Source organism: Schistocerca americana, chromosome 11 (assembly GCF_021461395.2).
Source record: "Schistocerca americana isolate TAMUIC-IGC-003095 chromosome 11, iqSchAmer2.1, whole genome shotgun sequence".
In the NCBI taxonomy this organism is placed as follows: domain Eukaryota; kingdom Metazoa; phylum Arthropoda; class Insecta; order Orthoptera; family Acrididae; genus Schistocerca; species Schistocerca americana.
The window spans coordinates 134,667,507-134,787,387 of NC_060129.1; the positions used below are offsets into that span (position 1 = coordinate 134,667,507).

At 42.3% G+C, this 119,881-nt stretch overlaps 1 protein-coding gene across 1 annotated transcript; it reads right to left on the reverse strand.

Moving 5' to 3' along the window:
- Positions 1-11,374: 11,374 nt before the first annotated feature.
- On the reverse strand, positions 11,375-72,653 carry LOC124553378. The gene is made up of 3 exons (XM_047127249.1): positions 72,544-72,653; positions 34,853-34,996; positions 11,375-11,789 (listed from the first exon to the last, which is right to left on the reverse strand). The coding sequence occupies exons 2-3, from the start codon at positions 34,975-34,977 to the stop codon at positions 11,375-11,377; spliced, it is 540 nt and encodes a 179-aa protein (XP_046983205.1). The 5' UTR covers positions 34,978-34,996; positions 72,544-72,653.
- Positions 72,654-119,881: the final 47,228 nt, after the last annotated feature.

The following is a 119,881-nucleotide window of genomic DNA, read 5'->3' on the forward strand; positions in this document are numbered from 1 at the left end:
TTCACTTCCAATTGCTTTTAGGTATTAAGGACGCCCAACACATCTGTGTTATCTAAATCTTCTCTCCTGTTGTGACTTTGCATTCCACTACTCTTACATGAACTGCTCCCCTTTTCCCTTTCCACTTGTTGGTATTCAAAAGAGTCATTACCACACGCCCCTTATATGCTGACTCGTGACGATGTCACTGACGGCGATGTACCACAAATCTAAGTTGTTCAGCATTCACTTGGACTCCATACATAATACTCCCGTATCTTTATGATTGCTTCAGTGTGTCGCTGTTCCTCATCTTCGCTATCAGATTGCCCACCACGGGCTTGACTGTGTGTATCATCCTCATTCCCTTGGATCGGTATTCTCCTGACCAGTGCCTTTTGCTGCTAACATAGCTGACTCTTTCTCATCCCATAGGCTTTCTTGACTACCCCGTGTATCTGCCATTTCTAGTACTCTGCTGTGCTACTTGGAGCGCTTTCACCCTAGTTAACATGGACTGACCCCTGATAACAGTTCTCTGATAAAGGTACACAATCTACACAACCCACATTTATTATGTAACGGGCATGTAACATAAAATATGTACAACAAGGAAGTTAAACTAATGGCTACGTCATGAACGACCGCCGGCCGGTGTGGCCAAGTGGTTCTAGGCGCTTCAGTCTGGAACCGCGCGACCGCTACGGTCGCGCGTTCGAATTTTGCCTAGGGCATGGATGTGTGTGATGTCCTTAGGTTAGTTAGGTTTAAGTAGTTCCAAGTTCTAGGGGACTGATGACCACAGATGTTAGGTCCCATAGTGCTCAGAGCCATTTGAACCAGCCATGAACGAGCAGTGTCTTTACAATACAAGCAAAAAACAACGATAAATACACTACGTGAATATCAGTGAATTGCAGCCAGTGGGATGAAGCGCAACGCCTCTGAAGAGAAATACATTAAAATTCACAAACATTATCTTTAATGTTATTGCGTGAATTTGCCACTGCAAACTATACACGCAAGCTGGTGATCACTATCAACAACACCTAAACATTAAATGGAAATAAAGACTTTTAGAAAATTTCCCAGGTTTCAAACCACTTTATGACTACTATCGAAAGGGCATAAGTAGGATCCTGGCAGGGTAAGCCATATCCAAGATAATACTAGAGGGAGGTTTAAATGAACGTGCACAACGGAAAATAATAAACGCTAAAATGAAGATTTCGCCCTGTCTGACTACCCCTTGAAGCAGACCTTAGGATTTCTTAATGGAATTTAACATGTAAATTACAACGTAAACATAAATGAATGAATAAGACAACTAATACTACTAAATGATAAACGTTGTTCCTGCTTATATATTTATTGTATATAAAAAACTTTATATTACAAAGTTTACATTTCCTAACTAAAATTACTAATGCGACCTAATACCAATAACGTGAAATGACTGACATCATGTATGTACCAAACTTTAGAAGACACTGCTTTCAAAGATGATCTACGGTGGTGTGGAACCTCAGTGCATATAAGCTAAAGTGATCACAGCTGTTTAGCTTTTATTGCCCTAATAAGCTGAAGCAATTTTCGATATCACCGTGTGTACTGCATTCAGTGCGTCGAAGTGATGGTTCTCGTACTCGTCTGTGACGATGGAAGAACTCCAGCCACAAATAAACTCATTCAAACACTAGGACGGCACAAGGCGATCCTCTGCCAAATATAATACTGTTTTCCCCTCTCTGTGTTCTACAGACGAGAAATGTGAACTCCCAGCCACAATGACAGAGTTCAGATAACTTCGCAACGTAAGTATAGGCAGAGGAAGTGCTCTCAATCACTGAACGCTGCGTACTCAATGACGACTTCCAACCTAGAGGTGAAGTCCAGAATCGTATAGATTCGCAACAGTACAGTGCCTAACTGTTCTAAGTATAAACTCTCCTGAGAGGAAAGACAGCAAGTCCGTCTGTCCCAACAAAGCTGATTTCGACCGAACGTCACACTTGGGCGCTCACAACGGAAGACCTCGTCTCTCCAGTGCTGGTCTCCCAGCAAGGCTCAGTTCCCCACCATCGTAGTTCCACAAACGAATCATATTCCCGAAACTACGGAATACTTTACCTCTCTACAAATTCTTCCGAGCGCCGACCAATCATATTTTACTATTTTGTCGTCCAGCGCGGAAAGTTTACGAGGAAATGCTTATACTCATACAATGGTAGGCTTCTGAGTAAAAATCCTTGGAAATAACCCAGACTGCGTGGTTTCCGGGATGCCGCTTCTTCGTTCCCCTCACCTGCGTCCAAGATTTGTAGAGTTCGGAAGTATTATCCAGTTACCCTTCTGGCCCTACTCAATAGCGGCCGGTCGCCCCTGTATTGTGCCTTCACGCTCAGGTGTCCAGACTGTCCGTCTCGGCACTTCCTGTGCGGAGCCGAACCACCACGCCTGTGGGGGCCCTCCACCCAGGGCTTCAGTTCCTGCTGCCATTTCATTTCCACTGTCGTTCCAACCTCTACTAGTATAGGCAATCATTCATTACGCCGTTCTGATAATAAAGACACTGCATCACTTTTCATTCAATAAGCGTTAACAGTTATTTCCAAGGCGTATGTGGCAATGTCGGTCTCCTTGATATATTCATATATAAGAGGTGCAACATGATACTTAATTGTGTTTGTAGATCAGTGACAAAGAATGTGGATGGGTGCTTGTAAGATGCGAAATTATAGCGACCTTACAGATGAAAGAGGAAGAAAAGCGTGACGTGTTAGAATTGGTCTCTGAGCACTATGCGACTTAACTTCTGAGGTGATCAGTCACCTAGAACTTAGAACTAATTAAACCTAACCAACCTGATGCATCACACACATCCATGCCCGAGGCAGGATTCGAACCTGCGACCGTAGCGGTCGCTCGGCTCCAGACTGTAGCGCCTAGAACCGTGTTAGAATTGCAACAACATTCCTATTGCCATTTCTCCAGATATCGATGATTCTATCTGTTGGCTCCAATGTATTTATTTGTTTATTTTTCGTGTTCAGCTCATCTTCAGTTGCGGACGTATGCTCTTTGACGCATTCCTCACAGCAGCAAAAGGTCATCCTTGCATCTAATACGGCCCCATTTCTGAGGAATATAGAGACTGTGTGTGGCTGGAGAGGAGATGGAGTCTACTTGTGGGGTGTGACAGGTGGTAGGTATACCCCACAGCGCCAACGGGCTTGGCGCTGCGCCACTTACTCACTCATGTAAAATGCTCCATGTTCAGATAACAGCTGCCCCAGAAAAATAATAGCATTAAACTGGTGGAGGATATTTGCTGCTGTCAGGGCTATAACTCCCAAACGCCCAAATCGCAAGCTGAACCTCATCCGAAAGCTGAGCTCATAGACATCCTTTTGCTAGGAAAGTTACGATACGTGAACGTCGTTGATTAACCATGCTGTTTACTTGTGTCTGTGGCGGGGAGAAATTCGGTGCTCTAACGAAATAATGTGCAACCAGTTGCGTTTTGCTGTATGCACCTCACTGATGACACCTGCAAACAATGTGACAAGTATACCATCCTGAAGATGGGCCAGAAATCAAATTTCTTTTCTGCAGCTGGTTGCTTATTGCTCCTGGTTAAAACATTAAATTCGGTGCTGTTCGCCACGTTGTTTCATTGGATTCACACAACACCCCGTTCTGCAAGAGCTCCTCCAGTGTTTCGGCGCATCTTTCTTACATTGTCATAAAATGCACAAAACTGACCACCATTTCTGTGCCAAAATGCTACCAACTAGGCACGAATTCTAAGTAAAAGATTACTGGCTGACAATACTGACACTAGTAATGACATTATTCGTTAAACTGACACTTCACCTTAAATAAACATACAGATATAAAAAGAAAATCGAAAGACCGAAACGGAATTGTCTGACATGAACGACAGTTAGCAAGCATGTTCCTACATCTGAAAGATGAAGTCATCTCACATGTCGCATCAGTAGAATAAGAGTGGAGCCAGTAGCCCCTCTATGAGGATGCAAATGAGGTGTGCTTCAAACGTGCGACGTAACAGTAGCGGTCGTGGGCGTTAGTTGCCTTTAGCAGTGGGAGTTGCTTTTAAGGCGACAAAGACGCCATTACCAACACCCCTCCGAGTTTGAAGGAGGTCATGTAATATGGCTACGAGACGCCGAATGTTCCTTCTGCAGAAGGACTTGGCAGGAATGTAGACACTGTGCGTGGTTCCTGGCAGCTGTGGTCACAGGAATGCACAGTCGCCAGAAGACAGGGTTCCGAACAGCCACGTGGCTCTGCCGAGAGGGAAGACTGTCGTGATTGGCGTATGGCTCTGGCAGATCGTAATGCATCTGCAGCAGCAATCTGAGCAGCAGTTGCCACCACAGTGGAAATTGGTATTATGGGACCAAACTGCTGAGGTCATCGGTCCCTAAGCTTACCCACTATTTAACTTACACTAAGGACGACACACACAGCCATGCCTGAAGGAGGACTCGAACATCTGAGGGGAGGAGCTGCGCGGGCCGTGACAAGACGCCTCAGAGCGCGCGGCTACCCCGCGCTGGAGGCACCACAGTGACACAACAAAGTGTTGTATATCCGTTACTTCGAGGACAGCTCCGAGCCAGAGGACCTGTAGCGTGCATTCCACTGACCCTAAACCGCCGCCATTTGCGACCTCAGTGGCGTCAAGTGAGAGCTCATTGGAGGGCAGGGTGGGGGTCTGTTGTGTTTTTTGATGAAAGCTGGTTCTGCCTCGGTGCCAGTCATGGCCGTGTGTTGGTCAGTAGGGGCCAGTTGAGGGCCTGCAACCAAACAATCTGCATGCTAGAGTCGCTGGACCTACACCCTAAGTTTTGGTCCGGGGTGTGATTTCGTATGAAGCACTCTCGTGGTTATCCCACACACCCTCATTGCAAATTTGTATGTCGGTCTCGTGATTCGACCTGTTGCGCTGCCAATCATGATCAACATTGCAGGGGGTGTTTTCCAAGAGGATAACGCTCGCCCACACACTGCTGTTGTAAGCTAACATGCTCTACAGATTGTCGACATGCTGCTGTGGCTTGCAGTCGAGCACACGTGGGACACAATCGGACGACAACTCCAGCGTCATCCACAAACAGCATTAACAGTCCCTGAATCCACCATCACACAAACTGACCTTCAGCACCTCTAAAACACAATTCGTGCACGTTTGCGTCCTTGTATTCGCCGTTCTGGCGGTTACGCCAGTTATTAATGTACCAGCAACTCACTTTTGCAATGGCTTATCTCACATTTACATCACTCTGTATCTTGCAATGTTAATCGCTTAAACATATTACCTCGAGCAAATCTATTCTTGAAATTTCGTTACTGTACACTACTTAATTTTGGATGTAGCAATGGTCTTCCCTTCAGTGTTCATATAAATCTAGCGTACAATCTCTTGCCATGAAACAAAGAAAATTACGTAAGAATAAGTGAAATACTCAACATAGATAACAACTTCATGCAGTTTTATTTTCCTGAGTGAATATGAAATAGTCTAATGGTTCGACATAGATTGACAATAAAATACGTAAAAACCTACCATCCACGAAAGCAGGATGTACTGTGATTTTGGTTGTTTCGTTGATAGCTGTTATCCATGCAGATGGTTCAAGGCACCTGACTAACTCATTTAAACCGGCCAGAGTGGCCGTGCTGTTCTAGGCGCTACAGTCTGGAGCCGAGCGACCGCTACGGTCGCAGGTTCGAATCCTGCCTCGGGCATGGATGTGTGTGATGTCCTTAGGTTAGTTAGGTTTAATTAGTTCTAAGTTCTAGGCGACTGATTACCTCAGAAGTTAAGTGGCATAGTGCTCAGAGCCATTTTTAACTCAATTAATATTTGAAATGTTATCAGTTTTGCTGTAATCTCTAGCTTCGCTGTTTTTATTGATACAACTATGAATGACATTTTATTAGACACATCACACTGTGATTATTTGAAATGCTTGGTTTTGATCCACCATCTTCTCCTGAATAATAACAGATCATATACTTATTTGAGAATGTCCACCTTTTGTAAGCCTCAAATTCTCTCCAGTGTCCAAAGTCACCCACTCCAGGGAAGGCGAGCTGCCGGCAGAACTACGACGGCAACTGGGCAAAATCTGCTGGTATGGTACCTGCCTTGACACCCCCTTGCTTGCTGAGCACTCAGCCCTCCCAGAGAAAATCCCATACTGTGCTCAACAGCTACTCCATCCAGAACAGCACTCACATTTAACTTTGAAAACATTTTCGTCAGTCTCTCATTTATCCAGCATACGCTTTAACTTATGGCTTCCAGAACAGTTCGTGCATAAGCTTCAGGAGTTTGATACTAACTACAAGTTTCGATGTTTATATCAAAGCACTGGCCTGAACGAAGCAGTCGGCCACTAGCTACGTGTCATTCATAGATGTGGTCAGAGTACGAGATGTGTTTCCTTAAAAAAATTTACTTCATTACTGAAAGAGTAAGTATTAATTCTATCACATCATATGTGTTAGCCCTGGGTGGGGGGTGTGGTTTTGTAGCATTAGGTACACATTATTCGCGCCAAATTGTAGTAAATGTTTCTAGTATGGACAACTTCAAAACGAAGGGGAGGGGACACGATGTTTGGGAGGAGCAGATACTAAAGATAAATTTATTTTCTGTAGTCAAAGCAACCATTGTACTATTTAGATACATGGCCGGAATGTGTACCAGTAACATATCACAGCAATACTTCTTGGAGGAAGATGCAACTATAGCGCAAAAAATTGATCAATATGGGTTTCACAATTCGATTACCAAGGCCGAAACTACAGCAATAAAATAACGTACATTTGATTATTAATGACCGGATTTCACGTTATTCTGCATCTTCCTTTTTCCGCCGACATATTTCGCGATAAGTAAGGATATCATGAAATTGCTTTCCATCAGGGCTACTAAATAATATGTAAGCACTTCTTACCACACACTTACTAGCACGTTCTTTCATTCAATGCACCAAAGCTTGTCCTACTTCCGGCATGGAAATTTTAGCTCTTAAATTTATTTCGGAGACATCTGTTGGTCATCTACGTCACTATCGTTGGCCATTTCTTTACGAGAGTAACTGCCTACGATTTCTTCGTGTCAGAGAACCTGCAGTCGGTTTATTGGAGTATTTCAGTCCTAACGAACCACATACTGCACTGTTTAAACGTTCATCTGAGAGGTTAAGAACAATTTTATTCTTCAGTCCTTACTGGTGTTTGCCTTTGATGCGTGTTTAATTTTGATGTATCAGTTCGCATCTATCCTAAATCTCCATAGCAAGCCCCGAACATTCACAGTGCTATCCATGACTTGTGTGGCGAGATTGAATGCAAAGAATTTTTCGAACAGAAATCACGATCATCAGATGATGGTACAGATTTATCCCCAACTGGGGTTGTGTAGCTGTGGCTAGGGATAAATTACGAAACGTGTAAGCAGTGAGTGTGCCGTGAATTACGTAGGACATGAGATCTACTTAATGGCACTACTTTCAGTTCCTAGTATCCGTTGGTTTTCTCCTACCGCACGTAATATTCTGGAGAACACAATTTGTTTTCCCATATCCTCTCATACCTTGCAACACCCAGTACCAAGGCGACGGTCTGGAAGATTGCGTGTGACGTGATACGAAATGTTTACTGGAGTTCCTATTGGGACATTGGGAATGAATAGCAGAGGACGCGAAAAAACTGAACTACAGCCAAGAAGTGCTCCCCATCCAGAGTAGCTTAACTTGGGAAGGTGGACGAGAATCAGTGCATTCAAAGAGGTACGGTTGTATGGGTGTCCCTCCAGAGACACAGAATTCACAATTGTCGTCCGAAACCGGGCAATATTTCATGCAAGGATGGCCTTCCTGCACTGTGTACAATGCGGCAATGAAATTACGTGTGTAAGTGGTGGTGAAATGTTGGTCTATTTCTACTGTAGACTGTCCGTTCCACCCTCGACTGGATTCAGCAGTTGATATTTCCGCTAAACTGGAGCCACACGCTTTTTGGAAAATGCCCATAATGCAGAAATAACTCGTGTCGGCATTTTAGTGAGAAATTGAAATGGGCTGTCCTATTTGCTATGTGAATTTTCAAGTTCTTTGGACCATGAATGTGAGTGTAGTTGTGAACGGGACAAATGCACTCAACTCTTGTAGTATCGGCATAACCATATTCGTTGTAGGTCTGTTCCCGAGACCACAGGTGTCACTTATTTTCCAGTCAGTAGCAGGGTGTGTAGGGCAGTCTGGCTGTGTACTCAGCTGAAAACTGGACTGCCGTGTGGTGGAGACAGCATTAGCTAAGAAGGATATTATACTAACATATTTCGAGTAATGATAACAAGTTCCTATTTCGTATATTTGTAACTGTGTAGTTTGTTATTGTTATGACATTGCGTATGGCTGAAGCTTATAGGGGAAATTGCATAATGCAACATAAGGTTTTGTCCTAAAATTGAAACACATGTTAAGGAAAGTAACTGTACATGGGAAATTTATTAAGAAATATTTTGCTAACCTGTGTAGTTGCGAGAATTTTGTGAAAGAGTGTTTTGCTATTGTGGCTTAATAACGCACACTTATACTTGGAATCTTTGTTCTCATTTATCAGTGGTGGACTTTAGTTCAGCATTTTTCATTCTTTACCTTTATGAATGTGTCTGCATACTGGAACTACACATCGCGAGTTGCGTACTGGAGAAACATTTTTATGGAAACTGATAAGATACCGCTTGCGCTGAATATAGTTATCAAGAGCGGTAAAGGAAATTTGGTTTTTGACAGTTCCATCATTATCATAGTAGTAAGAGGTTGCAGAACAGACGAGCCTTCTGTTTGCACAGGTAGTCCAACAAGTGTAATTACCAGCAAAGTTAATGCCCTCTGTAAGGTACAGTGACTGTCAGAATGTATCCGTTATAATCCGTTTCAAATCGCTAAAAGATTTCAGAAAGTTGATATTTTGTCTATTTTCAAGCACTTTTAACACAAGATGAGATGTGTAAAATTTTATGTTCTCTTGCTCTATGATTACAATAACAGTTCTGATAGAGTGATTGTTTGCAACTCTAAAGATAAAAATTAACAATATTCAGGGCCAACATTTTAAGGTGAGTCGTTTTGCAGTGAAATAGCATTTGTAAAAACGGACTGCTCTCTCGCAGGCGAAGTGACTTACTGGCTAGCCTGGATTCTGCTTCGTGTAGCGTGTGCTTCACGTACTTCCGCTCAAAATGTAATCTTAATCTGTTGCCCTGCACGTAGATTTACGTATCTCTATAGCAAAATAAATTTTAATAATTTCTCAGATACCAACCATACATTCACAAACATAAGTTTAAATAAATAGTATCACATTTCAGAATATAGGATGTCCCATTATTGAGCAGTTACCAGTAGTGAATACTGGCGTTTTTGACGATTCGAGGAAAGGAAGTGGAGTTATGGGCTGTTTCCACTCTGCTGAAGCGTGCTGTACCGTTCCAATGTGAGGAAATAGCAGACAACACCAGACAAAGGGCGTCAGGTGCATTCCGTATTTTCGGCAAGGGGCATAAGATTGCGCTGTTTTAGTTCCATAAAGAGCGTTTAATATCATGGCGGAGGTGTGTAAGATTGTGTCTGAGATGGAAGTCATAGTTGCACACAAAGAAATCAGACGTCAGTTTATATCTGCCACATATGGGGAATATCTGGGAAAAAGAAGCACTCAAGATAACTGTGATACTTCCCGAAGACGTTTCTCCTCTGTTTTCAGGACAGCTGCTGTTTCTAAGAAACTCGATTAAAATGGATGTGGCAGCTATGGAAAGTTTTAAAAGAAAATATCGGCAACGAGATGGTCTATGCGGGTTGGCACCATGCATCCATTTGCTGAGAATTTACCAGGATTACAAAGGCTGGTTGAACTTGCTAATAACTTGGACTGCGGGAGCAACATATTGAACTAAGGAGCATTCAGAAGTATTTGAAATTATTATCTGGAATAAACATACATATAGTTGTACTTCAAACCAGAGAAACTACAACACATGCAAATAGTATTAATACGTGTCTCGGAGAAGAATTAAATCAACTGAGAAATGTTGGGATACTATCTACGCAGGAAGTTGTGAAGTAGCAGAAAATATTGGAATATCACCTGAACTGAATGTAATGATTGATGACAGAGACAAACGGCAAGGCAGAAGAAAACGATTTGTTGATGAAGCACCAGATGACGATTTAAACCAGAGCTGGAAGAACAGTTTTAACTAAATGTTTCCCATTTTAATACACAGCTGTAAGAAACTAGAGTGTACTGTGAGCAGCCACACACAGCACAAACATGTTGTTTCCTGTGCAACGACGTAAGGAAAACGACGAATCTTCCTAGAGTGTAGCCGTTAGTAGGGAGGGTCTCAGATAAGAAATTTTGGTGTTGAAAAGATTCATGAAGGGAATGTTGGGTCTGAGCGACTTCTTCTGCGTCTTTTAAATGCTCTTCGTAAGTGCAATTTTAACGATCTACTGCAAAAACACGATGACGGCCTTAAGGACTGTTCTGCAACAGGGTCACAGTTTGTCTGGTGATTGCATTATATTAGGATTATAAAAGAGGTGACTCCTAAACAAACTAGAGAGAAAGTACAGTTTGGTGAAGTATCGAATTTGTACAAACAGCTGTGGGGGTACTGTGAGGGGTGAGGTTGTGCTCTAAATGTGTTTAGTTAAATGTGGACAGACTGTATATTTCCTGATGACAGGCGCGTTATGGGGGATGGATGTTGCTACTAATATCTCATTGTAATTAGACACGGGGAGTATGGTAGTATACAATGTATGCTGAATATGCTGAAGTAAAGTAAGTGTGATATCAGAAGCGAATATTCGGTTGACATAACTCATATAACAGTGTACGTTGCAAATTAAAGTAGTCTGATACAGCACCTTATAGACTACTGTGAAATACTTTTCAGCAATTAGATATTATAGAACAGTTGTGTTTGTTCACAATAACCTGTTGACTTTTGCCAAGTTTAATCTGGAAGAGTACTCACGACATTTTTCTTGAGAGATAGATTGTCAGTTGTTATCTGGCGTTGTCTCAGTTTTGCTACAGCGTTGCTTAGAGTATTTTTGTGCTGAATGGTACTTGAGGAGGGCTGAAATTAGTGAGTCACAATACGATTGAGTTGTTTGCTTCTTTATTTAAAAAGTTGTGAATACTGCTCTTCTACAAATTGTTTCAGTTCTCTTTTCTCGCACAGAGTTCGTTGTACTGGCTGCCTCATGACAGCATCTCCACCACCCGCCTGTAGCCCGACTCCCTGGCGATGTCCAGTGCTGTCTCCCCATCATCACCAGTTGTGGCCCCCTTGTCGGCCCCCGCGTCGAGCAACGCAGCTGCCACTTCTGCCCTGCCATAGGCTGCTGCAAGATGCAGAGGCCTCCACCCTCTGCAATCTCTGGCGTTGGGGTCGGCGGTCGCCCGCAGCAGCAGCCGCGCGACAGCGGCTCCTCCCTCCTCTGCAGCCAGGTGCAGAGGCGTCCTCTGCTTGCCCTTGATCTCCCTGGCGTCCACCGCCGCCCCTGCCTCCAGCAGCAGCCTCGCCGTCTCCCCTGCGCGCTGCCCAGTGCAGGGCGGTCCGCCCCTCAAGCCCGGCCCTCGCCCCAACGTCTGCCCCCGCGGCGAGCAGCGCCCTCAGCTGCCCCACTGCCCTCTTCCCAGCCGCATGGACCAGCCTCATGTTTCTCGTCTTTGCAGAGAGCCTCCTGCACAAAACACACAAACTGCCACTCTCTGCTACAAACACACAACACACCCACATAACGAGGAAAACTGCAGCACGAGGAAAAAAAATGGTTCAAATGGCTCTGAGCAGTATGGGACTTAACATCTATGGTCATCAGTCCCCTAGAACTTAGAACTACGTAAACCTAACTACCCTAAGGACATCACACAACACCCAGTCATCTCGAGGCAGAGAAAATCCCTGACCCCGCCGGGAATCGAACCGCAAGAGGAAACAACTGTTGTGAATACGAAAGTGTCATGAAACAAGCCTACAATATAAGCTACAGCTTATCAGTTCTATACGCCCTCATAAAAAATTCTTCACTCATCGTCCTTTACAAATAGCATTACACAACCTCTGAAAGAATTATGTTGTCACATTTTGTCACACTCATCTCTCGAATTCAGCTCCATTTCTATCATGACGCTACAGCTAACAAGTCGCTCACCTCCACTACAGAACAGGCTTGTTGCAGCTAATACTACTACTCTGTCTGCAGCTTCACTGCCAGAGGTCACACACAAGAAGAATCCCATACCTTGGTTTTCAAAGACACACTTTCCTGATATGCAGCCACAAAAATTTCACTCCAGTTACTGGCAGTTTTCTTGACACAGCCTCACCAAATACTGAAACTCTCTGACAGACAACCATGTCTTCGAAACATTTCAGACGTAACATACAGCATATTGGCCACTCCACCACCTTAAAAAAACTGTGTTTGAGTGTGTGTGCGCACATCACATTTTGTGTGGCTGATAGCATATGCACATGTATTTAACGTGTACTACCATGCTCAAAAGCATCTGTACAATCTGATTTGTTGTCCATGTTCGTGTTTTCGTGGTGTAAAGACTTTGCCATGAAGTTTCTGGCATCCAGCCGCATATATTCAGCCTCTTCTTCTAATATTTCGGCTGAACACCGTCCAGCCATCTCCAGAGCGAGCCGAGGTGACTGGCGCTCCCGCACTTGCTCCGTCCTTTTACGCAGTGGTTCGGTCCTCGGGTTTAAAAGGATGGACCAAGCGCTGCAGCGTCAGTCACCTCCGCTCACTCTGAAGATGGCTGGACGGTAATCAGCCGAAATATTAGAAGAGGCTGAATTTATGTGGCTTCGTACCCTAAACTTTGTGGAACGATCTGAATTGTGATTCGCCTGATTTGTGATCAGTCCACATGACATTGTTCATCTGCTCTGTTTTCGGTACAGTCTTTGCCTGTACAGAATGTTCACTGCATGGGGCCGCAAGAGACAACTGCTCTGTGCGATACATATGTAAGTAGGCTGTTTAGGTTTTGATATTGGTAACGCCACGTAGCACTCTGAAAATCACTGGCTGTTCTGTGTGCAGTCTGTGGCTGGTTTGCATTGTTGTTGGCCATTGTAGTGTTGGGCAGCTGGATGTTAACAGCACGTAGCGTTGCGCAGTTGGAGGTGAGCCGCCAGCAGTGGTGGATGTGGGGAGAGAAATGGTGGAGTTTTGAAAATTGTAATACTGGATATCTTGAACTGAAATATATATTATGACTTTTGAACACTATTAAGGTAAACACATTGTCTGTTCTCTGTCAAAATCTTTCATTTGCTAAGTATGTCTATCAGTAGTTAGTCTCTTCAGTTTATTTAGCTGGCAGTATTGCCGCTCGCTGTATTGCAGTAGTTCGAGTAACGAAGATTTTTGTGAGGTAAGTGATTTGTGAAACGTATAGGTTAATGTTAGTCAGGGCCATGTTTTTGTTGGGATTTTTGAAAGTCAGATTGCATTGCACTAAAAATATTGTGTGTCAGTTTAAGCACAGTAATTCATTAATTGTTCAAAGGGGACGTTTCATATGGCGACCCTGCCAGGATACCTCACTGGAATCTTCTGGTTTTATCTTGTAGTTTGTGTAATTAGTGTAGCTATTGTTTACTGCTAGCATGTAATTGTAGAGAGATTCTTCTTTGTAGTTGTAGTTTTTCATTGTTGTACAGTAAAACAGATGTGACATGCATGTAGATTTGCACCAAGTATTTCGCAACTGTGCTTGCAATTAATTAGATACTATTATCAGTGCTACGTTGTGTTTTCTTATTTTTGCTCTTCACATTGTGCTTTTCTTGTTAGCGTGTGAAATATTTGATAATTATGGTGTGTTAAAAACCTAACACTAGGCTCCAAAGTAAATTGAGAAATGATAGTGACGATGAGCGTAGCTTATCAGCACCACCATGTAATGAATTAACAGACATTCAGAGTAGTAAGTTGGTAATTGTGCATGGGGATATGGAGCGGGTGGCATATAATGGTGTAGACAGTGAAACAATTAGTGAATAGGGAAGCATTATCGATCGATCTGTCGGCAACAGCTCGCGTCAGGAATCCGAAGTGACAGGACACAATCATCAAAATACTGTAGATTCAGGTTTTGCGTCCTTGCCATTTTCTCAAATAAGTCAAGACACATTTTCTGCTTTTCAGAATACGAATACTGTGGTTCAAACGCACTGCCGAATAGCACTGAGGTACATGTTTCAGACACCAGTGCATTGTTATTACAATTACTGCAACAAATGGGACAAAAGCTTCAAAAGTTAAGACACAAAGGACCAACACCAGAGACAATTACAGCAACAGCTTCAAAAGTTGGACACCACGTTTGAACAAACACATTAGGGTTTAACTGCTGAGTTACTTAAAATTGAATAGAAATGTCAAAAAGTCTGTAATGATGTAAAAACACAGATTAGTGAGCATTTCCAACCTATTTTTTAGCGTCATGAAAATGCATTACTGAATCACGAAACAGCCATAAAAGAACTGCAGACTACTGTTCATGGAAATCACGACACCTTGCAAGCTATAGTTGACGCAGTTGCATCTACCGATTCGGTTACGCAACTTGCAAAAACTCGGGAAAACTTAAAGGACACCTTATATACGTTTTCAACACAAATGGACACTCTGAAACTTGGTTCAGAAAAACACACTGAGGAAATCAGTTCATTATCGGAGAAAGTAGCCGAACTTTCGGCTCAGTTTACTAACTTATCTACAAAGGTAGATGATGAGCTGAATGACACAACACCCATAGCCTTCACTGACACAAAAGAGTATGAACAAATCAAGAAATTTAAACAAAATCAAAAGCAAATTAATACGCAACACAAAAGAGAAATCCGGAAAGTACGTGGTCAGTTGGCACAAGTAATGCAAGAATTACATATTTCAGAGGACACTCGCACTCCAGTACGGGAAGAGGGACTTAGAAATACGGAAAAGCCACAAAACAATAACACAGGGGACACGATGTAACAATGACCGATATGTGACTCGGCGACTCGATGACTTTGACAATAAGCTGTTCATTACTACACGTAAATTCAAAACATTTAAGAATTCTGGCAACGACATTCATCCACAAGCATGGCTCCATCAATTCTCTCATTGTTTTCCTCCCAACTGGTCATTAGAGCACAGATTAGAATTTATGTGTGGCTATTTAGAGAATGAACCAGCTGTAAGAATGCGATCGGTCATTCACGATTGTCACAGTGAAGGAGAATTTTACCATGCCTTCCTCTCAGCATATTGGTCTCAAACTACACAAGACCGAGTAAAACATAGCATCATAATGATGAAACATTTCGAACAATCTGAATTTTCCAGTCTTGTGAAATATTTTGAAGACATGTTGCACAAGAATCAGTACCTGTCAAACCCATACAGCCCCTCAGAACTCATCCGCATTTGCTTAATCAAACTGCCTGAACATTTACGACATATCATTTTGGCAGGACGTTAGAATGACGATATTGGAGCTTTTCAGGGACTGTTACAGGAATTGTAAATTGACACTGACAATCATGGGATGCGAAAACAGGAACACAGCAGTTACAGGTCACATCCGTCACAATTCCACAATGACTGAAATAATAACTGGACACGACAAGGCTATTCTTATAACGCAAATCGTGACCGAAACAGACTCCACCCGTATGACAACCACTGGCAGAGTAATAGTTACAGAGAAAGATCGCATTTCCGTAGTAATGAATATGACAGATTATCTTACAACAAGACGCACAGTTTAGCGCTAGAGTACACGTATTTGAGTGATTAATTTTGTTCTTAAAACATTTATTTTTCTTACTTTGTGTGCTAAGCGTGTGGCGAGCGCCAGGAGCACTAGGTAATATGGTATTTGCTTATACAACTTTACACATCGGTATCATATTTCTCTAACACAGAATTACACAGCTATCTGATTATTTAACAGAGAAACAAAAATTTTTTTATTGTGTCAGTGACAGATGTTTACGCAATTACACAGCTGGATAACTTCACGCTTATGAAATTGTATTTTGTCTGTCTGTGTGAACTCTTCAAATTTTTTCGGAACCATTTGATACTATGAGAGCTTTGACTGATGTATTTGGTATGGGATCATGATTTACGTTTGAGGCAGATGACACTATTCAAATGAGCGAAGAATTTTTTTTAGGTTTTGAAATTATTGCAGAAAGCTACGACGTTTTTGAGATTTGACTGAGGTGTTATGTTGTTATTATTATGACAACGGTGTGTATTATGCTATTGTGGTATGTTTATGATCAATAAGCTGATGCTATATGAGGAATTTGATTATGCTACATATTTATTATGATGAAATATTGAAGAAGTGTCTACGAATATGTATATGTGTAATAAAGCAAGGAATAATGAGTAGTGGTTAGAGACTCTGGTTTGTGAAAAAGGATGTTGCAAACCAAGAATCGTACTTTAAGAATTATGAAATATGTGTACATGCGTGAATGTATTACAATGCTGTCGAAAATTTTTTGGACACTGTTATATTCATAGGATTTTATTTTCTACACATTTGTAATGCAAATTCTCAACCTGTGAAAATATTTTTATATGAGACTGTCACTGTAGCGGAAACTGCTGTCGTAAATATTTCAGTAAGAAAGGTAAGTGACCTTGACATAATGCGTTTTGGGCGCCCAGCTGAGAGATAGTCGTCTGACAAAAGAAAGCCATTAGGTGGAAAAAAAAGAGGCCATTATCCTCGCTATTGACATTTCGTTGTCGAAAGCATCGCAAATACGACACGCTCAGACTTGAAAACATATGATTACACTGTGGAGCTCTTAATTTATGATATTTACTAAAAAGCCTAATGAAATGATGAGAAACATTTTACATCTATTGTCTTTCTAGTTGAGAGATTGCTCAATTTGTTTAATATTTAGTTTCTAGCTGCCCTGCAGCATTGGTTAAAATGAAATTTTATAGATATACTAATATAAATATTTTATACCTACATACCCAGTAAAGAATAACTTTATGATGTACTTCACGAAAAAAAAAACGAAGGAGCTCAAAAACACATTTCCCTTCACAGGAATTGCATACAGAATTTTCTTTTCAAGTACTTGGTAATTTCTTTTGTAGAATAAATTGTGATGCATCATTCTAGTGTTAAGATGTGACATAGGTATTAGACATGGCCATCTTTAGTGTAATACTTTTTCTGCTTGAGCTTTGTCATGTTTAGGTATAAGTTATTGCATTTGCTGCTGCTGTTTGCCAGGCATAGTGCTACTAAATTTCACTTTGTATTACTCTGTGAAGCCAGTTTTACTACTGATTTATTTTTCTTTTTGCTGCACATTGGCTCATATTAGTGATAATGTTGCATTTGCTCTCCAAATTTAGATTTACTGCTGCTTGCTTTGCCAATTTGCATTTTTATTGCTGTTGGTGTTAATTGTTTTGTGCTGCTGCATTGCCTCATCCCTTGGTATATATATACATACATATATATATATATATATATATATATATATATATATATATATATATATATATATATGACGTGACACAGATTTGTGTTTACCGGATATTCCAACACTTAATCGGATGGTTAACTAAGCACAGTCAAACGTCAGAAATCATTTTTCAGCAGCAGCGAGATGACAAACTGAAATGAGGAGACTAAAGTCTTGTCTTATGGGAATTCCAACCCAGCACCTATCGACGTTGACATCTATAACCCGTTCATTATAAGAATAAACCTGGTGTAAACAAACGCAAACGCGATGACTGGTCAGAAGCCGTAGCACACGTACCCTGGTGTTGTCAACACTCTTGGAAGTAGGACCTACTTATGTATTAGATATCTTATTACTAAGTTACGTTAAATGAAACTTTAAGATATTCAAATGCATTAAGAGCCATCAAAGTTTTAGTTAGTCACGCTTTAGCCACATAGTTTTTACTTCAAAAATCGTGTACAGTCACAGCCTCTGCAGCGTTGTGCTCCGATTGTCGTGCTGTTAATGCGCAGTATGAAACTGGCTGAGGCTGCTCTCTGTTCCGTGGCGAAAAATGCGCATGAATCATGGTTAAAAAGTGCCGAGAAATAGGCTGTTCCTAATGTTTTTTCATAGATTTACAGAGATAATCGGCTTTGAGGTTTTTCCAGAGTTGTACATAATGCAGTTGCTTACAAATCCAAATTGATCGTGACAGAATCGCCTTGCGCGTCGAGCGAGCAGGTCGTCGTTAACTGCCGCCTGTGCCGCAGCGCCGCTAGTGTCGGAGCCGCTCAGCTCAGTCTTGTTGGTGTATCGGCCGGAGTCACATCGTAGTTGGCGTAGCGGAGTTTCTCGTTTTGCTCTTGGTGGCGGTGTTTTCTGTCCGCGCCATGGTGTCCGTCGAGTCTCCAAAATCAGTTCCTCGTCGAGGTACTGTCCGTTTCAGTTTTGACAAGAGTACGCATCGTGTTCAACCTGGCTCCTTAGAAATTCACGATTGGTTGGCTGATGTTATCCGTGGTACACCTGATCAGGTAGATACTGCTTACTTTGATTCTGATTTGTATGCATTCTTTGTGAAGTGTTATGATCCCGTTCAAGCAGAAAGACTACTCTCTCGGGTTGGTTCTAAAGTGTTGTTTACACATCGCGATGGTTCCATTAGTCAAGTCTTCCTTGAAAATGTGGCACTCGAGTACACTCCGGTTAGAATTTATTTCCTGAAGTGGACGATTCATTTCTTAAAACAGCGTTGCTTCCGTTTGGAGTCATACGGCTTGCAGTGTTATAATGGTATCCCGACTGTCAAAGTGAAGTGAATTCTTTTATTTTAATTGATTGCCTTCAGTAAGTACTTCGAAAAAAAAAGAGTGACTATTTTCGTTTTTTGAAGGAATACACTTCCATTTGAGTGTATAATTTCGGTGTTTTTCCTGTGTCTGGGAAAAAAAGAAAAATTAAAATTGGTTGCGGTATTGTACTGTGGGGTGAGCGAACAATATATATAGAAAAAAAAAGTGTCTGCCATGTAAGTATGACATCCCGCGCCTGGGTTCCCGGGTTCGATTCACGGCGGGGTCATGGATTTTCTCTGCCTCGTGATGACTGGGTGTTGTGTGATATCCTTAGGTTAGCTAGGTTTAAGTAGTTCTAAGTTCTAGGGGACTGATGACCATAGATGTTAAGCCCATAGTGCTCAGAGCCATTTTTAGCCAGATGACATCCCGCGTTCGAGCCCCGGTCGGAAAGAAAAAAAGAAAAAAGTGGTAATTGTAAAAAAAAGAGGTAATCGTCATACATTGTAAACTTACAGTCGCGTGTTCGCGTCCGAGTGTATCGCCTTTTTTTTTTTTTTTTTGTAACTACATTTCGGCCCTCGTCTAAAGTTACGAGTCAGATAGAAAATCTAACATAATTCGCTTCACATTCTACCCAACAGTAACACAAAAAAAAAGTGCCAGTTAGTCGGTAGCGTAACGAAATGCAAACCACACGCGGTTATTCGTGCGTTTGTTTAAATCTCCCCAGTATCATTTTTTTTTCTCGTTCAATTTGAAATACCTACATCTCGCAATTATAGAACTACTCATCATTTTTTAAGAATAATGCATGTCTTCTTGTTTCTAATTACATATTGGACGAGAAATTCCTGTTTCCATTTCAAATACAAATTCTTAATTATCTATGTTTTATGAAATACTGTTCATAAAAGTTGTTTAAATTAAAAAATATAACAGTTTAATTTTTAATGCAAAAATGAGAAACCAAATCCTCTTTATTTGGACTATGTCCATCGTTTTATGCCACAGAGGTAGATAAGTATCGTACAAAGACGTAATATGAACCCAACAGAACTGAGCTGGAGCCAAGCAGCGGGATTTGGCCCGAGAAGTAACAAGACTGTTAAGCTGTCAGACGTACCGGAACTAACGCATGCAGCTTTTTCACGTCACTGTCATACGCTGGCGCCTTGTAGAAAGGGTTCATCATAAAAGAAGAAGAGAAAATGCTGTGCCTGGTTGGCTTCGTGGATTCTAGCAGCAGGTGAACTGAATGTTTTTCTCGGATTTGGGTAAGGAAGGAGCTAAGAGATTACCAGACGACTGACTATAAGAAATACTTCAGTGGCTTCAATATTTACCTGTACAGTGAAATGCTTCACTCTTCTCTCACGTTACACACAGATTATACAGAAAAAATACCATGTGGTTCAGCCAGGAATTTTCATCATTCTTGCTGTCCGCCGCTCGTGGTCTTGAGGCAGCGTTCTCGCTCCCCGCGCACGGGGTCCCGGGTTCGATTCCCGGCCGGATCAGGGATTTTCTCTGCCTCGAGATAACTGCGTGCTGTGTGTCCATCATCACTGACGAAAGCAAGTCGCCGAAGTGGCGTCAACTAAAAAGAACTTGTGATACGGCGGCGGAACTGCTGTGCATGGGGCCTCCCGGCCAACAATGCCATATGATCATTTCATTTTTTGCATCATTCTTGTTTATAATTACTATAAAACATTAGTTAAAAACGATAACGTGTTGCGTTTTGCGTATAGTCGTCTAAGGAGCGTATTGAGGAAGATTGCAGTGTATTATTTCATTCTGCTTAAATATTAAATGACATTCGAAGCTGTATTGCTCCTCTGCTCGTCTCTTGTTACGTGTGAACTGCACCTGGGCACGCCACACCAGGCTAGCTGCACCAGCTGACCGGCCAGTGCTGTCCAAGATAAAGGCACCGGTACAGCTATTGTCCCGTATTATCGCTCAGTCCATGTGCGCGTAACGCACCACACAGAACATAGCCTTATTATCGTACCTGACAGTACTTCAGACAGCTTGGCTGCAGTTCCACGTGAAAGAAATCCAATGAGGTTCCAGAAAATGCCGAAGAATACATAGTGCAATGTTTACATCAGGTTTATTCTTATGAATAACGGTTTATAGTCACTCGTAGACTTTATATATTGGTTTACTTCATGAGCAGCGAAATGTGCACATGTATGAATTGTAAAAACCATGATGAATGTTTTCTGCTGACTAGGAACCGAACCCTAGACACATCGTTGTTGACTACATACAAAGACACATTGACTGTACTATTCTCTTTCACCAGTTGCTAGGAGTGGCATGTTTGAAACTGACGTAAGAAAACGAAAAGCTGCCTATCAGACTTGGGAGTCAAAACTAGAACCCACCATTATTGTTGACAAAGCGCAGACAGGCGTTAAAAATCATAATAACTTGTCACATGTAGTTTGCTGTGCGCATGGTACAACACAAAATGACTTACCAGCATTCCAACCCAGACATGTGTCTTTTGTGAAGGTCTTTATGACTTTTCAGACAAGTGGAAACAATGACGCGGTGGAAATGTATTATCTGAAAGGCATCGAACGTCGCGAAAAGGGAGAGCTGAGTTCGAATCCCAGTCCAGCGCCAAGTTTTCCACATCTCAGGCTCGAATACAGTAAGAGTCAAGTGCCCTGTGGTCCTGCACGGCGATTGGCTGACTGATTTAAAAAAATATCGCTTAAGAAAGGTAACTGGGGACAGAGTTTCGACCTGGCATGACTTCCTCCTCTGTCAGGGCCCAGCCTGTACCGACTCTCCTCCAGGCTACCAGTGGTGGGAGAGCTGCCACTTATGCTTGTTAAAAATTATTGCCGGATGTGAGAAACGAACCCAGACCTTCAGCATACGTAGCAAGAATCATTTCAACTTTTTTTAACTAACAACTGTTATCACGAACTAAAATTCATGCAAGTTGCGGTATTCGAACCCACTACATGCAGACTAGAAATTCACGCCCTTAACCCCTTTTCGTTCATTTAATTTTTTGACGATTCCGAGGTCTGGCAACGCCTCACCCATACCTGTCGCCGAGTCGCTGCGTTATTTTCGCAAAAAAATAAAATAAAATAAAATAAAAAAATAGACATCAGTTGAAAGCCTTTCCAGGTTTGTGTGGATTTTACAAAAAATTTGTTAAGAGGCAAGGCTTCAATAACCCATACTTGAACAACCTCTTAAAAAGGAATAGTGCGTTTGTTTGGACAGATGAATGTCAGCTGGATTTCGAATCTCTGAAGAATGAACTTTTACATAATAAATGTTTTACATCAGCCAATACTGTCAGAGACTTTCCATATGAATACCGACAGTAGCACCTATGGGATTGGTATTGAAATTTTCCAAGAGGTAAATGGTTCAGGAAATTCAGAACAGAGCTATAGCTTTTGCCAGTGGGATGTTGACGGAATACGAAAGGAACTATACCATACACAGAAGGAGGGGTTGGTCATAGTACGGGCCTAAAGAAATTTAGAAATTATTTGTGGGGTTATAAGATCATCATCCACACTGACCACTAGGGTCCAACATTTTGAAGAATCTTGCCTTCTAAATGGCATGCTAACTCTATGGGCTTTATACCTGTAACAATTTAATTGCGATATCTGCTGTGTAAAGAGAACAGAAACTTATGTGGCAATGCATTGTCCCAATGGTATTTATGAGGTACTCAAGGAATCCACATCAATCACATGAAGGAAGTTTCAGGCAAAAAGAAAACTGAACGATTTACAAAAAAATGATATACCAAGAAAATGAGGATCCAACTTGAAATCTGTGAAAGTAAATTTTGATAATATATAATATCCCCAGACTGAGAAGTTTTTAAAAGTATCTTGCGTAGGAGGAAAGACTTCGTTACTGAAGAATGGAAGGTGTGTTGTCCTATCAAATTTGATACCAATATCAGATTATTTTCACCTATCATTGAGACAAAGGGGTGTCTAGATAAACTGGCTATTGTTATAGTGATTGCTAATAGTGCGCATAGAAAGGCCACTGAACGTATTAAATCTTCTGACACCTGCAAGAGAGCTAAGGTAACCAACAGAATTAACCAAGGCCCAATGCAGAACACGTTACCTGAAGATACCATGGATTTACCATCCATGGATCTGTATGGCGCCCCTTCCCCAAAACTTCTCGTAATTGCAAATATAATTTAGTGATTAAGTATTTTCTACATTTACAAAACTGTAGGTGACAGCAAAGTCAGTGTTCAATATGATGGTTGAGTATTTGGAAAACCCAAAGCAGTACTGTCCGATAATGGCTCCCAATTCAATTATTAAATCTTGAAAGATGGCATGGAGCAAAATGGTGTAGAAACTAAATATATTTCAGCCTAACATCCAGCACGCAACACTGTTGAACGGTATGTGAGGGAAATAGGAAGGTTACGTAGGACCTATTCCATCGACAACTGGGCAGATTTCTATCTGAATTTGAGTGTGTAATGAATATCTTGCCTCCTGAATCTACTGGGTTCACACCTGAGGAAATCATGCACAATAATAAGAACAAATGTTTATTTGAGAAAAAAACTAGTTCCCACCATGTACAGATTTGGGATTAGCGCAGAAGAAATAATTGATGAAAGAAGAAACAAAGCAGAAACGAGATCTAATAGGCACAGTAGGAACCTGAAGTTTGCCACGTTCAAAATTGGAGTCTATGTTCTTCTGAAGACTCATGAAAAATCAAGTGAACTTCAGCATGAAATTAAAAATATATATAACACACCATTCATAATACAACATATACCTTACAACAATGCCTTCTATTTAATCTATCCAAAGTCCAAGAAGCCGCTTGGTGTCCATAATATAGTGGATCTCAAACCGTATGTCCCTAGGAATTAGTAAATGAAGTATATTCAGAAGTGATACAGAAATTAAAATGTGTATTATGCTGTAAAGGAAATAAGAGGTATGTCCACAAAGTAAGTTCTGTTTGGTTATATAAAACAGATGTGTACAAATACAGAAAAAATATTTACTGTACAAAAATCTACAACTGTTGAACCACTTTCCTACATAGCTTCTGAAATTTTGTAGGCACTTGTCATAGCATGGCACAAGTTTTTGTTTGCCTTCTTCAAAGAAGGTTGCCGTCTGTGTATTTAACCATATGGTAACATGTTCTTTCAGCTCGTCGTCATCGTTGAAGTGTTGACCACCAAGGACAGATTTTGGGTGTAAGAAGAGATGAAAGTCGCTAAAAGCGAGGTCTGCACTGTACGGCGGATGATCAAACGCATCCCGGTGAAATTCCCGTAAGAGTTGTTTGGTCACATTCGCCGTGTCAGGCGAGGCATTATCATGGAAAAAAACACCTTTTCACAGTAATCCTCGGTGCTTGTTCTGTATTGTGCAGCGCAATTTCTTAATGGTCTCGCAGTAACCATGTGCATTGATTGTTTAGCCTTGTGGTAAGAAATTGATAACAAAAATGGCTTTTCTGTCCCATTAAACTGTGCACATGACTTTTCAACGTGTCAAGATTTGCTTAGGCTTAGCCTTCATTGGGGATGAAGTGTGCCTCCATTCCATTGATTGCCGTTTTGTCGTAGGGGCGTCATACGATACCCAAGTTTCATCCCCGGTGACTATCCGAGAAAGAAAACCGTCGAAAACCCATCGCCTTCTTCATTGTAGCGTGTCAAAGCCTGAAGTGCACTGCTCATCCATTGTCTACTTTCTTTTTTTTTTTTTTTTTTGTTCAGTAAGAATTTTTGGTACCCAACGTGAAGAAAGTTTTCGAAATTTCTGCTTTTCAGTAACTATATCATGAACTAGTGATTGCGAGATTTGCGGAACTTCCATAGCAACGGTACTAAGTGGAAATTTACGGTTGTGTTTAATCTTCTCTTCAATCGTGTGAACCAGTTCATCAATAACCACAGGTGGGCGTCCACTTCGTTCTTCATCGTGCACTTGATCACATCCTTACTGAACAGTGTCACCCATCTTCTAACCACTGAGTCACTCCTAGCATTTTGTCCGTAAACCTTGCAAATTTACCGATGAATTTCCTTTAGTTTAACTTTCTTTACATTAAGAAAACGAATCATAGATCCGTTTTCACATACGGCCCCGTTTTCAATTACGGCTGACAATATAAGGAAGCACTACAAAGCACACGTCGGCAGCAGCGATCTGAAAATGGCGTACGTGTCTTCTCCTTGAGTCAGAGTAACTGCCGCGCGTGCTCGGAACTGCGATCGTAGCGCTGCCGTGGATAGAAATAGAAACGGAACTTACTTTGTGGCTGACCCTCGTACATCTTTCTAATGAAGATATTGTACTGTACTTAAATGCAATTTATGTCTGTACATAAATCATGATACCTATCTAAAATTGCTGATACCTTCTTGTAAGTTACACATTCTAAAAGCTGTTGTAAAATGTGAAACCCTATGTTGAAATGGCTAAAGGCAAATGTTGCCGAATTGAAAAGAAATGTGGATTGCCTAAAATACAGAGTGGGCGGCATAAAACACTTGCCAAAGTGGGGCAAGAAAACGTGTCTGGAAGACTTCCAAAACCAAAAATGGGCAGTCAATCGATTGATGAGATACGTGATGTGTCGAATGTTGTCAGACTGTGAGATGCTATGGCAGGTAGGAAAATTATTCGATTATCACCTCTGTTAGTATTTTATGTGTTTGCTATGGTTTTCAAAGAGGGACTGTGTTTCAAATAAGGGCAGTGAGAAAGAATACTAGGTTCAGTTTAAATATCTTTGTTTGTTTATGTAAATATCAAAGAATGGACTGCTATTATTAGAAGCAGCATTTGTAGATTCCTGTTTCGTAACTTCAAACTTATGCAATAGGATGTGTTACACGTACAATGTCAAATTTCTTGTGATATTTGTAGGGGTATACTTGTATAAGTGTACCTACATTTTTTGAATGCTTACAACATGCTACTCTCAATAATCTTGGCAATACAGAAAAATTTTACTTACTACTCAACCTAACTGTTTCTCAAAATGAGATCCAGTTATGATAGGTGTACATAACTGAATAATGATGCTTATGTCTTGTTTTGGTAATTATATGTATCGAGTGTATAGTGTTTTCAAACCCAGCTCTGGTAGAATTGATTATTTCTCTGACTGTTCGACACCATTAAGGTGTTATTGATGTTAACCTGACAGCAGACTTCAGTGAACCATGGGGCATATGTAACATCCAATTTTGACCTACTTTGTATCAATATTTCTATGTCAATTTGTAATGCTGCTTATGTAGACTGTAGTATCTATCATGGAAATTCTTTGACTATGTATTTCAGTTATGTGAACCTTCTGAACAATATTGTTTAAATCGTGCTTGTGGATTTAAATAACTACTGGAATGATTGTTATATAATGTACTGTAAATGACTTGGTCCACAGTTAGGGAATGTAGGATTGAATGTCCAAGATACAGTTATTGAAGTAGCCTGGCGGACTGAAAAAGGTGTGGTTGGTACGCAAGTGACAACTCGTCCTTTGTGACGGGTAAGGAGTCTGGGCTGAGCAGTAGTGAGGTTAACACCTCGCTAGCAATAGCAGAACATCCTGGCTCATGTTCTTGCAGTTTTGAGGCAGAGGAGCCTAAGAGCAGTATTTATGGGCCTCGGGTGATGCATTTGGTGACACTGTTATCATGGCATTGTTTTTGGCCCTTTAAAAATATAATTCCGATTCCAAGAAGGTCTGCAGCAGGGCGAGACCAACACTACTGCCATGACTGCATCGCCGCCATGTTAACAGCCACTGCAAATTACGCCACCAGTGCCACCAGCCTTCCACTTTGTAAATGATCCAGGCATTTGTGAACTTTTATTGATTTTAATAATAATCATGGTGTTGCTTAAATCTGTCTTACACCCGTGATTATCCCAAATCTCAAATCTGCACAGGAATCCCATCCTAATGAATTTAATTCCGAGTAGCCTAACGTATTAAGGAAAGACTTATTCAGCAGTTGTAAAAATAATTGTGATTGCTTCCTAACATGTGGAGTTATAGTGTTTAAAGTTCAGTTTTATAGTTTCAGAAATATTCCACTTCCAGTGCATTTTTAAATTGATCTGCAGTTATTTTCTTAAATAATTTGCTTTACTTGAAAAGCTGCCCACAGTAGTACAGTTACTATTTAAAAGAAAAATATTGATTTGAGGTGAAAAAGATTAATTGTTGCACTTATGCTGTTTGATCAGAATTACAAAGTTTTACCACTCTTCATTTCATGAGAAACTGTTTGAACTTGAATTTAACGTTGTGTTGGCATCTGCACAGCCAAATATACTTTGAGTAGATTAAAAGACTGCTTATCAAAGCACATTTGTTATTTAAAGAGTTACAGTTTGTTGTGCTTCAGTTAATAATTGTTGATGACAATATCTACCATTTCCCACACACACTTGGGTAGTTCTGTTAATGAGCATGGTTCTTCAAACCATGAAAGTGTAACGACCATCGTGTGCTAGGGTAGTTAATGAAGAAAAGCAAAGACTCCTTCAGAGCCAGTGTAGTTAGATTTGCATTCTGATTAATTGCTTCATACTGAGCTTAAGAAAGATTTCCTGTTTTACCTATTCCAAAGCAATTTGGTTAATGCACAGGCATAGAGACCCTATACTAAGTAATTATTTTATAGAGTACAGTCATTAATAGACCCACTGATTTAAATCAGAGTCATTTCATGCTCTGACCTGTTTAGTATTGCTATTAGCATCATGTGTGTTGAAGACTGTTGCTATCTCATTGGCCATTTGTTTGTCTGTCTTCCTAGTCAGTACTACTTTTATCTGCAAAGTTAGGTTACTGTGTTGTAGTGTGTTCATATAAGAGAATTTAGTGTGTGTGTGTGTCAAGGAAGTTTAGGTTAGCCGTAACACTGTGTTCTGATTTATTATATTGTTTGACACAAGAATGCATAATTCGGCTGATGACCGATATCAATACCTAATATTACAACTTGCTTTTGTGCTGGTAGAATGTCTTTTCCAGACCCACCAGTTTACTGTTGTTTATACTCTGTTGAAGTGTTTAGGGAAACAAATCCCCATCTGATTGTTCTGTTCCCTTTCTCTTATCTCAAGGCCGTAACTTTAAAAAAAATTCCTCACACAGGATTAAAGTTAGCATCAACTGCTGTTTAAGGTGGCCAGTGTTACCGTTATAAGTGCTCCCTGTGGAGGACGCCTCCTGCAGCATTCCAGAACAGTTTCTGGATGGCGGACTCACTGAAGGACTACGCCCTGTAGTATTCAGTGACATTTGTATGGCTGCATCTGTGTCTCAGCATTTTCGGCTCTTTGGGATGGAGGCGGAGGTATAGTTGGTAAAGAGGTTTCCAGCTGGAGTACATCACAACCAGACACACATTCCAAAGTCAGGTATTGAATTGTGAGGTGTACCTAGGAACAAACGTATAGTAAAATCACAATTTAGTTATGATGATCAATGAAGTTCATTTTAAGAGAATTGTCACGAGGAAATCAATGTGTAAATAAATGGAATACGAAAGTACTGAGGAATGGAATGGGAATTTTAACTTCTATGAGGCTCTAGATAATGTGATAATGAATGCCTAGCTGGAAGTTCAGGTTAACAGTGGTTGGCGACTCTAGAAAGGCTAATAATCAAAGTTTGACCGAGAAATCTAGGTACAAGGAGAGGAAATCTGAAGAATAATTGGCAAACACAAGAGATATTTAAACTGTTTGACGAAAAGAAAAAGGGCAAGACAGGAATACATCATTATAGGTTACTAAGGAATGAAATCAATACAAAATTTGAGGAAAGTACAAGCAGAATGACTACAGGAAGAATTAGAAGAAATGAACGTAGCAAGGACATACTCAACACATAGAAAATTCGGAACAATCTTCAGTGAAATTAAATGCACAGCACTCAACAAGAGTTCGAAAGGAATTTCACTGTTAAACGTGCAGGAAAGAGCAGATGGCAGAAAACAGTTCATGGGAGGAACTACCACATGACTTGACGGAAGAAGAGATGAAAGCCGAATTGGAAAATGTGGGGGACTGACAATTAGAATTTAAAGCTCAGGAAAAGTTACACACAAACAACGCGGAATGGTTAGTTACCATTCCTTCAGAACTTACATGATCGTTGGGGAAGATGGCAATCAAATGAGTATTCACGTATCTGTGTGATTCATGAGACGGAAGTCTTAACAGCAGACTGCCAGAAAAAGACCATCTAGACACTACAGAAGCGACCAAGGGTCAGTAACTGCGATAGCTTTCAGACAATGACCTAAACAGCTCATAAATTCTAACTACTGACAAGAATAATAACAACATGCAAAAGAATGCAATACAAAGCTGACGATCTGTTTGAGGATACTAAAGTTGGAGTAAAAGATCCACAGAGGCCGATCTGACCTTTGACTTGATAGTAGAAGGGGTGTGTAAGAAAAATCAAGAGATCTTTATTGGATTTGTAGATCTTTAAATGATATTTCCCCCCCCCCCCCCCCCCCATGAACCATGGACCTTGCCGTTGGTGGGGAGGCTTGCGTGCCTCAGCGATACAGATAGCCGTACCATAGGTGCAACCACAACGGAGGGGTATCTGTTGAGAGGCCAGACAAACGTGTGGTTCCTGAAGAGGGGCAGCAGCCTTTTCAGTAGTTGCAAGGGCAACAGTCTGGATGATTGACTGATCTGGCCTTGTAACACTAACCAAAACGGCCTTGCTGTGCTGGTACTGCGAACGGCTGAAAGCAAGGGGAAACTACAGCCGTAATTTTTCCCGAGGGCATGCAGCTTTACTGTATGATTACATGATGATGGCGTCCTCTTGGATAAAATATTCCGGAGGTAACATAGTCCCCCATTCGGATCTCCAGGCGGAGACTACTCAAGAGGATGTCGTTATCAGGAGAAAGAAAACTGGCGTTCTACGGATCGGAGCGTGGAATGTCAGATCCCTTAATCGGGCAGGTAGGTTAGAAAATTTAAAAACTAAAATGGATAGGTTGAAGTTAGATATAGTGGGAATTAGTGAAGTTCGGTGGCAGGAGGAACAAGACTTCTGGTCAGGTGACTACAGGGTTATAAACACAAAATCAAATAGGGGTAATGCAGGAGTAGGTTTAATAATGAATAGGAAAATAGGAATGCGGGTAAGCTACTACAAACAGCATAGTGAACGCATTATTGTGGCCAAGATAGACACGAAGCCCACACCTACTACAGTAGTACAAGTTTATATGCCAACTAGCTCTGCAGATGACGAAGAAATTGAAGAAATGTATGATGAAATAAAAGAAATTATTCAGATTGTGAAGGGAGACGAAAATTTAATAGTCATGGGTGACTGGAATTCGAGTGTAGGAAAAGGGAGAGAAGGAAACGTAGTAGGTGAATATGGATTGGGGCTAAGAAATGAAAGAGGAAGCCGCCTGGTCGAATTTTGCACAGAGCACAACATAATCATAACTAACACTTGGTTTAAGAATCATGAAAGAAGGTTGTATACATGGAAGAATCCTGGAGATACTAAAAGGTTTCAGATAGATTATATAATGGTAAGACAGAGATTTAGGAACCAGATTTTAAATTGTAAGACATTTCCAGGGGCAGATGTGGACTCTGACCACAATCTATTGGTTATGACCTGTAGATTAAAACTGAAGAAACTGCAAAAAGGTGGGAATTTAAGGAGATGGGACCTGGATAAACTAAAAGAACCAGAGGTTGTACAGAGATTCAGGGAGAGCATAAGGGAGCAATTGACAGGAATGGGGGAAATAAATACAGTAGAAGGAGAATGGGTAGCTTTGAGGGATGAAGTAGTGAAGGCAGCAGAGGATCAAGTAGGTAAAAAGACGAGGGCTAGTAGAAATCCTTGGGTAACAGAAGAAATATTGAATTTAATTGATGAAACGAGAAAATATAAAAATGCAGTAAGTGAAACAGGCAAAAAGGAACACAAACGTCTCAAAAATGAGATCGACAGGAAGTGCAAACTGGCTAAGCAGGGATGGCTACAGGACAAATGTAAGGATGTAGAGGCCTATCTCACTAGGGGTAAGATAGATACCGCCTACAGGAAAACTAAAGAGACCTTTGGAGATAAGAGAACAACTTGTATGAATATCAAGAGCTCAGATGGAAACCCAGTTCTAAGCAAAGAAGGGAAAGCAGAAAGGTGGAAGGAGTATATAGAGGGTCTATACAAGGGCGATGTACTTGAGGACAATATTATGGAAATGGAAGAGGATGTAGATGAAGATGAAATGGGAGATACGATACTGCGTGAAGAGTTTGACAGAGCACTGAAAGACCTGAGTCGAAACAAGGCCCCCGGAGTAGACAACATTCCATTGGAACTACTGACGGCCGTGGGAGAGCCAGTCCTGACAAAACTCTACCATCTGGTGAGCAAGATGTATGAAACAGGCGAAATACCCTCAGACTTCAAGAAGAATATAATAATTCCAATCCCAAAGAAAGCAGGTGTTGACAGATGTGAAAATTACCGAACTATCAGCTTAATAAGTCACAGCTGCAAAATACTAACACGAATTCTTTACAGACGAATGGAAAAACTAGTAGAAGCCAACCTCGGGGAAGATCAGTTTGGATTCCGTAGAAACACTGAAACACGTGAGGCAATATTGACTTACGACTTATCTTAGAAGAAAGATTAAGGAAAGGCAAACCTACGTTTCTAGCATTTGTAGACTTAGAGAAAGCTTTTGACAATGTTGACTGGAATACTCTCCTTCAAATTCTAAAGGTGGCAGGGGTAAAATACAGGGAGCGAAAGGCTATTTACAATTTGTACAGAAACCAGATGGCAGTTATAAGAGTCGAGGGACATGAAAGGGAAGCAGTGGTTGGGAAGGGAGTAAGACAGGGTTGTAGCCTCTCCCCGATGTTGTTCAATCTGTATATTGAGCAAGCAGTAAAGGAAACAAAAGAAAAATTCGGAGTAGGTATTAAAATTCATGGAGAAGAAATAAAAACTTTGAGGTTCGCCGATGACATTGTAATTCTGTCAGAGACAGCAAAGGACTTGTAAGAGCAGTTGAATGGAATGGACAGTGTCTTGAAAGGAGGATATAAGATGAACATCAACAAAAGCAAAACAAGGAGAATGGAATGTAGTCTAATTAAGTCGGGTGATGCTGAGGAAATTAGATTAGGAAATGAGGCACTTAAAGTAGTAAAGGAGTTTTGGTATTTGGGGAGCAAAATAACTGATGATGGTCGAAGTAGAGAGGATATAAAATGTAGGCTGGCAATGGCAAGGAAAGTGTTTCTGAAGAAGAGAAATTTGTTAACATCCAGTATTGATTTAAGTGTCAGGAAGTCATTTCTGAAAGTATTCGTATGGAGTGTAGCCATGTATGGAAGTGAAACATGGACGATAAATAGTTTGGGCAAGAAGAGAATAGAAGCTTTCGAAATGTGGTGCTACAGAAGAATGCTGAAGATTAGATGGGTAGATCACATAGCTAATGAGGAAGTATTGAATAGGATTGGGGAGAAGAAAAGTTTGTGGCAAAACTTGACCAGAAGAAGGGATCGGTTGGTAGGACATGTTCTGAGGCATCAAGGGATCACCAATTTAGTATTGGAGGGCAGCGTGGAGGGTAAAAATCGTAGAGGGAGACCAAGGGATGAATACAATAAGCAGATTCAGAAGGATGTAGGTTGCAATAGGTACTGGGAGACGAAAAAGCTTGCACAGGATAGAGTAGCACGGAGAGCTGCATCAAACCAGTCTCAGGACTGAAGACAACAACAACAACAACAACAACAAATGATATTTGATAAGGAGAAATTGTGAAAATGTAAGACCTTTTTCTTAAAAAAAAATAGGTGTAAGAGATAGGGATTAGCACGTAACATACAATGTGTACAATGATCAACAAGGATTGGTACTCTGATTAAAGATAGTGAAAGACAGGGTTGCAGGTAGCCTCCAAAAATGTTCAGACTGAACACTGAAGAATCGTTGGTGGAATCAAAGAAACTTGTAGAAATGTAATTAAAACTGAGGTTGAAGAGGATTTCAATGATAAAATTCACTAGTGATATTGCTATGCCGACAAAGTGAGAAAGGAATATAGTAAACAGTCGAATGACCAAATTAGGATTAATGAACAGAAGAAAGACGACAGTGCTAGGGGGTGGCAAAAATAACATTGGTGGCAAAGTTTACATCAGAATTAAGGACAAACTGCTACCCTGAAGCCAATTTATGCTGAGGGACAATGTGTGGTTTTTATAAGGAGTAATGTAGCACGGAAAAACAGGAGATTCCTCATAAAACAAAGTTACTAATACCAAAGATATGCCTTAATTTGTGTTAGACATATCTGAATGTATGTTTGGAGCTCAGTACTGCAGGAAAATGATTTGTGGATTATGGGAAAAACAAGAAGGGAATTGGAGCATTCTAAATGTGGTGCTATAGAAGGATGTTGAAGTTAGGTGAATACATAACATAGGAACTCTAGAATATCTTTGCAGAGTAGGTGAGGATAGTGATACATGGAAAACCATGACACTACAAGGGTCAGCGTAATAGGTTAAATGTGAAAGCAACAGGGATTAACTGCAGTGGTAATGGAAATAGCTGTAGAAGGTAAAAACTGTAGGGCAAGACAGATCGAAATGCGTACCAGAAATGATAGTGAACTTTGGGTGCTCATGGCACTCTAAATCTGGTGCTCAAACAGGCAGAAACATCATGTACAGCAGGCAGAGTCTCTACTATGCATGTTTTGTTACTGAGAGTGGCTGTTACACCAAACCACGGTGGGGTGACAAGGTGATCCACAACTTGACAAGCTGAGGCTCTGAAGAAAAATGGATCAAATGGCTCTGAGCACTATGTGGCTTAACTTGTGAGGTCATCAGTCGCCTAGAACTTAGAACTAATTAAACCTAACTAAGGACATCACACACATCCATGCCCGAGGCACGATTCGAACCTGCGACCGTAGCGGTCGCTCGGTTCCAGACTGTAGCGTCTAGAACCGCACGGCCACTCCGGCCGGCTGGCCTCCGAAGACATTTGCTTCTGTTTGGTGCTTTATTAGCATATTTCTTGTTACCAGCAGAAGTTTTACGGCAAATAATTGGGTTTTTTTTCCTCTCTCATTGATGCCAACCACCGCTAATGGTCTTTTAAACATGTGTTTATCTGACCTCTGCTAGACCATTCCAGTACATCGGCAGTATTAGATGTTTATCAATCTTTACCTAAAGTGTTACATGCTCAGTGCATACCACCCTACCTCTTATAGTAGATTTTCTTTGTATGATGCTAGTGTACATGCCTGAATTATTGCAGACATTGGTTTGCTGATTCTGATGAGAATGAATCACTGAAGTGTTGACAGTAACACACTATTTTCTCTACCAACCTATTCTTAATTAACCACTCTCCCATGATACTACAGTCCGCCTTCTTAGCTGGGTGGTAATGTACTTGCCTCCCATGCAAGTGGGTCCAGGTTCGTTTCCCAGCTGGACTGGAGATTTTCTCCACTCGTGGACTGGGTGTTGTGTTGTCCTCACCATCGTTTCATCCTCACCACTGGCACACAAGTCGCCCAATGTGGCATCGACTGGAGTAAGACTTGCACTCGGTGGTAGAACTTCCCCACAATGGGGCGTCCCGCCCAACAATGCCATACACTCATTTCAATTTTCTTCATGCTACTACAACCTAATCCTGTGTATACCAGCCTGTTATTCATCTATGTTCTGATTATGTTCCCAGTTGACTTTCCTGACCCTAATTAAATCTAGACTGAGCATTTACAGTTGGCTTTTTGGTATTTATATCTTATCTACCACATAATGGTGTGTGTGTGTGTGTGTGTGTGGTGAGAACTCACCGCATGCGAGAGACAGTGGCCTCATCAGGTTGAGGAGTCATGGGCCATGCAGCAGCAGGTGTCTGGCGAGGTGCGCTGGCAGAGATGTCGGCGGCGGGGGCGGCGGTGGTGGTGGCAGGCCTCATCTGTGTGGCGGCTGGTGGGCTGCACACACACAGAGAGAAAGAGAGGCACAGTGTGAGCTGGCTGATGGGTCCTCGTGGGGTCCTGGGCGCGGCTCACTGCAGCCAGCACTGCTGAGGGCCTGTCCACATACACACGCACACACACAAACGCAGGACACACGCCGACAATGGGAGTAGCGGTGCAGATAGTGCAAACGACTTGCCAGTGACAAAATCACATCAGTTGTGTCGAAGTGGGAGCAATGAAAGTGAAAGTTTGGCTCTATGCTCTCATGTGTCATGTAAGTGCATGAGGAAAACTGTCCCTGCATCTTGACAGAAACATTTTAATTTCTATATATAGAAAGAAGACTGACTTAAAAAAGGAAAAAAGGAAATGATCATATGGCACTGTTGGCCGGGAGGCCCCATGCGTCGGAGTTCGGCCGCCGCATCCTTTTTAGTTGACGCGCTTTGGCGACTTGCGGGTCAATGATGATGCACATATAACACCCAGGCCTCTGCCGGGAATTGAACCCGGGCCCCATGCGTGGTAGGCGTAAACGCTACCGCTGAACTACGGAGGCAGACTTTTTTTTTAAAAAAGAAAGGGAAAAATTACTGAACATTTAAGCGGAAATAGCAACTTTATTTCCATGAAATGGTGAAGCCACATTTTCAGAAATTCACTTCGGCTAAAAAAATGGAAAAAACAAAAATGTGCAGTATTGGCAGTGGTTACACTGACCACACACACACACACACACACACACACAGTAAGCGTTAAATGGATGTTGCTTTCGTCCTGTACAATTTTACTCCTTGTTTTCCACAAGTGTAATACATAACAGCAAAAAATGATACACAGCGATGGGTTATGCCTGCTCAGGGAAACTACTGCTGCAAAGCAGGACCCAGTTCATCGACTGGACGTCAGAACGCTTTGATTAGTATACTGAAGGTAATAACAGCTCTCTATTAGCACGGGACGTAGCCGTTTAATGCCGTGTTGGACATATTTCTAGTTCCAGATGATTGTGTCACATAGACATCACTCACAAACAAAAGTACTTCTGACAGATGGCTGCTAGCAGGTATTATTATACCAGTTTATAAGTTTGTACTCCAGCTCGTGTGACTTCCTTCACAGAGGCAAAGTCATGCTGTCTGGGGAGTTTATGTTCGACGTTATCTTTCCTTCCATACTCGCGCAATTAAAGCTTCGATCTACGATTGTGGTCATACCAAGACAAGCCGCATATGTACCTGAAACACTGGAAGGCTTGCAAGGGAGTTATCGTTTTGGTCTAATGTTTCAACTGTTCTGTAGTGTGAGTCATTCTACAGTCCAGACCCACTTTGGGTTTCCGACCAACGGTCCTGCGCTTACCTTTCCGAACGACAACAGTGTAAATCGATCCCCTTCTCAAGTAAACCGAAAACTTTATAACGATAGGTTAAACAAATTAGATCCCAAATAAAGTTGTACATCTCCCTATGTGTACTGCAAATAAACCAAAATAATGCTCGATACATCGTATATGTCAACATTTACATAAAACGGAGGGACAAGCATATCCACAGATATACGACGAGATTTTTCAGGCTAAACAATCGCCATAGTGCAGTGTTTACAGTGATTCTTCCCGAGATATAGTCCGTCGTCATCAGGCACAGAGTTTGGTCAAAAATCTTCACAACCATACTTATCGTGAGAGAAAAGGAAATCACATCCAAACAAGACTGCATCGAAATATATTCCATTCTACATCACCAGCTATCCTTGCCAATATTTGACAAATTGGTGCGTGGCATGTGGTTTGCTGCCAAGCTATGCACTGAGGGAGAAGCTTTTATGTATCTAAAGCAAGTTTTTTTTTCTCGGGAATTCTTAAAACAGGCATGCAATTGTAAAAATTCAGAGTGGATTAATATCGACCAAGCACGTGTAAATCATCAACTGTAAAATGTTAGAAGTATCGCATTTTACGTACGAAGTTCTCGTGCACGCTCTACAACCCAGTTCAGTTGCCGACCGCAGGAGAGTCCGTCCGCACACGGAGCGCCTTCCCCTCTGGCGCGGCACATTTCCGACCGTCCGACGCCCGCCCTGGCTTCACTGCCGTCTGCCACCCCTCGTACACTGCCGACTTGGCCCCATCCCATTTTCATCTGCTGCCGAAACTTAAAGAAACCCAATCGAGGACTTTGCTCTGGTAGTGGTGCAGCGGTGCGTCGAGAGGTGAGGTTGTGGGTTCGTCAACAAAGTCAAACATTCTTCAGTGACGGCATCGCGAGTCTGGTCTCTTGTTGGCACAGATGTGTTCGTCGCAAGGGCGGCTATGTTGATTTACAGATACGTAAACATGAAGAGAAAATGCAGAATGTTAATAAAGTCTGCCTTATTTAAAGCGCTTTAAGAGTTTTCAAATAAAAAATTCGACGGCTAGCACTGATATTTGCAAACTCAAATTTTACTTTCCCATTCGTTTTCATGGCTTTTAATAAATATTAATAAATACATTGTCTGGAGTATTACTCTGGTTTATCTGCTCTGTGACGTACAAAATGAGAAATAAACTAAAAAGACTGCACCAAGAGACTCGACCCCAGGACCCTCGGATTACCGCTCGGAACTCTCTCTGGACCTGTGCCGACATAAACGACCCGTTCCCCGCCCGACCCGCGCCAAAAGACCCAACGTTTGGTGAACACTTGGCGTTCTGGAGCCCTCATTTATGTCACAGTGATTTCTGGCCGAGCCCTGCAGAGACCATAAATCTGGAGGAAGTCGGTGTTGACCAGCAGGTGAGCTGCCCTTGTCAGTGAAAAGGAATAGAGAGACCCCTGTTCGACAGAGAACGCAGAATAATTTCTGGCGGCGAACATGCAATCGATTTGGAATTGTTCAGCGTTACACTTTCCCAAATTTCCTCATTTTAGAATGGATCTATCAATTCTTGCAATGTAAGGGAGATCATTTTCTGCATTGAAGAACACCCCAACAGACAGATGCGTGAGCCCAGATGAGGAGCATTTGGATTGCCATTTATTTGCCATAATGCTTTTAGTGCTGGGAGTCTGAAGAGATGCTCGACACGTCTTTGATGCTGCTCTTTCCATTTAAACAGAGGGGTGCGTCTTTAAGGGATATGGATCTTGTCAGGACAGAAAGGCGTTCGGAAGCAATTCGCTGTGGCCTCCAACATTTGCCTTAAGTGAAAATGACAATCCACTGACAATCATTTTCAACAAAGACGCCACATGGATTTGAACCAACTCACCTTCCGAATCCACGGACTACTAGTTCAGCGGCTCGTCTCGCAGAGCTACCCGGAGTCGGTGGAGAATCGAGGAAAACCGGTTGCTGTACACTTTTTTACAATAAAATAAAAAGCATCGCAACAAAAGATTGAATTCTTACATAGCCTGTTTTTCCTTTACATGTGCATGTTTGGTCATTCCACACTGCATGAGTGAGTGCATATTTTTAAGATTTAACTGTGCATGGAATTGCTGGCTTCAGTTACTGTGCTATTACAAGAGCAGAAATAGATTTCGTACGAAGGGGTGAGCCAGGTATGAAGGGTGCTGCCAGCTCAGACGAATTCAAGCAGCCCGCTTTTAGAAACGAACGAACTATAGAATGCGCTGTCATCCTGTACCCCTTCCGCTCTCCACAAACCCCCCCCCCCCCACCCAAAAATAAAAGTTCATATAGGAACTGATTTTCATAACTGATATCATGCAAGTCATCAGATTGGGTGATATTTTGCCATTTCGTCTACTAATGACAGAATACTGAGCAAATTTTTTTAGAGCAATACAGCCATCGCCATTTAGGCGATATATTTTTGGGCGACACAGCTGAATACGAGTGTATTTTTATCCACTGATTTTAATTTAATATTATTTTCTATGATATTTACCATTTCGCTGCCTTGTGAAATACTGTAATATTGCAGCTACAGTCGCAGGTTCGAATCCTGCCTCGGGCATGGATGTGTGTGACGTCCTTAGGTTAGTTAGGTTTAAGTAGTTCTAAGTTCTAGGGGACTGATGACCTCAGCAGTTAAGTCCCATAGTGCTCAGAGCCATTTGAACCACAACAGCACGAACACAATAAACGGTAGGTAGCACTTACATTACATTCGACTGCAATTAACAACTGAACTTGTTAAAAAAACTGAAATCAAGCAAGGCCAACATTGGGTTTTGGCTAAGAGAGCTATAGAGAGCTGACAGTGCTACGAATGTCTGGACGGCTCAAATCTATCTTTGGCCTTACTGACTGCTGATAGTGCGTATTCCTTTTGCGTCGTGTGATTGAAAAGCAAAATATTTTTCAATTTCACTACATGGCAACTACGACGTACGTACTTTCATATACGTGACGGGGGGGAGGTGTTCTTTGGGGGGGAGGAAACCAAACAGCGAGGTCATCGGTGTCATCGGGTTAGGGGAGGGCGGGGAAGGAACTCGGCCATGCCCTTTAAAAGGGCCATCCCGGCATTTGCCTGGGACATCACGGAAAACCTAAATCAGAATGGCCGGAAGCGGGATTGTTGAACTGTCGTCCCCCAAAATGCGGGTCCAGCCACTGCGCCACTTCGCTCGGCTTGACAAGGGGAGGGTGAGGGGGGGGGGGTCATTTTGGGTTGTTTATTTTGTTACTGCAGCATGCGTTCCTTTGTTTATTTAGTTTTGGTGCCATTGGAGCAGCTGCCGTTGCTCTCTCTCTCTCTCTCTGTGTGTGTGTGTGTGTGTGCGTGTGTGTGTGTGTGTGTGTGTAAGTAACCCGTGATCTAGGGGTAGCGTATTTGACTAATAACCACGACTTCCTTGGTCTTTGGTTCCAGCCTCGCCACTAATTGAATATTGAATAGAAACCATCATCAATGGCGGCTGAAAACTTCCAGCATGAAAAGTCTCACTCGATCGTCCAGCGGCCTTGTCCACAGGGGTGGAGGAGGGGGAAGAGGTCCAGGGCACCTTCTTGCCACTGGGTTGCCAAACTGCTCCAAAAACGTCGAAGAATCAGCAATGATCAATGGCACGAGGATGCAGAAGGCAATGGAAACCACTTGCGATGGTAATTAGCTGATAAACGTTATGTCACTGTAAAAATTTTTAAGAGATAGTACGTATTTGTTGGAAAAACATAATTGCGGTTTTATAAAACGATAATTGTAATCATTAAAAATGATAAACATGAAAATTAAAGAAAAAGGGCATATTTAGGATCCATTTTTGTTACTCTTTTTTGCGAGATGGCCTTCTCGCTTGTTCCGGCGAATGTTTGAACTCAGCTAAACTCTTGATTTGTGTGTTAATATATTGTACACTGCATCAGACATCATGCAGTCCAAACAGGTTATAACGATGTACAAGGGACCGTGAGTTTCCGTTAGTTATACCCGGGAGTCGCGCAAACCGCTTTTTGCTTTGGTTTTTGATAAAAATTTCACGTCTGTAGATTTCAGGCTGTCATGGAGTCGGCTTCTGAAAAGGTAGCAGAGATACAGTGCACCTGCAGTATTTACAACACACTGTTTATGGAGAGGGACTGAAGAGGAATTTTTCTTGTGTTTTTACAGTATGAGCAGCAATAAAATGCCGTCAAAATGCAGGAAACGTCAATAAGTGAAGGAAGTAGTAGAAACAATGTAAATCATATTGTAGGTGGTCTTGGACAGTGAACGAGGTAACGTGTTGCGCACGCCTAGAACTTGCAGTGAGTGCTGTGAGGTAGGGCAGCCAGCAAGCACACACCTCCGCTTCAGTCGCTGTGTCATAACATTTAACCAACAGTACCAAAATGGAAAGACAGTATTCTTTACATAAATTTGTAATTAGGCTGTTTAGGTTCTTTATATACGTAACGCCACCGCCACGTAGAGCTCTGTATGAAAATCACTGGCTGTGGTGTGTGCAGTCTGTGGCTGGGTGGCATTGTTGTAATAGTCGCTGTTGTAGTGTTGGGCAGTTGGCTGTTAACAGCGCGTAGCGTTGCGCAGTTGGAGGTGAGCCGCCAGCAGCGGTGGATGTGGGGAGAGAGATGGCGGAGTTTTGAGAGCGGATGATCTGGACGTGTGTCTACCAGAAAGAGTAAATTTGTAAGACTGGATGTCATGAACTGCTATATATATTATGACCTTTGAACACTATTAAAGTAAATACATTGTTTGTTCTCTATCAAAATCTTTCATTTGTTAACTATGCCTAACAGTAGTTAGTGCCTTCAGTAGGTAGAATCTTTTATTTAGCTGGCAGTAGTGGCGCTTGCTGTACTGCAGTAGTTCGAGTAACGAAGATTTTTGTGAGGTAAGTGATTTGTGAAAGGTATAGGTTAAAGTTAGTCAGGGCCATTCTCTTTTAGGGATTATTGAAAGTCAGATTGCGTTGCGCTAAAAATATTGTGTGTCAGTTTAGCGTTGATCAGAATAAGTAAAGAGCGAAATGTCTGAGTACGTTCAAATAACGTAAGAGGTTAACCAGCATAGTAATTCAATAATTTTTCTAAGGGGACGTTTCAAATTGCAGGAAGGCCTACACTTCCTCCTACGTTTCTCGTTAAAATGTTCCACAGATGTGATGAACTCTATCTAAAACATTAGATATACTGAACACACGTAACCACTAAACATCAATAACGAGAACACTATTACTCCATTTCTGTTCTTTGAAAAAACAACTATGACCACAGCCAAGTCAGTTCTGTAACTTTTTTAACCAGTTGCTTTAGCTTTAATTGCAGTACAGTAACGCATACTACAATATACTGTCCTAGTTAAGGTTATCTGTTCCACTTGTTTGTTTTCGCATCCAAGATGTGCTTACGCATTTTGCATTTGACGATGTATTCGTTGTGACGCCTCATTTGCTAACAACAGTCTGTAGAAATCGATTGTTTGAAAATTAGCGTTACATCCCCGAATACGCAAGAAACAAAACCGAATGTTGGACCTTACAGCCGATGCCTTTCTCCGAAAATGGAATAAAAACCGCAGCTTTATACGGTAAGTCGCAAAAAGGGATGTCGTACTAAGCGACTTTTTAAACACAGTAGAACCCCTCTAACCCGACCTTGGATGGTCCGTCACTCTGGCTAGTGCGGCCGTGCTCAGGCTCGCGAGCCCGTGCCTACTTGTCACTGACTGGACGCCTGTCGCGCTATTGTTGCGGTGTCTATCGTTGTGCGTATTGCTACACTCTACGCTATTGTGCAGTTTTATCCTTTGTTTGGATTAAAAAACGTCGTTGTTTGCTTTATTCAGTGTTCTCTACAATACTTATTACTGTAGATACATTGTGTGTACAGTTGCCTGTTTTTCAACATGCCTGGATTCAAATGTAAACACGTAACTCTTTCACTAGACGAAGGAGAATCGCTCCAAAAATTTGCAATGGAACTGAATGTAGGTGTTACGACAATTAAGGATTGGAGGAAGAATCGGAAAGACATTGAATCCTATACAGTTACGATTGATGGTGAAAATACTCTGAAGAATCGCAAAACATTAAAGAAGCCTAAACTCGAAATGCTTGATAACGCATTGTGTATGTAGTTTTGTCAAGAAAGAAGGAAAGGAACGCCAATATCCGGGCCAATTCTCCAAGAAAAAGCGATAGTCTTGCACAAAAAACTGGAAGCTGAAAGTAAATTTGCTGCCAGTGAAGGCTGGATTGATCGTTGGGAAACCCGTCATGGCGTCCGGTGAAAAACTATCTGCCGATGCCGCAGCTGCTAAGGAGTTTTCTTTTAAGTTTCAAGAAATTATAGAAGAAAATGAACTGTTACCCTGCCAAGTGTATAACATCGACGGGAACTTAAAAATGTTGCCAACAAAAACGCTCGCAGCTTCAAATGATTCTGTGGTAGGCACGAAACTTAGAATAACAGTCATTCCTTGTAGCAACTCAGATGGGACCCACAATCTCCACTTGCTCGTCACTGGCAAATCTAAGAAGCCAAGGGCATTTAAAAATATAAACTTCCTTGCCGGTTTATTACCACAATCAAAAATGTTTCGAGGGACTGCAACCTAAAGCAAAATAATCTGCCTGTTCATGCTCTACTGCTGTTGGATAACGCACCATCACATCCATCTTAGGAAGATTTGGTGAAGGGGGACATAAAAGCTCTCTTTCTGCTTCCTAATGTGACCTCACTCATCAAACCAATGGATCAGGGCGTTATCAATGGTTAAAAAGGCGATATCGCAGAAAGTATATCAGCTCAACCTGGGAAAAATCTGAAGGAGGTCATAACTTATTTGAGGCAATGAAATACCTGAACATCAAAGATGCTATCTACACAGTAGCTGCAGCATAGGATGAACTGAAACCTGACACTGCGGAAATGGTGGCGTACGCGTTGGCCACAAGTTATGACTGAAAATGAGCATACCAAAGATGAGCAAAGCAACGACGCCCTGGAAATCGTTAAAGATCTACAAACTCTGCAGCCGAACGTCCCTGCCAATGAAGTTGAGGAGTGGACCAACGAATGTGACAAAGACTGACACTTTTGAAGAGCTCAATGACGACCAGATTGTTGCCGCTGTCAGCCAGGAAACTGTGAATGAAGACTCGGACGGCGAAGACGAACCCCCCACCCGGATTTCACACAACGATGCAAAAAACGCTTTTGACCTCGCCCTTCAGTACGTCGAGCAGAATCCAACTCCAATGGACGTTTTGTGGATAAAAAAATGGAGGGACACTGCAGCTAAATCTAGAATAACATCTGCTAAACAAAAATGTATCATGGACTTTTTTTCCAAGTAATTTGTTTTCATTTTTACTGTAAAAACAATGCATACAGTATAATCAATTCTTAGTTTACACATACAGTAGTTTATTTCATTGCAAAAAAATTCTTTTTTATATATAGTGCAATAAACATTTCTTAGTTTACAGTACATATCGTTAATACGTTATTAAGTACAGTACAGTACTGTAATTTGTTTGTCGTTTTTCCTTTTAAAACCAATACATATTATAATGTGTGTAGACGGTTTTTGATTAATGTATTGTTTAACACTGGGTAAAAAAGTCTTTTTATATTACTGTAGACGTCTTTTAGTTCTTAAATCGTTTAATTTTTTGTACTAAATCTCTTTTTATATTTTTTGCAATAAATATTAGATTTTTCGGATAGTCCGACCTTTTTCTCGTTCCGATCATGGTCCCGGTCCCGAAGGTGACGGATTAGAGGGGTTCTACTGTATAGCGTTCACATAGGGTTAGGTGGAACCATTGGATTTCGGTCCTACAGCCAACAAGTCGTTAAAAGTGATGTCGCTATAAACTGTCTCGACTGAATGTATCCGCAGGACGTGTGGCCTGTAATTGAAAGAGTGGCCTGATAATTTCTCCACTGGCAAAAGCTTCCGGACTCGTCCGCCATTTGGATCCCTGGGAGGTGACAGCCCAGGGGCAGGTGACTGTAAGAAAAGGTTGAATAACCAACGAAAGGCTTGCGTTGAATGGCGTGGGGCCCGAAATATGAGAAGTGTAAACATGGTAGGGAAGGTCGAAAACCTGAAATGAGATATGGTAAGACTCAATCTAGATACAGTGGGGGTCAGCGATGTTAGTGGGAACAAGACCAGGATTTTGGCCAGTCGAGTATATGGCAATATCAACAACAGTAGCAAGTGGTACAACGGCAGTAGGAGTCGTTACCAACAGGAAGGTGGAACAGGGGGAGTATTACTGCGAACAGTTCGGTGACAGAGTTGTTTCCATCAGAGTAGACAGCATGCCAACACTGGCAACAGTTAGTTCAGGTACACGCGCCGACGTCACATGCAGAAGATGAAGACGTAGAGAAAGTGTATGAGGATACTCAATCGCTGATTCAGTACGTAAAAGGAGATGAAAATGCAGTAATAACGGGGGACTGGAATGCGGTGGTAGGTGGAGGGTAGCAGGGGAATATGAGCACGAGAAAGAATTCTGCAACACAGTTCGGACAGCGGACAGTAATAGCGAATACTCAGTTCAGGAGGGAGAGATATACTTGGGAAACGCCGTGAGACACAAGGGTATTCCAGTGAGATTACATTGTGGCCAGGCAGAGATTCCGACATCCGGTATTGGATTGTAAGACGTATCCAGGAGTAGATATAGACTCAGATCACAATTTAGTAGTGGTGAAGAGGAGGCTGAAGTTTAGAAGACTAGTCGGGAAGAAGCAGTGTGCACACAAGTGGGAAGCACTAAGGAATGAAGAGCTACGCTTAAAGGTCTCTGAGGCTACAGATACTGCAATAATGTGTAGCTCATTAGCCACTTAGAATGGACATCTCTAAAAAGGGCAGTTACAGGAAAAAGGTCAAGTAAACCAAAGTCCTAAAATACATACGTTATGAGGTATGAGCACTTTTTCATGGTCGACACTGTGTAACCAGCAGTGAATAGTCTTTGTCTCACTCTTTCTAATGAGTCAGTCGTTTTGTATTCCGTTCTTTGTACCCAACGGATATGTTTGTACTAGTGGAGGAAACAGTTGTGTCCTGGTGGCAAAGTTTAATCATCCCCCACTCGAACGTCATTTAGGCATGGTGAGAATTCTGAGGGGCAATGATCATCGTTCATAAAGTTACAACAATATCACATCACACAGTCATGAACAGTTAACATTTCTTAAAACAAACATGAGATCGGACAGTTAGTGATGACGGTAGCCCAACAAACTAATGTTCAACCACGTGGTTGGCTCCCCACGGACGAAAGATACACAAAGCAAGGAAAATTTAAGAGAAGGCAAAGCTATTGATATTTAGGAAATTGAAAGCTTATACAGGCACAGCTGAAGGCAAACCGACATTCATACAGAAGCGAGTGCTCACTTCTTATCGCTACAGAAATTTTCTAAAAGAAAAATCTGCCAAAGTTTTGCATTCCTTGCTGCGGCAAGGCAAAGCAATCTTTCAGAGTTGAAAAGCGAGACCAAAAGCTAACAGGTCTCCTCTCGCCAAGTAACGACGCGCCACGCGCCACGCGCCACGCGCCACCCTTCTTCGACTGGAGCACAGCTGTGGACGCTTCCCGTACCGGCGGCAGACTGCCCCCTTTTTCCTCTCCAGCCTCCTCCACACTCCGCGTGGCCCGGAAAACCCAAAGATGCCATTTCCGCCACCAACCTAACGCAGGTCGATTTCTCACAAGTAGTGCAAACTTCTTTGCCTACTTGACGACTACGAGAGTTGGCTATTCTGTGCAACTCCTGCTGAACCTGTGCAACTATCGCAGACTTTGTGCAGCAGACTACGCCACCGTCTAGCAACGTGACACTCAACCACATTCATTCAATCACGCCACTATGAGAGTAAAGAGAAAAGAGAAACAACGAAAAGAAAGAGAAATGCTAGTGAAAATGGGCCACCGGACTAATGAAAGGTAGTTACACAGACCCTTTCAAGACTTTTATGGGAGTGTCGTGACCTCAGTTTCTCTCAAACGCACTACGGAAGCGTGGAACAGGAAAGGGGAGGCTAACTGCCAATCGAGAAACCACTTTTACTATGTCTATACCAGAACGAAAAATAGTACAATTTATGTTTTCAAACTATGCCAACATATGCCAACATATAAAAGCTGAAGGAAACGTTCTTTCACCCGAAAATTTTGTGGCACCAGTGTTTTCCATGTCAGTCTGAAGCTAAGTTTTCGAACGATATGAAGTATACGAAATGCCCCGTTCTGATTGTAACTATATGCTCTCAACTGCACGAGGCCGCGCGGGGTAGCCGTGCGGTCTTAAGGTGCCTTGCCATGGTTCGCACGGCTGCCCTCGTTGGAGGTTCGAGTCCTCCTTTAGGCTTGGGTGTGTGTGTTGTCCTTTTTTAGTTTTTACTTCAAGTTCGATTAACTTAAGCCTAGGGACCGATGGATGACCTCAGCAATTTGGTCCCATAGAACTTACCACAAATTTCCAGTTTCTCATCTGCGTGACTCCAATTCGTTATACTGCTCTTTTCCAACGAATGTCTTGTGTAACAATCAAATCTGAAGATGAATTACTACAAAATTAACATTTTGATGCAGCACGTAGGAAAATAGGGTTACCACCTACATCTGCGCCGTCACGTCAGCCTCGCTGCTGCGTACCGACGCCCCCCCCCCCCCTCCTTCCCCCTGCCACCCTCCACCCCACCACTACCGCAGCCAACACGACTTCCATCAGCCTGGCGCGTTGTCTGCTCTGCGCGGACGCCCGCTTCCTGCCCACAGACTGCTCTTTCACAGCGCCAACGCGTCTCCTCGAAGCTTTCGAGATTGCAGCGAAATGACGACGAGGAGAAAATTCGAGAAATTGCAGCCAATACAAAGGTATACCGACCATTACCCTACCAACGCGCCATTCGCGAAATGGCATAAACAGATAATATTATGAAAAGGAATCTTCTTGAGAATATCAATTTAATTGGTACTAATGCCCTCTGTGATACTATCCGCAACGGACAGGATTCCTACTCCGTCGGTAATTACTACAGTATAGTACTACGTCGGTTGCATTCCAAGCCACGGATGCACCAAAAATGCGGGGAAATTTTATCCAGCCAAGATGTACTCCGCAGTATCCCACCTATTTCGTCGGGAACACTTCCAGTCAGTTTCACTTACCGTAAGATGATCTGTTTTGTAAGAAAGCATTTCTGAGGGAACCTGTAATTTCTTTTCATTTCTGTTCTGCCACTTAATAGCAAGCTCAAGCGATTCTACCTACAAGACCTGAATAAAAGCGTAAGCTGCATGTTGCTGCCTTCTGAGATCACTAGAACAATGAGAAAACTCAAAACAAGCAAGATTAAATGGCTGGTTCAAATGGCTCTGAGCACTATGGGTCTCAACTTCTGAGGTCATCAGTCCCCTAGAACTTACAACTACTTAAACCTAACTAACCTAAGGAAGACACACACATCCATGCCCGAGGCAGGATTCGCACCTGCGACCGTAGCGGTCTCGCGGTTCCAGACTGTAGCGCCTAGAACCTCACGGCCACTCCGGCCGGCAACGAAATTAAACTCAGCACATGATGACAGCTGAATAGTCGCCCATAGCAAGCTTGTAACCCACATTTTTACAAAAGCTGCCTTTTACACAGAGAAAGGTTAACAGTACCGGGCAAAAAGTAGCGATACTCGAACTGCTCTACACAATCTTTTGTAGGTGACAGATCAACAAGTTTGCGTTGCGCACAACAAGGTTGAATAGGTAAGTAAGATGGCGGACACATCAAGTCAATGTCAGTGCTAAAAAACCAGTGATCTCTGTACAACCTGGATGAAGAAGTCTGGTCTCTGACAACAGAACTGTAGCGTGTCTGCTACTTCATCTTGTGTACATCGTCCGCCATGTTTTAGCTTGGCAAATAAATTTCCATCGCTCTGTACGTGACAGACTGATCTCTTGTTTTGAACTTTACGTGAATGTATGGTGTAATAGCCTGATGTGGGGGCACAATCGGATTGTGTTTTCTTTCCGTGTTCTTGTGACATTTCCTAGCAGCATGTTGTAGCTTGACAGGGAACGAAATATGAGCTTCTATGGCTGGCACCATCAGACAGCTCAAGTTCAACAGCCAGGACTGTCAGAAACACACGAATAGAGGCAAAAAGCGTAAACAACGAGTGAGTGAGTGGCGTGATGTGAAACGTAAAAGACTCGTGGATGCTGAAAAACAATATATACGTATTAAAGCGGGGAAAGTAATGGTGGCAAAATCTGCACCAGATGAGGTACGTAGTACCAGGTTGCAACCCATTTTTCATGGTAGTATTATGATTCGATAACCTTAAATAACTAGCCTAGTTTGTGACTAGCGAAGCAAATTTCCGTCTAGCCTTTATTGTGAATTATCACCAAGTAACGCAAACCATATCGCAATGTAACGAATCATTGCACAATGGAAAGGTTAGGTAATACAGTGCGTAATAATAAAACACAACAGAGCACGTGACTTACACCTTCAGGCAATATTCTTCAATCATTGTCTTCGACTGGATAAATAACGAGTTATTTATCCAAACACTGTTTCAAAAGGTGGTTATTGTTTACTGTGATCCCAGGCATTCGGCTGCAGGTGCACCTAGCAATCTAAACGAATTGCACTGGATACGAAGCACACAGTTTAAAGACTTCTATACTTTGAATTACAACCAACAGTCAGTATTGTTGAAACAAAACTGTGTCAAACTTGAGCACACCAAAATAAGATATGTCAAAGATCTTTCTCGTAGACACTGCAGTTTTTCTTATTTGGTAACAATACCATCAGGTGACAGCAGGTTTGTCAAAAGACGCTATTTCATGTTTATAACAACTCTTCATGGAATACATGAATTGGAAGAGAAAATAAAAACTTCCGAGGTGTTCTGTGACAAGACGGGCAAACGTACAAATCAACTTACGCAATACCTGGTCATCGGAAGCTATGTGAAATCGAACGTACACTGCCAGAACAGTCGCCACAAATCCGTTAAGAGTTGCTTGTCCGCTGATCTAAATTTAAAAAAGATATTGATACGTTTAGAAAACAACATCCCGTATATAAATGCAATGAATGAACATAGAGAGCGATTTTCCACTCGTGTTTCAATCTGCGATTTGATGTTCCTGGAGCAGAGTCTTGATCCTACTGTGACAGGTTTTATTTGGGTATTATGTCAGCAGAGAACGATGAAAGACAAGCTATTGAAATTAAAGGAAGATTACATCATTCCAACGCTGAAGGGTGTTATAAAGCAGTGAAGGGAGGCGAAAACAAAGCCCTAGTTCTATCTCCTTTTTTACTTTACGTTGATTTACAGCAAGTGTTTTTCCGTCCTGTACTGTCCCTCTCTTCCGTGTTTTATCAACGGCAATATTCCTGTTATAGCGAAGCCACACATAATGCGGGAACTAACGATGGAACAATGTGCTTTTGGCGTGAAAGTATTGACAGGCGAGGATCAACCGACATTTCTTCGTGTATATTGAAGTACATCACCACAAACTATCAGCTCCTTCCTCAGGGGGAAGGTAAGACTTTCGCCATTTGGTCTGACAGATACACAGGGCGGAAAAATAACTAGCATATGTTGTCACTTTGGCAATATTTAATAACTCTGGAATATTTTACGACAGTCAATCATAAGTTCCTGGTATCAGGTCACAATTTTCTGCAGTGTGACCGAGACCTTGTCCTGATACAGCATCAGAAGGATCATCATACTGTGCATGTTCCTGAACACTGGGTAGAGGTTTTCGCTTCATCGTGGCTATGAAACCTTTTCTCGTATGTGATATGTAGCCTGAGGAGTTAAATTGGAATGATTTGGAACATTCGTTGAGAAGGTATTCGAAATTCCAAATAACTTCTTCACACTGGATGCAGATAACTGCAGATGATCCAGGAAGAGTTCACATCAGAGTCCGCCACAATGTATTAGACGGTTGCACGCATATTCCACCATAAAGAAATCAGGACGGGTTCGCAATACATACTGTCTAAGCCCTATAGTGTGCCACTAACTGAAACTCCTCTTCTCTGTTCAGAGCTGTTGCCAATATAGGGAGGAAAATTGAATGACTTAATGGATATGCACAACTGTATTCCAGTGGAACTGAAACAATTTTATGAAGTGAAAGTTGAGTAACATTTTAGTGTACTGATTTCTTTGTAAATGAAGTCACCATAACACATAATACAAGAATTTACTTCAGTGACAATTTCCTCTGCGCTGCACGTAGGTGCAACACAACAGAGGGGTATCTGTTGAGAGGCCAGACAAACGTGTGGTTCCTGAAGAGGGCCAGCAGCCCTTTCAGTAGTTGCAGGGGCAACAGTCTCGATGATTGACTCATCTGGCTTTGCAACACTAACCAAAGCGGCCTTGCTGTGCTGGTACTGCGAACGGCTGAAAGCTGGCGGAAACTACAGCCGTAATTTTTCCCAAGGGCATGCAGCTTTACTATATGGTTAAATGACGATGGCGTCCCCTTCGGTAAAACATTCCCGGGGTAAAATAGTCCCCCATTCGGATCTCCCGGCGGGGACTAATCAGGAGGACATCGTAATCAGGAGAAAGAAAACTGGCGTCTACAGATTGAAGCGTGGTATGTCAGATCCCTTAATTGGGCAGGTGGGCTTTAAAAGGGAAATGGATAGGTTAAAGTTAGATATATTGGGAATTAGTGAAGTTCAGTGGTAGAAGGAACAAGAAAATTGTTCAAATAGCTCTGAGCACTATGGGACTCAACTTCTGAGGTCATCAGTCCCCTAGAACTACTTAAACCTAACTAACCTAAGGACATCACACACATCCATGCCCGAGGCAGGATTCGAACTTGCGACCGTAGTGGTCGCGCGGTTCCAGACTGTAGCGCCTAGAACCGCTCGGCCACTACGGCCGGCGAGGAACAAGACTTCTGGTCAGCTGAATAAGGGTTATAAATACAAAATCAAATAGGGGTAATGCAGGAGTAGGTATAATAATGAATAAAACACAGGAATGCGGGTAAGCTACTACAAACAGCATAGTGAACGCATTATTGTGGCCAAGATAGACATGAATCCCACGATTACCAGAGTAGTACAAGTTTATATGCCAACTAGCTCTGCAGATGACGAAGAGATTGATGAAATGTATGACGAGATAAAATAAATTATTCAGATAGTGAAAGGAGACGAAAATTTAATAGTCATGGGTGAGTGGAATTCGATAGTAGGAAAAGGAAGAGAGGGGTAAGTAGTAGGTGAATATGGAATGTGGTAAGAAATGAAAGAGGAAGCCGCCTGGTAGAATTTTGCACAGAGAATGACTTAATCATAGCTAACATTTGGTTGAAGAATCATGAAAGAAGGTTGTATACAGGGAAGAGACCTGGAGATACTGGAAGGTTTCAGACAGATTATATAATGGTAAGACAGAGATTTTGGAACCAGGTTTTAAATTGTAAGACATTTCCAGGGGCAGATGTGGACTCTGACGACAATCTATTGGTTATGAACTGTAGATTAAAACTGAAGAAACTGCAAAAAGGTGGGAATTTAAGGAGATGGGACCTGGATAAACTGACAGAACCAGAGGTTGTAGTGAGTTTCAGGGAGAGCATAAGGGAACGATTGTCAGGAATGGGGGAAAGAAATGCAGAAGAAGAAGAATGGGTAGTTTTGAGGGATGAAATAGTGAAGGCAGCAGAGGATCAAATAGGTAAAAAGACGAGGACTAGTAGAAATCCTTGGCAGGGCGTATACGCGGAAAATGAAAAAAAAATTCCCGGTTTTTTCCCGGATTTCCCGGTTAAAAATACTCTTTCTCCCGGGTGAAAACACACTTTCTCCGTGTTAAGTGACACTATATTTTCTCTCGGAACTGTAAAACTTATCAATCCTTTGGATGGTTATGGCTTTATGCACGGGCGTGGAATTTCCCGGCACTTTACAAAACGAAACTCACGGGGGAAAAAACACGTTTGGAAAGATGTCTAACGTGTAGCAACATGTGCGCTGCGTATTACGAAAGTACACATTGGAATTCCACCAAACACCGCATGTTACTTTCGGAATCACTGAAATCGAGATTGCGATGCGCTTTTGTAAGCCAGTCGCAGCTCATGTCACGTGATCTCGCCAGCTCATGACAGCGAGTATTCAGGGCATAGGGCGCGTGATGTAGTCAGCCAACAGCAACATCACTGTTAAGTAGCGTGAACACACAAACAGGGAAAGTTAATAGCTTAAATTAATATACATTGTGTTGTTACAAGAAAAGCAAAGCTTTCACATATAAAAGTCGTCTCTAAGGTTAATAAGCTGCAAGAGAAGCTAAGTTTTCGCATATAATGTTGATCTTTTCTGCGCGTGTTACACTTTAAGATATATCACACAAATGTGCAAGTAAAATTTTTGATAATGACGTAAATGTCTGATCTTCAGGGTTCGAAAATCTTCTAAATGGCTCGTCATCGAAGAGTTGATTTTTAAATGAGACTCAAACGCTCTTTGATTTAAGAAATTCATGGTACATTCTCGCACATAGTTCAACTTACGTAAAAGGATATTTGCTTTGAAAGTAACGCTTTTCAAACCACCATTCGCAATATTTTCCCGCGACCTGTTAGAAACAGGTTCGTTTCCGCAGTTGCCAGAGAGCGCCAGGTAACAGGCGACACCGCGCTTGCGAAGCTACCATGACGTAGGAAGCCCGTATGTGCGTACGTGTAAAACATTAAAAAATCACACATTATGTCATAAAAGAAACAACATGTCAGAGATTACTGCAAGAGCATCGGAATTTCGTGAACCATACTAAAATGTGCACATTTAAAGTCCATACTTAAAGTGCACATTCCAATGTCCAGATTCCCCATGAAGTGGGCCTCGACCTGATACTAAGCTTTTCAGTGTGGTTTTCGGGATGTAAATTTTATTGGAGCACCAGTACTGTATTATATCATGTCTGGCTCTTAATTGTGGCAAAATGTCATACGTGCTGGAAGATGAAAACGTGCACTTGAAATTCAGAAACCAGTTGAAACTAGCCAGTACTGTGGAATTTCGTTTCAAATACATTGACTGCCTCTGCGGAAAAGGTTAATAAAATCAAATTTCTTTAGCAAACAGACAAAAATGACTACATTGTTCTGCAACGTGATTAATGCTTGACTGTCAGAAAGGTGGAAATAAAATAAAATCTGAAACTAATAAGATATTTTAGCCTTCCGTAATTATGTGAATGTATTTTAATTCACTTGATAGCTCCCGGCCACAGACATCCGTTTTGTTTTCATTTGACGTGAGAGTAAACGATGGGGAAACAGCAAAATCACTAAATGTAAAGACGGGTCACGTGGAGACTACACACTACAGCTCAGACTGCTCTGCGCATCAGCCCTCGATCTACGACATTCGCGAACCGGGTCAATACGAAAAAATCGAATTTTCAAAAATATCTTCATCTTGTAGCGTACATGTTTCTGAAAAGTCTGAAACATAAAACATATGTGTTCGAGGAAATGTAAGACATGTTATATGGTCTGAAGTGCGCCATTCTACTATAGCATGTCACTGTATTTCGCTCTCTGGAATTTAAACGTGTGTATTTTGTAATGGATGCCATCAAACTATATTCAGGACAGTGGAAACTGAAATGTACCGTTGTGCCTCTCCTGCCCCCAGTCGGCCCGTTTGACAGCCTGCTCCTCTTTTTTTTTTTTAAAAAAAAAAAAAAAAAAAAAAAAAGACCCGGCTAGCAGTCGCTTAAGTTCTATTCTGATAGTAACGCGGAAAACGTGTTGTATCAACAGGCAACAACGCCTAACCGGAGAATAATCGCGGGATAACTAAACCCGTGATTCTGGCAGGGTTTGTGAAGTTAATCGGCGAACAAATTTTCACAATGGCAGGAATAGCTACAGAATTCTTGATGACGAGATTGTTTGTTAGAGCGGGGAAGGAGAAGAAACGGGGACATCACACAAATTATGGAAGAATAAGACGATTCCAAATTTATATAAAAATTTCGTAATACTGCTTTTCGATCTCGTGCTTGAAAAACTGGTGCGTATGAATGAAATGTGAAACTATTGGCTTCAAATGGCTCTGAGCACTATGGGACTTAACAGCTATGGTCATCAGTCCCCTAGAACTTAGAACTACTTAAACCTAACTAACCTATGGACATCACACAACACCCAGTCATCACGAGGCAGAGAAAATCCCTGACCCCGCCGGGAATCGAACCCGGGAACCCGGGCGTGGGAAGCGAGAACGCTACCGCACGACCACGAGCTGCGGACTGTGAAACTATTTCCTAACATAAAGCTTTTTGCTTGTAGTAGGTCTTATAGGCATTTGATATTGGTACTTCGTGAATTATATTCTGTCGTGTTTTAAACAACTGGTCCTTACAAGTGTAGCGATCTGGCCAAAAATTTACAGTCAACAATTCATTTTCTTATATACACTGAGAAGATAATACGCAATCTTTCTTACCCGTTATTCCCGATAGTCGTTTATTTCCACTCTGGTAGTCTGAATCTATGGATTTCGCTAATAACGCTGAACATTTGCAAACCCAGTCAACCACATAATCAGACAGCGATTGGCGTTCATCCATTCGGCTTTACTCCGCTCAGCTCGTATAGTCACGTTCCGTTTGCTCTGCGGAAGTTTATTTCTAAATGCGACGAGTATTCTCCTGACAGAGACATCACGTACACTATGCACGCATTCAAAAATCAACTTACGATTCATTCAGAAACCAACTTAAAATGTGTTCAAAAATGTTCAAAATTCAACAGAGATGCGTTTCAAAATCTTATGAATAATCGATAGACCAACGTGAGCTGGATGCTAGGCATTTTGTGAAACAAGTTTTTTTCCTTGAGAATATGAATTTGGCGCCCCCTTTTCCCGGTAGCATCTAGCTGCTTGCTGCGACTGCTCGCACAGCCAACAGCCACATTCCTGTAGCCAGAAGCGGGAGAATCTACTGCTCAAACACGACTCAACTGCGCATGCGCATGAGCCCGCTCGTAACTGCTAAAAAGAAAATAATGTGAACAGTTGCGGCTTCACACTCATCGGAGGCAATTTGTTGTTATGAAGCAATGCATAGTGTTCCTAAAGCCTTTGACACATTTGCTGTTGGCAGACGCTTGCATGATCACTGGGTGTCGTTGTGTATGGCGCATTTCCTTTGCAATTTAAATTATTTTCGTTTTTTTCTCTCGTTTATGTTTTATTGTTGAAGTATTATTCTGCAGTACGGGGAAACAGTAATATCCTTACGTAGACTATCAGTTCTTACCGATCAAAATTACAAAACTTTAACTGAAAACTATAACAATGAAAAATTCCCGGAATTCAAAAAAATTCCCGTGTTTTTCCCGGATCTCCCGGTTCGTATACACCCAGCTTGGATAAAAGAAGAAATATTGAATTTAATTGATGGAAGTAGAAAATAAAAAATGCAGTAACTGAAGCAGGCAAAAGGGAATACAGACGTTTCAAAAATGAGATCGACAGGAAGTGCAAAATGGCTAAGCAGGGACACCTAGAGGACAAATGTAAGGATGTAGAGGCATATCTCACTAGGGGTAAGATAGATCCTGCCTACAGGAAAATTAAAGAGAACTTTGCACAAAAGAGAACCACTTGTATGAATACCAAGAGCTGAGATGGAAACCCCGTTATAAGCAAATAAGGGAAAGCAGAAATGTGGAAGGAGAGGATCTATAAAAGGGTAATGTACTTGAGAACAATTTTATGGAAATGGAAGAGGATGCAGATGAAGATGAGATGGGAGATATGATACTGCGTGAAGAGTTTGACAGAGCACTGAAAGACCTTAGTCGAAACAAGGCCCTAGGAGTAGACAATATTCCATTAGAACTACTGACAGCCTTGGGAGAGCCTGACAAAACTCTACTGTCTGGTGAACAAATGTATCAGACAGGCGAAATACCACCAAACTTCAAGAACAATATAATAGTTCAAACCCCAAAGAAATCAGGGGTTGACATATATGAAAATTACCGAACTATCAGTTTAATAAGTCACGACTGCAAAATACCAACGCGAATTCTTTACAGGCGAATGGAAAAACTGGTACATGCAAACCTTGGGGAAGGTCAGTCTGGATTCCGTAGAAATACAGGAACACGTGAGGCAACACTGACCCTACGATTTATCTTAGAAGATAGATTAAGGAAAGGCAAACCTACGTTTCTAGCATTTGTAGTCTTAGAGGATTTAGACCGGTCAGCCACATATTACCCAGCATTTTACGGCCTGAGGTCGTAAACCAGGCAGTGCCTACATTCTCAGAATCAAGATCTAGGAATTAAATTGCACACATTACGTAAATTCCGAGGATAACAACTACTATAAATAATTAGAAGGTAACTGTCAAATAGGTAAGCGAGACTGACATATGGCATAATATTTTTTACCACCTGAGAGATTATGCACACACACACACACACACACACACGCACACACACACATGCCGTGATGTACAAAAGTAACTGAGCGCCGCATCGCGAACCACTGTTCCCTGAAGTGGCGGGGCAGCGGCTCTGACGTCACATGGCCCCCTCCCCCCCTCCCCCCACCAACAGCCACCGGCAACGGACGCTGCAAGCCGTGACCTTGGCGCTCCCGCCTGCCTTTTTTCTGTCTCCAAGATGCGAACACATGCAGCGCTTCCCGTGACAGAACGCTGCATTCCTAATAAACAGTTTCGCCCTCTACTTGCCTCTAAGTCTTCCTCAGCCATTTTCAGCAACGACAGAACAGACACTAGTCCCGTGTTCTCAAGAAAATCTTACGTTCCGAACGTATCCTTAAAGGCTATTTTCACTTCTAGTACTACAAGTACTTTTAACTCGAAGTGGTGACCGCTTGTATTTTCCACAGTTATTTTGATTTCAGTCTTACAGAGAAGCTGACAGGTTGCGAGTACATAACGTAATCAATTCACTACATTTCACCGACTCAGTTTACTGTTGGCTGCCCTGGTATCCATCCAGGAACTCAAATTCTTCCGTCTGTTCCCTTGTGCTGTGCCCAGTACGAGGGCCTAAATTGTTATTTTGTGTCAGCTGTTTTTGTAGTAACCGTCACTTTTGCGCTAGTATTTTTTAACAGTTCTTAGTAACTGGCTGTTATTGTGCTGTGATTGGTTGATGCAGTACAGACTGAACAGTCCCGTATTCGGTTTTATACTACCGGAGTACTGGTGCCACATTTAGTGGCTTTGTGTTCAACATAAGTGCAAGGAAAGAAAGAACCCTCGGAAACGCGTACTTATAGGTGAGAATTCTTACAACAGAACAGCGCAAAATGACGCGCTGTATGACGACGTCACCATCACAAGCTGCACTTACTTTGGGGTCAAACACCGAGTTTAATTTCTGCCCCTTCAAACTAACTACAGTAAGTAACTAACTATAGTAAGGTCAGCACTGTGGATCACCACACAAAACTGTCAAGACCTGATGCCGTAGTAGTTTTCTTTAGTCGTGTCGGAAATATTTCGTTAGAGAAAACTCACCTTAGTAAAGTCTTGCATGCACTTATAAAAACTGCGCCATTCATCGTGTAACGACTGGGTATTACGTTTCGCACTGTGAGAATAGAGACTGCTACACCTGTCATTACACTGTTTTAAAGACCTCCTGGGTGGTGTCTGCACATTTTGGACAATATTTGACCGCCGTGTCGGCTCCTCTGTCCTGACTGCTGAATCGACGACAGGGGTCGTGGGTTCTCTCCCAGCAGTTGCTTTTCTACTCAGAAAGCCGTGACTCGCCGCGGTGTGTAAGAATGTGGCGTGGAGGAGACCCTGGATTTTTCTTTCCATTGTTTATTTTTATTCACTATCGTTGTTTTAGCTTTGCCGCCACCGGCTCTCAGCCGACGATAAACTGTTGTAAAGATAATGAACATCAAATAAAGGTTTTGTTAACAAGAAAATTAAAAATCGGCTCCCTCATTATCATTTCAAGTTAGAATTTCTCCTAATTAATTTTAGGTCTCAAAGACAAATGCTTTGGAAGACCCCAACACAAAAGAGATTACGAAGAAGAAACTAATTCTCTTCTAGCCGCAACAGAGAGTAACCGACCACAGAATCAATTGTTTTACATCTGTCTAGGTGCTAATGATCATTTGCATATTTTTTGTGAAGTAAAAACATGAAATGATTTGCACACGCGATACGAACAAAGAAATATTCGAAACTAATTTTCTCACTAGGAAAAGATAAAGAGAAATGGCTGTTTGAAACTGATAAATAACGGGACTAAAACTGTATCTCTGACTTGGCAGTTAAATGTATGCTTGGAGTTGGAAAAATTTACCCACGAAAGAAAGAAGGCGGGAAGGTCGAGGCCGTATTTTGAATAACTGTAAGTAGAACAATATTTGCTATCACTAGATTTGCCAACTACTCAACATTTTAAACGTGAATGAACGAGAGATGGAATAATTCGTGAGTGGTATCGAAATTTAATTGTATTATCTGTACAAGTCAGAGATATAGTAGAGATCCAACTGTGCTTTGCAGAACGTTACATCACTTACTGTGGCCTTTCGTAGCTTGTAATCGGAATTTTACACAAGGAAACCAATGATACTATAAGTAAACTGTCACTAAGACGTGAATTACAAGTTAGTGAATAACAACACTGATAGCTCACCTCCGGCCGGAGTGGCCGTGCGGTTCTAGGCGCTACAGTCTGGAACCGCGTGACCGCTACGGTCGCAAGTCCGAATCCTGCCTCGGGCATGGATGTGTGTGATGTCTTTAGGTTAGTTAGGTTTAAGTACTTCTAAGTTCTAGGGGACTGATGACCTTAGAAGTTAAGTCCCATAGTGCTCAGAGCCATTTGAACCATTTTTTTTTATAGCTCACCATACGTGTTAGGAAACACTATGACAAATTTCTCAGTATTATTTTGCAAGAAGAATGAAGCCATTGGTGCAGTGGTTTTTCGTACTTGACTCTGCACATAATGAACTTCTAGATCCAATTCTAGAATTCAAACACTTGACGCAACCTATTAACGACACCTGGGTCTTTTGTCTATGCATACGTCAGTCACACGCGAAACTGCGTTGGTCCCGTCTATGTGCGTAATTACAGTGTGTACCACAAAGGAGTAATATGGGTTCGATATCAATAGGCATATACTCACCATTTATCTACGTTACCGTTGACTGCTTACGGACAGATTCCCGACAGTAAAGTACACAGTATATGTACTGGCATTATAGGCAGCACTGTGTGGTCAGTAAATACCAAAATGCTACTATACTCTGTGAATTAATACTCGACGCTGCAGTGATTAATAGTAAGGGCACAGGAGTACTCTGATTGTAAACATTGTCGGGAGTGTTCTTTGAGGCAGATTATGTGTACAAATATTTTCTAGGTCATTCAAAGAATTCGCGAATACAAATTTCTCAACAGATCTGACGAAAAATTAAAAAAATTTTTGGCATTACATGAAGGCAGCAAGCGGATCGAAATTATAAGTTCAGTGGCTCAGTGACCATACTGGCGTAGAAATGGAAGACGACAGACAGAAGGCGAAATACAGGGCTACCGGGAATCATTTGTTTCCTGAATTCTGAATTTTCCAAAATATTACGTGCACAAATATTATTGGACCATCAATACAAACGCAGCTAGTTTAAACTGTGCCGACCACCTGACATCACGAATTCACCGCCTTGCCAAAATGCCGACGAGGCAAGGGAAGTGATTTCGTGCGTTGGAATACTCGAGATATTTGACCTAATGTGGGCAGCTGCAACCGTGGAGGGGGGGGGGGGGGGGGGGGGGGAGGCTGAACGAGATTTTCGTGCAAAGAAGTCAACAGCAGGCACAAGCCGCGAACTCTAAATAGCGCAGCAAGGTGTGTGGAAGACCGTGCGCCTCGGCGCTTACACTTCAAAAGGTGCCGTTTGCAGCTCGTGGGAAAGCTGTGGCGAGTAACAGCATGAGATGGGGCTCAGGTAGTGTGCACACTCGCGTCCATCTAGAAAAGTTTTTACTGAGCTTAACGAAGGCGATGTTAGCCTGATGTATTGACGATGCCCTGTGGCTACACTGTCCAAAGGATCGTTCTAAGAAGTATCAATATAAGATCAACCTGAAGACGCCTAAGTAAGGCGAAACGCGTGGTTGAAAAATAAAAAAATTAAAATGCAACCAAGACTGTTTTGGCAGAAATAGTCATTTTTATAGCACGACAGAATGTAATTCACGAAGTATCAACAATATATATATATATATATATATATATATATATATATATATATATATATATATACACATATATATATTAGATGCCTATTACACCTACTAATAGCAAAAATCTTTATGTTAGGAAATAGTTTCACGTTTCATTCATACGCTCCAGCTTCTCAAGCATGAGATCGAAAAGTAGTAGTATGAAATTTTTGTGTAAATTTGGAATCATCATATTCTTCCATAATTTGTGTGATGTCCCCGTTTCTTCTCCTTCCTCATTCCAACGAACAACCTTGTCATCACTAATTCTGTAACTTTTCCTGCCAATGTTAAGTAAGACTCATTCTCTGGTTAGCTTCACCAACCCTGCCACAATCACCAGTTTAGTCATCCCGCGTTTATTCTCTGGTTATGCGTTATTACGTATCCGTACAACGTGTTTTCCGCGCTACTCCCACAATTTAACTTAAGCGGCTGCTAGCTGGGGACTGCACACTAGTAAGTGTAACGATCTGACCATGCTTTTCTGTCAAAATTTCATTTTCTTAGATACACCGAGAAGATTATATATGATCTTTCTTTAAACTGTTATTCGTGTTTGTCGTTTATTTGTACTCTGGTAGTCTAAACCTACGGATTTAGCTAGTAATTATAACAAAGCTGATCATTCGCAAACCCCATCAACCACATAGCAAACAGCTATTGGCATTCACCCGTTTGGCTTTATTCCGCTCAGCTCGTATAGCCCTGCCCGCTTTTGTGTGCAGGAAAGTTTATTCCTAGATGCGACCGAGATTCCTGTGGCAGAGACATCACATACTCTATGCATGCATTCAAAAATCAACATATGATTCATTCAGAAATCAACTTGGAATACGTTCAAAAATATTAAGAAATCAACAGCAATGCGTTTCTAAATCATATGAATAATCCACAGACCAACATGCGCTGGATGCTTTGTGAAACAAGGTTTTTTCCCTCAAGAATATGAATTTGGCGTCCCCCCCTCCCCCCCCCCCCCCCCCCCCCCCCCCCCGAAACTGTCGATTTTTACGGGTAGCGTCTGGCTGCTTGCTGCTACTGATTGTACAACTAATAATGTAAACAGTTGTGACGTCACATTGATCGGAGGCAATCTGTTGTTTGAAGCATTGCATAGTCTTCCTAAAGCCTTTGACACATTTTGTTGATGGCAGACGCTTGTATGAGCACTGTGTATTTTTGTTGTATGTGGCGCATTTCCTTTGCAACTGAAGTTTTATTTTCGTGATTTCTCTCGTTAATCTTTTATTGCTGCAAAAAAATGGTACAAATGGCTCTGAGCACTATGGGACTTAACATCTATGGTCATCAGTCCCCTAGAACTTGGAACTACTTAAACCTAACTAACCTAAGAACATCACACAACACTCAGTCATCACGAGGCAGAGAAAATCCCTGACCCCGCCGGGAATCGAACCCGGGGACCCGGGAGCGGGAAGCGTTTATTGCTGCAGTATTATTCTGTAGTAAGGGGGATACAGTTATATCCTTTGTTAGAATATCGCTTCTTAGAAGCCGAAAACACAAAAAGTTCACTGAAAACTAAAACAATGAAAAATTCCCGGAATTCTAAAATATTCCCGGGTTTTTCCCGAATCTCTCGGTTGTCACGGGTCGTATACACCCTGTCATTACATCATTCAGAAGCCATACTGGAAGTTACCGATAACTCGCGTCACAAATATGCACAGTAATGTTCAGATGCGTTTTGTTTCTTTTTAGACCAACTTAAAAGTAAGACGCAGCAAAACGGAGCAAACGAAACAAAACCGTGGACGGAACAGCCCGGTCTGTACTCGTCCGGGACGTGGGGTTCCCGCGGGGGCGCCGTGCTCACGTGTCAGGGGCGTGCTAGGCTGGCTGGCTGCACCGACGCCTGTTCGTGCAGAGGCTGCGCGCGTCTTGAAACGTACCTCTACACTAGGGACAAACGCTGCCCAATACCGAAAAATACTGACCCTGCCGATTCCAGCCACATTTCCATCCACGACGACATCAAAACAGACATAAAATACTCTTCAAAATCAAACATGTGTAAAATACGTGCCACAGCAAGAATTATTGTTGCTATAACATTCCATTTCTGTGGCTCCGCTGACAACCATACTGTCAACCTGTCAACTAGCCTAGACCTCGGGCTATGCAACAGATCAGTTTTCCACCACAGCCTACATTACAAAAAATAATGTGCCAGCCATGTAAACATCACTACGTTCTGTTGCGTCCGTAAGTCTGTGAGACGTCACAGAGGACATCATTACGCCACGGGGCAGTGGCTACGTCCGGTATCGGTAGCTGCGACCTACTCCAGTTTGGACAGCCGCCTGTACTGGAAATGCTGGTATTTGCAGAACCTAATGGGTGTTGATGCTTTAAGAAAAGTGAAACACACGACGAAAGTCTGAGACAAATGCAGATTTGTTTTAACTGTCTAAATCGTTTATCACCAAATGGGCCACAATGGCGACAGGGAAAATTTCGCGAATAGTTTTTTTCTTCGACAGAGGCATGGAAGTACCAGTGGTCGCAAGTAAAATGCAGCTACTCACCTAGGTCCACTGTGGTCTGTAATTATCGTGAGGTAACGAAACTTGGTAGATAACATGCTAAGGCGTTAATGCGAAACCATTTTGCACAGGAGGAAATTAGTTCCTATTTTGGATACCAGGTGCGAATCTATCGCTGTGCAACATCTCGCCGAAGTCTATGGTGCTCATACTGAACAAATTGTGCAAGTGGCGGTTAGTAACAAGATAAAAAAAAAAAAAATTGGTTCAAATGGCTCTGAGCACTACGGGACTTAACATCTGTGGTCATCAGTCCCCTAGAACTTAGAACTACTTAAACCTAACTAACCTAAGTACATCACAAACATCCATGCCCGAGGGAGGATTCAAACCTGTAACAAACTTTGCTTGTATAATAAGCAGCGTTGTCTGTCAAGACCATTATAGGTTTGCCAAGCTCAGTTATATAGTTGTTCATAAATTTGCGTAACATGGGTCGAACGTGGAGGTTTTTCAAAGGATATAATTTCACATATTTTGAAAAGAGATCATAGAAAGCCAATACATATTTGAACCGTCCACGTGTCATGGGACATGGTCCACACACATCACATGACACCAACATTAAAGGTTGTTGTGGGATGATAGGATGTAATTCTATCTTCCGACAATAGTTTATGGGTTTCGCCTTCTGACATATTTTGCACTTCTTAAGAATATTTGTAGCTATACGTCCCAAATTTGGATGATAGCAGTATTGTGCTATTTTGGCTGTACATTTAGCGGCACCAAAATGACCCCAATTCAAGTGAGTGTACCATACTAGTGATTCTAAATATTTATTTGGAACACAAACTTTCCAAACATCTTCTTCATCCTTCTTTCGATACAATATTCCGGATTTTAATTGATACTGTTCTTGAGAGTGACTTAGCGTTTTTCTTTCAACAGCATGCCTAATGGCTTTCCACAACTTATCATCTTCTTGCAGTTGTGGAAGACTTCGACATAGCTGTGAAATCTGCCTCTCACAATATTGCCTTGATAAATTCATGACTTTAAAGTCAATAGTCCGTTCTTCACACTCGTCGTCAATCTTTCTTTTCGGTAGTCTTGAAAGAGCATCGGCTATGATGTTGTCTTTCCCTCTGATGTATTTGAGCGTAATATCATATTCTTGCAGTAGCAAGGCCCACCGGGTTAAACGTGAATGGAACAACCTTCCTGTTAAAATAAAAGATAAAGCTTTGTGGTCACAGAATACAATGATCTTCTTTCCATATACAAAATAGCGAAACTTTCTAAGGGACCAGACCACGGCCAGTACTTCCAATTCAGTAGTACAATATGCACGTTCACAGCTGGAGAGTGTTCTGCTGGCAAACCCAATTATTTTGATGGTACTGATATCTTCTGGATTGTCCATCTGGAAAAGAGTGGCACCCAATCCTGTTTCAGAAGCATCCGCAGCAATATAAAAATCTTGATCAAGTCTCGGATGATGTAACAGTGGAGCATTAGTCAAAGCATTGCGGATGTTATCAAAAGCTTGCGTGCATTCGGAATTCCACTCCCACATGACATTTTTTCTTAACAGCCGTAACAAACAGTCTTGGCTTCCTAACTGATTGGGTAAAAATCGTCGAAAAAATGAAACTAAGCCGATAAATGACTTTAATTCCGTCGTATTTTTTGGATAAGCACATCTGTTAATCGCATCCATCTTTTTAGGATTTGGTTTTATCCCTTCAGGAGTGATTATATGTCCAAGAAATTTCAATTGGTTATGAGCAAACTTGGATTTGCTCAAATTCACAGTAAATCCGTATTCCAAAAATTTCGCAAAAACTCTTCTTAATAAGTCCAACTGTTCCTCCCAAGTTTCAGAAGCAATTAGCAAATCATCCACATATAACATAACTTCATTCAAAAGGTCTCTGCCCAGTACAGTATCTAATGCCGATATGAAAACACCACCGCTTATTTTCAACCCAAATGGCATGACGGTAAACTGGTAACTTCGGCCCAGAAAAATGAATGCAGTATATTTTCTAGATTCTTTCGATATTCTAGTTTGCCAATATGAACTACGCATATCCAAAGAAGTTAAGAAGCGGGCACCATAAAACTTTTGTACTAACTCTTCTAGGTTCTGCGGTCGCGTTTGTACAGGTATAATGATCTTATTGATCTCTCTGACATCCAACACCAATCTGATGTCACCATTTGGTTTAATTACCGCCACAAGAGGGTTACAATATTCGGAATCTGAGGGCTCAATAATACCCCATTCTAACATTTTATTGATTTCCTTTCTGACTACTTCTTTCTTTGTCCATGGGATAGAATAGGAAGTATGACAAAAGGGTTTATGTGCATACGTCTTTATATGGAATTCAAAGTCTTTTACTATACCCGGACGTTTACTAAAAATCGACTGATATGCTTCCAACAAGTAGTACAGTTCGTCCCTTTGGATAACAGATAAATATTCTGATTCTAACACCTTTTCCTGCAATGACATTTTATCAATCATTTCTTCAGAACATTCAATAAGGCATATATCATACACATTTTCATCATCAATACTGACATATTTTACCATTAGATTCATACACAACTGATTTGGAATTACTCGGCTCTTTCTCAGGGTGGCTGTCAAAACATTACCATTGGAATTAAATATACATTCACCTTTCTCTAAATTAATGATTGCACCGGTCTCACATAAAAAATCCAAACCCCAGATACATGGTACTGTCATTTTAGGAACAACCAGGAATGTACTTTCTATTTGAGCCCCCCATATTGTAACGTCGACACGTACCTGTTTCACAACTTTTTGCATTTTTGCGCTGAACGCGCCAGACACGGTACATCCTGTGATAGGAAAAGTGGGCATTTTTACCCCTCGGCTTATCTGTTTTAAACAGTCCAGCGTCATGACACTGATAGTTGCTCCAGTATCAATTAATATTTCAACATCAACATTATTTATACTTGTTGGAATTATTGCCTGTAAAATTTGTCCACATTTATTAGAAACTTCAGGTTTTTCTTCAATTAATTCATTCCTTATATCCTGATCATTATTGTACCTTAATACTCTCAGTTCAAATTGATGCCTGCCTTCCTTCTCCTTTCCAGTCATCCTAGGAAGGCATTTGGTGACTGGTATTAGTTTAATCCATCTCGTTGAGTCATCGGTGGGGGTTCATGAACTTCCACAATCCGTACAGTATGATCCGAGTTATGGTATTCACCCCGTCGCACACTGGAGGCTCCTTCGCCCATTGGTATAACTCCTTGTGCTGGATGAGGACTCGAGGCATTTGTTCCATCCTGCCGATGAACATTATGCTTCGAATTATCTTCCCAAGGTCGAATACAATTGGGATCATCACTTGGGTACCTGTTACTCTTATTACTATCACTACTATGCACATTGCGTCACCATATCGAGGTTTACCTCTAGCACAGTAAGTATCTCTTCTATATTTATTATAATCATTGTTTTTATTGCAACCATAGGATGAAGATTGTCCACGCTCCTGTGATGCGGGTTTGACCTGGTTTTCGGTATTATTATTATCATACATTAAATTATTATTATTATTATAATTATTCGTATTACTATGAGTGTGAGTCGACATTTGATTACCACTCATTTGTCTTGCGTCTTCCATAATCATATCTATAGAGTCAATCACCGACAAGAACTGTTCTACATCGTGGTCAGGAACATTTATTAACTTTTCACGTATATTTATGGGCAACCTTCCCTTCAAAATTCTGATCACTTCCTTGTGAGAAATTGGATCACTCCAATAACGTGTCTTATTTATGTACTTTTCAAAATATTGCCTTAAAGTACTCCTTTTACTGTTAAAATACTCAGATTGGTAAACCTCTTTTCTTAATTTCTCTTGTTTACTCGACGACCAGTATTTAGCCAAAAAAAGTTGTTCAAACTCAGCGCAAGTATGGCAACTTTCACTTACTTCAGCGGCCCATAATGCAGCTTCTCCGGTAATTTTGGATACTATAAATTGAAGTCGGTCATGTTCTGACCAGCTACGTGGAAATATTCTTTTGAAATTATTGATAAAGATTTTCGGATGCAGGTTGTTCTTTTCAGTGGAGAATGTTGGGAATTGTCTACTTTTAAAAATGCTGTTCTCCACCTTTAAAGAAGACAAATATTCTCGCTGCATCTTTACCAACCGAATCATCAACTTCCCAATGAAAATTTTCACCACAATTGTACTTCGTATTTTCACATGTTCGGTTGTTTTTCGACCTATTCCCCGAACGTTCGTCCTCTGTCAACAAATTTTGTGATGACTTTCGTTCTAACTCCGCCAATTTATGATTGGTTTCCTTTTGCCATTTAGGTGACTTATCAACTATTTTCTCTTTTATTTTCTGAATTTCACTAGTGAAGAGCTTAATTAATTCATCATTTCTACTTAGGTGCTCATTGATATTTTCATTTGGCTGGGATCCAATAGTAATCTTAACCTTGTCTACAATTTCATTTTCTTTTATTTCTATCCATTCAGATAGATCTTCGTCAAGTCTTTTAGTTTGATGTACTAAATACTTGTCAATCCCCTTACGAGCATCGGACTCAAACTCGACTATTTGTTTCGAAAGCTCTTCCATCTGTGCGCTAGCATTGAAACAGCTGCTTTCACACTTAACCATCCTATTGGACAGGCCATCATAACTCTTCGAAACTACCTCATATTTCTTTTCTACGTCATGAAGTTTTCCCATTAAATTATTATATTGCCTTTCTAAGGTGTTAGAAAACTCTACATCTAGTTCTCCAAATTTCGTATTTAATTGAGTCTCCCAGTCCGCCTTTAATTCTTTCTTAGTATTTTCCAGTTTATAATCAAAGGTGTTCAGTTTGCTTTCCAAAGAATCCATTTTAACTTCTAATGAACCAAATTTGGCCTCAAATTTTTCGTTTAACTTTTGATTGTCCTCTTTTAATTGCTTATTATCTTTTTCTAGTGAACCAAGTCTTCCATTCATTACACCCATTTGAGTATTTATTGGTACCAGCATATCAAACATTTTTTGATTAATATTTCCATTTTGAGGATCAACTTGCTGATCTACTTCCGAAACCTCAAGATCTTTATGTTCTCCCACGCTGCTTACCTTACTTATCATTGTATTTGAATCTCCTAATGGCTCTAAATCAATAACTGTAGTATTATCTGTACATGTCTCCTGTCCCAGATTGAGCTCATGGGATGCATCATCCATATCCTCTTCACTTTCCTCTCTCTCTCTACTCATTACTCTACTCAACTGCACATTATCATGTATTCTTTTCGTTCGTTTTGACATGATTATTCACTACCAAGACATACACTTATTTTCACTATGTATTTATATATATTTATCTATCGAAATCACAAGTCTCAACTTCTTTTTTTTTATAATTTTACAGTTATTTTAATCATACCTGGTAGTATCGCTCACTTTTAGCGATTATTGAAGAATACCTCTTTCATTGGACAGACTCACTGGCTGCTACAATATTTTCAAACTCTAGGGTTCGTGAATCCGGATGACACTCGACTCGATGCAGCAATCCTCCTCGATCGAGCCGCACGTTGTGGCGCCACTTCTACCGTATCTTCCTTCGTCGTCGGCGTTGTCGTTGTTACCGTGAGACACCGTTATACCAAGAGGAAAGGCGTGTCGATCTCAGAGCATGAGATATGATGACCTTAAGCCATTGACAACACACAACGGTCACGGTAGCACCTGATTCCAGAATAGCTGCAGTAGTTAAGATCTACCAACTATCCCTTGTTGACCAGGTCCCCAAAACTTAACTCGTAACGAGATCCCTTCAAAGCAAATTGTCATAACGATCGTCTATAAAGGCTTCGTACAACGAGAAGAAATGTTACGGTTGATGGAATAATAACAGATATGACCAAACTGTCTTGTCTCTTCTGCTTTATTTAATGTAACTTCGTTCACAGTTTCATTTCGCATTCACCACTCATTCACCGAAACACTTTGATGAACAGTTTTGGTTGCTTAACACCAACAGTCAATGATAATGATACAGCTTTTCTCCTTTTTATAAAGTGAAGCACGCTCTCCGTGATATAATAAGAAAAAAACCGGTCTCAATACCGCGTCCCTCGTGAGATGCGAATAGACTTATCCCGGAATTGACCGCCCTGTAGGTGTACTCAATTTAATGACCACACTTCGCTGTCCGCTATTTCGCCTAACAGAATGTCCATTTGTTAGTCTGATAATACGCTGTAGCTATTTAAAATTCGCCCCTATATTTTTCACAACATACAATTAGCACTTCGTTACTTATTTGTTTTTTTTTCTAAGAGTAAACGAAAAAAAAGACGCCGTATAATTGGCTTAGTCGACATAAAGCAAAACACCTTAGTATGCCCAATTTCACCTCTTCTTATAGGATCGGCTACCTTACTCATTAATTTACTACATATTGTTTCCAATAACACTAAACAGGTATCGCCATTATATTTTAATTGTATTCAAAAGCATGTTACTACTATTATGACCAACCAAATCGTCACAAATCGCGCGGCGCGCGTTTTTAATGATAACTTTACGCTATTCAATTAAATCGCGTGGCGTGCGTTTTTAATGATAACTTTACGCTATTCAATTTCCGTTACAGCTATCTTGACTCGTAATGTTACAACCACACTATCAAATATTTTGCTGCTGGACGAGACACCGAAAGAATTAAAAGCACCTAGAAACGTGGTACCCATTCCTAAGTCACAAGTGATCTTACTCCCGTATTATGGTTCAATCGATGTGTCTCAAAGCGCGGATTCCACACATTCGCGATTAAATGACGACCTTTTTATGACACTGTTGTGGCCGTCGCTACTGTTCATCTGTCAACGTCACACTTCCCGACAATTCAGCACAAATAATCTCGCTACAAACGAGACGTTTTGGACACGTCTGTAATATGGTGCATCAATTGCGTTGCGTATTTTACGATGGAACAGTATAAATACGGAAACCACCGGACAGTTCAATGTCACCAAAGTGAAGGCCATTTCAAGCACCGATATCGGGTTACTTATTATTCATAAAATTTGCGCAACTTGTATCAAATCACCATGTCCCTCACGTCTGACCACAGTCACTTTTCCGTGACATCACGCGTCCTGTGCTGCGATTCGATGAGGGGACCAAACTGGACAGTCGCTGTGTTGATCTACCGGTATGTGAAGTTAAAATTAACTATTTATAGTTATGGTATTCAAATTTGCGCTTTATGACGATGTGCGGTCTAACTGATACACATTTTACGATGTGCCGTCTAACTGACACACATTTTCAGGACTCTTTGTCATGCCAAAGTGTCGGTAAATTCGACGTCAGGGGCTGCCCGTTACTCCAGAGCAGTGACTTACCGTCAATTACATGTGAGGCTTCTGTAACAGTACATGGCTAAACGAAGTGTTAACTACAGGTTTCAATCAAATATAATCAGCAAATGTCTCCACAAATGTTATAATTGTGGCGTGATTCACTCTTCTGATGGAAACTAGAAACAGAAATCTACCTCGATGCTCGCAATTATAGCACTCAAAATGAGAAATTGAGTCCAGATTCTGCTGTCGTGCGGTTCTAGGCGCTACAGTCTAGAATCGCGAGACAGCTACGGTCGCAGGTTCGAATCCTGCCTCGAGCATGGATGTGTGTGATGTAGTTCTAATTCCTAGGGGACTGATGACCTCAGTAGTTGAGTCCCATAGTGCTCAGAGTCATTTGAACCATTTGATACGACTAATGCGCAAGGACGGTTGCGACAATTTTTCTACACTAGCTGCACAGAACACGACGCGTCCCAAAGATCGCTGATGCGTTGCTTTGTCAAGACACCACGCTCTCTTATCAGACAAATATTAACACGAGAACTGCCAAACAAAGCGTTGTATAGTGCAAAAAGAATTGTGGTGTGTGATCGCTTCCGTTTCATCGGCAAATCTCAACCGAGGCGAGACGTCACAGAACAATAAAAAATAATACGAAGGGTTTATTTCACGAAGCACAAACATTACGATGAATTCTCCAGGATTCGCCAACTACTAACCAAATCTTCGCCTCAGTTTAACCAGGATGTTGCGGAAAGCAACAGATCGCTCGTGCATCACAACCTCAACTCCAGAGAATTGTGAAAATAGTTAAATGAACGCGAGTGCTGCGTTTGATCGCCGGAAGCATGTCGGCACGACGCCAAGTGTTGTGAATCGCGAGTGGATCAACAGGATTCGGAATGCCCATCCACAAAATAAAGTCCGATGTTTGATTACTTAGCAGACGACTTAACGTGTGTAATATCTGACGTTGAGCGCGTAAGCGAGAAAAGGTTTAGGAACGGTTCGAAAATATTCTTAATGTGTGTTCCAACTCGCGAAGTGCTCATTCTCAAGTACTTGTTGAAGAACGTCCGCGTATTTCAGCCCTGTGCGTTACCTTACCTTACGTCCAGACACGCCTATTTTCCAACTGTGATACTTTCCTCACTGTATGCAAACCGTAATAGCAGATTACACCTCTGAATATTACGACAATATTTTAGATGTTTAAATTCGGCCAAATTAAGCGAAATGTTGAAAAGGAAGTTGTCAACCCTGCATGCCGCCGCATAGGCGACCTGCAATCGCTCTCGGCTTGCGGGCTGGCGGTCCAGCATTACAGGCAGCCACGGCTGCTGGAATCTGGAATCGGTGGCGGAAGACGCCGTGTCGCAGTAAAATTCCCTCAGTCCGAAGTGCTGATTTTGATGGTTTTCTCATACTTGTGTCCTACGACCATTGGTTATTGCTTTGCAGTGACGTAATTAGGAACGCGTGGTTTTCGTTTTCAACAGCTGTGGTACGAGAATTCTCCAGGATTCGACACTGGAAGATCGAAACAGTACCCGGCCGAATGTAGCGGTATTTTCCGTTCGTTCCACGTTATTCTCGCTCAAGTTATCAGCGATTAAACGACTGAAAGAAGGCGATAAATAACGAGCAATAAATTACTAAACACTAGACACGCTGTTTCAACACACTATTCGCCATCCCTCTGTTCGTACTGATCCTAATTTTTTAACGTAAGAATGTATTACACGGGAGCAGCTGTTGCTTGACGTTGCCCTGTCGTGAGTTACGGGACAAACCACACAGAAGCGTGCAGAACAACATCCGCCGCTTCCACATAATCCAGTAGAGTCCTGCTGCCCGCCTCACCTGTCTCTGGTGTTATCACCGAGGCTGGACTGAGCCGCACCCGCTGCTGCACGCCTGGCACACAACTGGGCCGCACAGACAGCCGGGGCGCGCGGCTGCCCCCACCCGGCGATGACGTCACGGTGCGGGGTTGCCAGGCAGGCGAGGGAACGGCTGCGGCAGGGCGGGCGAGGCGCCCACGTCGCTGTCGCCACCGCACTCCGCTGCTCGACTCGCTGCGGCTCATATCGTTACCGTCGCTGGCGCACGCCGACGCCACTAGCCCGACGCCACGGCTGGACGGAAAGGGAAGCAGGTTGCAGCCGCACTGGGAATTCTCATCCGTGCAATGGGGAACAACAGCGGCCGCCAACGGCAGCCAAAGCGCAAGCGCACTCAGCAGAGGAGCAAGATTCAGCAGTGCTACAAGTGCCAGCAGCTGGGCCATACTGCGCGTGACTGCAAGAACGCCGTCGCGTGCTGGAAGTGCGCGGCGGCTCGCGACACGCGCAGTTGCACGAAGCCTCGTGGGGCGGCCAGCAGCTGCGCGAACTGCGGCGGCCCACACGCCGCCAACTCGCGTAGCTGCGGCTGCCTCAGGGAGTCACGCCGTCAGCCCGCCGTACCACGCGCTGCGGCGGCTTCCAGCGCCACGGCGGCCCCCCTGCCCCCCCCCGCTGCGGCGAGGGGTGCGAAGCAGAAGCCGCCACTGACGACGCCACGGCCGGCCTCCGAGTCCCCTTTGCGGCAGAACGGGCCGCGCTCAAAGGAGTTCATCGGCAGCTCCAGCAGATGCGCGAGGAGCTGCGTGTTCTGAACAAGAATATGGTTCCCGCGCCCGCCCCCCCACCCCCCTGCGGTGCACCCGGTGGGGGTGGACGCCGTCACGCAGACGGACCTGCTGTCGCAGAAGGACGTGGCCACTCAAACGGACGTCGCCCCGGAACCTGTAGCAATACAGGAGACCGGGGAGACGCCCACGGACGTGGCACCGTCCTCTCCTTCCCCAACTCCAGGCGGGAAGGCAACACAGAGCGGGAAGCAAGAAGAGGATGGCAATCTTCGCACGGACATCATACCCTTCCCGGACAGCACGAACGTGCTGAAGAAGATTGCCACCGTGGTATGGGGTGGGCGCTTCAAAGCCCAAAAGAGCCCGTACCTCTTCGCCCAGGCGGAAGGGCTACGGAAGCCGTCGCTCCCGCACAGGCCGTTTGAGATACGTGGCGGGCATCGGGCAATTCTGCTCGAGTTCGTCACCAAGAAAGATCTCAACACCACAACGCGAACCCAGTCTTCACGCCGCGCGACTGGGGATACATCCTAGAGGACGCAGTCGTCGGCTGAGGAACGAGGTTCGCGACGGCACGAGGAAGCTGTCTGCAGACCTGCAGACAGCGCTGCAGAACGTCTCTCGCAAGACAAAGAAGACCTAGAAGATCAAAGTCCACTAGTATGCCTGCCTGCTAGTAGCCAGGACAGGACAGACACCGGACAACCAGAGGACAAACCATACAGTGAGGCCACATCACCATCGCATCACCAGGAACAGGAGGAACGACTGTAATAAGTCTAAACTCCTACACCTCGGGCCAAGGCCAAGGCCCGTTTCTAAAGCGTAAAGCGTAAGCCGTCGCCACTGCCGGGCCGCCTGCCTCCTTCCCCGCCACAGTCCGCTTATCTCGTACCGCGCTATACGGCTGCTGACACAAACCCCGATCACCTGGGGCTCCCAAAACCGGATTTCGTAAACCGATTTCCCAACACCACTACTGGGTGGTCATGTAAAGACATTAAAATAAGTTCTACAAAACCACTTCTACTTGCCAGTTTTCCAACTCCGTAATCGATTTTCGCTCCAATGTAAAAGCAACCGGTCCTGAAATGTGCTTGTGCTCTCAGCATTCGCGCTGTTTTTAAAAATTTTCGGGTAATATGGACAGAGTGGCTTTTTGTACAGTGAAGGATGAGTGTAAATGTTAAACTATTTACAACTCGTCTGATTGAACAGAAATAGCGATTGTGCTGACTAAATGAGAAAGTGTAACAGCTCTTTTCCACGCGCCAGCAAACGCGCTTCAGACCTTAATATGTGAACAAGACAGCAAAAAACAGTTTTCTTCTTTCAGAAGATGTGTCTCCCGTAAACGTAGTGACGGGTGCCGTTTTAAGTCGCGTACGCACTAGGACGTTGTTGTTTGCTGCATGTGTAACTAACTCGTGCCCGTTAATACGAGGGAAAGAAAGTGTTCTTCCTCTAAAACCGTGAAGGGAGAGTCCCTTTCTTTAAGGAAAGCACGACTATACGATGGTAGAATGTACGCCACGTCGGTTGGTATTTTCCACTGAACATTGGGGACGTGTCGACAAAACGCAGCACACAAAGTTTCTGCAAGAATTTCTAGCAGCATAACTTTCTTTGTAACTACGCATAAACTACAAACAGAGGACTAGAAAAGTGCCGCTACGGAAGAAGTGCTGTTTGGGTTCCACAGCGCAAAACACGGTCGTTCTTTCCGTTCTACGACCTTCATGGCTCTTCTTATCAGAGACGAATTTGAGAACCACTACAAAAAATGCGAGTCGATCTTCATGAACGTTTTACAGCCATACAAATTGCGAGAAGTTCACGCAGAATCTGAGTTCAAATGTGTGTGAAATCTTATGGGACTTAACTGCTAAGGTCATCAGTCCCTAAGCTTACACACTACTTAACCTAAATTATCCTAAGGACAAACACACACACCAATGCCCGAGGGAGGACTCGAACCTCCTGCGGGACCAGCCGCACAGTCCATGACTGCAGCGCCTGAGACCACTCGACTAATCCCGCGCCAGAATTTGAGGATGCTTATAGTACGTCTGTGTGAGTGATAGCTGAGGCATCAAATCAAAAAATCTTGAAGCTGGTGACAATCCTAACTAGATAATTCATTCATACAAAAGTTGTTCAATCCAACATAATACATCTTCAGAACGTTAGTCGAGAAATGGCGGAATTATTAGCTAGCTTGAGTCTGGATATTGTAAAAAAGAAAAATATGGTTGACAAGATTGTCACATTTTGTACAAATGACTGTAATACCAAATTTGGTGAATACAAGAGTGCAGGAATAAACAATGGTTATTCCAAACTTAACAGTGTTCTCGAGATTAACTTTCAAGGCATTGGTTGCGCAGTCCATGTGGTACAAGTGGAGATCAAGTGCAGAAATTCTTCCCATTAACATAGAAAAAGTAGTGAATTAAATTTTTCAGTATTTTCACATTTACTTTCGGTGTGTGTATGGGGACTCAAATCATTCCGTGATTTCTTTGATACAGAATACAAAGAAGTTCTAGGCAGTATTAACACTAGATGGTTGTCATTCTTGCTGGGTGTTACAAGAGTTATTGATATGCATGAATCTTTGAAATCTTCTTTTCTGTCTCAAGATAGGTGTCCCAAATTGCTGAAACAATTTGAGAACCCATAGACACGTCTTTGGCTTTATTTCACACAAAGCTAATGAAAATGTTTTCAAAAATTGGAAAGAACCACAGTTCCGCAATCAGCTGAAGAGTTGGAGCTATCAATTGTAATTAACTTGAAAAAGAAAGGCATTTTCAGTCTGGTATGGGACAGTTGTCAGTTCATTTTATGACACTTTCGTGACTTGTTTAGAAAAGTCAGCTTCTCCGTTTCAACCTCTGAAATCATTTCGTTGGGTAACACTGAAAATTTCCGTTTCTTGGGCTTAACTTAAAAATTGTATGATACATCTTGAGACAGTAGACTGATGTGCAACATTTCAGATGAGATTGGATGCGTGAACAACATTGTATCCCAGAAACATGAGGAATGGGAAAAAAACTAATTTGGAAACAAGTAAGTCGCGGTGTGATGGATTCCATACACTTCAAATCACAGGTACTTCATGTAGAAATATAGAGACGCATGGGAGTTTTGCTCTTGCTGCACCAGGCACAAATGTTGTTGTGGAAAGTGTGTTTTCAACTGTGAATTCTATTTGGATAGATAAGAAAAACCGTTTTACCACTAAACTCTTGCAGCAATTGGAATAGTTAAGACTCATTATGAAGATTTTATCTCAACGAGTTCTGCAATCTGATATTAACCAAGTCAAAGCTTTTGAAAGTTATTAGGACTTCTGATAAGCACAAAATTAGTTCAGATGGTTCAAATGGCTCTAAGCACTATGGAACGTAACCTCTGAGGTCATCAGTCGCCTAGACTTAGAACTACTTAAACCTAACTAACCTAAGGACAACACACACATCCATGCCCAAGGCAGGATTCGAAACTGCGACCGTAGCAGCAGCGCGGTTCCAGGCTGAAGCGCCTAGAACCGCTCGGCCACAGCGGCTGGCACAATGTTAGTAGCAGTGTTCGTGATACAGTAGGTAAACGGTTTACATATTTTTGATGTCTACATTTGAGTCCATTTGTTAGAAAACGTTTAATCAGTTTCTGAGTATTTAGCATTGTAATCAGGTTTTGGAAAAACAATGATGTGTCATAGGATGCTCTGCCGTTATAAGCCTGTTACGAAGTGTCTTGTTAAATTATAAGCCTTTTCGTGTGTATAAACTTTTAGTTTTTATTTATTTTAGTAAAGCGATTCAGCCATACATGCAGAATATTTTCTTTTTGCCTAGTGTCCCGATTTGTTCCGTTTTTTTTATCCCAGTTTTTCGCAAATGTCCCGTTTTCTCAGGTGGAAATTCTGGTCACTCTAGCCTTGGCCAACGAATGGCAGTAACCGCTCCGTTGGCCGACGAAGCGGCTGGCCTCGGTTGCGGTTCGGTCTACGTTTGGTTGGCGTTGGAATCCCACAGCTAGTGGTCACGCCTGTTCGTGTTCGTGGGTTCAGTAGCGATTAGTTGTGTCTCTGGAACGGGTGTGTATTTAAGTTTTTGAGGGTAGCCACAGGTCGCACTGAGTATGTTTTATTGCCTGGTCTCGTTCTTTAATTCAACAAGAGCGCCATCAGTGACTCTGGATTTTATAGTTCAAGTACAGTATTTAGCCGTTATACTACGTTCATCGTAAGAATAAACCTGATATAATCGTTACACCATGTATTATTCCGCTTTTCCTGGAATCTCATCGAGTTGCGTTTCACATGGAGCGAAAGCCGAGCTGACTGGAGTACAAAAAAAAAAATGGTTCAGATGGCTCTGAGCACTATGGGACTTAACTTCTGAGGTCATCAGTCCCCTAGAACTTAGAACTACTTAAACCTAACTAACCTAAGGACATGATACACATCCATGACCGAGGCAGGATTCGAACCTGCGACCGTAGCGGTCGCGCGGTACCAGACTGTAGCGCCTAGAACCGCTCGGTCGCTCCGGCCGGCGATTGGAGTACAGTCAAGTACGATGATAAGGATACGTTTTGCGCTGTGCGTTACGCGTACATCGACTGAGCGACAGAACGGGACAACAGCTTTACCACCGCGTTTAACTTTGACAGCACTAACCTGCAGTGATTTGAACGTTGCAGTTAAATCGTAAGAACGGACGAGCGCACAAATAATGTAGCTTCGAATGTCATTTAATTTTTAAAGAGAATGAAATACTGTTTAGCTATAGTCCAGCAATACCGCATGTTTCTTAGGGGACCAGACGGAAAGCATAACACGCGCTCGCTCTTAGCTAACGTAGTGTTGTAATTAAAAACAGGAGTGATGGAAATTCCTAACTTGAACGCAGGGTAATCGATCTGCGTGAGATATGTGTGACGCAAAAGTGTATTCTAAGGATTTCACCATACAGTTTAATACTGAAACCACGGAACGGATTACTTACGGTCAGTCGCCTGGTGTTCTCTCAATTCCTCCCGTATGCAAATCCGAGAAAGGCATTTCAGTACTGGGCCTGTCATCAACCACGTTGGTAACGACTCGATCAACAACAGAACTCACATCCTGTCACAAGCGCGACAGCGAGCGCAAGTGGAGATTGCAAAATTCGTAATTTACCTGCAACTGTACCTGCAACACAAGCGCCATTGTCACACACTGCTCCGCACACTTGTAACAGCACATCGATGTCTCGTAATGCCGCATGTTTAACGTCCATCTCCGCCGGTGAAGGGTTACTTTGAAACAGGCAGTTTGCCACGTATTCGTCAGACGGAAAGCGGATAAAACAGGTGGTTTTTATCAGTGCGTTCCACAACGGGATGGAGGCTCAAAAGATAAGATTTGTTGTTGGTTACACCCAAGGTGGCGTTCTTCTGTGTGCCACTGAAATGGCGGAACGTTGTCACAGTTACGAGCAGTCTGAACGCGCTTGTGTAAGTACTGGTTGGAAGAAAGATTAAGACGAAGTCTTTAAACCGACTGCATTTAGTGGCAAGCTTGAAAGCTTGCAGGATTATTTCGAAGAGTATTTAAGTAAGACCACATGTCGGACAATTCCCATATCACAGGTGAATGTACTGAAGATATTGAAGAGCCGACTTCCGCCACACGTAAGGGAAAAACCACATCAGAACACAACACGATACTGGGTACTTTTTGTCAGTTTTGGATTCCATCGACCTGATTTATGAAGAGGCGACACGGCAACATAAAGCAGTAGATAAAGAAACACCTCAACCCGTGTTTGGAAACTAACCTATAAATAATAATGTTACTACGCAACAAGTACGGCAACCATAACCGACACAGTACATACAAAAAGGGAATGGATTTGGTAATGAAAATGGGAAAAACGTAAGATTTAGGCGAGGTTGTCAGAACAATAGGAACAATTACAACGAGCAAGCGAACTACGGTCCGCCAGTACAAGGCTATGTTCTGTCAGTGAACTGAAGAGCGAGCGAGCGAGTCCCCACTGTGCCCACCCAGCCAGCTACGTCACGAGGCGCTCCTACAGGCTGTAGTGCCGGCCCTGCCGCGGCGTGCGCTTTATACACTCCTGGAAATTGAAATAAGAACACCGTGAATTCATTGTCCCAGGAAGGGGAAACTTTATTGACACATTCCTGGGGTCAGATACATCACATGATCACACTGACAGAACCACAGGCACATAGACACAGGCAACAGAGCATACACAATGTCGGCACTAGTACAGTGTATTTCCAAATTTCGCAGCAATGCAGGCTGCTATTCTCCCATGGAGACGATCGTAGAGATGCTGGATGTAGTCCTGTGGAACGGCTTGCCATGCCATTTCCACCTGGCGCCTCAGTTGGACCAGCGTTCGTGCTGGACGTGCAGACCGCATGAGACGACGCTTCATCCAGTCCCAAACATGCTCAATGGGGGACAGATCCGGAGATCTTGCTGGCCAGGGTAGTTGACTTACACCTTCTAGAGCACGTTGGGTGGCACGGGATACATGCGGACGTGCATTGTCCTGTTGGAACAGCAAGTTCCCTTGCCGGTCTAGGAATGGTAGAACGATGGGTTCGATGACGGTTTGGATGTACCGTGCACTATTCAGTGTCCCCTCGACGATCACCAGTGGTGTACGGCCAGTGTAGGAGATCGCTCCCCACACCATGATGCCGGGTGTTGGCCCTGTGTGCCTCGGTCGTATGCAGTCCTGATTGTGGCGCTCACCTGCACGGCGCCAAACACGCATACGACCATCATTGGCACCAAGGCAGAAGCGACTCTCATCGCTGAAGACGACACGTCTCCATTCGTCCCTCCATTCACGCCTGTCGCGACACCATCGGAGGCGGGCTGCACGATGTTGGGGCGTGAGCGGAAGACGGCCTAACGGTGTGCGGGACCGTAGCCCAGCTTCGTGGACACGGTTGCGAGTGGTCCTCGCCGATACCCCAGGAGCAACAGTGTCCCTAATTTGCTGGGAAGTGGCGGTGCGGTCCCCTACGGCACTGCGTAGGATCCTACGGTCTTGGCGTGCATCCGTGCGTCACTGCGGTCCGGTCCCAGGTCGACGGGCACGTGCACCTTCCGCCGACCACTGGCGACAACATCGATGTACTGTGGAGACCTCACGCCCCACGTGTTGAGCAATTAGGCGGTACGTCCACCCGGCCTCCCGCATGCCCACTATACGCCCTCGTTCAAAGTCCATCAACTGCGCATACGGTTCACGTCCACGCTGTCGCGGCATGCTACCAGTGTTAAAGACTGCGATGGAGCTCCGTATGCCACGGCATACTGGCTGACACTGACGGCGGCGGTGCACAAATGCTGCGCAGCTGGCGCCATTCGACGGCCAACACCGCGGTTCCTGGTGTGTCCGCTGTGCCGTGCGTGTGATCATTGCTTGTACAGCCCTCTCGCAGTGTCCGGAGCAAGTATGGTGGGTCTGACACACCGGTGTCAATGTGTTCTTTTTTCCATTTCCAGGAGTGTATGTGTGGCGACGCCGTCTACAGATACGTCCCGGCAGCGTTTATTTTTAGATAAATAATGAATACAAAAGACGATAGCTTCTTCCGAAACACAACATTATAGAGTAAGTAATATTAACATAAGAACGGAAGTCAGGATTCTGATACAAACACAGAAGCGAATGCCTGTTCATGTGAATGTATCTTCCCTCTACTGCTATTCGTAAAACGAACCCAGTATAGTGCAATCAATCTGTAGAATTTAAGGCTTGTTCTTATTTCGTGTTTCTACTAAATGCTAGAAATTTTCTTTGAAGGGTTCCGTCGAATCTCGACAATTCTTGAAACACGAAGAGTTGTAAGGAGAAATTTATAATTCCACTTGTTGTATTAGTCCTATTTGCGCTACATCTTTTGTCACTGTCTTCGTAAACATGTCTGAAAAGTATGTGTATAATGTCATGCATATTGGGTATTTATTCTATTGTCAGCTGTCAAAAACGTTACACGTATTTTGGTAGTATCAAGGATTATTTGTTTTGTATATAAATAGATTAAAGAATCTATATTAAATTTTGTTATAAGAATGGAATAAAGTGTATCAAATTTTTAGTATATTACCAACAGGCCTTAAAAGACAGCGGATTTACTAGCATGGATGAGATTAAAAATACACAGTTAGGAGACCTATAAACTATCCCGAAGAAACCGTTCCAAATGTGTTTCGGTAATTGGAAAAATCACTGGCATAAGTGTAGAGTATCTATTGGGGAATATTTTGAATAGGTTAACATTGCTGTAGATTAACAAATAAAGTTCTTACCAAAAAATAAAAATTAATGTGTGAACGGAACTCTTATGTCAAGCTTTTGACATAGAAGTCCAGAATCTGTGTACAAGTGTCGAAGGAAATTTAAGCAGTGTTTAGCGTGGTTATTGCGCTTTTAAGCAATATGTCTTAGGATTAGTTGACTAGTAACCGAGATAGAGATTTAGCGACAGAATATATTCAAATGCTGGCGTTCCCTAAGCATCAAAGGTTTTACGTGATTAAATCACATTCTAAATTAATTAATTTTATCATAAAGTTCTTAAATTAATACTGATTTCGTACAACTAGTGATAAAGGTATTTATTGTTTTGAATCGCATTTGACTGTATTTATATTGGAAAACTGTTTAACACTTCTATTACCATGTAGTACATTTCTACCAAAAGAAACTTTATAGTGTATGAGCAGAGTGATGCTTGAAAGAATACACAACGTATTTCTTAAGAAATTACTTATCGCCCTATTTACATACACCTTACTTTAGAGGTCACCATCAACAGTGTCACTGTCACTATCATTGCCGTCGTCGTCGTCATTTTCTAAATTAATGCCCGCATCTCGTGGTCGTGCGGTAGCGTTCTCGCTTCCCACGCCCGGGTTCCCGGGTTCGATTCCCGGCGGGGTCAGGGATTTTCTCTGCCTCGTGATGGCTGGGTGTTGTGTGATGTCCTTAGGTTAGTTAGGTTTAAGTAGTTCTAAGTTCTAGGGGACTGATAACCATAGATGTTAAGTCCCATAGTGCTCAGAGCCATTTGAACCATTTTTTCTAAATTAATAACTATGGCGTCTAGTAGGCCTTCAATAATCCCATCCTTAACCCAGTAGTCTCAAGTGTCTCCACGTCGAGGCATTATGCACTCCTGTCAACTTGAGTTATCGTTTCAAAACCTGTTACAGTTGGGACAAGTGTTTGTATATGCTTTTTTCGGTTACTGCAAAATTTAGTTTGTAATAAAAAACGGAATCTCGGAAAACTGCTTCATACCTTGTTTCACCAACTGCAGCAACTTCGTCTTGTAAATATCTCCAAGAATATTTGTTCCTCTGAGGAAATTTTTGAGTTTTATCCACGCCATTTCAATTGGATTTGAATCACAGTTTTATGGTGAAAGTCGCAGCACAGTCTGCCCATAAGCTTCAAGTATTTTATTAATTTCAAATAATATGTCTTCCAGCTTATGTTGTCTAATTAAATCAAATAATTTTGTTTTTATCATTGACAAATCATCTTCCACCTCATTTTTTTAATAATCATTCAATCATTTCCCTTTTATTCGAGGACGTAGTCGGAGCTTTGTTATTCTCCTTGTTGTGACTTGAAGTGTTGTCCATTACAAAAACGAAGTTCGGTGGCAGATTCGGAATTACTCTAGTCGATATCCAATTTGAAACATTTTCGTAGTTCATTTGCCCACGGTAGTCCCCTGTTGCATATCCTGCTTCATAAATTAACTGTGCGTTGGATTAAAACCCATCTTTTTACTCAATATTGACCACCATAATCCTGTTGCTTCAGCTAACATTGTCGATAGTGCTATCAACGCAAGGGCCCTGCCAACATTTTCTGTAAGTAATGTTGTTGTCCACCCAAGTTTCATCAATATAAAACAAATTTTCTGCCTAGCTCCCTTAATTTCCTCACTTGGTTTGGGTACTAACATCGCCAGTCAATTATATCCGTTCTCTCTATCGGAATCTTTCGTTTATTTATGGATCTTTTCCAAGTAAATACCATTTAACGCAGTGTCTTATGTAAGACATCTTTCTGCAAAAGATCCGCCAACCGATGCTGTGGCAGGCGGTCGGCTACAATCGAATGCCACGCGCTGTGCCTCAGCCCACTTTCGGACAACATAATAGCGCGAACTGTAATTTCACAACTACGAATTCAGGCGAAAATGGGTCACCCGCAGCCAGTGACACCAATTGGCGTAACACGACACACACCGTACGTCTCGCTGAAATTCCTCCAGTCCGGTGACTGGAGGTCAACGCTCCTACACCGGGGTTCCAAACTCCAACCGGTCGCAGTGAGGCCCCACGCTGCTGACCAGGTAGCGCGTGCGGCCAGTACACCTGTAAACACATGTTTTGTGAGATGCGACGAACAAGGTGACATGAAAGATGATTTATACGGACATGAGGAGGAAGTTCAGGAACAGTTGTACGAAGAGCAGGTACACGCAGTTACAAAGACAACGATATCTGACATAGAGGTACACTTAGTTCTAGACACAGGTGCAACGACTAACTTAATGTCGACTGAACTTTTCCAAGAGTTAAAGAAAAAGGGGTAAATTCCCATGTTCCCAGTGCAGAACGGTAGAATACAGACGGCCAGTGGAAACAAATCCAAAGTAGTGAAGTTGCAAGCACTTATGCCATTTATAATAGGACACTTTAGTCAAATGTCATTTCCTCATCATTGACAAATTAATAGGGGATGGACAAGTTTACGACATGAGACGCAAATTGACATAGAAAATGGTAAATGATATTTCAGTGTAAGTGAAGAGGTATTTTCTGTCGATTTAATAAAAATGTCAGACAAGAAGGTCAGTCAGAAGGAGGAGTCTGATGTGGCAGTTCAATTTGTATTTCCTACTGTATTAATTTGTAAACAGACACTATAATGAACAAGTGCAAACAAGTTCAAATCAGCATTGGAGACGAATTTGCTTATCTAGAAAGCTACTTATGATAGTTTACATGTATTCTAGAATCGACAGACCTTCGACTGTTATTGGCACACTAAGAAAATGCATTTCGCACCCTAAACATTCCGTCGTTTTAGGAAGTTAAGGAATTTAAGGGGCATGCTTTTTGTTTGGCTCTAGCTTTAATGAGCTCTAAAAGCAGCGATGTGTATGTAACCGTTTGCAACTCTGTCGCTTATGTATAATTATTATGCCCTAAACATGTGTTTTACGAGCTGACTGCTTGACATGTTTTCCTTAATATGGCATCTTCTATTGCGACGTGGCGCTGTGGCCCTTTACATATTCCGGCGACATATTAAAAGAGTGTTACAATTGTGATGATAACGGAAAGAGAAATATTTGTTGTTATTATTTTATCTAGTGTTATTAAGAGCTTAAAGAGTAACTCTGCAGCTTCTTTGTGACAGTACTTCATTAACTAAAGACCACGGCAGTCGTCTCTTGCCGATACACTGTGGTGACGTTATAACACACAGACTCGCTTCTCATTCATTACGAACGGTTCTGCACTGCCACATAGGCTAGCCCTGAAATCGAGTAAGCCTGGCCTTTTCGTTCTCACTAGAATAGTACATTAATTACTCTAAAAAATCCATGCTTTTCTGAAGAGATGATTTTTTCCGTTTAATACGACACTTTTTTTTCTAGCATAGCTATTAACTCACTTTGAAAGTGTCTAAATGGTCGACATCTCTCCGATCGTGTGTAACTCACCAGAGTACAACTTGTGTTCGCCTATACAAACGGATCACGTGCTCTCTGTTGGCAACATGCTAATAATATTCCTGCGGCGCCTTACATCTCGAAATTCTACCGTAGTCGGTTTTACGTTTTTGGTATATATTAACAAAATCCCACAATTTTTTTGAATGACTACGAAACAAAGTTGTCATTTTTATTTCCGCTTAATAAACGTGCCATCCGTCGTGTTTCAACAGTCGACATCGCAAAGCTGTACCACAAATCGGCGCGATTTGTATATCTGCGAGACTATCTCGAAGTCATTGCCCAATATGAGAGAAACCTATCTGCGGGACATTAGCGATGACAGAATTGTTATCTAGTCTTCCAATCTCCGGTTTCCCAGTAATATACTTCCGTAGGGAAGCGTATCTGGTACTCAGTCCGTTTTTCTGAACATCAAACAAAAAATGGTGCCAATGGCTCTGAGCACTATGGGACTTAACATCTATGGTCATCAGTCCCCTAGAACTTAGAACTACTTAAACCTAACTAACCTAAGGACATCACACAACACCCAGCCATCACGAGGCAGAGAAAATCCCTGACCGCGCCGGGAATCGAACCCGGGAACCCGGACGTGGGAAACGAGAACGCTACCGCACGACCACGAGATGCGGGCGAACATCAAACAGAAGGGACTGCTACTACGTAGCACATAGGGCAGTCTTTCCAAGCCGATCTGCCAATAGAAGTTCTTATTACGCAAACTCTGTGATACCTATCCTGGAAATGTGGTTATAGCCACAGCCAGCCTCTCACTTAGTAGCGAGGGCTACGGCAAACAGTGGTCGGAGTCAAGACACCCCCTGACTGTGCACAGCGGTGTGAGTGTGTTTTTACTCTTTGAGAAGTTTTGTCGCCGTGCCTAAACGCCTGATGCTCTTTGGTGAAATGTGTTTGCAGCAGTGCCCATCTTCTTTCCACAACAATCGTAATCCTGATCGCGTAACAAATCAGCTATGAACGCTTCAATCGCCGTGCACGAGGCTTTTGAACATCCATCTAGCCGCAGTTCCTTCCTCGCCTTCCACTGCATCATGATTTCACTGGCGTCTGTCAGGAATCTGTGCTCTCCACTATCTGTTAATGTCTCCCGTTCATATTACACAAAGACTGATAGGTCAAGGACAGCTGTATTGCAGAGACCATGCGTGAAAAAAAAAAATATTATTCACGGGACATCGACGTTGGTTGACCCTAGCAAAGCCGATTAATACTTAACATATAACCACATGGTTAGAGAAAAACGGATTCCGAAATTTTCCTCACCTGAATGTTGTGTTCCGTGTTGTCCTCGTCTGTGTCGTACCGTTCATCTTGACTGCTGAGTAAAAAAAATGGAAACTTGCAGCAGGTATTAGATACCTACATGGAGGACTTCAGGCAAAATTCACCACATTTCAGTCAAAACTGTAAATAAATACAACAAATGAGGGCAACTGGGCTCAGTTGTGTTTCATTGTCGGTGCATTGGGAACTGACCAATGGTGCATTGTCTCTCGTTTCATTAATACCGATGCTGTAGCGGCTCATATGTTGCCCCATAATAATGTGACAGACGCTTTTGTCACGACATTTATACATTTACAACTTCGGTCGAGGACTTTTTGTAATCAAGAAAGATATTTTACATCTTACAAAGTAACACCATGGTTACACGTATCGCATTTTCTTTCACGTACTTACCGTCTACATAATTTTAAAGTTGTACGTTGCGACCAACGCATTCCGTCATTTTGCCATTTCCAGCAGTTTCTATGGACTCTTGAGAATTCGACTATCATTATGTCATTTGCTACGACATACTTACGTTAATTAAGTTGTGACTAATTTTTTTACTCATTTTTCATTTACTTTGATCTTTTAAGACATCTTCAAACATTAAACATGGACTTGTGATTTTCTTCATTTCTAGAGAAGTACTATCTGGTACGTCGGATAAGTATGATAAAAGTGTATGTAATGTTTTAATTTTTTCTTGTTCTCATCCTGAAGACTGGCTAGTCCAGAGACTGTGTTCATGCGTACATTTTCTGTGAATTTCCTTTCATTTTGAGTACAGGCGTCCCTATGTCTTAAATTACGTTCCCGCATCGCGAAAGCGGCATCAGATCCGCATACCTAACGTGTACCGATTATGAGCACATTTAGATGTAAATCGCAAATGCAGATAGTAGTAATGTAAAAGTTGAATTTATTTTTTCGTTAACTTTCCGTGTCCTGCAACCAACACAGCTTTGTCGCTGCCTCAGCGACTGATTGTTGCTGTTTGCTCCGCGGAATGTTGACGGTTTTAACTCTCCCGCGAGCATGGGCGGTTATATGAAGTAAATGAGAACGGTAAAGAAATTTACCTGCACAAGTTCATTGCCGAAATGAGAGTGAATCCGTATTTGACGCGGCGACTACATTTATAAAATCAACCCACAGCACAGCGTCGCGTACCGCTCCAGTAGCCAGACGCGTGTCCACTCCCACGTGTGGCCCACACTGACAGTCGCTGGCCAGCCTCTCCGTTGTAACGCACCCGCACACTTCCTGTTTCGCACTCCCCGCACATTCGTGGATGGCCTTCTGTCTCAGCTGCCTCCAGCTCTACGCTTCTGAGACGGAGGCGATTCTGTGAGAAAATCTCCCGATAAACATGGGTAGAAATCGTCACAATGCTTTTATCCTAGCCAATTAACACATGTGATACTCTTATTATACTCACTTGGATGACACGCGTTGTACGGAATAGGAACAGCTATAATATGTGGAACGTATTTACACTCCATGGTTTTGAAGACATATATAATGGATAGAAAAATTGCTCTGGAGTCAAGGCGAAGTCTTAATCATCAAAGTAGGATTAGCGGATATGTTGTCTCTAGCCACTGCTTGTGAACATATAATAATCAAGTTGACAGCATCATCGGTTTGTTGTTGTTGTTGTTGTCGTCTTCAGTCCTGAGACTGGTTTGATGCAGCTCTCCACGCTACTCTATCCTGTGCAAGCTTCTTCATCTCCCAGTACCTACTGCAACCTACATCCTTCTGAATCTGCTTAGTGTATTCATTTCTTGGTCTCCCTCTACGATTTTTACCCTCCACGCTGCCCTCCAATACTAAATGGGTGATCCCTTGATGCCTCAGAACAAGTCCTATCAACCGATCCCTTCTTCTAGTCAAGTTGTGCCACAAACTTCTCTTGTCCCCAATCCTATTCAGTACCTCCTCATTAGTTATGTGATCTACCCATCTAACCTTCAGCATTCTTCTGTAGCACCATATTTCGAAAGCTTCTATTCTCTTCTTGTCCAAACTATTTATCGTCCATGTTTCACTTCCATACATGGCTACACTCCATACAAATACTTTCAGAAACGACTTCCTGACACTTAAACCTATACTCGATGTTAACAAATTTCCGTTTTTCGAAAATGCTTTCCTTGCCATTGCAGGCTACATTTTATATCCTCTCCACTTCGTCCATCATCAGTTATTTTGCTCCCCAAATAGCAAAATTCCTTTACTACTTTAAGTGTTTCATTTCCTAATCTAATTCCCTCAACATCACCCGACTTAATTCGACTACATTCCATTATCCTTGTTTTGCTTTTGTTGATGTTCATCTTATATCCAACTTTTAAGACACTGTCCATTCCGTTCAACTGCTCTTCCAAGTCCTTTGCTGTCTCTGACAGAATTACAATGTCATCGGCAACCCTTAAAGTTTTTATTTCTTCTCCATGGATTTTAATACCTACCTCAAATTTTTCTTTTCTTTCCTTCACTGCTTGTTCAATATACAGATTGTACAACATCGGGGAGAGGCTACAACCCTGTCTCACTCCCTTCCCAACCACTGCTTCCCTTTCATGTCCCTCGACTCTTATAACTGCCATCTGGTTTCTGTACAAATTGTAAATAGCTTTTCGCTCCCTGTATTTTACCCCTGCCACCTTCAGAATTTGAAAGAGAGTATTCCAGTCAACATTGTCAAAAGCTTTCTCTAAGCCTACAAATGCTAGAAAAGTAGGTTTGCCTTTCCTCAATCTAACTTCTAAGGTAAGTCGTAGGGTCAGTATTACCACACGTGTTCCGATATTTCTACGGAATCCATACTGATCTTCCCCGAGGTCGGCTTCTACCAGTTTTTCCATTCGTCTGTAAAGAATTCGCGTTAGTATTTTGCAGCCGTGACTTATTAAACTGATAGTTCGGTAATTTTCACATCTGTCAACACCTGCTTTCTTTGAGATTGGAATTATTATATTCTTCTTGACGTGTGAGGGTATTTCACCTGTCTCATACATCCTGCTCACCAGATGGTAGAGTTTTGTCAGGACTGGCTCTCCCAAGGCTGTCAGTAGTTCTAATGGAATGTTGTCTACTCCCGGAGCATTGTTTCGACTCAGGTCTTTCGGTACTCTGTCAAACTCTTCACGCAGTATCATATCTCCCATTTCATCTTCACCTACATCCTCTTCCATTTCCATAATATTGTCATCAAGTACATCGCCCTTGTATAGATCCTCTATATACTCCTTCCACCTTCCTGCTTTCCCTTCTTTGCTTAGAACTGGGTTTCCATCTGAGCTCTTGATATTCATACAAGTGGTTCTCTTTTCTCCAAACGTCTCTCTAATTTTCCTGTAGGCAGTATCTATCTTACCCCTAGTGAGACAAGCCTCTACATTCTTACATTTGTCCTCTAGCCATCCTTGCTTAGCCATTTTGCACTTCCTATCGATCTCATTTTTGAGACGTTTGTATTCATTTTTGCCTGCTTCATTTATTGCATTTTTATATTTTCTCCTTTCATCAATTAAATTCAATATTTCCTCTGTTACCCAAGGATTTCTACTAGCCCTCGTCTTTTTACCTACTTGATCCTCTGCTGCCTTCACTACTTCATCCCTCAAAGCTACCCATTCTTCTTCTACTGTATTTCTTTCCCCCAGTCCTACCATTTGTTCCCTTACGCTCTCCCTGAAACCCTGTACAACCTCTGGTTTAGTCAGTTTATCCAGGTCCCATCTCCTTAAATTCCCACCTGTTTGCAGTTTCTTCAGTTTTAATCTACAGTTCATAACCAATAGATTGTGGTCAGAGTCCACATCTGCCCCTGGAAATGTCTTACAATTTAAAACCTGGTTCCTAAATCTCTGTCTTACCATTATATAACCTATCTGAACCCTGTCAGTATCTCCAGGCTTCTTTCATGTATACAATCTTCTTTTATGATTCTTGAACCAAGTGTTAGCTATGATTAAGTTGTGCTCTGTGCAAAATTCTACTAGGCGGCTTCCTCTTTCGTTTCTTACCCCCAATCCATATTCACCTACTACGTTTCCTTCTCTCCCTTTTTCTACTGACGAATTCCAGTCACCCATGACTACTAAATTTTCGTCTCTCTTCACTACCTGAATAATTTATTTTATTTCATCATACATTTCTTCAATTTCTTCGTCATCTGCAGAGCTAGTAGGCATATAAACTTGTACTACTGTGGTAGGCGTGGGCTTCGTATCTATCTTGGCCACAATAATGCGTGCACTATGCTGTTTGTAGTAGCTTACCCGCATTCCTATTTTCCTATTCATTATTAAACCTACTCCTGCATTACCCCTATTTGATATTGATCTGTTTTTTTATGGAAGCGAAATTCAAACTCAGTGCGAGAGAACCTGTTTTACTTCGGTGCAATGGATCTAACTGTTCACGTCCTGTTTCTACAAATTGCATTCGTTAAACGGTAACAGATAAAAACGATCTGTTAATTCACTGAAAAGGCGATGACAAGGAAAAAGCTCGTGTCTTAGATATTGTTGTGTCGTGTCGCTGGGCAGCGCCGATCGGCAGAACGCAGACCACCAACGCTTTAATTTACGGTGCCTGACTGGTTATACGCCGCTCGTTGGCGCATGTGAAACTGTGGACATACACCACCTATCATGTGTTCGACCGTAGAGATACACGGAGCATGCATCTATTCTTGCCGTGTTTAGGTTCGAAACCAAATGGATTAGACAGTTACAGTGTCTATACATGGAACCAAGTACTGATTTCAACAACCGACTTTGTTGTATTAGTGTCACACATGTAGTAATTGAATTAACCTACTTTCCCCAAGAGTCGCAATGTTAATGCGATTACTATCCTTGTTACGTTTGGCCAGGTGGAACGCCAGCCAACTTTTCAAACAGTGCCCTGACAATTCTTCTTTTTCGTAAACGACAGAATTGCAGCAATTCGATGGATACCTGTCGCTGTTGGACTGTGGCTCATTTAGCTGGCCGCTTCCGCAGAATAGGTTTGGCGGGAAGCACGTGGCCTTCTGGCCATTTCCTCAGGAGTGCGTGTCACGTGTGGCGTTATGCTTTAAGAAGTGACATCCGCCATGTGCGATTTTTACACGGAGTAAAGAGCTATGACTTGTGCTTAAGCCAGCACAGACACCGACGGAATATCGAGATAAGAAGCGTGATGTACCAGAAAACGCTACTTGGCTTTTCTTTCACGTGTGTTTGTGGCGGTCGGCAAGCACTTCCGTCATAAGACACAGCTGGATTCAGGATATTGTCGCTAAATGCCATACACGCCCTGTTAGACAGATGCCGATAATGCAGAAATATTCGGTGTCCACAATTGAAATGCAGGCAGTATGTGACGTCCCCTTCGTGAGGAGGTGTCTACGGTGAACATCGGCGTGTTTGACGACGGCAGTAACGGAGATGCGGAACTGGGATGTTTTCGCTCTGCTGATGACCGCTGTATCATCCCAAAGCGCCGCAACGGCAGACAACAACAGAACAAGGGTGTGAGGAACGTGTCGAATCTACGGCGACAGCGTGTAAGATGGCGCTGTCTTATCACGGCGACGGTGTGTGAGATTGCACGTGAAACGGTACGAAGTGCTTAACGCATTTTCTACCGCCGTGTCTGGACGTTTCTGAGGCGAGACGAGACGAGACGTGACGCTGTCAGTTTCGGTACAGACGGACACACCGGTACCGCACTTTCCCCGTTTCCACTACGCGAGAAAACTTCGACACAGGTTAAGACAGACACCCGGCTAAATAAGTGGCCCTCAGTTGCTCAGCGACACACGACGGCAGGTCTGTGGATCGACTGTTTCGTTCAGACCAGTGCATCGATGTAAACAACGAAAGCTGTAGTTAATATCTAACTCCTGGAGCTTACGGATGAACTGTTGTGGAGGAAATAAGTCAAAGCGAGTGCTGGATAACTGGCAGGCTGGTGAAAGCATTTGAAAGTCAGACTTGAGTGGTCGAACAGCATCGAAATTCAGCCCCCACAAAACTCAGACTACAGCCTGGTTAACCGCCCTGTCCATTTGTTTCGACACGTTCAACACGTGGGCGACGTACCAGGCCCTCGACACCAGAAAGACGCTGGGTAGCTCTGATTTCTGAATTAGGTTCAGCTTGCGTATTGCGTGTCTGTTTGTTACACCCCTGACAGTAGTCAGTATTCACAGCCAGTTCAGTGCCACCGTGTGTGGCATCTGCACATCGAGCAGTCTGAATGTGTTGGCGGCGCAGCTCCGAGGCGACTGGCGGTACGGAGTGCAGCACACAGTGGGCAGCGGAGACTCGTGGCTGCAGTTTGTCGTCGCGCCTGTCGCCTGTTGCAGTAGAGAATAAAGGTTGCACTGGACGAAAGTCAGATTCGTCTTTTAGAGAATCAGCGAATGCTGTGCACGTTACTTTCCTTGTTTCTGCTGAAATTCCATTTACTGACTTTTGAACCATTCTGAAGAAGAAGAACAAGGCTCACGCATACACGACCACTCAAAGCAGACAGCCCTGCCTGACAGGCCTACGAGTTGTCACATTACCTGTTTCTGATATACATTATAGTACTCGCACTGCTTAGTAAATCGATCATTTCATTTTTATTATTTTATCATTTCCTTTTTATTTCATTTCATTAACAGTACAGAGTAACCTACCGCCTTGAAATGTAAGGTGGGTCGGATGCGTCTCAATCTAATAGCAAAGTCTTTTCATTGCTACAGTCTTATATTGTTACAGACTTATCTTAGAAGAAAGATTAAGGAAAGCCAAACCTACGGTTCTAGCATTTGTAGACTTAGAGAAAGCTTTTGACAATGTTGACTGGAATACTCTCTTTCAAATTCTCAAGGTGGCAGGGGTAAAATACAGGGAGCGAAAGTCTATTTACAATTTGTACGGAAACCATATGGCAGTTATAAGAGTCGAGGGGTATTAAAGGGAAGCAGTGGTTGGGAAGGAAGTGAGACAGGGGTGTAGCCTATCTCTGATGTTATTCAATCTGTATATTAAGCAAGCAGTAAAGGAAACAATAGAAAAGTTCGGAGTAGGCATTAAAATCCATGGAAAAGAAGTAAAAACTTTGAGGTTCCCCGATGACATTGTAATTCTGTCAGAGACAGCAAGGGACATGGAAGAGCAGTTGAACGGAATGGACAGTGTCTTCAAAGGAGGGTATAAGATGAACATCAACAAAAGTAAAACGAAGATAATGGAATGTAGTAGAATTAAGTCGGGTGATGCTGAGGGAATTAGATTAGGAAATGAGACACTTAAAGTGGTAAAGGAGTTTTGCTATTTGGGTAGCAAAATAACTGATGAAGGTCGAAGTAGAGAGGATATAAAATGCAGACTGGCAATGGCAAGGAGAGCGTTTGTGGAGAAGAGAAATTTGTTAACATCGAGTATAGATTTAAGTGTCAGGAAGTCGTTTCTCAAAGTATTTGTATGGAGTGTAGCCATGTATGGAAGTGAAACATGGACGATAAATAGTTTAGACAAGAAAGAATAGAAGCTTTCGAAATGTGGTGCTATTGAAGAATGCTGAAGATTAGATGGCTAGATCACACAACTAATGAGGAGGTATTGAACAGAATTAGGGAGGAGTTTGTGGCACAACTTGACTAGAAGAAGAGATCGGTTGGTAGGACATGTTCTGAAGCATCAAGGGATCACCAACTTAGTACAGGAGGGCAGCGTGGAGGGTAAAAATCGTAGAGGGAGACCAAGAGATGAATACACCAAGCAGATTCAGAAGGATGTAGGTTGCAGTAGGTACTGGGAGATGAAGAAGCTTGCACACGATAGAGTAGCATGGAGAGCTGCATCAAACCAGTCTCAGGACTGAAGACCAGAACAACAACAAGGCATTTGACACTGTTCCTCACAAGCGGCCTCTAGTCAAATTGGGTGCTTATGGAATATCCTCACAGGCTGGACTGTGACTGGATTCGTCATTTCCTGTCACAGAGGCCACAGTTCGTAGTAATTGGAGTAAATTCATCGATTGAAACGGAAAAGATTTCCACCTTTTTCCAAGGTAATGCTTTTCCTTATCTATATAAACGATTTCGGAGACAATTGATGAATCGTCTGAGGTTGTTTGTAGATGGGCTCTGAGCACTATGGGACTTAACTTCAGAGGTCATCAGTCCCCTAGAACTTAGAACTACTTAAACCTAACTAACCTAAGGACATCACACACATCCATGCCGAAGGCAGGATTCGAACCTGCGACCGTAGCGCTCGTGTGCTTCCAGACTGAAGCGCCTAGAACCGTTCGGCCACTCCGGCGGGCTTGTTTGTAGATAATGCTGTCATTTACCATCTAATAAAGTCATCAGAATATCAAAACCAATTTGCAAAACGATTTAGAAAAGATATCTGTATGTTGCGAAAATTGGCAGTTGACCCTAAATAATGAAAAGTGTGAGGTTCTCCACATGAGTGCTAAACGTAATCGGTGAAACTTCGGTTAGACGATAAATCAGTCAAATTTAAAGGCTGTAAATTCAACTGAACACCTAAGAATCACAATTAAGAACAACATTAATTGGAAACCATACATAGGAAATGTTGTGGGTAGGTGAGCCAAAGACTGCGTTTTATTGGCTGAAGATGCCACAGATCTACTAGAGAGACTGCCTACACCACGCTTGTCCGTCCTCTTCTGGAGCGCTGCTGTACAGTGTGGGATCCGTACCAGACAGAATAAACGGACTACATCGAGAAAGTTCAAAGAAGAGCAGCACATTTTGCATTATCGAGAAACAGGGAAGACAGTGTCACTGACACGATACAGGATTTGGGGCGGACATCATTAAAAAAAAGGCATGTTTCGTTTTGGCAGAACCTAGAGGATTATTGTGAAGGTGGTTCGAGGAACCCTTTGCCAGGCACTTAAGTGTGATTTGCAAAGTATCCGTGTAGATGTAGATGTAGATTAAGGGTTTACTACGAGTGATATTGTAGTGGACTTTAAAGGCCATCTATGGTTCTTTCACTTACTCGCATTAACTGTGATGATAATTTATTTGATGCATGTATGTTTTTTTTACGTTGTTACTTTCTTTTTTGTTACCTCAATTTCTTTGCGATATAACTTATGGCTATTTAACTAATCGCATGAGCTGCTATGAAATTGTATTGTGTGTATGTGTATTATCTTTCTTTTCTGTAATACATTCTTTGGTTTAGGAATGAACCTCATTGCCTTCAGATGTAGCGTCTGTGGCTTAGATATGACGTCGGTCAAAGGCATAGAGTAGAAAAATCTCTGCGTGCTGCGCATGTTATCAAACTTAAGCTGAAATTGTCACGTGATCTCGGCATGACTCTTTTTAAGACCAGTTCACCTTGGCCGTCAAGTCCCGTCACGTCACGTCAAAACGATCCACAATGTATTTCAAATGGCGACATTCAGACAGGTCGACAACAGACACTCACCTCTCGTCACTGCAGGTCAAGGTTTCCTGGGGAGAAAGTTTCAGCGGTGTCATCGTCTGCTGACATCGTAAGTTAACCCATTTTTCCGCGTTCACTAGTCCTATAGTAATGCATATTGTGCTTTCGTGTCTTCTTAACCTTTATTTCATTATTGTACTTTGTTTTTGTGGCAAATTGTAATTGTTCCATGACGACTTGGATGCTTTTGCATTGGATGTTCTTACACAAGGAATGTGAGATATCTGAACGCCAAAAATTAATTAGGTTTGACAGTAACAGAACAGACGCCCACTTTCCCATAGCACTGAAATGTCGATATTTTGAAATGTTGTTTCACGTCTTATCACTTCAACAAACAAAACTGATCAAGAACATACGTTATGAGGTTTGCTTTGGCCATTAATAACCTGAGTTCCCCAATTGCAATGCTATACTCTGACACGGGGTAAGCGAATTGACGTTACATGACGTGACAGACAATGTGAACACACGCTGACGTGACGGTTCTGTGACGTGATGCCCGCTCATATTGCTCATCACAGCTAAGAGAACAATTTCTTCCAGGTTGTTGTTGTTGTGGTCTTCAGTCCTGAGACTGGTTTGATGCAGCTCTCCATGCTACTCTATCCTGTGCAAGCTTTTTCATCTCCCAGTACCTACTGCAACCTACATCCTTCTGAATCTGCTTAGTGTATTCATCTCTTGGTCTCCCTCTACGATTTTTACCCTCCACGCTGCCCTCCAATACTAAATTGGTGATCCCTTGATGCCTCAGAACATGTCCTACCAACCGATCCCTTCTTCTGGTCAAGTTGTGCCACAAACTTCTCTTCTCCCCTATTCTATTCAATACTTCCTCATTAGTTATGTGATCTACCCATCTAATCTTCAGCATTCTTCTGTAGCACCACATTTCGAAAGCTTCTATTCTCTTCTTGTCCAAACTATTTATCGTCCATGTTTCACTTCCATACATGGCTACACTCCATACGAATACTTTCAGAAATGACTTCCTGACACTTAAATCAATACTGGATGTTAACAAATTTCTCTTCTTCAGAAACGCTTTCCTTGCCATTGCCAGCCTACATTTTATATCCTCTCTACTTCGATCATCATCAGTTATTTTGCTCCCCAAATAGCAAAACTCCTTTACTACTTTAAGTGCCTCATTTCCTAATCTAATTCCCTCCACATCACCCGACTTAATTAGACTACATTCCATTACTCTTGTTTTGCTTTTGTTGATGTTCATCTTATATCCTCCTTTCAAGACACTGTCCATTCCATTCAACTGCTCTTCCAAGTCCTTTGCTGTCTCTGACAGAATTACAATGTCATCGGCGAACCTCAAAGTTTTTATTTCTTCTCCATGAATTTTAATACCTACTCCGAATTTTTCTTTTGTTTCCTTTACTGCTTGCTCAATATACAGATTGAACAACATCGGGGAGAGGCTACAACCCTGTCTTATTCCCTTCCCAACCACTGCTTCCCTTTCATGTCCCTCGACTCTTATAACTGCCATCTGGTTTCTGTACAAATTGTAAATAGCATTTCGCTCCCTGTGTTTTACCCCTGCCACCTTCAGAATTTGAAAGAGAGTATTCCAGTCAACATTGTCAAAAGCTTTCTCTAAGTCTACAAATGCTAGAAACGTAGGTTTGCCTTTCTTTAATCTTTCTTCTAAGATAAGTCGTAAGGTCAGTATTGCCTCACGTGTTCCAGTGTTTCTACGGAATCCAAACTGATCTTCCCCGAGGTTGGCTTCTACTAGTTTTTCCATTCGTCTGTAAGGAATTCTTGTTAGTATTTTGCAGCTGTGACTTATTAAGCTGATAGTTCGGTAATTTTCACATCTGTCAACACCTGCTTTCTTTGGGATTGGAATTATTATATTCTTCTTGAAGTCTGAGGGTATTTCGCCTGTTTCATACATCTTGCTCACCAGATGGTAGAGTTTTGTCAGGACTGGCTCTCCCACGGCCGTCAGTAGTTCCAATGGAATATCGTCTACTCCGGGGGCCTTGTTTCGACTCAGGTCTTTCAGTGCTCTGTCAAACTCTTCACGCAGTATCATATCTCCCATTTCATCTTCATCTACATCCTCTTCCATTTCCATAATATTGTCCTCAAGTACATCGCCCTTGTATAGACCCTCTATATACTCCTTCCACCTTTCTGCTTTCCCTTCTTTGCTTAGAACTGGGTTTCCATCTGAGCTCTTGATATTCATACAAGTCGTTCTCTTATCTCCAAAGATCTCTTTAATTTTCCTGTAGGCGGTATCTATCTTACCCCTAGTGAGATAGGCCTCTACATCCTTACATTTGTCCTCTAGCCATCCCTGCTTAGCCATTTTGCACTTCCTGTCGATCTCATTTTTGAAACGTTTGTATTCCTTTTTGCCTGTTTCACTTACTGCATTTTTATATTTTCTCCTTTCATCAATTAAATTCAATATTTCTTCTGTTACCCAAGGATTTCTACTAGCCCTCGTCTTTTTACCCACTTGATCCTCTGCTGCCTTCACTACTTCATCCCTCAAAGCTACCCATTTTTCTACTGTATGTATTTCCCCCATTCTTGTCAATTGCTCCCTTATGCTCTCCCTGAATCTCTGTACAACCTCTGGTTCTTTTAGTTTATCCAGGTCCCATCTCCTTAAATTCCCACCTTTTTGCAGTTTCTTCAGTTTTAATCTACAGGTCATAACCAATAGATTGTGGTCAGAGTCCACATCTGCCCCTGGAAATGTCTTACAATTTAAAACCTGGTTCCTAAATCTCTGTCTTACCATTATATAATCTATCTGATACCTTTTAGTGTCTCCAGGGTTCTTCCAGGTATACAATCTTCTTTCATGATTCTTAAACCAAGTGTTAGTTATGATTATGTTGTGTTCGGTGCAAAATTCGACCAGGCGGCTTCCTCTTTCATTTCTGTCCCCCAATCCATATTCACCTACTATGTTTCCTTCTCTCCCTTTTCCTACACTCGAATTCCAGTCACCCATGACTATTAAATTTTCGTCTCCCTTCACTATCTGAATAATTTCTTTTATTTCATCATACATTTCTTCAATTTCTTCGTCATCTGCAGAGCTAGTTGGCATATAAACTTGTACTACTGTAGTAGGTGTGGGCTTCGTATCTATCTTGGCCACAATAATGCGTTCACTATGCTGTTTGTAGTAGCTTACCCGCATTCCTTTTTTCCTATTCATTATTAAACCTACTCCTGCATTACCCCTATTTGATTTTGTGTTTATAACCCTGTAGTCACCTGACCAGAAGTCTTGTTCCTCCTGCCACCGAACTTCACTAATTCCCACTATATCTAACTTCAACCTATCCATTTCCCTTTTTAAATTTTCTAACCTACCTGCCCGATTAAGGGATCTGACATTCCACGCTCCGATCCGTAGAACGCCAGTTTTCTTTTTCCTGATAACGACATCCTCTTGAGTAGTCCCCGCCCGGAGATCCGAATGGGGGACTATTTTACCTCCGGAATATTTTACCCAAGAGGACGCCATCATCATGTAATCATACAGTAAAGCTGCATGCCCTCGGGAAAAATTACGGCTGTAGTTTCCCCTTGCTTTCAGCCGTTCGCAGTACCAGCACAGCAAGGCCGTTTTGGTTATTGTTACAAGGCCAGATCAGTCAATCATCCAGACTGTTGCCCTTGCAACTACTGAAAAGGCTGCTGCCCCTCTTCAGGAACCACACGTTTGTCTGGCCTCTCAACAGATACCCCTCCGTTGTGGTTGCACCTACGGTACGGCTATCTGTATCGCTGAGGCATGCAAGCCTCCCCACCAACGGCAAGTTCCAGGTATCAGATGTAAATTGTTACGGTGTCTACAAAACGCCTCTCCCTCATACACGGCACATACAAAGTGAAATTTATGGGACGTTTTACGGACAAACCTACGCCACCCCGACATCACATGCCCACGGTGGCAATGTGTGCCGACAACAGAAAATCAATTCTGTACATCTGAATGATCACTCTGTGGCCAAAGTCGAGGCTGAAATCGGACACTAGAATGTATTCGTTGCTTTTTCTGTTTGTGTATCATTAAATAAAGTGTCTATATTGTGCTTGAGCCAATGTAATTCACATCGTTAACCACATTATCTTGGCTTCTCATCTTCCTAGAACTGAAATAGTAACAGACTGCGCGAATTCGAGCTGCTGATATGTTGATTAATTTCGCTGTCGACTTTGGCATTCAGGCCATAGGCCTGAAACTGTAGTGGCCTGCAACATATTGGCTACAACGCAAAATGTCTTAAAGGCAAAATTTCTCAATTTTCTGTACTATGGCATGTATGACACATGGACATGTTTCTCATTTAAACCTGTATATGATGTGGGTATTCCTTTCGGCAAGATGTCATATTTTCATGCTGTAAACATATTGTTTACATCTTGTGGTGCCAGATAACACTGTTCTTCTAAAGATGTATTTGTAAGTGTATTCACAGATAACATAGTTCTTCCAAACATGTACGATTTTATGTACCTACGATCTTCCTGTGAACATGGGTTATCCAACATCGGCTTTCCGCCACTGCTATTCATCTTTGGCCAATAGTCAACCAGTATCTTCCATAATATATTTTCAGACAAAATTCACTACAGATGTAATTACTTTACTGATGTTCATTTTGTGTTTCTGTTGTTTAATGACTATCATATATCCAGACGATTTTGCACTTATCTATACGCTGAGACATCCATTTCCATAGATCTTGACAATGACTTCACTTAACGATGTATACCTATACCCAACACTGTAGAACCTGATAATGACTTATGGCCAAAATAATGACATCAATATAGAATAAGAACGTTTGTACAGTCAGAAGGCGGGAATATCATTGAAAAGCTGTGATCGTCATTGATTAACGCTGTGTTTCATTTTGGTGATAAGTAACGTACAACAGTGAGCATCACTTACACGTGACCTCTTACACACTTGTGTATCCTGTTATCTGATAGGCTCACCTACGACGAGTTCATCTAGCAGGCTACACATGAGCAATATCTCGTTGGCAATGTCACTAGCAATTGTTGCTAGTAATTGGTAACAAAACACACCAGCGATTTATACAGCAGTTTTCATCAGTAATTTGAACGCCAGTAAGTCTGGAACAACAGCTACCGAAACTTGTCTGCAGTGATTAGCAAACCGTCGTATCTCAATTAATACTCGCAGAAAAACAAGAGCTGAAATGCAGTAACGTTGTTTTGGGATGTTACCGACCGAAAATTGTAACATGTCAACTAAAATGGTCTTCAGACAAACTATCTACTCTTCTCCCTTTTCCCCTAGTGAGATGAGCCTCTACATCCTTACATTTGTCCTCTAGCCATGCCTGATTAGCCATTTTGCACTTCCTGTCGATCTCATTTTTGAGACGTTTGTACTTCTTTATCCCTGTTTCATTTACTGTATTTTTATATTTTCTCCTTTCATCAATTAAATTCACTATTTCTTCTGTTACCCAAGGATTTCTACTAGCCCTCGTCTTTAAACCCACTTGATCCTCTGCCGACTTCACTATTTCATCTTTCAAAGCTACCCATTCTTCTTCTACTGTATTTCTTTCTCCTGTTGTTGCCAATCTTTACCTAACGCTCTCTCTAAAACCCTCTACAACCTCTGGTTCTTTCAGGTTATCCAGGTCCTAACTCCTTAAATTCCCAACTTTTGCAGTTTCATCAATTTTAATCTACAGTTCATAACCAATAGATTGTGGTCAGAGTCCACATCTGCCCCTGGAAATGCCTTACAATGTAAAACCTGGTTCCAAAATCTCTGTCTTACCATCATGTAATCTACCTGAAGCATTCCAGTGTCCGCAGGCCTCTTCCAAGTATACAACTTTCTTTCACGATTCTTGAACCAAGTGTTAGCTATGATTAAGTTATGCTCTGTGGAAAATTCTACCAGGAGGGTTCCTCTTTCATTCCTTACCCCCATTCCATATTCACCTACTACTTACCCTTCTCTTCCTTTTCCTACTATCGAATTCCAGTCACCCATGACTATTAAATTTTCGTCTCCCTTCACTATCTGAATAATTTCTTTTATCCCATCATGCATTTCATCAATATCTTCGTCATCTTCGGAGCTAGTCGGCATATAAACTTGTACTACTGTGGTAGGCGTGGGCTTAGTGTCTATCTTTGCTACAATAATGTGCTCACTGTACTGTTTGTAGTAGCTTACCTGCCCTCCTATTTTTTATTCATTATTAAACCTGCTCCCTATTTGATTTTGTATTTATAACCCTGTATTCACCTGACCAGAAGTCTTGTTCCTCCTGCCACCGAACTTCACTAATGCCCACTATATGTAACTTTAACCTATCCATTTCCCTTTTTAAATTTTCTAACCTACCTGCTCGATTAAGGCGTAACACATTACAATTATTGGGTAACAGTTCGAAAGGAAGCATAACGAAACATCCACTTATCACTATAATACATTTGTTTGTATCAACACACTACACCCTTCCTTATGCGGCGGTGATTATATACAAACATCGGAGTCATGCTGGTTTTCATATACGCTGCAGCAACACCCTGATACTGAAATTCTTTGATCGCTGTTTACACCTCCTCTCAAAATACGGAAAGTAGAGAGCTGGCGGAGAAGCGATTTGCTTCATAGTATCGAAGATGAAGAGGTCATACTCTTAAGGTATGCGCTTTAGAGCACACGTTTGCTAAGGCTTTTTTGCTTCGAATGATTGTTGCTAGAATATCCCTGGATATGGAACACTCCTGCTGAGAAACCCTGTGCGTTTGTGTGTGTCATGATATTGTAGCGCAAAGATCCAACACAAACAGTAGCCCGGCAGAGTCTCTTCAGGCTTCACAATATAGTTGGCGGCACTGCTGCACCAACTGGTTGTCACCAACCCGACACCACAGCACCACAGCTATCGATTCGTTCAGTACAGCGTTTTCGAATTCAGATCATTCTTGTGCCACACAAGGTATGATGAAGATAAAATTGTCGTCAGCGTCAAAGTAGGCGCCATCAAATTCGTACCTTGTATTTCCTGATTCGCATATCAGAAAAACCCAAGCCACAAAAGGTATTCGATATGACTAGAAAGGCATGCTGTTATGGCATTGACGACAACACATCTAAGTTTTCTGTTTGTTGTGAAAGACAATCAATAGTTACTGTATCGGTTCTGCCTATGAAGGTTGTAATGTATACCGACTGTTGTGCAAAAGGGAGAAACAGAGACAGACAGAACGCTAAAAACTATCTGCTTTTCGAGCACATATGTGATTCGTACATGTTAACTGGCATAAGACAAATGTCACTGACTACATACGAACATTTCAGCACATTGCCCAGCTGATCTGGAGGCGAGTAACTCACACCGCAAAAATTCGCAACTGCGACTGGTTACCATCACAGCTGTCTCCGCTCTCCTGCTGACTGGTGAATTATTCTTACCTTTGCGCCGAGAAAACTTCCTTGTCCACACTGAGAACTGAAATTCGGATCTCGTGTTACCGATTTCTTTGAAAGAAAACTAGTAACTTCGAATTCTCTTTTTATGCAGGTCTCTATTACAGAACAAGCGTGACAAATGCCGAAAAGGAGTAAATAAGATTTACTATTTGTTAAAGTCGCGTTTGTCGACCTTTTCGACTCTTTGGCACACCAACTAACGTTTCAAACTTTTATGACACCCCTGCATATGTCCACTTTTTGTAGGTGCAGAAAAGCGAACACATTATGTTCATACAACATGCTTGTAACAATGATGAGTGATTTCTTACAAATTCAGCTATTCCAAGAAATGGTTTGGTGATAAATTTTTTGTTGTCAAGATGTTTTATCTGCGGACCATGGGAACAAAAAGGACTCCGCCCGAACACGCTTTGAAGGCACAACGGTTGCGACCGGCCGCCGTGTCATCTGAGCCTCACAGGCAATACTGGATGCAGGTACGGATGGGCATGTGGAGAGCACACCGTTCTCCAGGCTGTTGCCAGTTTTGGCGACCTATGTCGCTGCTTCTCACTCGAGTAGCTCCTCGACTGGCCTCACGAGGGCTGAGTGCGCCCCGCCTGCCAACAGCACTCTGCAGACCCGGACAGTGACCCAGCCAGGTGCCAGCCAAGCCCGACAGCGCTTAACTTAGGTGATCTGAGGGGAACCGGTATTACCACTGCGGCGAGGCCGTTTGCTGGAAGATCAGAAGGCACTGAGGATCCTACGACACACCTCACGTGTATTTGTGTATATCGCGTCGCAGCGGCTGCATGTTGTCTAACCACAGTCTGGAGTTAACAGGTTACTCTCACCACATTGGTGCCCGTTTTCCTTATGCACAGCGACGGCAGCGCCCCAAGCGGACAGTAACCTGCACTCCTGAAGACGATAAGGGATGAGAGCCGGTAGTAGCGTCTGTGTGATGAGTTACAACGTAGTTTTCACAAGAGGCAGCGTATGTAGTGCAGTAAAAATCGGCATTAACTAAAAAACTACGCCGTATTTGTCTCTCTTTAGTTTGTTAAAGAGCTCGGGAGGTACAGAGTGGTACATTAAGCGGGGTTTACATGGACACGTATCAGTCGCGCACGTTGACTTACACATGTAAAGGTGCGCATGTGGGCGCCCAAAATAGCACGTCGTAGCAACTGGCGCACGTAGAGATGAAAATTGAAACCGGGTGTACCTAGTACCTTGGCTCGTTTTGACTTTATCCATTCACCTACCTTCGTGCAAAATTTGAACCCATTTATGCAAGTTAAAAGTACAGAAGCTGCACGTTTCAAAAAATTCCCGGATAAACGTGTTTTCTGCATGTTATTGCACACAAAATGCTATCGGTGTAACTAGAAATGATGTCATTAGCTGTGCATTAGTTTCATCCCAATTAAAATCTTTTGCAAAACGAATTAATCGCATTGCACAACTTGCCTGGGCGCTAGCTCGGGGTCGTCGTTCGAACCTCGCTTAATACAGTACACTGTAACGTAGCTGCAGTAAGACAGATGTCGAATGGCTACACAAATAGCCGCCAGTTCCAAGTAATCCAAATGCAGTTAACCCTATGCAGCCAGCTCAGACAGGAACCGAGCACCAACACCTCCCTCCCTCCCTCCCCCCACCCACACACACACACTGTAACAGTGTTCCTGCGTTGTAACGATAAGTAGCCCGGGAGAGCAAACATTCAATGTTTACTGTCAGTCATAACAAAAAAGTTAAGCGAACTGTCGATTTGAAAACAACTACGGCGATGGTACTAGTCCCATGTTACCCAGTATACGTACTGTCAAAAATGTTACTTCAGTTTTATCCAGTTAATGAATTTTTCGCCCCTGTATTTTGGACGGTGCGCCTTTTTCATTAAGCCAAAATTAAACTTCGTGGGAGATTAAAACTGTGTGCCGAGATTCGATGTCGGTCCGGCACACAGTTTTAGTCTGCCAGGAAGTTTCATATCAGCGCTGACTCCGCTGCAGAGTGGAAATCTCATTCTGGAAGCCAAAATTAGACGCACCTGTGCAACTGTGTTTTGTTAGTTTGCTGAGGATGACAAACAGATTCGCAGTGTGTCTAAAACTAACTGGTGCTCTTTCACCCTGCACTCAACACAGAGCATTTTCTTAGAGTAGGGTTGCCCAATCTGTGTCCTGTGGAACACTGGTGCTCCGCGAGGACAGAATATGTACTCCACGAAAAAATGTTTATAACATGGAGTTTTTTTCGTCAACATCTTGACGATATTAATTTTTATTCCATTTTATTATGGTTCCTGTGTTATTAGTCATGAGCTACATTGAAGTAATCACCGAATAAAACAAATCCTTCTCTTTTTTTAAAGTTTCATTAATGTTCAAAACACACAAGGCGTTCCGTAAAATTACCAAGATTCTCGAAGTGGAAAGAAGTCAGAGGAAACGTTTGGAAACCCGTGTGTTAGATGCGTACTCGATATTACGTTGCAACTTCTGTTCCACGCAGTGTGCGTCTTTATACTGTATTCGGAGTGGATACCACCGAGACAAAGTACCTCACGTTTCCGAACACTTGCTGAGAGCTTACTGCCAGTGCTTCAGACAGCAAGTAAACCATTTTACACACATGACTGAGTGATACACTCCTTTAAATAAAAATGACTTGGACCGAGCATGTGCACAATGCTCTTAGGTGAAATATGCCTTTAACGACATTTTTTAAAAAATTATCTGATACATTATTACTCGTACGCTGTTGATATTACAACATTTATTAACACTGACAAAGGACGACACCGATACCAAACTCTCACTCTCACAAACGTTAGACAGATAATCAATAAACATGAAAAATACCTCACAGTAGTGAAAATTACACAATATTTACTGAAAAACCTGAAGTTCCCTGATATGGATGTCTCAGTCAACAGTGGATCTAGCTACGTGTGACTGCGGTGTCACTAAATAAGGAATGTTGCCTTCATTCCTCTTCATACTCTTTCCTGCTCTAATTTCATTCCAAATCACTAGTCAAGTCTTCCCCCCCCCCCCCCCCCCCGCCCGTCTCACAATATCCAGACACAGTTCACTTTAACTCAGACGCACCCACGGCCACCTCCACGGCTACTCTGCCACGAGTCCCCTGCTCGGCGCCTGCCTCGCTACCCCTCTGACGTCACAAGTCCCGCGCTCCTCGCTGCCAGGCAGACTCTGGCCAAAGACTGCCCGTGAAGAATAAGAGACTCAAGATTGTCGTTTGGCGTCTCAGACACACATAGCACGTATAAAATACTGAAATGCAAATGACAAACTCACAGAAGGTCGGAAGAAGAGTTTTAAGGAAAATACTGGGAGCTAGAAGAGACGATAATGCTGAGTACAGGTTAAGACCAGAGTGCTGTACTTGAAAACTGAAAAACTAACTGATGTAATGTGGAAGAGAAGACTACAGTTTTCTGGAGGTATATTCGGAATGGACAACAACAGACTAACCAAACGTATATTCAGATTACTCTATAGCTACAAATCCTAGCCCACATGGTTCATAGAGAGTGGAAAGGACATGGAAAACGCTGGAATTGCAATACATACAACAGAAAATAGAATACATTTGAGAAAGTCAGTACAAAAGGCAGAATTTCAGGAGGAAAAGAAAACAACTAGACGAGAGTGGACTCAACAAGAAAGGGAACAACACTCTAAAAGGGTGAAGGAAATTTGGAAACTAAGGAAATCTAATACAATGAAGAGTAGCCAAAGCTGATTCATCGTACACTCCAAATAGGTTATTCGAAAGAAGAAGAAGAAGGAGAAGAAGAAACTTACAGTAGACCTATTTCACAATCTATTTCGCTATCCCACAGCCTCTCCAGCCAGAATTTTGCACGAGGATGTTTACACATGTCAAAGATGGTACTGAAAAATTCGTCTGCGTAATATTACACGAAAATAGTAGTAAGCTAGGAAGTGGTACAGTATGCTATAAAGAAATATATAGCGATAACAGAATATGCAATATATACATGTTAAGTGCTTATATGCACTAAAAAGAAGTTTTTTAAGTAGCAGTGCTCTGTCGCTCACAAATTAATTTGCAAAAATCATCGTACATTTCGCGCTCAGCTGCACTCCAAATATAATGCTGATTACTCTGGTGTTCAGGTGTATGTAGAATGCGCTACATTTCGTTTGAAGGCAGTGTGTACAAGTTAAAGAAAATTGTCCCCTACATTAGTCTGAACTAGTTATAAAGTCATTAGCTGTGGGAAAAAATGACGTTCACGGCATTTTTCTTTGCAGTTATTTTGCACAAAATGTCGTGAGACTGGCTGTGATTACGTCGTCTTTTTGTCGTATCAAATGTGTATCGAAGCAATGTCTTTTCGTGGTTTTCGTACACGAAGCTGCTGGCACGAGTGTACGCAGTACGCTATGCAGATCATGCTGGAGTGTCTTCCAGCACTCACAACGCTGTGATATCTGACCAGGTGAGAGCGTCGTACCGTGACTGTGTGGGAGGCGGCTGAGAGCAGACTTAGTGGATGCTGTACCTGTCCATAATGAACCCAGTGACAACTCAGAGCCAGACCGCTCACAAAAGATACTTCCACGTCACTTTAACAAAATGTCTGTGAAGCAATCTAAAATCACGATAATCGATTTGGCATGCCGTCGTAAAGAAAACGTCCATAATATGTCCAACTGCCTCACAGTGCAGAGAATAACTCTACTCGAGTCCATCAATGTCCTGTTTTCGCAAAGTACATGTATCCTGTCACAACACAGTGAAAGAAAATAAATCTTTTACATTTATCTAAAACTACATAAATTATGGTGAATTCTCAGATTAAAAAACAAAGAATAACAAGCATTTCTTACGAATATTCAAATCACACTATACACCGCTGTGTTGGCAGTGACATGTCAGACAGAATAATCATAATCAAAATCGGTTTCAGGCTGTGAGAGAAAAGAAACATTAAAATACAGTAATCACTACATGTACAATGCGTTGTGAGAATACCAATAGGCAAACATTGTCGTCTGTCTTTTCACATGAGCATCCGTCTGCCACTCGTGTTGTTATGCAAGCGTACAATACTGGTTTCTGCAGCGTGTATGTTTTTACATACTGAGTAGATGCCCATAAGGATACAGGTTAAAGAGAGGGAAAGGAATGGAATGTGAACAATATTTTACTGCTGTAGAGAGAAAAAAGAAATTACTACATATGTCTTTTGCCTGTGACTCACAAAACATAAAGCAAATGAAAATGTGTTCACGAAACCTTAACCTATCCACGTGCCAATTACTTACAACTGCCCCAAATGCAAAATTTAAGTGGCATCAGGAAGAGTACTTAATATCTATGAACAGGTAAAGTCAAGGTGCAGAACGAAAACAATTAAGAATTTATCTCTTTCCGATTAAGTCTATTATCTAGAGGCGAAAAAGAATGAGAAATGGTACTATCCTGTAAATGAGAAAAAATACACTAGCGCAAGCAAAGGCAGAAATTCATCAAAACAAGTACATCGTAATAAGAGTCTTCAAACCTTCTCATTGCTGTTCACAAAAAAATGTATATTTTTGAAACAATGTATATATCTTCCTGTAAATTCATAGCCTTGTATTATCGTTTTGCAACACCTTTTCTCAAACTATTAGAAGTACTACTCGTCAGAGATACACACCAAAACATAATCAACAAGGAATGTAACAAGGGCAAAATCATCACGTAGTCCGTGACAATCCCTAATATCAATATGCCACTTCATGTCATAAATAATAAACGTCTGCATAATAATCATAAAAAGTTCGCTATTCTCACTTCCTATTATCTCGTCGTATTCTCATTATAAAAATCTATAAATCATTGCTACACATACTTCATCTATAATGAATCCTTAAGTCTTCACTTCACATACGACACCTACAATAAAATTCTGACAGTGAATGAAGAAATCCTGGTTATATCTCAGTCTTTGAGTATCTCAGTGCAAGACGCTTAAATTGAATATCTCCTCCGATTACTGACAGTACGTGTTATACCTGTGAAAAAATATATACTCTACCTGTTTTATCAGTACTGTCTGGAATCCGTTGTTGCATACTTCTGTACGTTAGCCTGTAAGAGAAAATGCTTTACGACGCGCAAAATTCGATTTATTGTTTCCCGTGTTGCTTTTATCTTGTGTGATGCCTTTATCATTGACGAAAAAAATCATTGCTGCCTTCTTTTACGTAATCTCTGCTTGTAAAATGATGTAATGTAAAGATCGGGGTGAGTTACGTTAGAGCATGCGTGATGTGTGCTCTGTTGTATCTATTACATAAAAATAATGACAGTGAAAATTAACATACAAAGTGGCTTGTACTTATAGTACTGTATGAGAAAAAATTGTTATTTTCATGTACACATACATGTCAGTGATAGGAAACCTGTAGAAAAAGCTTAACTACTACTCGCAAACGCTTGATGTCATAAGAAAATGAAATACAGGTTGTCAGAACATAAGTGTTATATTTTGGTATGGTGTAGTCATCATTAACGAGTAGAAAGTCAAATAATTATACAATGAAAGGTTTTATATTGGTGAGGTGATGGAAATCTCTGGAAACTTTCGTTCTGAGTGTTTCAAGGTGTAGTAAGTTCGGAAGTGGGATTCGTCGACTCCGAAATCGTCCGTTATACTGGACTACAAATATTTGACACCTGTTCTTTGCTTTAGAAGACAAAGGGTGCGCTCGAACTAAAACTTTTTGTCCAACTTTGAATTTTCTATTGTGACTTGCCTTCTTTATTAGCATTTTCCTTTTCTCAGCTGCCTTTTTTGTATTAGTAATTGCAATGTCAAACTATTCACGATTGTGACTTGGGGAAAGAAACAAGTTCTTTTATTTTGTCTGGCGGATTTTTATTCTTCAAAACTAAATGTGGCGAGAGCAAAGTTGAATCATTAGGAATTCTATGAACGGTGTGCTGGAATATCTGTCCCATTCAGTGTGTTGTTTGGTTCGTCTGTTGCTGCTTCACAAGTGTCTACCTTGGCTTTGATTCTTCACATGTATTGTCGAGAACAAAAGATGAGTCAGTGAAAAATTGTGTATACCATTGTGTATTGTTTGTGCGTGGAAAAATGCTCCAATCTGTTAATTTCCTGTTTCTCGATGGAAATGCTCTTCTCAAACTCTAATGCAACTTGCTGGTTATTGTTGCATAGTAGAACAGAAGAGTCTTTAAAGCCCAAAATCGCTTCATGTTCTATCAAGAAATCCATACCCAGCATAACTTCTGTTATTAAATGTGGGATGATCAAAAACCCTGCATAAAATGTGTGGCAATGAAGAGTAAATTTTAGGTGTCCTCTAACTTTAGTCTTTTGTAACGGGATCGTAGAGCAAGAATTACTGGCATTGCGTTTATTACATGCTGCATCACAAAACAGTGCAACTGGAGAGCCACAGTCAGTTGCTGCGGCGAAATTATGTGAGTCAGTTTGTACGTTTATAACCGGATGGTACACATTCATTTGTTGCTGTTTCATTGTCCTGCAATAGCGTGTGTCTTATGTCTGCCAACGAGATGATACGCTCTGTTACTGTGTTCATATTGTAAAAATGTGCAAACTGATTAAATCCTGAACTTTACTGTTAATCTCTTGAACTAAACAAATTTGTCCCTGTGCTTCAATGGTCTGCCAAATAATGTTGTACATGAAATGGTCCTTGTGCGCTGATAATTTTCGTAGCAAACAGATCGTGAAATGAAAATGTCTCACCTCGTAATGTAGTTGCTTGGAAATACAGTGCTTGCTGCTCTGCGCACGCCAGTTGCAAATTTCTGACTACAGCTGCTGAGAGCTTACTGCCGATGCTCTAGCCGGCAAGTAAACTGTGTTGTACACACCACTGAGTGAGAGACTCCTTTAAACAAAAATGACTTGGACCGAGGATGTGGACAATGCTCTTAGGTGAAATATTCGTTTAACAAATTGTTTTTACATTATCTGATGTATTATTAACTGTATGAAATGTATGTTGCAACATGCATTAACATTGAAAAAGGACAACATTGATGTCAAATGCTTACTCTCACAATTGTTAGAAAAATAATTGACAGACATGAAAATACCCTTACAGTGAAAATTAAACAATCTTTAATGAAAAATCTCAATTCCCTTCACATGGCTGTCTAATTCAACAATGAATCTAACTACGCGCGACTGCAGTGCCACCAAATAAAAAAATGTTTCCTTCATCCCAGCAGCGATGACAAAAACGAGCACACCTTCCAGCGACACAGTTGCTCTGAGCAAAGACTGCGAGCGAATAATAAGCGATTCAGAAGTGTCTCTTAGCGTCTTAGCCATACGTAGTACATACAAAATCCAGAAGTGCAAATAACAGACTCCCAGCAGACCTGTTCAGTGACAGGTTTGTTCTCCTGGTCTTTCTCTGCAGCTTAAGCTGTGTATTCTGACTGCCACCATTTTCTCTGCCACCTGCTGGGCTTTAACTCCAAATAGAGATAAGCTACTGGAAAACTGGCGTTGACATATGGGCAAATAAGTACTTCCGTCTTTCATTTGGTAAGCGATTACATTTTATTAACGATTTTAATATTACATCCTGGAACCTCGAATGCTGTCTACAGATTCCTATATGAAATGTAGCAATGGGTTTGTTCGCCTTCTTTTTATCAGCAGGTTAATGAGCATCTTATGGGTGCCGCCACTTACTCTGCCATCGACTGCGTTTTATTTGCAAAGGGAAGACGCGCTGCTGCAAAGCTGGCTTTCAAATGTAGAGAAATGATTACTTCCTTCTTTACTCTGGTAAGTAATAACATCTGGCTACATTTTTAACATTACATTCTGCTGCCCCCAATGCTGTCTACAGATTCCCTTATGAACTGCACTAATAACATTGTTCTCCTGTTGTTTTTCAGCACATTTATGAATTTATTCTGGCTGCACTATTTTTTCTGTCAACAACTGTGTTTTATTTGCAGCCGGCCGGAATGGCCGTGCGGTTCTAGGCGCTACAGTCTGGAACCGGGAGACCGCTACGGTCGCAGGTTCGAATCCTGCCTCGGGCATGGATGTGTGTGCTGTCCTTAGGTTAGTTAGGTTTGAGTAGTTCTAAGTTGTAGGGGACTGATGACCTTAGGAGTTAAGTCCCATAGTGCTCAGAGCCATTTGAACCATTTGTTTCATTTGCAAAATGAAGATGCTCTGCCCGAAAGAACGCTTTTAAACACACAGAAATCACCTCCTTCATTCATTTCGTAAGTAATTACATCTGGTTAACATTTTTACTATTACGTTTTATATATTAAAAGCAACACCTCGGTTCCGAGAGTTCCGGAATCTGTACATTTCCGCCCTTTCTATTGCTCACGAAAACCACACATTGCATGTTGTACCACCATACAGGGAGAGCTTCAGAGGTGGTGGTCCAGATTGCTGTACACACCGGTACCTCTAATAACCAGCAGCACGTCCTCTTGCATTGATGCCTGCCTGCATTCATCGTTGCATACTTTCCACAAGTTCATCAAGGCACTGTCGGTCCAGATTGTCGCACTCCTAAACGGCGATTCGGCGTAGAACCCTCAGAGTTGTTGGTGGGTGACGTCGTCCATAAACAACCTTTTGAATCTATGACAGGTATGTTCGATAGGGTTCATGTGTGGAGAACATGCTGGCCACTCTAGTCGAGTGATGTCGTTATCCTGAAGGAAGGCATTCACAAGATGTGCACGACGGGGGCGCGAATTTGTCGTCCATGAAGACGAATGCCTCGCCAATATGCTGCCGATGTTGTTGCACTGTCGGTCGGAGGACGGCATTCACGTTTCGTACCTCCGTGACAATCAGTGGCGTACGTCGGCCCCACATAATGCCACCCCAAAACAGCAGGGAACCTCCACCTTGCTGCACTCGCTGGACAGTGTGTCTAAGGCGATCAGCCTAACCGGGTTGTCTCCAAACACCTCTCAGACAATTGCCCGGCTGAAGGCATATGCGACACTCATCAGTGAAGAGAATGTGATGCCAATCCTGAGCGGTCCATTCGGCATGTTGTTGGGCCCATCTGTACCGCGCTGCATGGTGTCGTGGCTGCAAAGATGGACATCGCCAGGGATGTCGGGACTGATGTTGCGCATCATGCAACCTATTGCGCACAGTTAGAGTCGCAACACAACATCCTGTGGCTGTACGAAAAGTATTATTCAACATGGTGGCGTTGCTGCCAGGTTTCCTCAGAGCCAAAATTCATAGACAGCGGTCATCCACTGCAGTAGTAGCGCTTGGCCGGCCTGAGCGAGGCATGTCATCGACAGTTCCTGTCCCTCTGTATCTCCTCCATGTCCGAACAACATTGCTTTGGTTCGCTCCGAGACGCCTGGACACTTCCCTTGCTGAGAGCCCTTCCTGGCACAAAGTAACAATGGGGACGAGATCGAACCGCGGTACCGGCCGTCTAGGCGCGGTTGAACTACAGACAACACGAGCCGTGTACCTCCTTGCTGGTGGAATGACTGGAACTTTCAATATTTTTTGTGGGATCTTAAATTTAAAAACCTCTCTCACACCGGCCTGATTTAGCTTCACTGATCAGAATAGTAAAAAACATGCGTATATTAAGGGAATTTTCATTCACAAAGCAGGGTTATCACATTCACACAGTTCAATACTGTTCTATCCTGATTAAATTGAGCTTAACTTAAATTCCATAAGGCAGTGAAGCAATTTCGTAGTCTCGGTGCGACGAAAATTGTCAGTCCATCTCCTGAAAACATTTGTAATAATTATTAACTTTCGGTTACCACATGGGGAAGACCGGAGATCTGCTGGTAAGACCGTGTTAGCCCATTTATTGAAAGTAATAAACTGCATATCTTGAGCGTACAAAACGGCAGGTTCGTCCAGTGTAAATCAGGCGTTCCCCACTGATCCCGTGCAACACAGCGTAGTAAGCAGACACTGTCAATAGTAATCAGTTAAATAATACGCGAACACACTTACTTTATGAAACTTCCTGGCAGATTAAAACTGTGTGCCCGACCGAGACTCGAACTCGGGAGCTTTGCCTTTTGCAGGCAAGTGCTCTACCAACTGAGCTACCGAAGCACGACTCACGGCCGGTCCTCACAGCTTTACTTCTACCAGTACCTCGTCTCCTACCTTCCAAACTTTACAGAAGCTCTCCTGCGCAGGAGAGCTTATTTTAGTCTTTCATTATCATGAGAATGTATATTAATTCACTAGATGGCTGCCAGACACACAAATCCGTTTTGTTTTCATTTGATGTGGAAGCTGTAAAGGAAGAGAGACCGGCAATATCACGAAACATACACACAGGGGTCACGTGGAGAATGATCCCCCGCTGTAGCTCAGCTTGCTCTGCGCATGCGCGATTCTGGCATTATTAAAAAAAAATTTCTGGGTAGCATCTGGCTACTCGCTGCTGCTGCTCATACGGGAAACAGCCGCGTTTCAAGTAGCCACGAGCGGGAGAAGGCACTGCTCATACGCGAATTCAGCTCTGCGCATGCGTACGAACGCGCTGGCAACTGCTCACAGGAACCTCGGGCCTCCTACGCAGTCGCGGCCGCGCGTGCGCAGTGACGCCTGTTTCCTGGCAGCTGCTCAGACGGACGTAAGCAGCCGTAGCAAGACGAAAGGCCCCACAAAATTGTCGCCAGAAATAGAAAACACTTTTTTCGTTACAGATGTGACACAGGCTGAACTTAATTTAATTTTTATCAGCGTATGACGCGGAATGTACAAAGTAGCTGTTTAGCGGAAGAGTGGAACTGTTTTCTGGCAACACTTCGATGGTTAATTCTGGTTGGGAAAGATGGTAGCTTTTCAGTTTCATTTTGTTCAGCTAAACACAAATCTACAAAGAAGAGGGATTTGCTTCCTGAAAGCGGATGAAAAGCGTGACGCATTACAACTGTAACAACACTCATGTTACCATTTTTCCAGATATCGATGAATCTATCACTACTTTGTGTGTGGGTGACGTTGACCTTTCCACAAGTCCTGCACTTTCCAGCCGATTGACACAGGTAACAATGGACATTGAGCCACCCAGAGTGATAATGTGTATTACCCTGTATAGAAATGTGGGTGCAGATACTGACTCCAAATCCGCCTCTTTACGCCTCTCAATGAAAGCGTCCTTTTATCGCAAATTCAGAGACTGGTTTCATTGTTCACGGTAGAGTCACTGTGAACAGCGGTCCCATTCTTTACATATCAAACGAAGCGTACCAACACCTAAATTTGAATTATACACTTTTAAGACCTCCTTCTCGGTATCTTCTTTATTATCTTTCTAGACGTGAATTTCTGCGATGTTTTGGGAGCGGATAGTCCAGCTTGGTGAAGCTACAAATTCTTTCGCTCCTTATATTGTTAGCAATATCAGAAACCATGTCATGCAAGATGGTGTTTCTGTCACTGATTGACTTTTCTATTGCTTCATAGGAATAGGTCCAAAGTGTGTATATTAAACGTCGTTCTTTCATCCCGTACACAAACACTTTCTGTAGTTGCGGCATGGAAATTTTAACTCTTAAAATTATTTCGGAAACATTTGCTGGTCACCTACGTCACTATCGTTGGCCGTTTCTTTACGAGAGTAACTGCCTGCGATTTCTTCACTTCGGAGAACCAGCAGTCTGTTTTATCGAGTATGTCAGTCCCAACGAACCACATGCTGCACTACTTAAATGATCATCTGGGAGGTTAACAACAATTTTGTTCTTCACACAGTCCTTACAGGCGTTTGCCTTTGCTGAGTGTTTCATTTTGATGCATTCAGTTGGCGCCAATCCTAAATCTCCGTAGCAAGCTGCGAAACATTCACGGCACTCCCTGTGACCTGGGTGGCGAGACTGAATGCGAAGAATTTTTTTGAACACGAATAACGCTCATGAGGTGATGGTACAGATTTACTCTTTGCTGGGCGTAGTGTAGCTGTGGCTGTGGATAAATGACGAAACGTGTAAGCAGTGGGCGTGGGGCGAATTGTGTACGACACGAGATCGACTTAACGGCACTACTCTGAGTTCTGGAGGACACGGTGTGTGTTTTGCCGTAACCTCTCACACCTCGCTACAGCCAGCAACTGTGTCACCTCTACACATGGTGTTCAGTACCACGGCGACGGTGTGGAAGATTGCGTGCGACGTGGTACGAAATGATTAATGCAGTTACTACCGCAATATTGGGTATAAAAAGCAGAGGATGCGAAAGAACAAAACTAAAGCCAACAGGCGCTCGCCATCCAGAGTAGCTAACTTGGGTGGACGGACGAGAATCGGTGTATTCAAAAGGTACGGCCATGTGGGCGTCTCTCCAGACATACAGAATTCACAGCTATCTGCCGAAACCGTGCAATATTTTATGCAAGGATGGCCGCCCTGCACTGCGCAGCATGCGGCAATGAAATTACGTGTGTAAGTGGTGGTGAAGTGTTGGTCTGTTTCTACTGTACTCCACTCCGTTCCACCCTCGACTGGATTCTGGAGTTGATACTGCCGCTAAACTGGACGCTCACGCTTTTTGGGAAATGCCCATAATGCAGAAATATCTCGTGTCGGCACTTAAATGAGAAATGGAAACGGGGTGTCCTATTTGCTGAATCAAATTTTAAGAAGTCTGCGCCATAAATCTGAATGAAGTTGTGAATTTGACAATTGCACTCAACTTCTGTAGTATCGGTACAACCATACTCGCTGTAGGTCTGTTGCCGACACCACAGGTGTTGCTTCCTTTCACGCCAGTAGCAGGCAGTGTGTGTCGGGCGGTCTGGCTGTGTACTCGGCTGGAAGCTGGCCTGCCGAGTGCTGGAGACAGCGTTAGATCAGGGGGATTTTGTACCGACATACTTCGAGTAATGAAAAAATGTCCGTATTTCACATACTTGTAACTGTGTAGTTTTTTATTGTTATGACACTGCGTATGGCTGAAGTTTGCACAAGAAATTTCATATTGCAACATAACGTTTTGTCTCGTAAGTGAAACAACTGTTATCAAAATAGCGTTTAGTGTTAGTACACCGTATACGGCCATTAGGTAGATGTAACCTGCTGACATACAACGGCGAAATTATTGGTAGATCGGGGGAAAATATCTTTGTAATATCCTGACATTAACATCGAGCCGGACGCTGGTGTCTGCGACAACGGCTGAATTTTGAATTGTTGAGTGGAACTGGAGCTCGAATCGCCAAACAGTGTTGCAGATTTTATATGCGAAGTGATAATCCCGATTTAGTTTCGGCCTCCCCGTCGCGTGGCCGGTCTTCTCTCTCTCTCTCTCCCCCCTCTCTCTCTCACCGTCTCTGCTCGCTGCGCCCCTACCGCCTGTTCCCGCCCCGCCCGCCGCTTCTGCGCATGCGCGGCCCTCGTCCGGATTCGCTGCCCACATTCCGCGTCGCGCCCCCACCTACGACTTTCCCCGCGGCGTAAATGTCGCCCCCTGAAGCTACTTGTACGTGGATAAAAGTGCCGTAAGCATTTTTGCCTAAACCACCAGACCAAATGTTTACGCAGGTTTTCGTCATGTAGAGAGTAACGCAGCAAAGTTACAGGTGTGGATCGCTTCTCACAAAGAACTCTTTCTTTGGCTCGAGTTCCATTGTTGACATTCGGATCTCTGACATCTCTGTACTGTTCTCTCGTGTTCTGGCGTGCGCCGAGGCGCAATTGTATGGAAATCAGTGCCTTATACTCTTCGCTGTGATCCTACAGTGTACTGTACGATACTCTTCAACTTCTTCCATTGATACCCACGCTTTTAGTACTGCAGAGGAAATTTTGGTGCTGACTGTTCAGGTACTCTGAAGCCTGTTTCTCGTCGCTCTTCCTAAGCAGAACGACCTTCCTACCGCTCTTCGTATTCCTGTTTACAGTCGTCTTCAGTGATGCTGTAACGGCCTTGTCATCGCCGATTCCCAGTTCTACCCTAACACATTCGAAAAGTTCGGGTCTCTTTGTTACCGACAGGTCTCAGATATTATGTTCACCAGTGGTGTCTCAGATTAATGGCTCGGGGTAGTTTTTGGGTAAAGCACTTGGATCAATTTATTATGATTCTCTGGGCCTACCACCATTCTTAGCCACGTCAGTCTCCCTGTATAGATGGCAGGATAAAGTTTCCACCTAAAACTGTAACATGGACAGCAAATTCACGCGAAATATTCTCCAGGTTTCCCTCAAACTGTTCCCCCATTGTTGCTGCTGAGTCTATAGAAGCGTCCGATCACCATGTTTGATCCAGATTTAATGCTTGTCTTGACACAAATCATTTTACATTCGGGATCTCCACTGATCTCTCTAATGTAATCCTACTTTTCACTGCTTTAAACACCAGCGGTCGACCTCTCTTTAAGACCTACGTTGCGACCGGAATTTAGAGTCTCGTTGCTACTGACTTTGGGTTTCACCCAGCTTTCTGTCCCTACTGCTGTGTGACCATTGTTACACGCGAGGTTAGTTCTGAGAACTTTCCGTAGACGCTCCTGCAGTTAACTAATACCATGTTGAGACAGTGAGAACAATTCAAGGCCAAGTTCTCCAGATTATAGCATGCTGCATGCGTGACGGCGCTGGATCGGTTGTAATAAACACGTCACGAGTTGCGTGGAGTCTGGGAGCAATGGCCGCCCAACGTCGGTCTGTCGCCAAAGGACGAAAAGCCAGACAGAGCTCTTAACAGACGAGTAGTCCAAAGATATTTCTCGCACCGTCCCTGAGGACTAACCTGGCATGGCCTTCCACTTACCGAATATTCTAGAGTCCTCTGTTCCGAATCATTGATACATGGGAAGCATGTCAGTACAAACGGCAGAATTTCAGCTCCGTTCTCGATTGGTTCCTGAGTTACAGTAAGCCTAGCGTGAGAATGAACCTTGTCCACTACACTTGTGAAGCAGCTTTTTGGAAGAGGAGGACAATGTAATTTCATAATCTCAATACAGTTCAACAGAACTGTATAAAATCTAAATTTTGAACGGAAGTACGTGAAGGATGCGCTCGACACTTCTGCCTCTCGTAATGGGAACTGATACTTTGAGCTAAAACTTATGAAAGCTGTTAACTCTTGTGGGCGTAAAGTTTTTCAGTCGATTTCAAACTTTTTGATGAGAGTACAACACATTGGCGACTGCAACAGGAAAAGGCTGAAACTCCTGTGGTACTCACAGTATCCTCCGTCACACACCAGAATGCATCTGTGAAGATATCATATCATTTCAGACGTTTCTGATCGGTAAATTGTTTCAGAAAGGTGTTATTTGTCAATTTTTAAGCAGTTTGACACAAACTCAGATGCGTTAAATTCTATGTTCATTTGCATTATAAATACAAAAGCAGTTCTGGTGCAGTCATTGTTTCCATGTCTAAAGATAAGGATTAACAGTATCCAGGGCCAACATTCTAATCTAGGTCATT

What these genes read in the sequence shown, in the direction of transcription:
- LOC124553378 (XM_047127249.1), bottom strand. Translation starts at nt 34,977, where the DNA reads ATGAGGCCTGCCACCACCACCGCCGCCCCCGCCGCCGACATCTCTGCC. An exon ending in GCCACTGTCTCTCGCATGCG is followed by an intron (nt 11,790 to 34,852) that starts GTGAGTTCTCAC and finishes TGTTTTGTGCAG; the next exon opens with GAGGCTCTCTGCAAAGACGA.